Source organism: Pristiophorus japonicus, chromosome 9 (genome assembly GCF_044704955.1).
Source record: "Pristiophorus japonicus isolate sPriJap1 chromosome 9, sPriJap1.hap1, whole genome shotgun sequence".
NCBI lineage: Eukaryota > Metazoa > Chordata > Chondrichthyes > Pristiophoridae > Pristiophorus > Pristiophorus japonicus.
In genome coordinates, this window is record NC_091985.1 from 17320616 (window position 1) to 17464794 (window position 144179).

The 144179-nt window shown below is 48.0% G+C and overlaps 1 protein-coding gene across 1 annotated transcript; it reads right to left on the reverse strand.

The window, feature by feature from the left end:
• Positions 1-28553: 28553 nt before the first annotated feature.
• Positions 28554-29666, reverse strand: LOC139273860 (uncharacterized). Its single transcript, XM_070890936.1, has one exon. The coding sequence runs from the start codon at positions 29664-29666 to the stop codon at positions 28554-28556; it is 1113 nt and encodes a 370-aa protein (XP_070747037.1).
• Between the last annotated feature and the right edge of the window lie 114513 nt (positions 29667-144179).

Genomic DNA, 144179 nt, shown 5'->3' on the forward strand with positions numbered 1-144179 from the left:
AGCAGGAATGGGGTACTGAAGTTGAATGTTCAGCCATGAACTCATTGAATGGCGGTGCAGGCTAGAAGGGCCGAATGGCCTACTCCTGCACCTATTTTCTATGTTTCTATGTTTCTATTTGAGTACAGGGGCAAGGAGGTGTTACTACAGTTGTACAAGACCTTGGTGAGGCCACACCTGGAGTATTGTGTACAGTTTTGGTCTCTTAACTTGAGGAAGGACATTCTTGCTATTGAGGGAGTGCAGCGAAGGTTCACCAGACTGATTCCCGGGATGGCGGGACTGACATATCTGGAAAGACTGGATCAACTGGGCTTGTATTCACCGGAGTTCAGAAGAATGAGAGGGGATTTCATCGAAAGGTTTAATATTCTGAAGGGTTTAGACAGGTTAGATGCAGGAAGAATGTTCCCAATGTTGGAGAAGTCCAGAACCAGGGGTCACAGTCTAAGGATAAGGGGTAAGCCATTTAGGACCGAGATGATGAGAAACTTCTTCACCCAGAGAGTGGTGAACCTGTGGAATTCTCTACCACAGAAAATTGTTGAGGCCAATTCACTAAATATATTCAAAAAGGAGTTAGATGTAGTCCTTACTACTAGGGGGAATCAAGGGGTATAGCGAGAAAGCAGGAATGGGGTACTGAAGTTGCATGTTCAGCCATGAACTCATTGAATGGCGGTGCTGGCTCGAAGGGCCGAATGGCCTACTCCTGCACCTATTTTCTATGTTTCTATGTTTCTCCTCCAACCTCTCCATAGTTGTGGGTATGGTAGCAAAGTGGTTATGTTACAGAACTAGTAATCCAGAGGCCTGGAATAATAATTTGTAGAAGTGAGTTTAAATCCCGCTGGGGCAGCTGTGGAATTTAAGTTCAGTTAATTAAATGAATCTGGAATTACAAAGCTAGTATCAGTAATGGTGACCATAAAACTAGTGGATTGTTGTACAACCCCCTCTGATTCACTAATACAAAAGCAAAATACTGTGGATTCTGGAATAAAAATGGGAAATGCTCAGCAGGTCAGGCAGCCAATCTTCCTTTTTGTTCTTTCTTCCCCTCCCCCTTTCAGTGTTTGTTAAGAATCCGTTCTTTCCGAACACTCTCCAGTTCTGACGAAGGGTCATCGACCCGAAACGTTAACTCTGCTTCCTCTCCACAGATGCTGCCTGACCCGCTGAGATTTCCAGCATTTTCTGTTTTTATTCCATCTGGTTCACTAATGTCCTTCAGGGAAGGGAATCTGCCGTCCTTACCCGGTCTGGGTCTATCTGTGACTCCAGACCCACAGCGATGTGGTTGACTCGCAACTGCCCTCTGAAATGGCTCAGCTGGAACAAACCACTGCGACAAATTGGGAGCATCTTCACCACACGGACTGCTGCGGTTCAAGATGGCGGCTCACCACCACTTTCTCAAGGGCAATTAATGATGGGCAATAAATGCCGCCCTTGCCAGTGACACCTGTAAACGAATTAAAGAAAATTGGGCTGCACATATCCTGCTCTGCCCTAAATCCAGTGCAGCCATCGCCCCTCCCCCCCACTCCCTCACTGACCTACACTGGCTCCTCCTGCCTGCCAGCACATGAAATTCAAATTGCTTGCCCTGATCCATAATTTGTTCCATGGTCAATTATCATAGCCCACAAGCTATGTCCTCCATCACCTCCCAAATGCTCCTTTCCTCTGACACTGACCTCCTCTGCATTTCCCCCGTCCCTTCAAACTCCCAGTGGTGACAGAGCTCGGACCAACTCTCTGTGATTGGTTCTGCCTCTCTCCTTCTCTCTCCACGTCTCCAAATCTTCTGAAGCATTTGCTCACCCCCCTCCTGATCGCTTCTTACCCACCTCACTGTCCCTTTCCCTTCTGCCAAATTTCTGAGACACCTTGGGGCATTTCTGTGTGTTACAAGCACTATATAAATGCCACAGCTAATGGTGGAAGTGCTTTTGTTCATAGGAGATGTTAAACCGAGGTCTTATCTACTGGTTCAGGTGGGCCTTAAAGGCCCCATGGCCTTATGTTTGGGCAACAGGGAGTTGCTGACCTTCCCAACATCCATCCCTCAAGCAACACCAACAGATTAACTGTTCATTTCATTAGGATCTTGCTGTCTGCAAAATTGGCTGTCACAATTTCTTCCATAACCACCATCGCCGCACATCAAAGTAAGTCCACATCTGTGAAGTGCATTGGAGACTCTGCTGGCCCCAGGTAGTGGCAGCATTCTAAGATCTCATAATCTAGTGATGGAGGAATGTTAAGAACTTAAGAACATAATAAATAGGAGCAGTTGTGGGCCATTCGGCCCCTCGAGTCTGTTCCACCATTCAATAAGATCATGGCTGATCTTCTACCTCAAAGAAAAGAAGTTGAATTTGCATAGCACCTTTCACGACCTCAAAACGTCACAAAGTCCTTTACAACAAATGAAGGGCTTTTTTGTTGGAGTGCATTCACTGTTGTAATGTGGGAAAGGTGGCAGCCAATTTTTGCACAGCAAGCTCCCACAAACAGTGATGTGATCATGGCCAGATAATCTGTTACAGCGATGTTGGTTGAGGGATAAATATTGGCGAGGACACTGGGGATAACTCCCCTGCTCTTACATAGAAACATAGAAAATAGGAGCAGTAGTAGGCCATTCGGCCCTTCGAGCCTGCACCACCATTCAATATGATCATGGCTGATCCTTTATCTCAACACCATATTCCCACTTTTTCCCCACACCCCTTGATGCCTTTTGTGTCTAGAAATCTTCTTAAATATATTCAGTGACTTGGCCTCCATAGCCTTCTGTGGTAAATAATTCCACAGATTCACCACCCTCTGAGTGAAGAAATTTCTCCTCATCTCAGTCCTAAATTTCCTATCCCGTATCCTGAGACTGTGACTCCTTGTTCTAGAATTCCCAGCCAAGGGGAAACATCCTCCCCGCATCCAGTCTATCCAATCCAGTCAGAATTTTATACATTTCAATGAGATACCCTCTCATTCTTCTAAACTCTCGTGAATACAGGCCTGGTCGACACACTCTTTCCTCATACGACAGTCCTGCCATCCCAGGAATCAGTCTGCACTCCCTATATGGCAAGTATATTCTTTCTTAGATAAGGAGTCCAAAACTGCACACAATACTCCAGGTGTGGTCTCACCAAGGCCTTATATAACTGTAGTAAGACATCCTTGCTCCTGTACTCAAATCCTCTTGCAATGAAGGCCAATATACCATCCTTCCTAACTGCTTGCTGCACCTGCATGTTTGATTTCAATGACTGGTGTACAAGGACACCCAGGTCCCTTTATACGTCGACATTTCCAAAACTATCACCATTTAAATAATACTTTGTCCTTATGTTTTTCCTACCAAAGTGGATAACTTCAGATTTATCCATGTTATACTGCATCTGCCATGTGTTTGCCCACTCACTCAACCTATCACCTTGCAGCATCTTTGCATCCTCCTCACAACTCACAATCCCACCTAGTTTTGTGTCAACAGCAAAATTGGAAATATTACATTTGGTTCCCTCATCCAAATCATTTATAGATATTGTGAATAGCTGGGGCCCAAGCACTGATCCCTGTGGTACCCCACTAGTCACTGCAAGCCACACCGAAAAATACCTGTTTATTCCTACTCTCTGTTTCCTGTCAGTTAACCAATTTTCAATCCATGCCAATACATTACCCTCAATCCTATGTGCTTTAATTTTGCATACTAACCTCTTATGTGGGACTTTATCAAAGGCCTTCTGAAAATTACCTCCACTGGTTCTCCCTTATCTATTCTATCAGTTACATCCTCAAAAAACTCCAGTAGGTTTGTCAAACACGATTTTCTTTTCATAAATCCATGTTGACTTTGTTTAATCCCGTTGATTTTATCTAAGTGTCCCGTTATCACATCTTTTATAATAGCCTCTAGCATTTTCCCTACTACTGATATCAGGCTAACCGGTCTGTAGGTCCCCATTTCCTCTCTCCCTCCTTTTTTAAATAGTGGGGTTACATTTGCCACGCTCCAATCTGCAGGAACTGTTCCATAGTCTATAGAATTTTGGAAGATGACAACCAGTGCATCCACTATTTCCATGGCTACCTCTTTTAGTTCTCTGGGATGCAGATTATCAGGCCCTGGGTATTTATTGGAATTCAGTCCCATTCGTTTCTCCAGCACTAATTTCTTACAAATAATAATTTTTTTTAATTCCTCTTGCTCACTAGACCCTTGGTTCCCCAGCATTTCTGGGATGTTATTTGTGTCCTCTTCCGTGAAGACAGAACCAAAGTATTTATTTAATTGTTCTGCCATTTTCTTGTTCCCCTTTATAAATTCTCCTGTTTCTGACTGTAAAGGACCTACATTTGTGATCACTAATCTTTTTCTTTTTCTGTACTTCGAGAAACTTTTACAGTCATTTTTTATGTTCCTTGCAAGTTTACTCTCATACTCTATTTTCCCCCTCTTAATCAACCTTGGTTCTTTTTTGCTGAATTCTAAACTGCTCCCAATCCTCAGGCTTGCTACTTTTTCTGGCAACTTTGTATAATTCCTCTTTGAATCTAATATTATCCTTAATTTCTTTTGTTAACCATGGTTGGGCCATTTCTCCTTCAAAATAGTGCCATGGGATCTTCTACGTCCACCTGAGAGGGCAGACGGGGCCTCTGTTTAACATCTCCCCTGAAAGACGCATCCCTCAGTACTAGACTGGATTGTCAGCCTATCTCCAGTCTGTGGAGCGGGAATTGAACCCACAAGCTCCTAACTCAGAATGGAGAGATCTAACATTGAGTCAAGACTGACACTCTGTTATTAAAACCAACAAAAGACTGTTTTCAAAATTCAACAAGAGCCGAACTTTTGAATTGGACCTATTCTGAATTTTGCAATGGACATTTATGATTGACGTAATGTGCTGTTTCCTGTGCTTCTGTGTGCTCATTACATTGCAAATAACTCCTGCCATTTATTTAAGCCTGTAAAGGATGTCTTACTACAGTTATACAGGGCCTTGGTGGGACCGTACCTGGAGTAGTGTGTGCAGTTTTGGTCTTCTTATCTAAGAAAGAATATACTTGCCATAGAGCGAATGCAGCAAAGGTTCACCAGACTGATTCCTGGGATGGCAGGACTGTTGTATGAGGAGAGATTGGGTCGACTAGGCCTGTATTCACTAGCGTTTTGAAGAATGAGAGGGGATCTCATTGAAATATATAAAATTCTGACGGGGCTGGACAGACTGGATGCGGGGAGGATGTTTCCCCTGGCTGGGAATTCTAGAACAAGGGGTCACAGTCTCGGGATACAGGGTAGGAAATTTAGGACTGAGATGAGGAGAAATTTCTTCACTCAAAGGGTGGTGAACCTATGGAATTATTTACCACAGAAGGCTGTGGAGGCCAAGCCACTGAATATATTTAAGAAGTAGATCGATAGATTTCGAGACACAAAAAGCATCAAGGGGTATGGGGAGAAAGCGGGAATATGGTGTTGAGATAGAGGATCAGCCATGATCATATTGAATAGCGGTGCAGACTCAAAAGGCCAAATGGCCTATTACTGCTCCTATTATAGCTCCGACCTAGCTGGTGATATTCCATCTGCAGAGGTGACAGAGAACATAGGACAAGCCTTCATAAATTCCAGTACAGTACTCGGTTAACTGCAGTTAGGTTAATTGTTAACCCTGGAATGCATAATCCCTGAAAGAGCAAGTCCCATAAAACATATGCCTTCAAGATCAAGAGGGCCGAAGTCTACTCACTTGGACCGCTGCAAAAGCATTGAAAGAGAAAACAACACATTAATTGCAAGAACACAGGGACAAAGGTCTTTATTAACAAACTGAGGTATTGGGACAAGGCTTATGGTGCACAACACCATCAAGGTTGGAAAGTACACGAGAAACAAAGAGCATTTAGGTGACGTCAAGCTTTGATTTCATAATCGTGCACAGTGTGGGGGGGTGCGGGGGGAAGACCAAGGGAGGTAAGGATTTTGAAGTCTTCAAAAAGAATGAAATATTTCAGCGGCTCAGTGGGTAGCACTCCCATTTCTCGAGGCAGAAGGTTGTGGGTTCAAGTCCCACTCGAGAGACATGAGCATAAATTGTAGGTTGACACTTCAGAGCTGCACTGTCAAAGGTGCTTCCTTTTGGATGTGATGTCTGCCCTCTCAGGTAAAAGATACAAAGGCACTATTTCAAAGAGCAATGGGAGGTCTCCCCTGGTGTCCTGGCCAATATTTATCCCTCAACCAACAAAACAACAACTTGTATTGATATAGCGCCTTTAATGTGGCAAAACATCCCAAGGTGCTTCACATGAGTGTTATAAAACAAAAAAAATTGGACACCGAGCCACATAAGGGGAAATTAGTTCAGACGACCAGAAGCTTGGTCAAAGAGGTCGGTTTCAAGGAGCATCAGAAAGGAGGCAGAGAGGCGGAGAGGTTTAGGGAGGGAGTTCCAGAGCTTGGGGCCCAGGCAACAGAAGGCACGGCCATCAATGGTTGAGCGATTATAATCAGGGATGCTCAAGAGGGTAGAATTAGAGGAGTGCAGACGTCTCAGGGGGGGTTGTGGAGCTGGAGGAGATTAGAGAGATAGGGAGGGGCGAGGCTATGGAGGGATTTGTAAACAAGGATGCAAATTTTAAAATCGAGGCATTGTATAACCGGAAGCCAATGCACAGGGGGTGATGGGTGAATAGGAGTTGGTGCGAGTTAGGACACGGGGCAGCCGAGTTTTGGATCACCTCTAGTTTACGTAGGTTAAAAGTTGGAAGGCCAGCCAAGAGTGCGTTGGAGTAGTCAAGTCCAGAGGTAGCAAAGAGTTCAGCAGTGGATGAGCTGAGGCAAGGACGGAGACGGGCGATGTTACGGAGGTGGAAATAGGCGGTTTTAGTTATGCTGCGGATATGTGGTTGGAAGCTAATTTCAGGGTCAAATATGACACCTAAAAACAGATGATCTGGTCATTATCGCATTGCTGTTTGTGGGAGCTTGCCGTGCGCAAATTGTCTGCCGCGTTCCCTCCATTACAACAACGACTACACTTCAAAAAGTGCTGCATTGGCGTAAAGCACTTTGGGAGGTCCTGAGGTCGTGAAAGGCGCTATATTTATGCAATTTGTTTCATTCTTGTTCCCAAGACAGGAGCAGGAAGAGCCCAGTAACAGTAACGCTCCTTTAAACATCTTGAGATAATCATCATGTACGCACACATTGGAGAAAGGATCACACAAGGAACAGCAGCAGCAGGAATAGCTTGAAGGAGTTAAGTGCAAGGGAGCTGAATTAACATGTGCACAGTTGATGCAGAAGGATCCCTGGGGTTAATGACTGTATCTACTGATACTAATTAAGCTCCCTCACACTGTCAGGCTCAGTGGTTCCTACAAGTCAGGTCCATGATGTCATTAGTGTTCAATGTGTAAACAAAAATATTCGATCAACCCAAAAATAGACACAGTCAAAAAAAATATGCATTTATCTGTGGCGAAACTATTTTTTGACATATAACCTGAAAATAAAATTAGTTATTCCTCTGCCCTTTTCACCGCCCTTGCAAGGCACGACAACAACAACAACTTGTAATAATATAGTGATACCTAAACGCACGCAGCATTCAAAATAAAGTAAATGAGTATGATTTCAAATGGGTATGATTTGGAGGACATTACAGAAACGTGGTTGCAGGGTGGTCAAGATTGGGAATTAAACATACAGGGGTGTCTGACAATTCGGAAAAGTAGACAAGAAGGGAAAGGAGGTGGGGTAGCTCTGTTAATAAAGGATGATATCAGGGCAGTTGTGAGAGGCGATATTGGCTCTAATGAACAAAATGTTGAATCATTGTTGGTAGAGATTAGAGATAGTAAGGGGAAAAAGTCACTGGTGAGCGTAGTTTATAGGCCCCCAAATAATAACTTCACGGTGGGGCGTACAATAATCAAGGGAATAATGGAGGCATGTGAAAAAGGAATGGCAGTAATCATGGGGGATTTTAACCTACATATTGATTGGTCAAATCAAATCGCACGGGGTAGCCTTGAGGAGGAATTCATAGAATGCATACGGAATTGTTTCTTAGAACAGTATGTTACAGAACCTACAAGGGAGCAAGCTATCTTAGATCTGGTCCTGTGTAATGAGACAGGAATAATAAACGATCTCCTAGTAAAAGATCCTCTCGGAATGAGTGATCACAGTATGGTTGAATTTGTAATACAGATTGAGGATGAGGAAGTAGTGTCTCAAACGAGCGTACTATGCTTAAACAAAGGGGATTATAGTGGGATGAGGGAAGAGTTGGCTAAAGTAGACTGGAAACACAGACTAAACGGTGGCACAATTGAGGAACAGTGGAGGACTTTTAAGGAGCTCTTTCATAGTGCTCAACAAAAATATATTCCAGTGAAAAAGAAGGGCGGTAAGGGAAGGGATAACCAGCCGTGGATAACCAAGGAAATAAAGGAGAGTATCAAATTAAAAACCAATGCGTATCAGGTGGCCAAGGTTAGTGGGAAACGAGAGGATTGGGAAAAGTTTAAACGATAGCAAAGAATGACGAAGAAAGCAATAAAGAAGGAGAAGATAGATTACGAATGTAAACTTGCGCAAAACATAAAAACAGATAGTAAAAGCTTTGACCGATATATAAAACGGAAAAGAGTGACTAAAGTAAATGTTGGTCCCTTAGAAGATGAGAAAGAGAATTTAATAATGGGAAATGTGGAAATGGCTGAGACCTTAAACAATTATTTTGCTTCGGTCTTCACAGTGGAAGACACAAAAACCATGCCAAAAATTGCTGGTCACGGGAATGTGGGAAGGGAGGACCTTGAAATAATCACTATCACTAGGGGGGGTAGTGCTGGACAGGCTAATGGGACTCAAGGTAGACAAGTCCCCTGGTCCTGATGAAATGCATCACAGGGTATTAAAAGAGAGGGCGAAAGTTATAGCAGATGCATTCGTTATAATCTACCAAAATTCTCTGGACTCTGGGGAGGTGCCATCAGATTGGAAAGCAGCTAATGTAATGCCTCTGTTTAAAAAAGGGGGCAGACAAAAGGCAGGTAACTATAGGCCAGTTAGTTTAACATCTGTAGTGGGGAAAATGCTTGAAGCTATCATTAAGGAAGAAATAGTGGGACATCTAGATAGGAATAGTGCAATCAAGCAGACGCAGCATGGATTCATGAAGGGGAAATCATGTTTAACTAATTTACTGGAATTCTTTGAGGATATAACGAGCATGGTGGATAGAGGTGTACCGATGGATGTGGTGTATTTAGATTTCCAAAAGGCATTCGATAAGGTGCCACACAAAAGGTTACTGCAGAAGATAAAGGTACGCGGAGTCAGAGGAAATGTATTAGCATGGATCGAGAATTGGCTGTCTAACAGAAAGCAGAGAGTCGGGATAAATGGGTCCTTTCGGGTTGGAAATCAGTAGTTAGTGGTGTGCCACAGGGATCGGTGCTGGGACCACAACTGTTTACAATATACATAGATGACCTGGAAGAGGGGACAGAGTGTAGTGTAACAAAATTTTCAGATGACACAAAGATTAGTGGGAAAGCGGGTTGTGTAGAGGACACAGAAAGGCTGCAGAGAGATTTAGATAGGTTAAGCGAATGGGCTAAGGTTTGGCAGATGGAATACAATGTCGGAAAGTGTGAGGTCATCCACCTTGGGAAAAAAAACAGTAAAAGGGAATATTATTTGAATGGGGAAAAATTACAACATGCTGCAGTGCAGAGGGACCTGGGGGTCCTTGTGCATGAATCCCAAAAAGTTAGTTTGCAGGTGCAGCAGGTAATCAGGAAGGCGAATGGAATGTTGGCCTTCATTGCGAGAGGGATGGAGTACAAAAGCAGGGAGGTCCTGCTGCAACTGTACAGGGTATTGGTGAGGCCGCACCTGGAGTACTGCGTGCAGTTTTGGTCACCTTACTTAAGGAAGGATATACTAGCTTTGGAAAGGGTACAGAGACGATTCACTAGGCTGATTCCGGAGATGAGGGGGTTACCTTATGATGATAGATTGAGTAGACTGGGTCTTTACTCGTTGGAGTTCAGAAGGATGAGGGGTGATCTTTTAGAAACATTTAAAATAATGAAGGGGATAGACAGGATAGAGGCAGAGAGATTGTTTCCACTGGTCGGGGAGACTAGAACTAGGGGGCACAGCTTCAAAATACGGGGGAGCCAATTTAAAACCGAGTTGAGAAGGAATTTCTTCTCCCAGAGGGTTGTGAATCTGTGGGATTCTCTGCCCAAGGAAGCAGTTGAGGCTAGCTCATTGAATGTATTCAAATCACAGATAGATAGATTTTTAACCAATAAGGGAATTAAGGGTTATGGGGAGCGGGCGGGTAAGTGGAGCTGAGTCCACGGCCAGATCAGCCATGATCGTGTTGAATGGCGGAGCAGGCTCGAGGGGCTAGATGGCCTACTCCTGTTCCTGATTCTTATGTTCTTATGTTCTTATGTTCTTATTCATGTTGGGGAAGTCCAGAACCAGGGGTCACAGTCTAAAGATAAGAGGTAAGCCATTTAGGACCGAGATGATGAGAAACTTCTTCACCCAGAGAGTGGTGAACCTGTGGAATTCTCTATCACAGAAAGTTGTTGAGGCCAATTCACTAAATATATTCAAAAAGGAGTTTGATGTAGTCCTTACTACTAGGGGGATCAAGGTGTATCACACGAAAGCAGGAATGGGGTACTGAAGTTGCATGTTCAGCCATGAACTCATTGAATGGCGGTGCAGGCTCAAAGGGCCGAATGGTCTACTCCTGCACCTATTTTCTATGTTTCTATGTTTCTATGTTTCTATATAGTGTCTTTAATATTGTGAAACATCCCAAGGAGCTTCACAGGAGTGTTCTCAAACAAAATCTGACTCCTAGCCACATAAGGAGATATTAGGACATGTGACCAAAAGCTTGGACAAAGTGGTCGGTTTTAAGGAGCATCTTTAAAGAGAGAGAGGTGGAGGGATGCAGAGGTTTAGGGAGGGAATTACGGAACTTGGGGCCTCGGCAGGTGAAGGCATGGTGACCAGTGGTAAAACGATTAAAATCGAGGATACTCAAGAGGGAAGAATTGGAGGAGTGTGGAGATCACGGAGGCTTGTAGGGCTGGAGGAGGTGAGGCCGTGGAGGGATTTGAAAACCCTCCCCAATGTCATTTAGGGCAGGGAACCTACCATCTTTACCCGGCCTGGCCTATATGTGACTCCAGTCCCACACCAACTGTCCTCTGAAGAGGCCAAGCAAGCCTCTTAGTTGCATCATACCACTTACCACACAGATTGCAGCAGTTCAAGAAGAAGGCCCACCATCACCGGCTCAAGGGCAACTAGGATGGGCAATAAATGCCGGCCTTGCAGCGATGCATCCCGAGAATGAATAAAACAATCAAAGCTTTCAGCGAAGTGTTGCAGCTGTGTGTAACAGACTACACCCATGGCTTCATCCCATGGCACTATTTCTAAGTAGAGCTGGCAAACTCTCCTTGTGCACAGGCCAAAATTTATCCCTCCAGCACCACTACTAAAACAGATTATCTGCTCGTTTGTTTCATTGCGGTTTGTGGGACCTTGCTGTGCCCATATTAGCTGCCATGGTTAGCTGCATTACAACAGTGACAGCACTTCAAAAAGTGCTTCATTGGCTGTGAAGTGCTTTGAGATTGTTTGAGGGGTGAATGGTAGGATACTAGAAGAACTCGAAAAAGTGCAATGGAATCTTTCCGATCCACCCGAACAGGTAGGTCGGGCCTTGGTTATTTTAGTGATGTTGATTGAGGGATATATACTCGACAGGACACCAGGCATAACTCCCCGGGTTCAAAATAGTGCCGTGGGATCTTTTACATCCAGCTGAGAGGGCAGACGGGGCCTCGGTTTAACGTCTCATAAAAAAGACTTGCACTTATACAGCTCCTTTCACGACCACCGGACGTCCCAAAGTGCATTACACCCAACGAGGTATTCTTTTTCAAAGTACAGTCACTGCTGTAATGTGAGAAATGCTGCAGCCCATTTACACACAAACAACAATGTGATAATGAGTGCACGGCGCGAATGAGCGCGCAACATGAACCTGCCCGTTCCCACGGTGATAAGGCTGAGGGGGAAAAAAACCATCTGCCTCATCCTCCCAGCACACTCTCAATCCCAGGCTCTCAAATTTGCTGCTCTGTGCTAATATGGTATTGGGGGTAATGTACTGACGTGGATAGAGAACTGGTTGGCAGACAAAAAGCAGAGAGTCGGGATAAACGGGTCCTTTTCAAAATGGCAGGCAGTGACTAGTGGAGTACCGCAGGGTTCAGTGCTGGGACAATATACATTAATGATTTAGATGAAGGAATTGTGTGTAATATCTCCAAGTTTGCAGATGACACTAAACTGGGTGGCGGTGTGAGCTGTGAGGAGGACACTAAGAGGCTGCAGGGTGACTTGGACAGGTTAGGTGAGTGGGCAATTGCATGGCAGATGCAGTATAATGTGGATAAATGTGAGGTTATCCATTTTGGGGACAAAAACACGAAGGCAGAATATTATCTGAATGGCGGCAGATTAGGAAAAGGGGAGGTGCAACGAGACCTGGGTGTCATGGTTCATCAGTCATTGAAAGTTGGCATGTAAGTACAGCAGGTGGTGAAGAAGACAAATGGTATGTTGGCCTTCATAGCTAGGGGGCTTGAGTATAGGAGCAGGGAGGTCTTATTGCAGTTGTACAGGGCCTTGATGAGGCCTCACCTGGAATATTGTGTTCAGTTTTGGTCTCCTAATCTGAGGAAGGACGTTCTTGCTATTGAGGGAGTGCAGCGAAGGTTCACCAGACTGATTCCAGGGATGGCTGGACTGTCATATGAGGAGAGACTGGATCAACTGGGCCTTTATTCACTGGAGTTCAGAAGGATGAGAGGGGATCTCATAGAAACGTATAAGATTCTGATAGGACTGGACAGGTTAGATGCAGGAAGAATGTTCCCGATGTTGGGGAAGTCCAGAACCAGGGGACATAGTCTTAGGATAAGGGGTAGGCCATTTAGGACTGAGATGAGGAGAAACTTCTTCACTCAGAGAGTTGTTAACCTGTGGAATTCCCTGCCGCAGAGAGTTGTTGATGCCAGTTCATTGGATATATTTAAGAGGGCGTTAGATTATGGCCCATAAGGCTAAAGAGATCAAGGGGTATGGAGAGAAAGCAGAAAAGGGGTACTGAGGGAATGATCAGCCATGATCTTATTGAATGGTGGTGCAGACTCGAAGGGCCGAATGGCCTACTCCTGCACCTATTTTCTATGTTTTTATGTTTCGATGTAACTTTGACAAACCCAAGTCAAAAGGCCACGGCCCATAACGTGCCACACCACTAAAATTGAGAAAGAAAGACTTACATTTATATCGCACCTTACACGACCACTGGATATCTCAAAGCGCTTTACAGCCAGTGAATTACTGTTGGAGTGTAGTCACTGTTGTAATGTGGGAAACGCGGCAGCCAATTTTCACACAGCAAGCTCCCACAAACCAAAATTCAGGGCCGCCACAAACCTGCCGCACCTACTGTCTTTTTTGCGTGATTACCGCCGCTATGTTGATCGATTTTCAGCGTTTTTTTTTAAATGGGTTCCGATGGTAATGAGCGGCAGGAATCGGGAGATTGCAGTGGTGTGCGTGGGTTGATTGGAGCGGAGTAATCCCGGGGAGATTTAGCCTTCTGATCATGTGACGCTAACGAGCCAGCTGCTCCCTGGCCTTCTTAAAAGCCTGGATTTGTAGTTAGGCCTTGAGGCGGGAAGGAGTTGTGTTCAATGATGGCTGGTGCTGCTGGAGCAAGAAGGGCAAGTAGATTTTCCGATGTCGAGCTGGAGACCCTGATGTAGGGGGTGGAGGGAAGGAAGCGGGGATGTAGGGAGACCCACCCGCGAGGTGTTTACCAATGCATGGAGAGAGATTGCTGTGGAGGTCTCGGGGACCTCCGTTCATAACCGCGCAGCCACTCAGTGCAGAAAACGGCTGAACAACATCATCCATCTGATGAAAGTGAGTACCTGTTCCACCAACTGCTGACCTTGCATCTGCGAGCCTCTCCTTCATCCTTCTCTTATTTCCCACCTTCACTACATCGTCACTGAAGCAGTATTTCATTGTTGAGGCCTGTATATATATGTGTGTGGGTTCTCGCAATGGAGGCTTCCTTTCATCTCACAGTTACAGCTGCACGACAGGGACACCGACTTGTGCACTCATTTCTGATGCGTCATCACAATGGTGCTCACCAACCATTCTTTGTTTTGCCGGCCAAACTGGCTCATACAGAATGGAGCAAAGGAGGACCGGTAGTGGTGAGCCCCAGCTCCAAATCCTCACACCCTTGGAGGAGAGGGTCGAGGCGCTCGTGGGCAGACCTGCTGCCTTCCCTGTGTCCACCGGTACTGCCGCTGCTGATGTGGGTAAGTGAAGGGCCTCCTTTAATGCTATCTCTCCCTGATTGCTCCAGCGCCTACTGTACCTTTCCCTCTGAAAAGTGACCGAGTTGCAGCCTCCAAACGTGTTAATCCCTGGCACGGCAGCCCTTCTCCCATTAATCCTTACAGATGAGAGGCCGAGTGGTAACGCAGGACAGAGGGAACCAGCACCTGTCAGCTCAGTGCCAGGTCTCGATGGCACCCTTGAGGACATAAGTTCCGATATGCCTATTGACAGCATCGAGGACATTGAGGGCTCCAGCCTTGCTGACACCCTGGAGCGCACTCCATCCTTTGGGGACCTCAGTGATGAGGAAGAGGAAGAAGAGGACAATGCTGGCAGCAATGCGTCACTGCTTCCACCCACACGCGCCAGCTCAGATACTGGGCGGTCCGATCCCGTGCAGATAGTACAGGGGTCTGCACTGGGTGTTGCACCGGGGAGTAGAGGGCTGCAGCATGGTGACGGGGCTAGGCAGCCTCAGCTGCCATCTCTCCGGTGGGCGACTCCGCACCAGCGTTCTGCTGAGGAGGACTCAGACGAGCCCATCGATGTTGCGGCTCATGAGAGAAGGGTGGAGGCCAGGCATTCCCAGATGTCGGGGGCACTGGCAAGGGTGCCCGAGAGCCTGTCGGACGTGGTGAGGAGCGTGGAGGATTCTGCCTCCCTCATAGTCGACAGCTCTGCTCACTCCATAGAGCCCATCATTGCCAGTGTGCAGGCGATGGTGGACTCCCAGAGTGTCCATGCGGATCCAGCTGTGGTGCCACAACTGGTCGGTGACATGGCAGGTGCCATTGCAGCACAGGTGTGAGGGAACGAGCGCATCGGTGCTGGTTTGGCGAGGATGGCCGTGGCTCTGGAAGCACAGAATGCTCTTATGCACTCTGTCCAACAGGCCACGGAGCGTTAAACTGCTGCCATGTCTGTTGGCTTTGAGACACTGGCTGCTCTCATGCAGTCTCAGCTGGATACCACCCGACACCTCAGTGTTGCCTTCGCGGCTGGGCCCCACCACGGGCCACGGGAGACCTCCGGTGTGGCCCCACAGCCTCCGACCTGAGCTCCCTCAGATTGGTGGTGGTGCTGGTGTTATTGTGCTACCCCCCGGTGAGTGACTCAGGCTCCTCGGGCCAAGATAGGGGATGATGTGCTCTCTCCGGCTCACAGCGTTCCTGGCACCAGACCTGACACTCCACCAGTATCTCCATGCACGGCCTCGCCCGAGCCAAGGCAGACCGAACTCTCCCAGGAGGATGCTGGCCAGCCTGCAGCCGGCCCTTCCAGGCCCAAAGCTGCTTGAGGGCAGCTTCCACACAGGGAACACAGCCGCCTTCCCAGACCCATGAGGCAGCCACAGGGGAGACACTGAGGAGCAGTAGTAGGGCAGGCATGCGTAAGAGGGGTTACAAGGAAATGCACAAGGGTGGTAAATGATGTTGTTGTGTAAGTTTTTCGGGCTGTTTTTTTTGGTCTGTTACTTTCTTGCACTGATTTGGATTACATGATAAATCTTTATCTTTTGCACCTATATCTAGGCAGGTGTCTCATTTGAGAGTGGGTAATTATGTATCAAGGCACTCAGTGGGATGGCCATGGAAAATAGAAGCTGAAGGGTCATGTGGGGATGAAATTTTGTGAATTGAGCAGCAATCAGGTGCCTCTGCACTTTCCTTGCAGGGTTGGACAACGCCTCCTGGGTCGGTGGCGATGGGGATCCTGGAACTCCTCCTCCTCCTCCTCCTCCTGCGTGTCCTCCTCCTCCTCGGGTGATACGGCTGGCAGGACCTCCAGTGGCTGAGAGCCAGGTTGTGCAGCATGCAGCAGACCACCACGAATATGGAGACCCCGTTGAGGAGAGTACTGCAAGGCACCACCAGAGCGGTCCAGGCAACGGAACCCTCTGTTTGAGGATCCCAACGCAGTGCCCGACGAGGCACCTGCTCCCAGAATGAGCGTCATTGTCGGCACGCTCGGCCCCAGTCCTGGGGTTCCGAAGGGGAGTCAGCAGCCAAGTGGACAGGCGATATCCCCTGTTCCCCAAGCAGCCCTCCACAATCCTGGTTTGGCCCGGTGAAGACGGCGGGCACACTGCTCTGGCGCAGGATGAAGGAATCACGGCTGCTGCCTGAATACCTGCTATCAACTGCCAGGAGCCTACGCTGGTGCTCGCACACCAGCTGAACATTCAGGGAGTGGAATCCCTTTCTTGTTGGTAAAGAGTTCGGGATGGTGTTGTGGCGCCCTCAGGCCAACGTGTGTGCAGTCGATGGCCCCCTGCACCCTGGGGAACCCTGCAATCCGGATAAATCCGACCTGCCGCCCCACCTGCTTCACCCTGGTATGGGCAAGGAGATATATTGGACTCTTCTCCTACAAAGAGCATCGGTCACCTGCCGGATTGCGCAATGGGTGGAGAATTGGGAGATGTTCGATATGTCTGCAGTTGCAGATTGGAAAGGCCCCGTTGCATAAAAGTTGAGAGCCATGGTGACCTTGGTCTCAATGGTGAGAGCCCTCCTCGGCCTTGTCTGAGGCTGCAGATCTGGCCGCAGGACATTGCACAGCTCCCTCAGTAAGTCCTTTCTAAATCTGAGCCTTCGCAAACATTGCTCATCCCTGAGCTCCAGGAAGGAAAACTGACGTCGGTACACCCTTTGAGGGTTGGGCCTCCTTCCCCCAGGTCTGTGCTGGGCCTCTCCGATGGCACCTGACTGATCGCCTTCTCCCTCTTCCTGCTGATGGCCTGAAGCCTCTGCAGGCTGCTGCTGGCAAGGCTCCTGGCCCAGAATATGGTGCAGGGTGTCAGCGTACCTGACTCTCCTCCTCACATCATCTCCCTCCTGGCCACCCCCTCTACGTGGAGGTCTGTGGCCAATCTACAGGCCCTTCTCTCTGTTGGGCAGCTATGGCCTTCCTTGCCCGCTGCCTCTGCACCCGTTGCTGATGGCTGACGCCTTCTCCCGCGTGCCAACCCTGCCTCTCGCGAGGTGGCATGAGGCGTTGCCCTGCCAACACTGAGCCCATTCTGTCCGAAGGCTCGGCCCTCACAAGCAGGCCTGTGTGCAGCAGAGAATGAGGCCCACAGGCCACGACTAATCAGTGAGAGTCAAATCGTTTTCTACACTCACAGAACGTTCTGTAAAGTCAGCAAAGCTGCAGGGAAATCCCCCCAAAACGTTTGGACCTCAGATACCCGATCGACAAAACTCTCCGTTCTCCTCTACAGAGTGCACCGAGCCAAAAAAGCTGGCTGGGGCACTGTCGGGAAAAAGGCTGGGGGGTTTTATACTCAACATGGGCCGAGGGGCAGCAGCCCGCACTCCAATGACATCATCACGGCCACAGGACCCACCCCGCAATGGAAGTTGGTGGTTCGGGGTGGAAGTGGACACCGCCCCAAAATCTCACGCGCTGAATATGGGTCGCGGCGGAGGAAGGGGGGGGGGGGGGGGGGTGGCACCAGTCGACCAGAAACAGCAGCGGCCACTCGGTCCCGGCACATGGCCGCCACAAAGCCGCTGTTACGGGCCTTATCGGGACCCTGAACTTCGCTCCCCTGGAGTACCGTGCACAGTTTTGTTCTCCTTATCTGGGGAAGGATACACTTGCCTTAGACACGGTGCAACAAAGGTTCACCAGATTGATCCCTGGGATGAGAGGGTTGTCCGACGAGGAGAGATGGTGTAGATTGGGCCTATACTTCTGCAGCTGAGAAGAATGACAGGTGATCTCATTGAAACAAGATTCTGAGGGGGATTGACTGGCTGAGAGGTTGTTTCCCCCGGCTGGAGACTAGGGGCACGGTCTCAGGATAAGGGGGTGGCCATTTAAGACTGAGATGAGGAGAAATTTCTTTGCTCAAGAGGGTTGTGAATACTTGATGTTCTCTATCCCTGTGGATCGATAGATTTTCAGACACTAGCGGAATCAAGGGATATGGGGATCGGGTGGGAAAGTGAAGTTGAGGTCGAAGATCAGCCCTGTTATTGAACGGTGGAGCAGGTTCGAGGGGGGCGTATGGTCTACTCCTGCTCCTAATTCTTATGATCTTATGTAAAAAAGGTGAAAAAAAAGATCCAGCATAGAGAGCACAGAGGGAGAGCTTACAGTGCAAAAGGAGGAGAGAGAGACACACAGAGAAGTCCCGGCACCTTTTGCCACAACAAAGCACTTGCTCTATAATCAACATAGACCAGCAGGCCCCGCATCTATTTATAAACAAGAGAATATCATCGTGCAGGATAATGTACCTCTGGGACCACGCTCCATTAATAGGACCCCTCAAATCTACAGCAATTCTATATTGGAGAAACAAAATGACTCAGAAGGAGGTTGTCTGATCTATTTGTAATAACGAGTCAACTGAGGGCTTTTGACAGAGCTTAGAGCTGTGACATTTATACTCTGCCGTTTGTTCCCGTTTGTGAAGGATGAGATGTTAGCCAGCCCATTCTGATGAGCAATTAGTAAATGACCACTGGCAGAGGGAGAAAACAGGGGACTGTCGCAGTACAAATAAAGTGTACAAATAAAGTGTGGGTTCTTCTTCGGGACCATGTTTGCCTTCTCGTCACGATGCTGACTGATGTGATGGGAGTTGAGAAACTGGACAATCTGAAATATAAAACAGAAAACAAATCAGGCAGCATCTGTGGAGGGAGAAACAAAAACAGAGGTCATCTGATGAAGGGTCATTGAGCTGAAACGTTAACTCTGTTTCCCTCTCCACAGATGCTGCCTGACCCGCTGAGTGTTTCCAGCATTTTCTGTTTTTATTACAAATAAAGAGTGTGTGTGTATATGTGTATTTATGTGCATGTTTTTGTATATGTGTAGGTATATATGCATATGTTTCTGTATATGTGTGTGTATGTATGTGTGTATATGTGTGCATGAGTGTGTGTATGTGTGTGGGTGTGTGTATGAGTGTATGTGTGTGGGTGTGTGTATGAGTGTATGTGTGTGTGTATGTGTGCATATGAGTGTGTATATGTGTGTGCATGAGTGTGTGTGTGTGTGTGTGTCTGTGTATATGTGTGTATGTGTGTGTGTGTATGTGACCCACTCCTTCCCTCAACGACTATCTGTCCCACCTGTGACAGAGTCTGTGGCTCTCGTATTGAACTGTTCAGCCGCCAAAGAACTCACTTCAGGAGTGGAAGCAAGTCTTCCTCGATTCCGAGGGACTGCCTATGATGATGATGATGATGATGATGTGTGTATGAGTAGAAACATAGAAAATAGGTGCAGGAGTAGGTCATTCGGCCCTTCGAACCTGCACCGCCATTCAATGAGTTCATGGCTGAACATGCAACTTCAGTACCCCATTCCTGCTTTCTCGCCATACCCCTTGATCCCCCTATAGTAAGGACTACATCTAACTCCTTTTTGAATATATTTAGTGAATTGGCCTCAACAACTTTCTGTGGTAGAGAATTCCACAGGTTCACCACTCTCTGGGTGAAGAAGTTCGCCCTCATCTCGGTCCTAAATGGCTTACCCCTTATCCTTAGACTGTGACCCCTGGTTCTGGACTTCCCCAACATTGGTATGGGGTGCGTATGTATATGTGTGTGTGTGTGTGTGTGTGTGTGTGTGTGTGTGTGTGTCAGTGTAGAGAGTTACTATTCAGCACTCCTAAAGGGAAATGATGTTAATTGCTGCATGTTTGCACGGTATTTATGGTCCAGCTCAGGAGGCAGGCTCTTCTCTGGGATTTGTACTTTAGAAGGGTTCATCAACATCAGGCGCACTTGTACATAGTAAAAGACCCACTCTCCATGGCTCCAGGGGTGGCAGAGAGCTATTTCTGATGGTGAACCTGGTGAGGTGCCAACAGTTATGTTATATATGTGGACTTGTATTTACTCTGTACAGCCACCAGAGGGCTCATTCCCCGGAGTCCCAAGGGATCCCATAATCCCTTGGCAGCACAGGTATCTAAGAAGGCTTCATAGGTTGGAGAGACACTCTGGAGACCTGCAATAAAAGACTACGGTCGCACTTTGCTTTGAGCTCACAGTGTTCTGTCTGACTCTTTCTCCATACACAATAACTGGCGATGAGATACAGATAGTGAACCCAAAGATGCAGAGTAAAGTGGGCATCCTGGAGAAATTTTCGGAGGGAGATGATTGGGAAACTTCTGTGGAGCGACTCGACCAATACTTTGTGGCCAACGAGCTAGATGAGGAAGAGAGCGCTGCCAAACGTAGAGTGATCCTCCTCACCGTCTGTGGGGCACCAACGTATGGCCTCATGAAGAATCTGCTGACTCCAGCGAAACCCACGGAGAAATCGTACGACGATTTGTGCACACTGGTCCGAGAGCATGTGGACCCGAAGAAAAGCATTCTGATGGCGAGGTACCGGTTCTACACCTACAAAAGGTCTGAAGGCCAGGAAGTGGCGAGTTATGTCGCCGCGCTAAGACGCCTTGCAGGACATTGCGAATTTGAAGGACATTTGGAGCACATGCTCAGAGACTTTTTCGTACTTGGTATTGGCCACGAAACCATACTTCGCAAACTTTTGACTGTAGAGACCCCAACCTTGAGTAAGGCCATAGCGATAGTCCGGGCGTTCATTGCCACCAGTGACAATACTAAGCAAATGTCTCAATCCACAAGTGCTGCTACAAGTACTGTGAACAAAGTGATTTTGTTTTTGAATCGTAACGTACAGGGCAGGTCACACATACCTGCAGTTATCGTCCGCAGATGTCTCAGAGTCCACCATCAAGGGTGATGAATGTAAGGCCATTAACACCTTGTTGGTGCTGCGGGGGTGATCATCGTTTCCATTCATGCTGATTCAAAGCGTACGTTTGCAAGGGCTGTGGAACAATGGGACACCTCCAACGAGTGTGCAGGCGATCTGCAAAGCCTGTTAAACCTGCAAACCACCACGTTGCAGAGGAGGACAGATCCACGGAGGATCACTACGAACCAGAGCCACAGATAGAGGAGGCAGAGGTATATGGAGTGCACACATTCACCACGAATTGTCCCCCGATAATGCTGAATGTTGAACTAAATGGACTCTCGGTGTCAATGGAGCTGGACACGGGCACGAGCCAGTCCATCATGGGCAAAAAGACTTTCGAAAGGTTGTGTGCAACAAGGCCTCAAGGCCAGTCTTAACTCCAGTTCACACGAGACTAAGAACTTACACTAAAGAACTGATTCCTGTAATCGGCAGTGCTACCGTAAAGGTCTCCTACGATGGAGCGGTGCACAAGCTACCACTCTGGATGTTACCGGGCGATGGTCCCACGCTGCTCGGCAGGAGCTGGCTGGGAAAGTTATGCTGGAACTGGGACGATGTCCGAGCGCTATCGCCCGCTGACGACACCTCATGTGCCCAGGTCTTAAACAAATTACCTTCGCTGTTCAAACCAGGCATCGGGAAATTCCAAGGAGCAAAAGTGCAGATCCACCTAATTCTGGAGGAAGGGCCCATCCATCACAAGGCGAGAGCAGTACCGTACATGATGAAAGAAAGGGTAGAGATCGAGCTAGACCGGCTGCAACGAGAGGGCATCATTTCAGCAATCGAGTTCAGCGAGTGGGCCAGTCCTATTGTCCCAGTCCTCAAGGGAGACGGCACCGTCAGAATCTGTGGCGATTACAAAGTAATTATCAATCGTTTCTCCCTGCAGGACCAATACCCACTACCAAAGGCCAACAACCTCTTTGCAACACTGGCGGGAGTAAAGATGTTCATGAAGCTGGATCTGACTTCAGCCTACATGACGCAGGAACTGGAGGAATCATCGAAGGCCCTCACCTGCATCAAAACACACAAAGGTCTTCCTGTTTATAACAGATGCCTGTTTGGAATCCGATCAGCGGCGGTGATATTCCAGAGAAACATGGAAAGTTTACGGAAGTCGGTCCCGCACACAGTGGTCTTCCATGACGACATCTTGGTCACAGGTCGGAACACAGTCGAGCACCTGCAGAACCTGGAAGAGGTTCTTAGTCGATTCAACTGCGTGGGGCTCTGGTTAAAATGCTCAAAGTGCATTTTCCTGGCGCCTGAAGTTGAGTTCCTGGGAAGGAGGATTGCGACGGACGACATCAGGCCCACCAACGCGAAGATGGAGGCAATCGAGAACGCACCGAGGCCACAGAATGTGACGGAGCTGCGATTGTTTCTGGGACTCTTGAACTACTTTGGTAACTTTTTACCGGGCCTCAGCACCCTGCTAGAACCACGACATGCCTTACTATGAAAAGGGGGCGAATGGGTTTGGGGCAAAAGCCAAGAAAATGCCTTTGTAAAAGCGAGAAAATTGTTATGCTCAAACAAATTGCTTTTGTTGTATGATCCATGTAAGCGTTTGGTACTAGCATGTGATGAGTCGTCATATGGCATCGGGTGTGTGTTGTAACAAGCTAATGATTTCGGGAAACTGCAATCGGTTGCTTATGCATCCAGGTGTCTGTCTAAGGCTGAGAGAGCCTACAGCAGGATTGAAAAAGAAGTGTTAGCGTGTGTCTATGGGGTAAAGAAAATGCATCAATACCTGTTTGGGCTAAAATTCGAATTGGAAACTGACCATAAGCCACTTAAATCCCTGTTTTCCGAGAGTAAAGGGACAAATACCAACGCATCGGCCCGCATCCAGAGATGGGCGCTCACGTTGTCCGCATACAACTACGCCATCCGCCACCGGCCAGGCACAGAAAACTGCGCCAATGCTCTCAGTCGGCTGCCATTGCCCATCACGGGGGTGGAAATGGTGCAGCCCGCAGATCTAGCCATGGTTGTGGAAGCATTTGAGAGTGAGCAATCACCCGTCACTGCCCGGCAGATCAAAACCTGGACAAGCCAGGACCCCTTATTATCTCTAGTCAAAAGCTGTGTGCTTCACGGGAGCTGGTCCAGTGTCCCGGTGGAAATGCAGGAAGAGATAAAGCCATTCCAGTGGCGCAAAGATGAAAGGTCTTTACAGGCAGACTGCCTTCTGTGGGGTGCCTTTGAGTAGTGGTCCCCAAGAAGGGCAGAGACACCTTCATCAATGACCTCCACAGTACCCGCCCAGGCATCGTAATGATGAAAGCGATAGCCAGATCCCACGTGTGGTGGCCCGATATCGATGTGGACTTAGAGTCCTGCGTTCACAGATGTAATACATGCTCGCACTTAAGCAACGTTGGGGAAGTCCAGAATCAGGGGACACAGTCTAAGGATAAGGTGTAAGCCATTTAGGACCGAGATGAGCAGAAACTTCTTCACTCAGAGTTGTTAACCTGTGGAATTTCCTACCGCAGAGAGTCACTGATGCTAGTTCGTTGGATATATTCAAGAGGGAGTTAGGTATGGCGCTTACGGCTAAAGGGATCAAGCGGTATGGAGAGAATGCAGGAAAGGGATACTGAGGTGAATGATCAGCCATGATCTTATTGAATGGCGGTGTAGGCTCGAAGGGCCGAATTGCCTACTCCTGCACCTATTTTCTATGTTTCAACAGTTAACAGAAGGGCAAGAAGCTAGGTAGTGTAACATGGAAACGGATCTTTGGATTCCCAATCAGATCACATCAGAGAATGGTGCCGGGTAAGATAGACTAAAACCATAGAATCGTATACCACAGAAGGAGGCCATTCGGCCCATCGTGCCTGTGCCAGTCCTTTGAAAGAGCTGTCCAATTAGCCCCACTCAACCACAACAAAATCTGGAGTAAGACGTCCCAAGTTGCTTCACAGGACCAACATTGTTGGGCAAAGTTTGACCCCGAGCCACATAAGGATATCATAGCACAGGTGACCAAAAGCTTGGTCAAAGAGGTGGGTTTTAAGGAGCATCTTAAAGGTGAGGGGAGAGGTAGAGAGGCGGACGGAGAGGTTCAGGGAGGGAGTTCCAGAGCTTCGGGCCTCGGCAGCTGAAGGCACGGCCACCGATGAAAATCGGGGATGGACAAGAATCCAGAATTAGAGGAGCGCAGATATCTCTGAGAGTTCTGGGGGCTGGAGGAGATTACAGAGATAGGGAGGGGGCGAGGCAATGGAGGGATTTGAAATCAAGGATGAGCATTTTAAATTCGAGGTGCTCCCAAACCCACGACTTACACCACCTCGAAGGACAAGGGCAGCAGGTGCATGGGAACACCATCGGCTGCAAGTTCCCCTCCAAGTTACAAGCTGTCCTGACTTGGAAATATAGCGACTTCATCGTCGCTGGGTCAGAATCCTGGAACTCCCTCCCTGCCAGCACTGTGGGAGCACCTTCACCACACGGACTGCAGCGGTTCAAGAAGGCGGCTCACCGCCACCTTCTCGAGGAGCAATTAGGGACGGGCAATAACTGCCGACCTCGCCAGCGACGCCCACATCCCAGGAACGAATTATAAAAAAGACCGGGAGCCAATGGAAGTTAACGAACTCAAGGGCCCAGAATGTGCCCAAGCAGAGTGTGATCCCACGGCCTTCTGACTCAATAAGCTGACACGGGACTGCCCACAAGATACACTGCAGGAGCTCAATCTGGTTGCTACCCAGAGCTACATTTCCAGCTCAGAATCCTGCTCTGTCTCCGCCCCCCGCCCCCCCCTGCCCCGCAATCTATCCAGTTCCTCTGGGTGGGGAGGGGAGGGGAATAGGCCCAGTCAAAGAAAAAACAAGCAGCACTCCACCTGAACCACACAAGCTTCCAATCAGCGTGATCCCTGTTCCCAGAATGTGCCAGGCAACAGGAAGCGAGAATGGGGGAGGGGACAGAATAATGTGTGGAGCGGTACAGAGACTTGGTGGGGTAAAGAAAATACAAAAGCTGACCCAGATAGATGGAAAATATAACAGATAAATGCATCAAGGAATGTATTATTGTTGTGTTACACTGACACTAATCTCTGTTAGAGGGATCGTTCACCAAAACTCTTTTTGAAAAGAAGTAGTCTTGGGGCTGCTTGGCTCCCTGGATCAGTGTGTGAATGCTGAGTGTAACCCGACACTGAGCCCTCACACCAACAGAAAGATCCTGTCCGCTTCATCGTCTGTGCTCAGTTAGCTATGGTGGGGGGGTGTGGGGGGGAGGTGCCAGGGCGGGAGGGGCTGGGGGGGGGAGGGGGTGGGGGTGAGGGTGGGAGATGTTGGGGGGTGAGGGCGGGACAGGGAGGGTGTAAGGGTGGGAGGGCTTGGGGGTGAGGGCGGGAGGGATGAGGGTGGGAGGGGAAGGGGGTGAGGGTGTAAGGGTGGGAGGGGCTGGTGGGTGAGGGTGGGAGGGGGGAGAAGGTGAGGGCGGGAGGGGGGTAGGGGGTGAGGGCGAGAAGGGGTAGGTGGTGAGGGCGGGAGGGTGTAGGGGGTGAGGGCGGGAGGGGCTGAGGGGTGACGGCGGGAGAGGGTGGGTGGGGGTAGGGGGTGAGGGCGGGAGGGGGTAAGGGGTGCGGGCAGGAGGGGGGAGGTGGTGCGGGCGGGAGGGTGTAGGGGGTGAGGGCGGGAGGGGGTAAGGGGTGCGGGCGGGAGGGTGTAGGGGGTGAGGGCGGGAGGGGCTGAGGGGTGAGGGTGGGAGGGGCTGGGGATAGGGGGGGAGGGGGTGAGGGCGGGAAGGGGTAGGTGGTGAGGGCGGGAGGGTGTAGGGGGTGAGGGCAGGAGGGGCTGAAGCGGGGTGGGAGGGGGCTGGGTGCAGAGCAGGAAGGGGAAAGCTAGGGGCGGGGGTATAGAGGTAGAGGTTGGGGTGGCAGGGTGTGATGGTTTGGGGGCAGAGTGGGAGGGAGGAGGAGAGAGGCAGGAGGGGGGTAGGGGGAATAAGCGGGACGGCAGGAGGAGGGTGGGGCCAGAAAGGGGAAATAGGTGGGGGGGCAGGACTGGAGGGTTGTGGGGAGAGGGCGGGGAGCGGAATGGGGAGAAGACATGAGAGTGTGGGAGGGGAAGGGTGGGAGGCGGGGGAGAGGGCGGGGATGGGGGAGGGGTTGCAGGACGTGGGGGGGGGGGGGTGCTCAGTGGATAGAAGTCTTGCCAGAAGGTTGTGGGTTCAAGTCCCACTCCAGAAACTTGAGCACAAAAGCTAAGCTGACCCCACTGCAGTGCTGAGGGAGCGCCAAGATTTATTCCTCAACCAACATCACTAAAAGAGATTATCGGGTCATTACGATTATTGCTGCTTCTGGGAGCTTGCTGTGTGCAAATTGGCTGCCGCGTTACGTACATTACAACAGTGACTCTTTACTCCCCAATAAAAGATGGGGCATCCAATCCCTCTATTCGGACACTGGAGGCGTCGCTCAAGTCGACGCTGTATTTGTGTGCTGAGACCCACCCTCAGACCTGGCAGTGTGTTCCCCGAGGCCTGACACTCTCTCACTGAGCAGGAATACTCACAGCCCGAGCTTTGAGGAGCACAATAGGGAGTCAAGAAACTCCCACGACAAGAGAGTTTTCGATTTTATTTTTCCAGATTTACGATGTACAGAGCGTCCAGTACATTGGCTGAGAAACCGAAGTCACCTTGACAAAGATATTTTGTGTTTGTAAATTGTTCTGGTACTCCATGTTGAGGCCCGTGATAAATCATTAATGGCTCATAAACCTCCTTGCAAAATCTCCTTCAGGGCAGACCAGGAATGTGAAGGACAGCTGGCTGTAACACAGCGCATATTTTCAACTAGAACGGTGAAAGATTCCATCTTGTACGACTTTTTCACATTATTTTTTACGACCGCCCCCACTTCCTTAAGCTTTGGGGTGAGTGGGGGAGGGGGGTGGAGTGGCGGGGGCGGGGTCGTGGTGCGAAGGGGGGAAGGGAATGAGGATTCCTAGCCTCTCCTCCCTCCGCCCCCCCCCCCCCCCCACTGACTGAGGCAATTACAGGGAACTTTTCTTTATATTTTGTGAATAAATTGCCACGTCCTGCCTCTGAGATAGTGTGAGGGAACCCAGCTCAAGTAGAATTTTCTCCTGGCAGAGAACTTTTCTTTCAGCCTATTCTACTTGTGGCTTTTTCTCGCCCTCTCATATGATTAAATAGATGATAATTTGCCTCTCTGTTTATAATGTATTGTTCTCTGTCGCTATAAATGGCTAGGACTTTCCGTACCCTGTGACCGCTGATGACTCGCAAGTTCTGGGCTTACGCATGGGCCGCGCATGCACGAAATCCCGGAGCTTGTGATCGCTCAACAACCTTTGTGGCAGTCCCTCAGCATCCTCGGGCAATGGACATTCGTGGGCGGAGGGTTGGGCTATCTGCCCAACCACCGCCCAGCGAATGCCCGTGAATCTCTTATGCCCAGTAAAAGCAGGCGTAGGTCCGTCTTTTACCAACATGAGGGTGAAAATACATATTAACATAACATTTTTGTAATATTTTAACATTCGAAAACCTGTAAAATCAGTTTGTGTTATTTTTGGCCCCGTAAAAACTGTTCAAATTTGTTTTTCAAAAAATAAAATTTTTGTTTGAAATGTTTGATGAAATTGTATTTTAATTCATTTTAAACATGTAATGATTATTTTTTTTAATTTCAAGGTTGTGTACATGTGTTTTTTGGAAGATTCCTGTTAATCCTTATGGGGATTCCATACGCAAATGGAATCCTCATAAGCATAATGGGAATCCCCTTTCTGATTGGTCGGGCCAGCCCACGTGATTCCAGGGACGCTTGCGAACTGCGTGCGCCCCTGGGAAACATGGGCCTCCACGCAGGCCTACACACGGAGGCCAAGGAGCGCGAGTCGACGTGGATCCAGGACCATCAGGTAGCTGTGTTCGTTTAATGTGGTTCGGAGTCATCTGCCTATGGGAAGCCTCCGACCGCAAATTCAGGCCCATTATATCTCCCCCTTTATATTGTACCTCTCTTTTTATGTTGTATCTCTCTCTCTTCCCGATAAGGGAACAGCAGGATTAAGTGTCAGCTGTGGCTCAGTGGATGGCACTCTCGCCTCTGAGTTGGAAGGTTGTTGGTTCAAGTCCCAATCTAGGCTGATACTCCAGTGCAGTGCTGAGGGAGCGCTGCACTACCGGAGGTGCCAGCTTTAGAATGAGTGGGGCTGGTGGCTGAAGGGACTACGGAGCTGACCCGACCTGGTTGGCGTCTCTACTTCCCTTCGGCCACCGGTCCCGCTCGAATGCGGAGGCGAAGACAGCTGGAGGAATCACGGTGGACACATGGTGCGTGTAATGGTGGCGGACATATGGTGCGTGTAATGGTCGCGGACACATGGTGCGTGTAATGGTCGCGGACACATGGTGCGTGTAATGGTCGTGGACACATGGTGCGTGTAATGGTGGCGGACATATGGTGCGTGTAATGGTCGCGGACACATGGTGCGTGTAATGGTCGCGGACACATGGTGCGTGTAATGGTCGTGGACACGTGGTGCGTGTAATGGTCGCGGACACGTGGTGCGTGTAATGGTCGTGGACACATGGTGCGTGTAATGGCACCGGCCACATGGTGCGTGTAATGGTGGCGGACACATGGTGCGTGTAATGGTCGCGGACACATGGTGCGTGTAATGGTCGTGGACACGTGGTGCGTGTAATGGTCGTGGACACATGGTGCGTGTAATGGCACCGGCCACGTGGTGCGTGTAATGGTGGCGGACACATGGTGCGTGTAATGGTCGCGGACACATGGTGCGTGTAATGGTCGCGGACACGTGGTGCGTGTAATGGCACCGGCCACGTGGTGCGTGTAATGGTGGCGGACACATGGTGCGTGTAATGGTCGCGGACACATGGTGCGTGTAATGGTCGTGGACACGTGGTGCGTGTAATGGTGGCGGACACATGGTGCGTGTAATGGTGGCGGACACATGGTGCGTGTAATGGTCGCGGACACGTGGTGCGTGTAATGGTCGCGGACACATGGTGCGTGTAATGGTCGCGGACACATGGTGCGTGTAATGGTCGCGGACACGTGGTGCGTGTAATGGTCGCGGACACATGGTGCGTGTAATGGTCGCGGACACATGGTGCGTGTAATGGTCGTGGACACGTGGTGCGTGTAATGGTGGCGGACACATGGTGCGTGTAATGGTCGTGGACACGTGGTGCGTGTAATGGCACCGGCCACGTGGTGCATGTAATGGTCGTGGACACGTGGTGCGTGTAATGGTGGCGGACACATGGTGCGTGTAATGGCACCGGCCACGTGGTGCATGTAATGGTCGTGGACACGTGGTGCGTGTAATGGTGGCGGACACATGGTGCGTATAAATGGCACCGGCCACGTGGTGCGTGTAATGGCGGCGGCCACCCTCTCTCCTCCTGCAACCCACCGAGAAACACAGATGGAGTGGGAGGGAGCTAAAAAACACAAACGCGGCACCAGTGTTTGCTCTCAGCTGGGGACTAATCTCTGGGCGAGTGAAGCATTGCCTCTAGTCCCTCAGCCGCCACACCTTGGATTTACCACCATCCAGCGGAGTCTGGTCTCCAGTCGTCTTGGACCCCCTTGCCACTGGACCAAGACCTTGCTCCGTCAAGCCCGTGTGGGAGCCCGGTGTGCATTGGCCACCCCACGTTAAAAGAATTCACACACAGGCATCTTCCACCCTTCAAAATGAGGTTCGGGACTGTAGTGTATGTAGGCACCTTTAGTAATGACTCCACGAGGCAGGGTATGGTACTTAAACTGTGCAGACCTGCAGTCCTTTATTAGCAGCTCCTGAGTGACGACAACAAACTGTGTGTTCCTTTTTACAAGTTCCTCATAGCTCTTGGTGGTTGTCTTCTCCGGGGCTAGTAAGTCCCTGACGAGACCGTAGATGGTGGGCCCACAACTGCTAAGCAGGATGGCCCTGTGTTTGATCGGTAGTGTGGCCGGTGTGTCCCCGTCCAGGTCGTTGGCTATAAAGAAGTGTTCCAATCTTTCCACAAAAGCATCCCAATTTTCCTCCTCTGTAAATTGCTGAAAGTTGCTGAGGTTAGACATGTTGAGCGTGTAGTTTGTGATCTCGTATCCCATCCTCGTCGCCAGTTGTAATATATGTAGGCACCTTTAGTAATGACTCCACGAGGCAGGGTATGGTACTTAAACTGTGCAGACCTGCAGTCCTTTATTAGCAGCTCCTGAGTGACGACAACAAGCTGTGTGTTCCTTTTTATACTGGGTTACCTGCCGTGTGCAGGCAACCCCTGGGTCTCCAGCAACAGCACCCTCTAGTGTACTGGTAAGGTGTGTACAGTACAAGGGTACATTCAATGTTGCATAACAGTGTTACAGGTATCGCACAGTGAACAGGCATGCCTACACAACAGGGACCTGGAGCGTCAGGTTCCTCATGGACAACCCCAACAGCGACAGACTGGAACATCGCACTGCTATCGTTGCCCAGGAACTTTATGATGAGACTTTAAAGTGAAGCCCCATCTGCTCTCCCAGGTGGACATAAAAGATCCCAGGGCACTATTTTGAAGAAAAACAGGGAAGTTATCCCCGGTGCCCTGGCCAATATTTATCCCTCGATAATCACTAAAACAGATTATCTGGTCATTATCACATTGCTGTTTGTGGGTGCTTGCTGTGCGCAAATTGGCTGCTGCATTTCCCACATTACAACAGTGACTACACTTCAAAAGTACCTCATTGGCGGTAAAGCACTTTGGAATATGCTGAGGACGTGAAAGACGCTATATAAATGCATGTCTTTTGTTATATTGTATCACTCTCACTATATTGTATCTCTCTGTTTGTACTACATCTCCTTGGCTTCAGGTCAAACATGGGCAAGGAAGATTACCACCCACCATTCACCTTCAGCTGATTTAAGGATGTCAATGCATTAGAGAGGGTGCAGGGGAGATTTACTAGAATGGCACCAGGTGCGAGGGACTTCAGTTACGTGGCGAGACTGGAGAATCCGGGATTGTTCTCCTTGGAGCAGCGAAGGTTGAGGGAAGATTTAATAGAAGTGTTCAAACGTTATGAGGGATTTTGACAGAGTAAATAGGAAGAAACAGTTTCCACTGGCAGGACGGTCAGTAACCAAAGGACACAGATTTAAGATCATTAGCCAAAGAACCAGAGAGAAGATGAGGATTTTTTTTTTTTTACACAGCGAGTTACGATGATCTGGAACGCATTGTTTGAAAGGATGTGGAAACAGATTCAATAGTAACTTTCAAATCGAGAATTGTATAAATACTTAAAAGGAAACAAAATTGCAGGACCATACGGCAAGAGCAGGGGAGTGGGACTCCTCTCGAGGACTCCACCATCGCCGATGGCAACAGGGTGCATCATGGCAAAGGGCAAGCAGCAACCAATCACGTTGTGGATGGAGAACAGGAGTGGGGGAGGGCATCTAGATGGAGATCGGTGGGGGGGGGGGTGAGGTTTAATGGCGAGCGCGGGGGGAGGGGGAAGGGTTGTGAAGGCGGGTGGTGGAAGGGGTGGGAGGAGGGGAGGGCGATGGGGAAAGGGATGGGGAAGGGTTAAAGGGTGGACGAGGGAGTGGGGGAAAGGAGCGAGATACTCTGCTGTCCCTTTCCACACAATGACTAACTGGCATTGTTTAATCTGCGGACTAGGAGGCCAAGGCAGATGCAAAGGAAAGTAAACATCAAGCCAGACTTTTTTTCAAAGTGCTCCTCATGAAATGCTGCCTTTAGGGTGCTGACATCTATCAATATTCTACACGCTGCCTATTTTACTGTTTTGGAGTGTTGGATTCCATTCAGCTAACTCTCTTTCATCTTTCTTTGCCTGTATTCTATTTCTATAACTCTCTTTGCAGAGAAATAAATATTGTATTTTCACAATAAAGCACTGTGTTCTTTAGCAGCTTTGCCTGACCTTTCTTGGGATTTTTAGTAATATAGCGTGAGCACTTACGATGTTTCCTTGTTTAATAAATATATATACCAGTTTTCATGATGTAATTTAGAGCTGTCCCCTGAACTATCACTGTATGATGATCTGTCAGTTAGATGTGAGGGAAAGTCTGCAAGTTGGAGTTTGCAAGCCAGCAAGAGCTGAAGATTCCTATTGTATATGGAGCTGATTTTATCCCTAATACTTCTATTCCATTAGCTTTCAATATTGGATGTGACTGAGCCAAAGAACTAGAATGGATACAAAAGCACTTTAAACAAAACACTTGTTTGCTCACCTGGCCGGTCCCATATCCTCCACCCACCATTAACTTGAGCTCATCCAGAGCTCTGAGCCCGTGTCCTAACTCGCACCAAGTCTCGTTCATCCATCACTTCTGCACTCACAGACCTACATTGTTTCTCAACCGGCAATGCCATTTTTTAATCCCCACCCTTGTTTTCAAATCCCTCCATGGCCTCGCCTCCTCCCTATGTCTGTAATCTCCTCCAGCCCCACAACCCTCCGAGATATCTGCACTCCTCCAATTCTGGCCCCTTGAGCATCCGTGATATCCTTCGCTCAACGATTGGTGGCCGTGTCTTCAGCTGCCTGGGTCCTCGGCTCTGCAATTCCCTCCTCTAAACCTCTCCTCCTTTAAGATGCTCCTTAAAACCTACCTCTTTGGCCAAGCTTTTGGTCACTTGTCCTAACATCTCATTTATATGGCTCGGTGTCAACTTTGGTTTGATCATGCTCCTGTGAAGCGCCTTGGGATATGTTACTATATTAAAGGCGCTATATAAATGCAAGTTGTTGTTTGGAACGACAGTGGCAAACGCACCACATGGTGTGGTACTGAGACGAGGGTTGCCAACTCTGGTGTGACATATTCTGGAAGACTCATCACATGATCTCTCGTTTCCAACCGCCCTGCCCCAAACACTCCCGCCATTGGTCGCCCGACACGCCAATCCTCATGAGGACCCGCCTCCCCAGCCCAAGCCTAAAACAACAGACGCTTCGTTACTCCATTGGATGATTCTTGGCCGTCAGTCAAACAGCCGTTTTTATCCCCCAACCTCCCAAAATTTTGCAGAAAACTAAGAAAAGAAAGTACTCAAGGAACATGGAAAAAAAAGCACGCAATATTTTTGGATGCTACCTCTGGTTTTCTCCTGTGTTGCTCGCTCCAGTGTCCTGGAGATCAATCTTTAGTTTCTGGGAGACCCTAGGACAATCCTGGCGGGTTGGCAACTGGCATTCCCTCCAACTATTCTTGGCCCCGCACAGTCTGCGCGGGCCATTCACCATACTGCGAATGCGCGGTTTTTGCATTGAGAAACTGGATAACCGGCTGCGCGGGACCCCTGGAGCGCTCCACAGCCACGCGACCGCTCAGCGTAACGGGAACGTTGTTGGTAACACTACTGAGCTGTGCAAATCAGGGGTATTCATTTCCCCCACCGCCCCCAGTCTTGCCTTCCTAGACTAGTTCATGCTTGGTTCCTGCTGCTGATTGCCACAGTGACCTTCAGTGGGAGTGTATGTGTGAACGCAGCTCGTCAATTTATCTCTCAGTTGTAATACAACGCAGCCTGTGTATTATCCTGTGTGATACACTACAGCTAACGTACACCCCAGCCTGTGTGTTACCCTGCGTATGATGCAATCCAGCTGTGTGTTATCTTGTCTGATACACATCCAGCCTGTGTGACACAGCCTGGCCTGTGTGTAAGATACTCCCGCTTGTGCACGTGAAAGACATAGCACTTAAGGAGAATCTTAAAAAACGATAGAGAACTGGAGAGGTTTAGGCAGGGAGTTCCAGGGCTTAGGGCCCAGGGAGCTGAAGGTCCAGCCACCAATGGTGGAGTGATGAAAACCGGGGATGGGCCAGAGGCCAGGATTGTAGGAGTGCAGAGATCTCGGGGGGCTGTAGGGCTGGAGGAGGTGACAGAGATAGGGAGGAATCTGTTGTTAACACATTCTAGCCTGGGCGGTATCTTCTGCATAATTTGTTATTCCATAAATAATATGCCCCCAACCAGATTGTTATCTTGTGTTACAAAAGCAAAATACTGCGGATACTGGAATCGGAAATAAAAACTGAAAATGCTGGGAATACTCAGCGGGTCAGGCAGCATCTGTGGAGAGAGAAACAGAGTTAATGTTTCAGGTCGACGTCTCTTCGTCAGAACTGGCAAAGGTTAGAGATGTAACAGGTTTTTAAGCAAGTGTCGGGGCAGGGAAAGGGAGGAGGGAAGGGAAGAACAAAAGGGAAGGTCTGTGACAGGGTGGAAAGCAGAAGAGATTAAGAAACAAACGGGTGCAAGGCAAAAGTTAAGAAACTAAAGGTGAGTCTCGATAGGGTGTGAATAGAAACATCAACAACAACCGCCATGAGAAAACAGAGAAAAAAACATTGGGGCAGAGGTTAGGGTCTGAAATTGTTGAACTCGATGTTGAATCCAGAAGGCTGTAAAATTGTTTCAACGAAAGATGAGGTGCTGTTCCTCGAGCTTGCGTTGAGCTTCATTGGGACAGTGTTGGAGGCCGAGGACAGAGAGCTCGCAGTGGGAGTGGAGCGGGGGCTTAAAGTGACAGGCGACTGGAAGCTCGGGGTCACACTTACGGATTGAACGGAGGTGTTCCACTGGTGTTACTTTGTCTTACATTGGCCTGTGAATTATCTGGTTTCCTAGGCTGTTCAGAGAAGATTCACTAGGTTGATTCCGGAGTTGAGGGGATTGACTTATGAGGAAAGGTTGAGCAGGTTGGGCCTCTACTCATTGGAGTTCAGAAGAATGCGAGGTGATCTTTTCGAAACGTCTAAGATAATGAGGGGACTCGACAAGGTGGATGCAGAGAGGATATTTCCACTCATAGTGGAAACTAAAACTAGAGGACGTAGGACTAGATTTTCCACTTTTGTGAAGATCGCCCAAAAATGGGCATTATTTCCGGGGTGGGTGATAACTATGGGTTTTCAGATCGCCGGATTATCACCCATTTTCAAACCCCCTAGTTTCCATTTTTTAAAATGGGCGTTACCACGAGCGATTTGAAATAGGCGTTGGAGTTAAATCTCACTGACCTTCTGCCGTAAATGTCGCCGTCCTTAGCAACAGCATGGCAATGCTCGTTTCTCGCGATTCAGGAGGTCATCATGACATGCGCAGGAGAGGCTACAGTGAGAGAGGGAGCAGAGAGGGACTGAAAGCGTGTGTGGGTTTGGTGTGTGCTTGTTTGGCTACTGTGGGAGGTACGAGGGAGATTCACCAGCAGCAAAAAGCCTACTAAGCACCAAGAAGGTAGTTGGCACCGAGTTTTTGTCTAACAAATAAGATATAACCTGGAAGGGATGGAGGAGGCCCTGGAGCTCTTAGCCAGGAACACTGGTGGCAGAGGGCTCCCAGTGGTCCCGGAGCGCGGCACTGCACCCCAAGATACCGCACCCCCATTGCCAACCACACATGAGAGCCGGAAGGAAGATCTTGCTTCTGGCTTGGAGCACATTCCCACTTCAAGACCGTCCTCTCCCGTATCCGTCCAAGCAGTGGTTCTGCCATCATCCCCCCCCCCCCAATGAAGCAGTGCCTGAGGAGCACTTCGGCCAAGCGGCTTGGAGTCAGGAGGGGAAGGGGTAGAGGTGGGGAGGAGAAGCGTGGCGGGGGTGGGGGAGGGGGGCGGGGGAAGGAAAGTGAGGTGCGTGGCCGCAGGTGTCTGGGGCATATTTTTATGTTGTTGATGCTATTTTGGTGGGAGGGTCAGGGCAAGGGGCGAGAGGGTCACCTTGTTGATTTATATTTGTGTTCTGTTTTGCGGGAAATGGGGACCATTGTAATGATGTAAATGTGATAAATTTGTTGTGGGCCGGGGTGGGGATGAGGTGGGGTGTTTTCTTACAGATGTACTGCTGATTTCAGACAAATGATCGTATGAAATGTTTTTTATTTAACATAACCTTGTTGCTCATTGGCTCAGATAGCTGCACCGTTACACATTGGTGATTCCTTAACATGAAAGGGTATAATTACACTTAACTTGAATCGGACTTAAACTTTAACTGTCACCAAGGTGATGCACACCATTGATGTAAGACCTGCACACCCAGCAGTGTTGCAGCTTTGTAAATACCACCAATGTTCTTTCAAGCAAAGCGCTCATTATGAGCTGCTGACGTAAGAGTCTTGCAGCTATATAGCCACCACGGGCACTTTCCTGCAGTCTAGAGGGAGGCTGGGGCATGGTTTCTGATATGTTCACAATAAAGGATGAAACTTGGAGTCCCTTGGGACTCCAACAGGTAGGCCCTCTGGTGGTAGTGTAATACAGGTTACAAGGGGTTAAATACATTACATCATTCCCCCATGAAGTCAATAGTACACTTATTTACAAGATGAGATGATCTGGGGCTTTTCGCTCCCTTGTCGATCATCTCGGTACAAATGTGGGTTAGTTCTTCACTGGGCTGCTGGGCAGCTGGCCTTGCTGGGCTGCTGGGGATGGTGAGTTCTGCTTCGTGGTCAACCATGATGTCAGTTGCCACTTGTGTGTGTGTTGGAGGGTCAAAGTTGGTGGTGTCTTCTTCGGGTTGTTCATAGCTGTTGGTGAACTGCAACTTGATTTGGTCCAAATGTTTTCTGTGCGTTAGTCCATTGGCCAATTTGACCTGCAACACCCTATTCCCCTTTTTGGCTGTGACCGTGCCAGCGAGCCATTCGGGACCATGTCCATAATTGAGTACAAACACAGGATCATTGATCGCGTGAGAAATTTGCGTGGTCATGGTGCACACTTTATTGATGCCGCTTGCCCTCCACGTGATCATGGAGATCAGGGTGGAGAAGAAAGAGCCTTTTCATTAGCAGCTCAGCTGGGGGATCTCCGGTAAGTGAGTGGGGTCTGGTACGGTAGCTGAGCAGCACTCGGGTCTGCAGGGAGCCTTCCACATGCATTTCAGGCTTTGCTTGATGGTCTGAACTGCCCGTTCTGTCTGGTAGTTGGATGCGGGCTTGAACGGGGCAGATGTGACGTGCTTGATCCCATTGCGGGTCATGAATTCCTTGAATTCAGCACTGGTGAAACACGGCACATTGTCGCTGACTAGGACATCAGGCAGGCCGTGCGTGGCAAACATGGCTCGTAGGCTTTCAATATTGGCCGTGGACATGCTTACAGACATTATTGCACATTCAATCCATTTTGAGTAAGCGTCCATGACAACCAAAAACATTTTGCCCAGAAATGGGCCCGCATAGTCCACGTGGATCCTTGACTACGGTTTGGAGGGCCACGACCACAAATTTAGCGGTGCCTCTCTGGGTGCATTGCTCAGCTGAGAGCAAGTGTTGCACTGGCGCACGCATGACTCTAAATCTGAGTTGATGCCGGGCCACCACACATGGGATCTGGCTATGGCTTTCATCATTACAATGCCTGGGTGGGTGCTATGCAGTTCACAAATGAATGTATCTCTGCTTTTCTTGGGCAAGACCACGCGATTGCCCCACAATAGACAGCCTGCCTGTAGGGACATTTCGTCTTTGTGCCTGTGGAACGGTTTAATCACCTCCTGCATCTCCGCTGGGACGCTGGACCAGCTCCCATGGAGGACACAGTTTTTTTATCAGGGATAGTAAAGGATCCTGGCTGGTCCAGGTCCTGATCTGGTGGGCCGTAACGAGAGACTTTTTGTTTTCGAATGCATTAATTACCATGAGTAAGTCTGCTGGCTGTGCCATTTCCACCCCGGTGGTGGGCAATGGCAACCGACTGAGAGCATCTGCGCAGTGCTCTGTGCCTGGTCTGTGGCGGATTACATAGCTGTATGCCGACAGCGTGAGCACCCATCTTTGGATGCGGGCAGAGGCATTGGTGTTAATCCCTTTGTTCTCAGAGAACAGCGATATGAACGGCTTATGCTCAGTTTCAAGCTCAAACTTGAGGCCAAACAAGTACTGGTGCATTTTCGTTATCCCATGCCAGATCCTCTTTTTCAATCATGCTGTAGGCCCTTTCGGACTTGGACAAACTCCTGGGTGCATAAACGACCGGTTGCAGAATCCCCGATTCGTTAGCCTGTTGTAACACACACTCGACCCCGTATGACGACGCATCGCAAGCTAGCATTAATCATTTACATGGGCTATATAGGACAAGCAGTTTGTTTGAACACAACAGATTTCTGGCTTTCTTAAAGGCAGCCTCTTGTGAATTCCCCATTACCCAGTCATCTCCCTTGCGCAGTAGCGCATGTAGGGGTTCTAGCAGGGTGCTTAACCCAGGTAGGAAATTACCGAAATAGTTGAGGAGTCCCAGGAACGACCACAGCTCTGTCATGTTCTGTGGTCTCAGCGCGTTCTTGATGGCCTCCGTCTTGGCATCGGTGGGTCTGATGCTGTCTGCTGCGATTCTTCTTCCCAAGAACTCGACCTCCTGCACCAGGAAAACACACTTCGCGCGTTTCAACCTGAGCCCCACGCGATCCAACCGACTAAGAACCTCTTCCAGATTCTTCAAGTACTCAATGGTGTCCCGATCTGTAACCAGTATGTCGTCCTGGAAAACCACGGTGCAAGGAACTGACTTTAGCAGGCTCTCCATGTTCCGCTGGAAGATTGCCGCGGCCGACCGAATCCCGAATGGGCATCTGTTATAGATGACCAGACCTTTGTACATGTTGATGCAGGTGAGGCCTTTCAAAGACTCCTCCAGCTCCTGCGTCATGTAGGCCGAAGTCAGGTCCAGCTTAGTGAACGTCTTTCCTCCAGCCAGGGTCACAAATAGGTCGTCTGCCATGGGTAGCAGGTACTGGTCCTGTAGCGAAAAACGGCTAATCGTTATTTTATAGTCCCTACAAATTCTGACTGTGCCGTCCTCTTTAAGTAACGGGACAATCGGACGAGCCCACTCGTTCAATTCCACCAGCGTGATGATGCCTTCTCGCTGCAGCCTGGCAGCTCAATTTCCACTTTCTCACGGATCATATATGGTATCGCCCGTGCCTTGTGGTGGATGGGTCGTGTACTGGGAACCAAATGGATCATAGAAACATAGGAAATAGATGCAGGAGTAGGCCATTCGGCCCTTTGAGCCTGCACCACCATTCAATAAGATCATGGCTGATCATTCAACCTCAGTACCCCTTTCCTGCTTTCTCTCCATACCCCTGGAAAAAAAGTTTATGTGACTTTAGCCCCCGAGAAGCTTCCAATGCCTGGCTCGAACAACAATGGCAATTTGCTCAGAACCTGGGCACATGAGGCATCGTCGATGGACGAAAGCGCTCGGATGTCATCCCAGTTCCAGTGGATTTTTCCCAGCCAGCTTCTGCCAAACAATGTAGGGCCATCTCCTGGCACAATCCACAGTGGGAGTTTGTGTACTGCTCCATCATTGGGGACTTTGACTTCTGCACTGGCAATTACAGGGATCAATTCCTTGGTGTAAGTCCTTAGTTTGGTGTGAATGGGGCTGAGCTTGGACCTGTGTACCTTTTTGCCCCACAGCCTGTCGAAGGTCTTTTTACATTATGGACTGACTTGCCCCCGTGTCCAGTTCCATAGATACTGGAATTCAATTTCAGTTCAACTTTCAACATTATTGGTGGACATTTCGTTGTGAATGTGTGTACCCCGTACACTTCTGCCTTCTCGGTACGAGTCTCCAATTCAGCCTGATCCACAGTGGATCGATCTTCCTCTGCAACGTGGTGGTTTGCAGGGTTTGCAGCTCGCCTGCACATTCGCTGGAGGTGTCCCATTGTTCTGCAACCGTTGCACGCACAGTGCTTGAATTGGCATTGATAGGGCCGATGATCACCTCCACAGCGCCAATAAGGTGTTAACTGCCTCGCATTAACGATTGATGCCGGACTCTGGATCGTCTGAGGTCGTGCAGCAGCAGGCAGCGTGTACGTTCTGCCATGTATATTCCTGCTCGAAAACGACGTTATCTTGTGCACAGTACTGGCTGAAACCTCTTTATTCTGCGAAATCTGTTTGGTGTTGTCGCTGATGGACATAAATGCCTGGGCTATCGTTATGGCTTTACTTAGATTCGGAGTTTCAACAGTCAACAGTTTGCGAAGGATTACCTCATGGCCAATGCCCAGTACAAAAAAGTCTCTGAGCATTTGTTCTAGGAATCCCTCAAATTCGCAATGTCCTGCAAGGTGCCTTAGTTCAGCGACATAGCTCACCACTTCCTGGCCCTCCGACCGTTGACACGTGTAGAACCGATATCTCGCCATCAAAACGCTTTCCTTAGGATTTAGGTGGTCCCAGACCAGCTTCATAGAATTCTTCATAGGACATAGGAGCTAGAAGATTCTTCATGAGGCCATAGGTTGTTGTCCCACAGACAGTTAGGAGGATATCCCTTCGTTTGGCAGTATTCTCGTCCCCTTCCAGCTCGTTGGCCACAAAGTATTGGTCGAGTCTCTCCACGAAGGCCTCCCAATCGTCCCCTTCTGAGAACTTCTCCAGGATACCAACTGTTCTTTGCATTTTCACGCAGTTGTTTGTTACCTCGTCGCCAATTGATACATTCACAATAAAGGATGCAACTGAGTACTGTGTACAATGAGCAAGTGTGACCTTAGCTCCTTTAATAAGACTCCAAAGTGCAGTTACCTCGTGGGTGGCCTGCTTATATACCCTGCTCCCAAGGGATGCTAGGATCCCTTGGGACTTCAACAGGTAGGCCCTCTGGTGGTAATGTAATACAGGTTACAAGGGGTTAAATACATAACAGTTTCAGCATCAGCCTGATTGTCTGGCCCGAGGTCAGTGTCCACCTCCTCGTCCTCCTCTTCCTCTCTCCTGAGCTGGACCATCAGACTCTTCTGGCAATTCTTGTCCTGTCCTGATTGCCAAGTTGTGCAGCATGGAGCACACCACCAAAAATTGAGCTACCTGCTCAGGGTGGTATTGGAGCTCACCTCCTGAGTGGTCCAGGCATCTAATGTGGTTTTCTTGATGATATTGCGAGTGGATCTGTGGCTCTCGTTGTATCGCTTCTCGGCTGCAGTGTGGGTGTCACGCAGGGGGGGTCATCAGCCAGGTGGCAAGACCATATCCTTTGTCACCAAGCATCCAGCATTGATCTTGTGGCTAACTGGTAAACATGTCAGAAACAGTGCTCTCACGCAAGCTGTGAGCATCATGGATGCTGCCCGTAAATTTAACATTCACTGCCATAATAATTTGCTGGTGGTCAACAACAAGTTGCACATTCAGGGAGTGGAATCCCTTACGGTTCCTGAAAACCTCTGCATCCTGAAAAAGTGCCCGCATCGCGATGTGCATACATTATATTGCTCTCTGCACCTTGGGGAAGTTAGCAATTCAGTAGAATCCTAAAGCCCTCTCAGTCTGAGCCTCCCTGGTCATAGGGAAGCTGATAAAGTCCATCCTGCATGTGTACAGGGCTTCAGTGACCTGTCTATAATATGGTAGAATTCTTCATTAAGATGGAGAGTGACACAGTTTATTGAGAGACTAGGGTCCTGAACTTACAGAAAGGAAACTTCGATGGTATGAGACGTAAATTGGCTAGGATAGACTGGCAAATGATACTTAAAGGGTTGACGGTGGATAGGCAATGGCAGACATTTAAATATCACATGGGTGAACTTCAACAATTTACATCACTGTGTGGCGTAAGAATAAAAAAGGGAAAGTGGCCCAACCGTGGCTAACAAGGGAAATTAGAAAAAGTGTTAAATCCAAGGAAGAGACATATAAATTGGCAAGAAAAAGCAACAAACCTGAGGACTGGGAGAAATTTAGAATTCAGCAGAGGAGGACTAAGGGATTAATAAGAAGGGAGAAAATAGAGTATGAGAGTAAGCTTGCAGGGAACATAAAAACTGACTGCAAAAGCTTCTACCGATATGTGAAGAGAAAAAGATTAGTGAAGACTAATGTAGAACCCTTGCAGTCAGAATCAGGGGAATTTATAATGGGGAACAAGGAAATGGCAGACCAATTGAACAAATACTTTGGTTCTGTCTTCACGAAGGAAGACATGAATACATCTCGAAAATACTAGGGGACCGAGGGTCTAGCGAGAAGGGGGAACCAAGGGAAATCCTTATTAGCCAGGAAATGGTGTTTGGGAAATTGAAGGGACTGAAGGCCGATAAATCTCCAGGGCCTGATAGTCTGCATCCCAGAGTACTTAAGGAAGTGGCCCTAGAAATAGTAGATGCATTGGTGGTCATTTTTTAACATTCCATGGACTCTGGTTCAGTTTCTATGGATAAGAGGGTAGCTAATGTAACCCCACTTTTTAAAAAAGGAGGGAGAGAGAAAACAGGGAATTATAGACCGGTTAGCCTGACATCGGTGGTGGGGAAAATGTTGGAATCAATTATTAAAGATGTAATAGCAGTGCATTTAGAAAGCAGTGACAGGATCGGTCCAAGTCAACATGGATTTATGAAAGGGAAATCATGCTTGACAAATCTTCTAGAGGTTTTTGAGGATGTAACTAGTAGAGTGGATAAGGGAGAACCAGTGGATGTGGTGTATTTGGACTTTCAAAAGCCTTTTGACAAGATCCCACACAAGAGATTAGTATGCAAAATTAAGGCACATGGTATTGGGGGTAATGTATTGACGTGGATCGAGAACTGGTTGGCAGACAGGAAGCAAAGAGTTTGAATAAACGGGTCCTTTTCAGAATGGCAGGCAGTGACTAGTGGGGTGCCACAGGGCTCAGTGCTGGGATCCCAGCTATTTATAATATACATTAATGAATTAGACGAAGGAATTGAATGCAATATCTCCAAGTTTGCAGATGACACTAAGCTGGGCGGCAGTGCGAGCTGCGAGGAGGATGCTAGGAGGCTGCAGGGGGCCTTGGACAGGTTATGTGAATGGGCAAATGTATGGCAGATGCAGTATAATGTGGATAAGTGTGAGGTTATCCACTTTGGTTGCAAAAACAGGAAGGCAGATTATTATCTGAATGGTGACAGATTAATAAAAGGGGAGGTGCAATGAGACCTGTGTGTCATGGTACATCAGTCATTGAAGATAGGCATGCAGGTACAGCAGGCAGTAAAGAAAGCAAATGGCATGCTGGCCTTCATAGTGAGGGGATTTGAGTATAGGAGCAGGGAGGTCTTACTGCAGTTGTACAGGGCCTTGGTGAGACCACACCTGGAATATTGTGTGCAGTTTTGGTCTCCTAATCTGAGGAAGGACATTCTTGCTATTGAGGGAGTACAGCGAAGGTTCACCAGACTGATTCCCAGGATGACAGGACTGACATATGAAGAAAGATTGGATCGACTAGGCTTATATTCACTGGAATTTAGAAGAATGAGAGGGGATCTCATAGAAACATATAAAATTCTGACGGGATTGGACAGGTTAGACGCAGGAAGAATGTTCCCGATGTTGGGGAAGTCCAGAACCAGGGTTCACAGTCTAAGGATAAGGGGTAAACCATTTAGGACCGAGATGAGGAGAAACTTCTTCACTCAGAGAATTGTGAACCTGTGGAATTCTCTACCACAGAAAGTTGTTGAGGCCAGTTCGTTGGATATATTCAAAAGGGAGTTAGATGTGGCCCTTAAAGCTAAAGGGATCAAGGGGTATGGAGAGAAAGCAGGAATGGGGTACTGAAGTTGCGTGATCAGCCATGATCATATTGAATGGTGGTGCAGGCTCGAAGGGCCGAATGGCCTACTTCTGCACCTACTTTCTTTGTTTCTATGTTTCTATGTTTCTAATGCAGCAATGTGTGGCATGCTGAGATATACTGCAAATGTTGCCAGCTGAGGCCTGAAAGGAACTCGACGCGTAGAACGAAAGTGCCACAATCATCTTGACCTCGACGGACAGTGTGGTCCTGATGGTGCTGGCAGGCTGCAGATCTCCCCTGATGAGCTGGCATATCTCACTGATAACCTCTTTGTGGAAGCGCAGTCTCTGAAGGCAGGTGGTGTTGCACAAATTGAGGTAAGACTGCTTCTCCCTGTAAGTGCGGGGGGTGTAACGTCTGGTCCTCCTCATCAGTCTGGCACATCTTACATTGGGCACATGATACTGTCGAATGTACCTTCTGCCATCTCGAGTCTGCAGCGTGTGAGTGGTCATCAAGAGAGGCTGAGAAATGACAGGCCTCATTCCAATAGCTATCAGTATTACCCGATTGTTCACAAACAATGAATGTCCCCACTAAGACAACTAAAGTAAATTCCAATCGTCCACAGTATGATAAGATGTTTGTTCAGATGTTCATATCACCTCAAAACACCTCCAGAGTACATCCGAACTCTCCCGAAGTTGAAGCAGAGCAGCCTTTTAAATGATGTGACATGTGATTTAAATATGGTGTCCATACCGCTGTGAGTAGTTCAGGTCAGTTCAACTTTTTCACTGCAGTTTTTTTGGCGAGTGATATTGTCGGTGAGATGTGTACGAGGTGCCGAAAGTAAGGATGGGTGATTTTGTGGGCATTAGTTTCGGCAAATGTGATCTTTACACCAAAAAACAGTATTCGAGCGGTATTATTAAATCGCGGCGTTAATTACGTACCGAAAGTAACGCTGGGCGATATTATGGGCATTGGTGTCGCCCATTCTGATCTTACTGCCTCAAAAAAATTGGGCGGGCGGTATTATTTTTTCTCGGCATTACTTACATGCCGAAAGTAACACTCGCCGATAAGTGACCGAGAAATGGGCATTATTTTCCATTTTGTGCTTAAATGGACGAATATGGGCGTTACACCTCATTTTAGCATTAAAATGGATGTTAAGTGGGTGGTATGCATACAAAATTAATGGAAAATCTAGCCCATAGTCTTGGAATAAGGGGCCATCCATTTAAAACTGAGATGACGAGGAATTTCTTCACTCAGAGGGTTGTAAATCTGTGGAATTCTCTGCCCCAGAGAGCTGTGGAGGCTGGGTCACTGAATATATTTAAGGCAGAGATAGACAGATTTTTGAGCGATAAGGGAGTAAAAGGATATGGGGAGCAGGCAGGGAGGTGGAGCTGAGTCCATGATCAGATCAGCCATGATCGTATTAAATGACGGAGCAGGCTCGGGGGGCCAAATGGCCTACTCCTGCTCCTATTTCTTATGTTCTTATGTATACACCTCAGGCTGTGAGATTTCTGTGTGACATCGTCTAGTTGCTGTATGCAGCACATTCTAACATGCTTAATATCCTGTGTGTAGCAGACTGCAGCCTTTGTGCATTGATGCACACCAGTAAAATCAAACGGGCTCACAGCGAACCAGCAGCCCGTGTTTACACTATGCTCCATTTTCTTCACTATTATATAGCGTCTTTTCCAACCACCAGATGTCTCAAATGCTTTATAACCAATGAAGTACTTTTGGAGTGTAGTCACTGTTGTAATGTGGGAAACACAGCAGCCAATTTGCGCACAGCAAGCTCCCAGAAACAGCACTGTGATAATGACCAGATAATCTGTTTTAGTGATGTTGATTGAGAGATAAATATTGGTTAGGACACCGGGGATAACTCCCCTGCTCTTCTTTGAAGTAGTGTCATGGGATCTTTTACATCCACCTGACGGGGCCTCGGTTTAACATCTCATCTGAAAGACAGCACCTCTGACAGTGCAGCACTCCCTCAGCACTGCACTGGAGTATCAGCCTGGCGTTATGCGCTCAGGTCTCTGGAGTGGGACTTGAACCCACAAGCTTCTGACTCCGAGGCAAGGGTGCTGCCCACTGAGCCACAGCTGACACTGTTGACTTCAATGGAGAAGGAAATGGGGCGTGTTTTAAATGGGCTCTTGATTCGCTTTAAGCCCATTTCGCGCTGCCGACATCAACCAATTTCACCCCTTGCCTCTTTAAATAAAAGCCCCCTTGACCTTCACTTTGGCTCACCCTCTTTGGGAATGTGGCTCTATCTTGGTTTGACCCAACCGAACCAAAGACATATGGCCTTACTGCTCATACAGCTCAGTCCTTCACATCGCAGTCTCTACTCCAAGCGCTGGTTTTAAAATATTTATCAACCTGCCTTGTTCAAGTTGATGTGTTAGCCTGTAGCCTTTGTAGGGAGAGAGTCAGGTCAGATAACTTCCATACATAACGACAAAAATAAGTAGTGTCTCACAAGAATATTCTTTATATCATAGTTTAGCAAAACAGTCACGGACTATTGATTGTTTCCTAATACTAACACAAAGCTTAACAACAACTGTACAAATCCATGTTGTATTACTGCTACTTGCATATTACTATTTAAGAAGTTTGTTTGGAAGTTAAAACCTGAGACAAGGTCCAGTGCAGTGTTATTCTTGCACCTTCTGAGGATAAGAAATATTATGTGAGAACTGTGATCAAACCAGTAGCAGAAATAACAACTTGCATTGATATAGAGCCTTCAACATAATAAGACATGCCAAGGCGCTTCACAGGAGTGTAATCAGATATAAATTTAACAGCAAACCACATTAGGCCCCAAACACACCTTCCAGGTGAAACAGCGATTTACTTGTACTTCTTGCAATTCAGTATTTTTTTTTTCCATTTTCGTTCCAGATCAATTCTAACGCCAAAGATCACTTTGCGCCAATGTGTTTGATCTTAGGCCAAAAGGCCGAGAGGCGAAGTTGCACCGTTCCTGGAAATATTGCAATACCAGGTCGGTGCATGGAGTGTATACTGTATTCGCTGCTCACGATGTGGTTTCCACTACATTGAGGAGACCAAACGCAGATTGGGTAACTGCTTTGAGGAACACCACCGTTCAGTCTGTAAGGGTGACCCTGAGCTTCCGGTTGTCTGTCACTTTAATTCCCCGCTCCACTCCCACTCTGACCTCTCCGTCCTCGGTCTCCTACCATCATAGGCAGTCCCTAGAAATCGAGGAACACTTGCTTCCACTCTAAAAGTGAGTTCTCAGGTGGCTGTACAGTCCAATATGAAAATTACAGTCTCTGTCACAGGTGGGACAGACAGTGGTTGAAGGAAAGAACATAAGAACATAAGAATTAGGAGCAGGAGTAGGCCATAAGGCCCCTCAAGCCTGCTCCGCCATTCAATAAGATCATGGCTCGTCTGATCATGGACTCAGCTCCACTTCCCCGCCCACTCCCCATAATCCCTTATCCCCTTATCGTTTAAGAAACTGTCTATTTCTGTCTTAAATTTATTCAATGTCCCAGCTTCCACAGCTCTGAGGCAGTGAGTTCCACAGATTTACAACCCTCTGAGAGAATAAATTTCTCCTCATCTCTGTTTTAAATGGACGGCCCCTTATTCTAAGATCATGCCCCCAAGTTCTAGTCTCCCCCATCAGTGGAAACATCCTCTCTGCATCCACCTTGTCAAGCCCCCTCATAATCTTATACGTTTCAATAAGATCACCTCTCATTCCAATGAGTAGAGGCCCAACCTACTCAACCTTTCCTCATAAGTCAACCCCCTCATCCCTGGAATCAACCTAGTGAACCTTCTCTGAACTGCCTCCAAAGCAAGTATATCCTTTTGTAAATTTGGAAACCAAAACTACACGCAGTATTCCAGGTGTGGCCTCACCAATGCCTTATATAGCTGGAGCAAGACTTCCCTGCTTTTATACTCCATCCCCTTTGCAATAAAGGCCAAGATACCATTGGCCTTCCTGATCACTTGCTGTACCTGCATACTATCCTTTTGTGTTTCATGCACAAGTACCCCAAGATCCCGCTGTACTGTGGCACTTTGCAATCTTTCTTAATAACTTGCTCTTTATTTTTTTCTGCCAAAGTGCATGACCTCAAACTTTCCAACATTATACTCCATCTGCCAAATTTTTGCCCACTCATTTAGCCTGTCAATGTCCTTTTGCATATTTTTTGTGTCCTCCTCACACATTGCTTTTCCTCCCATCTTTGTATCATCAACAAACTTGGCTACGTTACACTCAGTCCCTTCTTCCAAGTCATTAATGTAGATTGTAAATAGGTGAGGTCCCAGCATTGATCCCTGCGGCACCCCACTAGTTACTGGTTGCCAAAGGGTGGGTGGGGAGTCTGGTTTGCCGCACGCTCCTTCCGCTGTCTGTGCTTGATTTCTGCATGCTCTCGGCGACGAGACTCGAGGTGCTCAGCGCCCTCCCGGATGCTGTTCTTCCACTTAGGGCGGTCTTTGGCCAGGGATTCCTAGGTGTCGGTGACGATGTTGCACTTTATTAAGGAGGTCTCCTACGCTGTTCCAATGAAGCTCAACGCAAGTTCGAGGAACAGCACCTCATCTTTCGTTTAGGCACTTTACAGCCTTCTGGACTCAACATTCAGTTCAACAATTTCAGACCATAACCTCTGCCCCTATTTTTTTTTCTTTTTTTTCTCTCTTTCCTACGGCAGCTGTTGATGATTCTGCCATTCCCATTTACACCCTATCTAGACTCATCTTTTGTTTCTTAACTTGTCCCGTTACCATCTCCTTTTGCCTTGCACCGTCATCCCTTTTGTCTCTTATTCTCTTCTGCCTATCACAGACCTTCCCTTTTGTTCTTTCCTCCCTCTATCCCTGCCCCTACACGTGCTTAAAAACCTGTCTCATCTCCAACTTTTACCAGTTCTGACGAAGGTTCATCGACCTGAAACGTTAACTCTGTTTCTCTCTACACAGATGCTGCCTGGCCCGCTGGGTATTTCCAGCATTTTCTGTGGTTTTTTTTCAGATTTGCAGAATCTGCAGCATTTTGCTTTTGTACGAGGAGACATTCGGACAGTTGACCAGGAGCTTGGTCAAAGAGGCAGGTTTTAAGGAGTGTGTCTTCAAGAAGGAAAGAGAGGTAGAGAGGCGGAGAGGTTTGGGGAGGGAATTCCAGAGCTCGGAGCCTCGGCTGAAGACACGGCCGCCAATGGTGGGGGCGAAGGATGTGTTGGATGCACAATAGGCCAGAACTGGCAGAACGCAGAGATGCCAGAGGGTTGCAGAGCTGAAATAGGATCATTCCGTCGTCGCGCTATGAATTTAGCCAGCGACCTGGGTCAAGTCATTGAGATACCGGGAGTTGGGTGAAGCCAAAAATATCGAGAGTAATAAAGAGAATAGAAAGCCTAAAGACATAACAGCCTCCATCAAGCCAGCTACTTGAACAGACCAAGGAGGCAGAGGCAACACAGGGCAATGGCAGAGCATGCTTCCGGAGGGAGGAGTGGTGTGGTGTGAACCAAAACGCGTCTTAAGCAATCAGCCCGCAGCACACACTACCTGCCGGCTGTCAGTCACGGTGCAGGGTTGCTGGTGGCCATTGAGATGTCCATGCTGTATATTATCCTGCCCTGGTGGGTAAAGAAAGAAGCACGGCTGCGGAAGGCAGCACTGATGGATAAGAACATAAGAAATAGGAGCAGGAGTAAGCCATTTGGCCCCTCGAGCCTACTCCGCCATTCAATGAGATCACGGCTGATCTTGGCCTCAACTCCACTTTCCCACCCGTTCCCCATAATCCTTGACTCCCCTGTAGTTCAAGAATCTGTCTATCTCAGCCTTGAATATATTCAAAGACCCAGCCTCCACAGCTCTCTGGGGCAGAGAATTCCAAAGATTCATGAGCCTCTGAGAGAAGAAATTCCTTCTCGTCTCCATCTTAAATGGGAGACCCCTTATTCTGAAACGATGCCCCCTAGTTCTAGATTCCGCCACGAGGATCTGAAAGAGGAAATGGCAGGGATAATGTAGAAAACATGTTTCTAGGTTAAAGGACGCAGAGACTGTGGGGGGACAGCCTTCAAACATCATTCACTAACCACAGCGTTTTTCCTTTAAATTGAAAGCAATCTTGCTCATGAATAGCTGCCTCGAAGGGGTTCCTCTGCGCTCTCCAACTGAATGGAAAATGGAGGCTCTTCCCCTCCCCCCACCCACCCCCCCCCCCCCCCCCCCCCCCCGCTGCCAGGTAGATGGAGCTGGTTGGGACAATTACCCTTTGAGCACTCACAGTGAAGTCAGAGGCAAAGTCTTTGGTGACGGCTTTCGAAAATTATACAACTCCCAATTGATTAGTAACCGGGCAGAGCGGATGGAACTGAATGGGTTGAAACCAACAAACCCCAAGGGACGCACCTTGGTGTTTCCGGAGGTTATCCGGTCTGAGCAGATGCCAGACCATTGGACTCTACAAATCCTCAGGGATGAATTGGTCATTGTTACATTGATCCTATAAATCCCCTGGGAGGACTGACGCACCAACGTCAGCGTTCTCGATCAGGCCAACATCCCCAGCATCGAGGCACTGACCACACTCGACCAGCTCCGTTGGGCGGGCCACATTGTCCCCATGCCCGACATGAGACTCCCAAAGCAAGCGCTCTACTCAGAACTCCTACACGGCAAGCGAGCCCCAGGTGGGCAGAGGAAACGTTTCAAGCACACTCTCAAAGCCGCCTAGATTAAGAGCAACATTCCCACCAACACCTGGGAGTCCCTGGCCAAAGACCGCCCTAAGTGGAGGAAGGGCATCCGGGAGGGCACTGAGCACCTCGAGTCTCATCGCCGAGAGCATGCAGAAACCAAGCGCAGGCAGCGGAAGGAGTGTGCGGCAAACCAGACTCCCCACCCACCCTTTCCTTCAACCACTGTCTGTCCCACCTGTGACAGAGACTGTAATTCCCGTATTGGACTCTTCAGTCACCTAACAACTCACTTTTAGAGTGGAAGCAAGTCTTCCTTGATTTCGAGGGACTGCCTATGATGATGATGATGATGCTGTTAATGGGAGCTTGCTGTACGCACATTGGCTGCCGTGTTTCCTACATTATAACAGTGACTACACTTCAAAAAAATGTACTTCATTGACTGTAATGAGGCTGGGCACCTTCAGAGAGCTTTCTTAAATAGTAAATTATACAAAAATCGTGAAGAAAGAAAAGAACTTGCATTTATATGATGCCTTTCACGATCTCAGGCCATCTCAATGCGCTTTGTTACCCAGTGTCTCAGTGGGCAGCACTCTCGCCTCTGAGTCAGAAGGTTGTGGGTTCAAGTCCCACCCCAGAGTCTTGAGCACATCAATTTAGGCGGACACTCCATTTCACTGAGGGAGTGCTATGTTTTCAGAGGTGCCGTCTTTCGGATGAAATGTTAAACCGAGGCCCCAACTGCCCTCTTAGGTGGACATAAAAGATCCCACGGCACTATTTTGAAGATGATCAGGGGAGTTATCTCCGGTGTGCTGTCCAATATTTATCCCTCAATCAACATCACTAAAACAGATTAACTGGTCATTATCACATTGCTGTTTGTGGGAGCTTGCTGTCTTCAAATTGGCTGCCGCGTTTCCTACATTTCAGCAGTGACTACACTTCAAAAGTACTTCATTGGCTGTAAAGCGCTTTGAGACATCCGGTGGTCGTGAATGGCGCTATATAAATGCAAGTCTTTCCTTTCTTTCTTTACAGCCAAAGAAGTAATTTTTGAAGTCTAGTCATGGTTGTAATGGAGCAGCCAATCTGTGCACAGCAAGGTCCCACGAACAGTATTGAGATTAAAGAGCTTGAGAGATGAATATTGGCCAAGACACCGGGGAGAACTCCCTGCTCTACTTTGAATAGTGCCATGGGATCTTTTACGTCCACCTGTGAGGACAGACGGGACCTCAGTTTAATGTTTCATCTGAAAAACGGCACCTCCGACATTGCAGCACTCCCTCAGCACGACAGCAGTTTCCTACATTACAACAGTGAGTACACTTCAAAAGTGCTTCATTGACTGTGAAGGGCTTTGGGACATCGTGAGGTCATGAAAGGCGCTATACAAATGCAAGTCTTTCTTTTTTTTTAAACTGCATTGGAGTGTCAGCCTAGACTTTGTGCTCAATCTCTTGAGAGAACCCACAGCCTGCTCAGAAGTAAGAGTGCTACCCACTGAGCCACAGCTGACAGGACCGAAGTTAAACTGTGACAGTCGGACAAAGGGACAGGGATTCAAAATAACATCAGGAAGATCTTTGTCACACAATGAGTGATCGACATGAAAAATGGACGTCTAGGTGGGTGACTGGTGATAAAAGGGCCCAATTTTAACCCAACACCCCCAAAGATGGAGCCAATGGGGCGAAAAATGGGACGGGTGTAAAACGAGCGCAAATGAGCGCAGAACGTGAACCCACCCGTTCCCACGGTGATAAGGCTGAGGGGAAAAAACCATCAGCCTCATCCCCCCAGCACACTCTCAATCCCAGACTCTCAAATTTACTGATGTGTGCTAACTTTGACAAAACCAAGTCGAGAGGCCAAGGCCCATAACACAACACCCCACAAAAATTGAGAAATATATATTTGTTAAATTACATTTATGTAGCACCTTTCACGACCACCGGATGTCTCAAAATACTTTACAGCCAACGATATACTTCTTGAAGTGTAGTTACTGTTGTAATATAGGAAACGTGGTGGCCAATTTGAGCACAGCAAGCTCCTGCAAACAGCACTGTGATAATGACCAGATTTTTGTGTTGATTGAGGGATAAATATTGGGCTAGGATGCCTGGGATAACTCCCCTGCTCATCTTCGAAATAGTGCCATGGGATCTTTTGCATCCACCTGAGAGCAGACAGGACCTCGGTTTAACATCTCATCCAAATGGCGGCACCTCTGACTGTGCAGCACTCCCTCAGCACTGCACTGAAGCATCAGCCTGAATTTTTGTGCTCGAGTCACTGGCGTGGGACTTGAATCCACAACCTTTCTTGACTGCGAGGCGAGTGTGCTACCCACTGAGCCATAGCTGACACTCGAGTGCAGTGCTGAGAATCTTCAGTGAAGAAAAGGAGAGAAGATGGGGCAGGTCACGAGGTTGAGTTTGCTGACACCAAGGTCGGCGTTGACTTGCCTGCTGATGGTTGCAGTGAGGGACGGCCCAGTTTACCCGAGGTTGCTGGTCCTGGGAAAGAATGAAGTTGAATAAGAGTCAGCGCGATGATTCCAGTGAGAATTAAAGAAGGAACAAGGGTCAAATGACAGCGTGGTAGAACTAGGAGGGAGAAGAGGAGCACAATAGAGGTAAATAATTGCAGGTGGAATGTCCAAGAGCAGACAGCTGACCTCAAGGTAGTCAACAAAAACCTACTTGATTATCCGTCTAATATTGCAACCTTAATTATTGCAACCTGACCGGCTGCAGTCCATAGAAGTTTTCCCTTGTTCCAAGCAGGACTGGTCCAAAATATATTTGGCTATGAATGCCTTTAATTGTGTCCACAAATCATCGATTACTTTCATAATCTGATACCACACTGCTAAAATTCTTACAGAGCTTGACCGGGTAGATGCAGGGAGGATGTTTCCTCTGGCTGGGGAGTCTAGAACCAGGGTCACAGTGTCAGAATAAGGGGTCAGCCATTTAGGACTGAGATGAGGAAACATTTCTTCACTCACAGGGTGGTGAATCTTTGGAATTCTCGACCCCAGAGAGCTGTGGAAGCTCAGTTGTTGAGTATATTCAAGACAGAGATTGAAAGATTTTGGAGTATTAAGGGAATGATAAGAAATAGGCTTAGTGCAGGCTCGAGGGGCCAAATAGCCTACTCCTGCTCCTAATGCTTATGTTTTTATGTTCTTAAAGAGTGGTGAGAATGTGGAACTCGCTACTACAGGGAGTAGTTGAGGCGAATAGCATAGATGCATTAAAGTTGAAGCTGGATAAACACATGAGGGAGAAAGGAATAGAGGGAGATGTTGATGGGCTGAAGTAAGGTGGGGGGAGGCTTATGTGGAGCATAAACATGGACCTGTTTCCATGCTGTAAAATTCTACGTAATTCTATTTGTGTGAGGCCATTTATTTGTTGTCCATGGAGCCTATTCCATATATTCTAGGGTGGAGCGGGGAGGGGTTGGTGAAGGAATCCCGTCTAATTCTTATACTTGCCTGAGGTTTGTTACTTTGGTCATTCAGTCCTGTGATCACAGTTGAAGTTGAATAACCTGTCAAGCCCTCCAATGGTTCAGTGTGTGCTGAGCTATACGGGTCAGGAATATCCCAAGGGTCAAACCGCGGACTTTGCTGAGCCGGTTAAGTTCAGCTAAGGCAGTGAAGGTGACACTGACTGGCCTTCCAGCCAGGGAGCGCAAGAAATCAGCCAGCCACCCTGCTCCAGTCTGCAATCCTGTCAGAAAGTGAGCGTTTGCTGACAGAAAACAAGAATGCGAATCTGATTAACGGCCTCTTCCTCTGCCGGCTACCCACCCCAATGATTAAAAAACATTTCAACGTTCAGCATCCAGGCATGCACCCATAGCGGCCGAAATTGGTGAAAAGCGATGGTCCGCCCATTACTCGGCGGTATGGCTACCAATTTCGGCCCCGTAGAACAATAACATCAGGAGTCGGTGCCTTCAGGAAAGATGGGGAGCAAATGGGCACTACGGAAAAAGGTAAATGGGACCTCTCATCAATTTTATCCACGCGTTTGACCATCTCCTTCCAATTCTCCACCCTCATTTACATAAGATTACATAGGATATACAACAACAACTTTTATTTATATAGTGCCTTTAATGTAGTAAAATGCTTCACAGCAGAGTTACAAGACAAAACAGATAAATTTGACACCGAGCCACATAAGGAGAAATTACGGCAGGTGACCAAAAGCTTGGTCAAAGAGGTAGGTTTTAAGGAGCGTCTTAAAGGAGGAAAGAGAGGTAGAGAGGCGGAGAGGTTTAGGGAGGAAGTTCCAGAGCTTGGGGCCCAAACAGCTGAAGACATGGCACAGAAGCAGGACAGTCACGCAACCAGTCTCAAGGGTTTATGCTCCATTCGAGCCTCCTCCCGTCGGTCCTCATCTAAATCTATCACCATAACTCTCTATTCCCTTCTCTCTTATACGTATGTCCAGCCTCCCCTTAAATGCATCGATACTATTCGCTTCAACCACTCCCTGTGGTAGCGAGTTCCACATTCTCACCACTCTTTGGGTAAAGAAGTTTCTTCTGAATTCCCTATTGGATCTCTTGGTGACTATCTTATATTGGTGGCCTCTAGTTATGCTCTTCCCCACAAGTGGAAACATTCTCTCTGTATCCACTCTATCAAAACCTATCATGATAGTAAAGACCTCTATCAGGTCACCCCTCAGCCTTCTCTTTTCAAGCAAAAAGAGACCCAGCCTGTACATCCTTTCCTGATATATATACCCTCGCATTTCGGGTATCATACCAGGGTATGAACCCTATCATCATCATAGGCGGTCCCTAGAACGAGGATGACTTGCTTCCACAAGTTCACAGGTGTTTCAATGAAGGACTCGCTGTTCCAGGTCCTGAACTCCAATTGAGAGGGTGGAAGATGCCTGTGTGTGGATTTTTTTAACGTGTGGTGACTGTTGCACACCAGCCGCCACATGGGTTTGACAGAGCTCGATCTTGGTCCAGTGGTAAGGATTAACCAAGACGACTGGAGACCAGCTCTGCTGCACGGACCTAGCATGCACACATATCGCAGTGTGGGCTGACCCGTGCTGCCCCCTGGGCCCTTCTGGGCCCCGTACCCTCATCTGTCGCACCTCCGCCACAATCTCTCGCCACTCCTCCGCCATAAACATTCACCGGATCTCACCACAAACACTCGCCGCTCATCCGCCCCGACCTTCCCACTCCTCTGTACCTGGGTCCCGCCGATGTTCCTGCCCACGCGCCAAAACGGCGGCCAGAGTCAAGTACCTCAACTATGAATTAATTATGACTGTCACACGGAATGAAAATCGTGGGACCAGTTTAATTCTATTTCTCCAAAAGACCAGGGGAAAGTATTTTTAATTCTCAGAACCCTAATCCAATTTCAGGGTCCAGGTGATTGTTCGAGCCTCTCTCAGTGATCAGTGCCTGAAAATCAACTGTACTCCTTGCTCACAATCAGTCACTTATCCTCAACTTAATATGTAGGTTTATAGAAAATTGGGACCCAAACACACTAGATAACTCAACCATCCTACAAAACCCTGACCCAGGCTACAAACTTCAAAGTGTGATCCAAATGTCACTCTCGAGTGGGGTCACATCAATGCTGATCACTGTGACCCCCCCCCACCTACATGCCAAAGCACACAGCCCCTTAGTGGTCTAATAGTTCCACATCAACACCTCTGCATAAAAGCAGTTTTGTTCATATCTTTGTACAGTATCACATCAAATCAAACAGTTTTCATTTCAAATGAGCAACACATATCACAACCAGAGCACAAATATTCCAATATTTCCTTCCCTTGTGCTGTACTGCTAGAGGCCCTGATCCAGATATAGCATCTTAAGGCCCTTCTGTACGACCTGCCAGGTCGTGGCCCATGATTGCGATACACCCGAGTTTAAACTCCAGTCACATCACTGGTCTCCCTCTGAACTGGTAGCAAAGGGCATTCGGAGTGATGCACCTGTGCCAAGCGGCTTCAGCTAATGGACCCCGAACCAGCAAAGTAACCGCGTTAGGACCTCAGCGAGAGTTGTTCTGAAAATGCTTGAAAATCGAGCTGCTGTCAGTGAAGTGCATTTAGTGACTGGAGACTACTGGCAGGCACCAAAACCAAGGAAAATGTGTCTCTTCTTGGCTGCTGATCCAACAATTTTACCTTCATCTTGCTGCTGGCTGCAGGTTACCCTAGTTACATGAGCCAGCGGTCAAAGATCAACATAAAAGCAGAATTCGTTACGAGTTTATCAAACGCTGTGTTGGCTTGAATGTGCACTTTGATTAGGCAGTTACTCTCAAAATAATTTTTTTTTTTAAATCGACCAACTCTGGGGGTCTGTCGACGCTTTTTACAAAGATCACAGATTTGTTTTTACGAAGATCACACAAGGCGGCAGGCGGCAGTTGTAGCTCAGTTGGTAGTGCTCTCGCCTCAGTCACAAAGTTGCCGGTTCAATTCCCAGACTCGGGCACAAAATTTAACTGACACTAAAGTGCAGTACTGAGGGAGTCTTTCAGAAGAATTGATAGACCAACAAATGTGCCCCCTCAAATTTTGCAACTTAGATTTCGACTGAGGCAAGAGTGCCACTACTGAGCCACGGCTAATAAGGGAGGAGGGAGAAAAATAAAAAGGGAAAAAAAACGTGGGAGTTTAATTTCAAGTACCTGCAAGTTACTTTGCACCTCAAATCTCTTTTCGCCCCCATTTCTCCCCTCCCGGCACCCAGTAAAACACAATATTCCCCATCGGAAAGGCCTGGCTACACAACTTGCTCTTAGGTTGAAGTTGTGATGCAGGATGACTTGTCTTTGGACTTTTGCTTCCGGCCAACTGTGATCAGGGAGGGACCCAGCCTGCGGGAAAACAGAGGTAACAAAGCAGCACCCCACACACACACAGCCAGCACAAGTGTGATGGGCCGAATGGCCCGAGTGCTGTCATTTTACGATTCCTTTAGATCTATGCCAAACCGGTTATCTTTTTGAAGCCAAGTCCAAATGAAAGGGCCCGTTTGATCAAGTCAAGCTTGCAGAGGTACAAGAGCGCTGTTACACTCAACCCTCAAGACTCAAGGGTTTAACAATTCTATTCACTGACGTGCAACAGTTTTGAAACATGTGTTTGTTCGTCTATTGTTGATCAGAACCACAGACGATGGTAGTGGACATTCCTCGTGTATAAGGCTGGACAATGAACGATGCAGGCACATGCCGCCGTGTGAGAATCCTTGGCCTGAGCCTTTGTGTGTGGTTTTTGAGCCGCAGCATTGGCGCAGTGACACTCGATGTGTTGGTCACCGGCTGCAGTAAATTTCAATTTTTCATGTGAGACATCACCACAAACATCTTTTTTAATCTCATTTCTGACCACAGCCACACTCTTTGCCCCCCCCCCCCACCCAGCTCCCCCCTGGAAAGGAGTACTGAGGGAATGATCAGCCATGATTGTAAAGTCCTGTCCCCTCACTACAGATTCACACGAGGCATGTAGTGAAGTCAAGGTCACTCTGGACCTGTACCTTTTATTTCACAGCTCTGGAATGCTGCACTTACCTGAGACCTGTCCTTATATACCTGTCTCTTGCAAGTGCACCCCTGGTGGTAAGGTATGCTGTTGGTTACAGGTCATATCTTATTACAGTCATGTATAGCATGTTGGGATACAGTTACATATAATAATGTAAGATACATGACATCATCCTCCCCCAAGGTCTTATTTTCTTTATAGCTTCAGTCTCTCAGGTGGTCTACGCTCTTGCGTGGAGCGTCTGAGTTGTGGTTCAGTTGTTTGCCTTGGTGTCTGTTTTTCTTTGGGTGTGGTTGCTGGTATCTCACCTGGGCTGTCTGTTTCGATTAGTGTGATTGTTGTTAACTCGCCTGGGCTGTCTGTTGGGATTGCCCTTTCCTCAGGTTGTTCCCTCTGTCTGTCCATCAGGTGTGGTGTGAGTTCCACATTGTAGTCTGCCTCTGGTTCCGCAATGTTGTTGGTAAATCTGCTTTTGACTTGGTCTACATGCCTCCGGCAGGTTTTGCCATTGTCCATTTGTACTACCAGTAGCCTGTTTCCTTCCTTGCCCGTTACTGTCCCTGCAAGCCATTTGGGACCCCTGCCATAGTTTAGTACAAACACGTTGTCCCCTATCTCATTCCATCTCCCCCTCAAATTTCTGTTATGGTACTCAGTCAGCTTATGGCGCTTTGCCTCAACGATTTCGTGCATGTCTGGGAGGATTAATGAGAGCCTTGTTTTTAAAGTCCTTTTCATCAACAGTTGCGCGGGGGGAATCCCAGTCAGTGAGTGCGGACGAGATCTGTATGCCAGCAGCAGTCGCGCCAGGCGACCCTGCAGCATGGGACCTTGGATTTTAAGCATGCCTTGATTAATGATTTGCACTACTCTCTCCGCCTGGTCATTGGAGGCCGGCTTGAACGGTGCCGTCTTGACGTGATTTATGCCGGGGTCAATTATAAAGTCTTGGAATTCTGCGCTGGTGAAGCACGGACCATTGTCACTGACCAATATGTCAGGAATTCCATGCATTGCAAACATGGTTGCGAGGCTCTCCACAGTGGTGGAGGTTGTGCTTGAGTTTAAAATGGTGCATTCGATCCATTTTGAAAATGCATCTACAACTACGAGGAACATTTTGCCCATGAATTGGCCCGCATAGTCTACGTGCACCCGTGACCACGGTTTGGTAGGCCAGGGCCAGGGGCTCAGTGGAGCCTCCCTGGGGGCATTGCTGAGTTGGGCACAAATGGTGCACCTTCGGACGCAGAGCTCCAGGTCTGCGTCAATGCCAGTCCACCAGACGTGGGATCTGGCTATGGCCTTCATGAGAACGATCCCCGGGTGCTCGCGGTGGAGCTCCCAGACAAATGCCTCTGTGCCTCGCAGAGGCATGACTACTCGGCTGCCCCACATCAGGCAGTCTGCTTGTAGTGATAGCTCATGCATGCGCCTGTGAAAGGGTTTTAATTCCTCGGGGCAGGCATCGCAAGCCTCTGCCCAGTCACCGGTTAGGACACATCTTTTTACTAAGGATAAAGTGGGGTCGCTGGCCGTCCAGGCTCTGATTTGGCGAGCCGTCATGGGCGAATCTGTGGACTCAAAGGCATTGATTGCCATGACTATCTCACAGTCCTGTTCGTCAGGCCCTTCCGTGGTCGCCAGGGGTAGTCTGCTGAGCGCGTCGGCACAGTTGTCTTATGGTATAGTCGTAGGACGCCAGCATGAGTGCCCACCATTGAATTCGCGCTGAAGCGTTGGCGTTTATTGCCTTGCTCTCGGATAGGAGGGACGTGAGGGGCTTCTGGTCAGTTTCTAACGCGAACTTGGCCCCGAAAAGGTATTGGTGCATCTTTTTGACACTGTACACGCACGCGAGCGCCTCCTTCTCTTCCATTCCGTACCCGCGCTCCGCCCACAAAAGTGACCTGGAGGCATAAGCTATGGGTTGTAATTTGCCCGCACTATTGACATGTTTCAAAACGCACCCAACCCCATACGCTGACGCATTGCATGTGAGAACTAGCTTTTTACCTGGGTCAAAGAAAGTCAAAACACTCTTGGAACATAGAAGGTTGCGTGCCTTATTGAAAGCGAGTTCCTGGGCGTCCCCCCAAAACCAATCGCACCCCTTTCTGAATAGCACGTGGAGAGGCTCCAGCAGCATGCTTAAGTTCTGCATAAAGTTCCCAAAGTAATTGAGTAGCCCGAGAAAGACGTGCAGTTCTGAGACATTCCGGGGCCTGGGTGCCAGACGAATTGCTTCTGTTTTGGACTCTGTTGGGCGGATTCCATCAGCAGCAATCCTTCTGCCCAAAAATTCAACCTCGGGTACGAGAAACAGGCACTTGGATTTCTTGACTCGTAGGCCTACCCGATCCAACCGCTTTAGTACCTCCTCCAAATTACGGAGATGGGAGTCGGTGTCCCTGCCCGTGATAAGTATGTCGTCTTGAAATACAACGTCCCCGGGATGGACTTGAGCAGACTCTCCATATTTCGCTGGAATATGGCAGCTGCCGACCTGATGCCGAATGGGCATCGATTGTACATGAAAAGGCCTCGATGTGTGTTGATGGTGGTGAGTAGCTTGGATTCCTCGGTCAATTCTTGCGTCATATACGCAGATGTGAGGTCTAATTTTGAGAAAAGTTTACCTTCAGCCAATGTGGCAAATAAGTCCTCCGCTCTGGGCAGCGGGTACTGGTCCTGTAGGGAGACTCTGTTTATGGTAGATTTGTAGTCCCCACAGATTCGTACGGATCCATCAGGCTTCATGACTGGGATGATGGGACTTGCCCAGTCGCTAAATTCCACAGGTGATATAATGCCTTCCCGCAGAAGCCTGTCTAGTTCGTGTTCAATCTTTTCCCGCATCACATAGGGTACAGCTCTGGCCTTGTGATGGACCGGTCTAGCATTCTGTGTGATGTAGATTTTGACTTTGGCCCCTTTGAAAGTGCCCACACCTGGCTGAAAGAGATGTTCAAATCGCCTTATAACTGTTGAGCAGGAGGTCCGTTCCTCTAATGACATGGCATGGACATCATCCCACTTCCAGTTTAGTTTTGTCAGCCAGCTTCTCCCCAGCAGTGCTGGGGCGTCTCCGGGGACAATCCACAGGGGAAGTCGGTTCACTGTCCCTTTGTGTGTGACAGAGAGCATGGTGCTGCCGAGGACTGGCATGATTTCTTTGGTATAGGTCCTTAGTGTGGTGTCGACCCTTGTGAGTTTTGGTCTGTCTCTTTTATGCGGCCACAGTTGTTCAAATTGTTGAGCGCCCATGAGAGATTGACTCGCTCCCGTATCCAGCTCCATGTTGACAGATATCCCGTTGAGTAGGACCCTCATCATTATAAGAGGCGCCCTGTTGTAGGAGCAGCGGCCATTGATTGTGTTGACCCGCTGTACACCGGTGTCCCGGGTACTGTCCCCACCATCTTCTGGTCCGCTTTCCGACCCATCCGATTCGTATACCAGCCGAGCTGCCGTTTTTTTGCACATGCGGGCCAAATGCCCTGTATATTCACAATTTCTGCAAGCAGCCTGCTGAAATCGACATCCCCTTGCCGAGTGCCCACCCCCACACCTCCAGCACAGACCTGTTCCATTGTTCAAAGAGTTTCCAAAGAATGAGCTGCGTCTGGCTGATCTCTCTTGAGCTTCTCTCAGTTTGTAGTTGATTGCTCGCATTGTGGGTTGATGAGTTGTGAACGGCCGTTCCTGTGGCCCTTGTTGGTTTCTGCTTGCTGCTGAGAACCTGTTCTCCCGGTTTTGTCTGTGTGTGGGGATAGCAGCTTGTTTAGTGCTGTGAACTTCTTGTTCCAATATTTCGTTAGTTGTCGTACCTGCATTGTAAATCAATTTCTTCTTCCCCTACCAAGAATGTCTGTGCAAGCAGTGCTGTTGCCTCTAAGGTCAGGTTCTTGGTCTCTATGAGCTTTCGGAATATGCCTGCATGGCCTATTCCTTCAATGAAAATGTCTCTTAGCATTTCTCTCCTCAGTTCATCTGAGAACTCACATAAACTAGCCAACCTCCAAAGTTCCGCCACGAAGTCGGGTATGCTCTGGTCCACACAGTGTCTGTAGTTGTAGAACCTGTGTCTGGCCATGTGTAGGCTGCTCACTGGCTTCAGGTGGTCTCTTACCAGTGTGCTCAATTCTTCAAACGACTTGCTTGCTGGTTTCTCGGGTGCCAACAGATCCTTCATTAAAGCATATGTTTTCGAGCCACAGCTGGTCAAGAGATGGGCTCTTCTCTTGTCTGCCTTATCATCGCCTAACCAGTCTTTGGTTACAAAGCTTTGCTGAAGCCTTTCTATAAAGTCCTCCCAATTGTCTCCCGCATTGTACTTTTCATCTGATCCGTTGTTTGCCATTCTGTGGATTCTGTAATCCCGTAACCCGTCGCCACTGTAAAGTCCTGTCCCCTCAGTACAGATTCACATGAGGCATGTAGTGAAGTCAAGGTCACTCTGGACCTACACCTTTATTTCACAGCTCTGGAATGCTGCACTTGCCTGAGACCTGTGCTTATATACCTGTCTCTTGCAAGTGCACCCCTGGTGGTAAGGTATGCTGGTGGTTACAGGTCAAATCTTATTACAGTCATGTATAGCATGTTAGGATACGGTTATATATAATAATGTAAGATACATGACAATGATCTTATTGAATGACCTACTCCGGCACCTATTTTCTATGTTTCTGACGGCTGAAACCGTGTTTAATATAGAAATATCCTCTCTCCACACACACTGATATCTCCAGCACTCCTGGAACACAACTCTGGGTTGCTCTGTTTTCTTTCGCCACTCATCTCCAGATGCCAAGGCAATTTTAGAGAAGAAATAATTTTGTATATATCATTGGATATATTCAAGAGGGAGTTAGATATGGCCCTTACGGCTAAAGAGATCAAGGGGTATAGAGAGAAAGCAGGAAAGGGGTACTGAGATGAATGATCAGCCATGATCTTATTGAATGGTGGTGCAGGCTCGAAGGGCCGAATGGCCTATTCCTGCACCAATTTTCTATGTTTCTATGTTTCTATGTATCTCCCAGGTTACACACATTCACTCCCAGCCGGATCCAGCATGCAACAATCCAAGGTTAGAAGTCTTTAGAGTGGAGGGGGACACTGACATTCATTGTATGATCACCGAGTTTCTCCCTTGTCCCAGCACTGAAACATCGATCAACCTCGCTCGCAACCTCAACAACAACAACTTGTATTTATATAGCGCCTTTAACATAGAGAACCATCCCAACGCGCTTCACAGGAGTGTTATGAGAGTAAATAATTTGCCATCGAGCCGCATAAGAAGAAATTAGGGCAGGTGACCAAAAGCTTGGTCAAAGAGGTAGGTTTTAAGGTGCGTCTTGAAGGAGGAAAGAGAGTTAGAGAGGTGGAGAGGTTTAGGGAGGGAGTTCCAGAGCTTGGGGCCCAGGCAGCTGAAGGCACGGCCTCCGATGGTTGAGCGATTATAATCAGGGATGCTCAGGAGGGCAGAATTAGAGGAGCGGGGGGTTGTGGGGCTGGAGGAGATTGCAGAGATAGAGAGGGGATGTCCCAAAGCATTTTACAGCCAATGAAGTGCTCCTGAACTGTAGTCACTGTTGTAACGAAGGTGTAGAAAACGTGGCAGCCAAATGTGCGCACAGCAAGATCTCGCAAACGTCGGTGTGACAATGACCAGGTAACCTGTTTTAATGATGTGGGTGAGGGACAAATATTGACCAAGAACTCCCCTGTTCGTCTTCAAAATAGTGCCTTGTGATCGTTTAAGCTGACAAACCAGACGAGGCCTTGGTTTAACGTTTCACCCGAAAGGCAGCACCTCTGTCTCTTGTTTGAAGCTGGATTCGTGAACTCAGGTCTCTGGAGTGGGCCTTGAACTCCCAACCTTCTAACTCAAACAACAATAACACTACCCACTAAGCCATGAAAGACTTGGATCATAAAGGTTAGCAACCCTCTCAAGCTTCTCCACAAGAGGAAAATCAGGCTATTTCAGTAGCACTCCGCTTATTTGCTGACTAGGTATTGCTGAATAATGGTGAATTGCCTGTTAAAATGTATACTCGATAACTCTGAGTTGCGTTTTAACAGGCAGACACACCCTATTCTTTTCACACCTATCTTTAGTGCAAATAACCCTGTTGTTAATCCAAATGGTTTACTACGTTAATAGCCCTTACCTTTTATTTAATCCTTTAAGATCGAACCCCTTGTTTTGCACCACTAAGATCATAAGAAATAAATGGATGTGAAAAGGCCATTCAGATAGAACCACTTCTGCAACCCATGTGCATTCAACCCTACCATGGGCTCTCTCCTATTTATTTAATCTCCTGCCTAAATACTCCCTAAAAGTAATCAAGCAAAACTCCTGAATATTCATCTCTCCTCGCATCTTTAACCTTGGCCGAGTGTCCACCCATCCCCCATAGATAAATCCCACAACAACAATTTGAATTTATATAGTGCCTTTAACATAGTGAAACATCCCAAGATTTTGCATGCCCACAGATCCCTGAAGGTTAACAGGGCAGGTAGATAAGGTGGTTGAGAAGGCATACGGGATACTTTCCTTTATTAACCGAGGCATAGAATACAAGAGCAGGGAGGTTATGCTTGAACTGTATAAAACACTGGTTAGGCCACAGCTAGAGCACTGCGTGCAGTTCTGGTCACCACATTACAGGAAGGATGTGATTGCACTCGAGATGGTACAGAGGAGATTTACGAGAATGTTGCCAGGGCTGGAGAATTTAATCTATTTGGAAAGATTGGATAGGCTGGGTTTATTTTCTTTGGACCAGAAGAGGCTGAGGGGAGGCTTAATTGAAGTGTATAAAATTATGAGATACCTAGAAAGAGTGAATAGGAAGGACTTATTTCCCTTAGCAGATAGGTCAATAACCAGGGGGCATAGATTGAAAGTTATGGGTAGGAGGTTTAGAGGGGATTTGAGGAGAACTTTTTCACCCAGGGGTGGTGGGGATCTGGAACTCACTGCCTGAAAGGGTGCTAGAGGCAGAAACCTTCATAATATTAACAAAGTACTTGAATATGCACTTGAAATGCTGTAACCTACAGGGCTATGGACCAAGAGCTGGAAGGTGGGATGAGGCTGGATAGCTCTTTGTCGATCGGCACAGACACAGGGGGCCAAATGGCCTCCTTCTGTGCTGTAAATTTCTATGATTCACACAGGAGTGTTACCAAACAAAACTTGTCACAAAGGGAGATAGTGGGATAGCTCAATCACAGTGGTAGGTTTTAAATAGCGTCTTAAAGGAGGAGAGAGGGGTAGAGAGGGGGAGAGGTTTAGCAAGGCTCAAATCTCTCTTCCCTTGAATATTTAATGCTATTTCTACATCAAAGCTCATTATTTATTATTCTTCTAGACACAAGAACATAAGAACATAAGAAATAGGAGCAGGAGTAGGCCATACGGCTCCTCGAGCCTGCTCCACCAGTTAACACGATCATGGCTGATCCGATCATGGACTCAGCTCCACTTCCCCGCCCGCTCCCCATAACCCCTTATCCCCTTATCGTTTAAGAAACTGTCTATTTCTGTCTTAAATTTACTCAATGTCCCAGTTTCTACAGCTCTCTGAAGCAGCAAATTTCATAGATTTACAACCCTCTGAGAGAGGAAATTTCTCCTCATCTCTGTTTTAAATGGGCGGCTCCTTAAGATTATGTCCTCTAGTTCTAGTCTCCCCCATCAGTGGAAACATCCTCTCTGCATCCACCTTGTCAAGCCCCCGCATAATCTTATACGCTTCGATAAGATCACCTCTCATTCTTCTGAATTCCAATGAATAGAGACCCAACCTACTCAACCTTTCCTCATAAATCAACTCCCTCATCTCCGGAATCAACCTAGTGAACCTTCTCTGAACTGCCTCCAAAGCAAGTATATCCTTTCATAAATATGGAAACCAAAACTGCACGCAATATTCCGGGTGTGGCCTCACCAATACCTTGTATAGCTGTAGCAAGACATCCCTGCTTTTATACTCCATCCCCTTAGACCATTTAATCTTCTTAATAACTTCCCCTTTTGACAATGTTGTCGGCCATCTTGTTTGTCTTCAAGAAATGTATCTTACTACTTCCCAGTTGCCAAAGGTCCACAACACAAAGCTGCCCATAGTTCAGCGGCAATTAGGACTATGGCTGCAGAGGCCACTTGATGGCTGGTGTGAAAAAAATGGGTCAAATATCACATTGCTACAGTAGGGGGAGCCCTTCCATGACGGTGGTTAGGATACGTTTGTTTACTCTGCATCTGGCCTGCCCTGTGTTTGACCAATAGCCAGTGACCCGCGTACTGGTGAGAATTCCTCGGGTCTCTGTGTGTGGGAACATCTTGAAGGTGTTTGTGAATATTTCCTCGGTTTATAATTTTGCTAGCGGTCGTGAAAAGAGAGAAATGCATGTATGGCATTCACGCATTTGGAGAAATGGGAAATTCTTAGGCTGGAAAGAATGTTTTGCATTTCCACCGTGTCTTTCACCACCGACTGCCGGTCGTCCCAAAGCGCTGTACAGCCATTGCAGTACTTGTGAAGTGTGGGCACTGTTGTGGGAAACACAACAGATGATTTGCGCACAGCAAGCTCCCACAGACAAGAATGGGATGATGACCAAATAATCTGTTGTAGTAATGTTGGTGGAGGGATGCATGTTGGCCAGGACACCGGGGAGAACTCCCCTGCACTTCTTCGCAATAGCGCCGCGGGATCTTTTACATCCACCTGAGAGGGCAGGCAGGGCCTCTGTTTCGTGTCTCATCTGAAAGACGGCACCTCCAACACTCCCTCAGCGTTGCACTGCACTGGGAGGGTCAGCCTAGATTTCTTTTGCACTCAAATCTCTGGAGTGGGACTTGAACCCACAACCTTCTGACTTGGAGGCGGGAGAGCTACCTGCTGAGCCACGGCTCCTGCAGGAAAGAAAAGAAAGAAGAAGGAATTTGCATTTGTATAGCGCCTTTCATGTCTTCAGGTCGATCCAAAATGCTTCACAGTCAGTGGATTACTTTTGAGGTGGAAGCACCGTTGGCGTGTCGGCAAAGAAAGGAGCCTTGAGAATAATGACGAGGCGATCTGCTTTGGTGGTGTTGGTTGGGGAGTGGAATATTGGCCAGGACCCCGGGAGAACTCACCTGCCCATCATTGAGTAGCGCCATGGAATCCTTTACGGCCCGCCTGAACAAGCAGGTGGAGGGGCAGCAAATGTTTTGTGGCGGAGGAGCGGCGAGAGATCGTGGCGGAGGTGCGGCGAATGAAGGTACGGGGCCCAGAAGAGCCGAGGGCCCAGGGGCAGCACGGGCCCAGCCCACACTGCGATATGTGCGCGCACTCGGTCCGTGCAGCAGAGCAGGTCTCCAGTCGTCCTGCTTCAACCCTTGCCACTGGACCAAGACCTCGCTCTGTCGAGCCCGTGTGGTGGCTGGTGTGCAACGGTCACCACGCGTTAAAAAAAATCCACGCACAGGCATCTTCCACCCCTGGAGTTCAGGACTGTAACATCGGTTCCTCCATTGAAACATCTGTGAACTCGTCCCTTTTGGTGTAGAAGCAAGTTATCCTCGTTCGAGGGACCGCCCCTATGATGATGATGATGGACGGCTCATCGGAAAGACAGCACCTCCGGCAGTGGGAATTTGTCCTATTTACAAACACTGGCAGCCCCCGGTTTACCACGTAACGCGGTAAGCCTGATAAAGTTGTCACGCACTCCTTATTTGGTCATCACTTTCCCGCGGAGCACAGCCTGCGGTGGCCCACGTCTGCCACTCGGTGGCGCTGCATAAGCCGCAGAAGCTCCCGATCCCCAAACCTATGCCCACGGCAGCTCTTGTTGTGAATGCAACTCACTTGGTCCTCACTCTCTGTGGGCAAAGCCACGTTGATTCGCTGGCGTGTATAGAATGTACTTGAGCCCCGGGGATGTCTAAATAAGTGTTATCAAAATTCTTGCACCTTGACTGTTATTGGCTCAGCGTTGACAGTTTTGATTTGTGAGTTCTTCAATTCTAACGATTAACTTCTTGTCAGATGTATTTGCGACTGCAAGCTTCTTACCAATGAAAAGTTTTCCAGAAAAACACATCGCAACATAAGTGCAATTCTGTACCACTTCCAGGAATAAGCAAGATGTGACAAGTTGCAAGAATTCCAAATTCCCACTGAAACACTGGGTATTTGCAGATGTTCCCCATAGGGAACAGAACTTGCATATATACAGCGCCCTTCCCGGCCTCCAATGTGCTTCAGAGCCAATGAAAAACTTTTGGGGATAGAAATTGCCCTCCACCCGAAAAGGGGCGCGCTGACATTTTTTTTAACGTTTTTCTCCGCCCTGGTTCACGGGGCAGAGATACCGGAGATATTCAGCATTTCGTGTTTTGTTTCTCCGTGGTGCAGTCGGAGGAGGGGTGGGAGTGACCTCGCAGCAAGTCCGCCGGCCCAATCAGTCATCAGCGCCGCGCTGACATGTCACAATGTCTCTCCCCGTCAGTTAAAGGGGACGGCTGCTGCGAACTCTGCAGGTATTTTAGTTAGGCCCACCAGGAAGGCTTTCGGCCAAGAGGGGGTTCATCATCGTAGGCGGTCCCTCGAATGAGGATGACTCAATTCCACGAGTTCACAGACGTTTCAATGAAGGACCCGATGTTCCAGGTCCTGAACTCCAATTGAGGGGGTGGTAGTTGCCTGTGCGTGGATTTGTTTTAACGTGTGTTAACCGTTGCTCATCAGCCACCACACGGGCTCGACAGAGCTAGGCCTTTACCCAGTGGCAAGGGTTGAACCAGGACGACTGGAGACCTGCTCTGCAAGCGGGGGAGCCACGCTGCCTGTTGGCGGCCCGGCCGAACCCAGGGGGCATAATTGCCAGCCCGACCTGGAAGTCCGGCTGACCAAAAAATATAAGATGGCGGCCGCGGCAGTGCGCCCTCCCCTTTAATGGCGGCCATGCCGCCATTTCACACAGAGTGTAATGACAGTAAAAGCTGTCGGGGGCACCGGTTGGCGGTGGGCCCTCTCTCGCGGGGCAATGTCGGGAAAGGGGCTCCCTGCCAGTTGGGAAGGGATCGGCGCGTGCAGATCGCGTCGGGAGGAGGGGCGGAGCGGCCCCCGGACACCGCTCCGCTCCTGAGGCAGTGCAATTTTTTAAATGGCGGCCCCTCCATGGAGCTAGGGCCAGAGGCCTTATCGGGGTGGGGCAATTTCGGCCCCCCAAGTTTAGTGACTATTCTAATACAGGAAACTCAGCGACCAATTTGTGCACAGCAAGCTCCCGCAAACAGTAACGAGATGATGGCCGGATAATGTGTTTTAGATGCTGTTTGAGAGGTAAATGTTGGCCAGGACTCCGGGGATAAAATAATGCAATGGGATCTTTTACATCCACCTGAGAGGGCAGACGTGTAATGTCTCATCCGAAAGACAGCACCTCCGACAGTGCACGCTCCCTCAGCACAGCACTGGAGTGTCAGCCTAGATTTTTGTGCTCGAGTTTCTGGAGTGTGGCTTGACCCCACAGCCTTCTGACTCAGAGGCGAGAATGCTACTCTTTAAACCAAGGTTGGCACTTCATATGCAACTCACTGTGCTGTCAACACTGCCAATTTAATAAGGACTTATTATCTTGCACTAAGGCTCGAGCACATAATCCCGTGTTAACAGTGCTACACTGTAAGAGGCAAAAGCCCTCTGATGAGACATTAAACTCAACCCTCGTCCGCTCGTTCCACTGGCTCAGGAGAAAGAAACGTACTATTGGATGAAAGGCAGGGATTTCTCCGGGTGCCCTGGCCATACCTCCATCAACCAAAGCCACCAAAATCCAAATGGGAATCCAGATTTAGGGGCCATGCATTTAAGACTGTCACTAATGAATCCAATAGGTGAGAGCGGTAAGAATGTGGGGTGGTTGAGGCGAATAGAACAGATGCAAGGGGAAGCTGGATAAACACATGCAGGAGATGGAATAGGTTATGTTGATGAGGTGAGATGAAGTAGGATGGGAGGAGGCTCGTGTGGAGAAAAAAAGAAAGAAAGGCTTGCATTTGTATAGCGACCATCGGACGTCTCAAAGCGCTTTACAGCCAATGAAGTACTTTTGGCTTGGAGTCACTGTTGTAATGTGGGAAACGCGGCAGCACAGCAAGCTCCCACAAACAGCAATGTGATAATGACCAGATAATCTGCTAACAATGGCGTGGACCTGTTGGGCCATTCGGGCATTTGCTGCTTTATGGAATCTCGTGCAAAGTAGATCCATTCACAACAGTCACTTCAAAATAAGTGAAGCACTCTGAGAAAGTGACAAAGTGCGATATAAAATACAATTCTTTTATCATTTCAATGCAGACAATTCATCAGGGGAGCACCGAGAGACAGAAAATTGATCTCGCTCCCTTCTTTCCCAGTGAGTCACATGTTAAGGCAACAGCAGCAAATCAATAGATCTTTCCGAAAACCATGAGCACTGGTGATGCTGATCTTTGTTTAATAACAGTGAATGATTCTCAGTCACTTTAGAGCACTCGATGATCACTGATCTGATCCACTGAACTGGGACGAAAAAGAGAAAAAAGGAAGGAAAGAAAGGAAGGAAACAAGGGAGAGCAAGGGAGAGAAAGAAAGAGAGAGAGAGAAAGAAAGAGAGAAAGAAAAAAAAAGAAAGGGAGAGAAAGAGAGCGTAAGATAAATAAAGTGAAAGATAGAGACAGATAGATAGATAGATAGATAGATAGATAGATAGATAGATAGATAGATAGATAGATAGATAGATAGATAGATAGATAGATAGATAGATAGATAGATAGACAAACAATGAGAAAATGACCAGATAATCTGTTTTAGTGATGTTGGTTAAGGCACAAATATTGGCCAGGGTACCAGGGAGATCTTCCCTGCTACGATCTTTCCCATCCACTTGAGAGGGCAGGCTGGGTCTCGGTTTAACGTCTCATCTGAAAGATGGCACCTCCGACAGTGCAGCACTCCCTCAGCACTGCACTGAATTGTCAGTTTAGATTTTTTGAGCTCAGGTCCCTGGAGTGGGACTTGGACCCACAATTTTCTGAATCAGAGGTGAGAGTGCTGCCCGTGAACCAATTGAGGTGCACATTAGTCATGATATTCAACCCATTTAATCAATGGCAAGAAAAACATGCATGGTTATGTGCCCGAATTTGCTGATGTATGCTCTGAGCATGCATTCCTCCCCACCGAAGTGAGATAATCACTCTTTATATAATAGGGGACCAAGGGTCTAGCGAGAAGGAGGAACTGAAGGACATCCTTATTAGTCAGGAAAATGTGTTAGGGAAATTGATGGGATTGAAGGCCGATAAATCCCCAGGACCTGATAATCTGCATCCAAGAGTACTTAAGGAAGTGGCCTTAGAAATAGTAGATGCATTGGTGGTCATTTTCCAACATTCTATAGACTCTGGATCAGTTCCTATGGATTGGAGGGTAGCTAATGTAGCCCCACTTTTTAAAAAAGGAGGGAGAGAGAAAACAGAGAATTATAGATCGGTTAGCCTGACATCGGTAATGGGGAAAATGTTGGAATCAATTATTAAAGATGAAATAGCAGCGCATTTGGAAAGCAGCGACAGGATCGGTCCAAGTCAACATAGATTTATGAAAGGGAAATCATGCTTGTCAAATCTTCTAGAATTTTTTGAGGATATAACTAGTAGAGTGGACAAGGGAGAACCAGTGGATGTGATGTATTTGGACTTTCAAACGGCTTTTGACAAGGTCCCACACAAGAGATTAGTGCGAAAAATTAAAGTACATGGTATTGGGGGTAATGTATTGATGTGGATCGAGAACTGGTTGGCAGACAGGAAGCAAAGAGTAGGAATAAACGGGTCCTTTTCAGAATGACAGGCAGTGACTAATGGGGTACTGCAAAGTTCAGTGCTGGGACCCCAGCTATTTACAATATACATTAATGATTTAGACAAAGGAATTTAATGTAATATCTCCAAGTTTGCAGATGACACTAAGCTGGGTGGCAGTGTGAGCTGTGAGGAGGATGCTAAGAGGCTGCAGGGTGACTTGGACAGGTTAGGTGAGTGGGCAAATGCATGGCAGATACAGTATAATGTAGATAAATGTGAGGTTATCCACTTTGGTGGCAAAAACAGGAAGGCAGAATATTACCTGAATGGTGACAGATTAGGAAAAGGGGAGGTGCAACAAGACCTGGGTACTATGGTACATCAGTCATTGAAAGTTGGCATACAGGTACAGCAGGCGGTGAAGAAGGCAAATGGCATATTGGCCTTCATAGCAAGAGGATTTGAATATAGGAGCAGGGAGGTCTAACTGCAGTTGTACAGGGCCTTGGTGAGGCCATACCTTGAATATTGTGTTCAGTTTAGGTCTCCTAATCTGAGGAAGAAATTCTTGCTATTGAGGGAGTGCAGCAGACTGATTCCCGGGATGACAGGACTGACATATGAAGAAAAACTGGATCGACTAGGCTTATATTCACTGGAATTTAGAAGAATGAGAGGGGACCTCATAGAAACATATAAAATTCTGACGGGTTTAGACAGGTTAGATGCAGGAAGAATGTTCCCATTGTTGGGGAAGTCCAGAACCAGGGCTCACAGTCTAAGGATAAGGGGTAAGCCATTTAGGACCGAGATGAGGAGAAACTTCTTCACTCAGAGAATTGTGAACCTGTGGAATTCTCTACCACAGAAAAGGCCAGTTCGTTAGATATATTCAAAAGGAAGTTAGATGTGACCCTTACGGCTAAAGGGATCAAAGGGTATGGAGAGAAAGCAGGAGTGGGGTACTGAAGTTGCATGATCAGCCATGAACTCATTGAATGGCGGTGCAGGCTCGAAGGGCCGAATGGCCTACTCCTGCACCTATTTTCTATGTTTCTATGTACAATAAAAGAAGGGACTGAAAGCTGTAGCCTCATCTCATAGTTCAAATTGTAACCTAAAGAAGAAAGAACTCAAGGGAGCCAAATTTCTCTCTGACACTTCCTTAACGGGACACACGCAATTTAATCTGAACAGCCCAATCTGAAGTCAATGCAAACAAAAATCAGGAGAGATGTATACCGGCCGGCTAAACCGATATCGGTCAGTTAATACTATCACCCAAAGTCAGAATGACCCCCCCAGAGAAACCGGAAACGTAGCTAATCTGAAATAAAAATAGAAAATGCGGAGCAGGTCCTTCAGCATCTGGGAGGAGAAGCCGCAGGGCAACGTTTCAGCTTCGACCCTTCACCTGAATCAGAAGCTGTAAGATCTTGTTTAATGGAATAGAATGAGTGGTAGAGGGGAGGTACAGAGATAGTTACTAAAAAAGCTCAAAAAGGTTTTTTGAAAAGTTGGAAAAAGATCAAACTGGATTTTATTTTTTAAAGTGTACCGCACTGCCCTGGTTGGATGGACTATTTGAACCCTCCGAGATCTCTGCGCTCCTCCAATTCTGGCCTCTTGAGCAGCCACAATTTTAATCGCTCCACCATTGGTGGCCGTGCCTTCAGCTGCCCCGGCCCTGAGCTCTGGAATTCCCTCCCTGAACCTCTCTGCCTCATTATCTCTCGTTCCTCCTTCAAGACACTCCACCTCTTTGACCAAGCTTTTGACCACCTGCCCTAGTGTGTCCTTATGTGGCTCGATGTCAAGTTTTGTCTGAGGACACTCCCGTGAAGCACCATGCAATGTTTTAACCACGTTCAAGGCTATATAAATGCAAGTTGTTGTTCTAGCTAGGTAACGGGAATCAGGCGTCACATGTATAAGAGCTAGGTTAGACCTAGGGAGGTTCCTTTGTTGGCTGTGGGCTATCGACCTTGGGAACAAGTTGCCAGCTCTTGCCGTGATTGCGGATTGACTGCTTGCATTCTAAAGGGAGTTGGACGAGCTCCGAGCTGTGGCTGATATGACAGCAGACAAAAGGTGGGTTGGATATTGGGAAATGTGACTCATTGTGGTCTCCCGGAGCTTGTTTTGGTTGCTTCCAGTGGCCGGAAAGAAATTTCTTCTCCAGATTTTTCTTAGCCCTGATTTGACCGAAGCTTTTTTCTTTGCCTCTTCCAGGAGATTGAAAAGAAAGAACTTGCATTTCTTTAGCACCTTTTGCAACCTCAGAATGTCCCAAAGCACTTTACAGCCAATGAAGTACTTTTTGAAGTGTAGTCACTGTTGTAGTGTAGGAAACATGACAAGCTCCCACAAAACAGCAAGATAATAATGACCAGCTAATCTGTTTTAGGTGTTGGCTAAGGAATAGATACTGGCCTCAATGTACAAGATTGAGGCCAATATCTATTCCTGTAAATCCCCTGAGAGGATAAATGCATCAACGTTAGCGTCTTCAATCAGGCCAACATCCCCAGCATCGAAGCACTGACCACACTCAATCAGCTCCGTTGGGCGGGCCACATTGTTCGCATGCCTGACACAAGACTCCCAAAGCAAGCGCTCTACTCGGAACTCCTACACGGCAAGCGAGCCCCAGGTGGGCAGAGGAAACATTTCAAGGACACCCTCAAAGCCTCCTTGATAAAAATGCAACATCCCCACCGACACCTGGGAATCCCCGGCCAAAGACAGCCCTAAGTGGAGGAAGAGCATCCGGGAGGGTGCTGAGCACCTCGAGTCTCGTCGCCGAGAGCATGCAGAAACCAAGCACAGGCAGCGGAAGGAGCGTGTGGCAAATCAGACTCCCCACCCACCCTTTCCTTCAACCACTGTCTGTCCCACCTGTGACAGAGACTGTAATTCCCATATTGGACTGTTCAGTCACCTGAGAACTCACTTTTAGAGTGGAAGCAAGTCTTCCTCAATTTCGAGGGACTGCCTATGATGATGAGATATTGGCCAGGACTTCTCTGCTCTTCTTCAAAGTAGTGCCACGAGATCTTTTACTTCCACCTGAGAGAGCAGACGGGGCCTCGGTTTAATGTCTCTTCTGAAAGACAGCACCTCCGACAGTGCGGCACACTCTCAGCACTGCACTGCAGTGAGCCTGGATTACATGGCAGCTGGTGGGTGAGGGTTGTTGAGGACTGTGATGCTCCGTTACACCATGAATGAGTTGCCTATGTTCAGAGACACTGGGAGCAGGAAGTTACAAAGGAACTTAGACAAACTAAGTGAGTGGGCAAAATTTATGCTGGTGGAGTTCAATGAGGGGAAATGTGAGATCATCCACTTGGGTTCCGAGAAAGACAAATCGGAATATTTTCTTAACATTGAGAGACGAGGAGCTGTGGAGTAGCAAAGGTGTTCAGGGCCACACGTCACTCTAAAAACTGATGCACAGCTGCAAAAAGTAATCAAAAAGGCTAACGGAATATTGGCCTTTATCTTAAGGGGATTGGAATTCAAAAGTGAGGTACTGGTGGCACATTTCTACAGAGCCTTGGTCAGACCCAGGGTGGCCAACACTGGTTGGAGGCATTCCTGGAGGTTTTTGACACTGAAATGAGTTTTCGACCGTGTTAAGTATGGAAGGACTCCACAAGACTGAGTACTGTGAGCTAAAACTGATGTGACCTTAGTCTCTTTAATACAACTCCAGAGTGCCTAAGCAGCATGGCAGACAACCTTTTATACTCCCTTGCACGAGGTGTGCAGGTGACACTTGGGCCTCCAACAGTTGCGCCCTCTGCTGGCAAGTCTTACACAGTTACAATGTTTACATACATAACAGACCACATATCCGCGGCATAACTAAGACCACCTATTTCCACCTCCATAACATTTTCCATTTCCGCTCTTGCCTCAGCTCATTCTCTGCTGAAACCCTCATCCATGCCTTTGTTGGCTCTGGACTTGACTATTCCAACGCACTCCTGGGTGACCTCCCACATTCTACCCTACGTAAATTGAGATGATCCAATACTCGGCTCCCATGTCCTAACTTGCACCAAGTCCCGCTCACCCATCACCCCTGTGCTCGCTGACCAACATTGGCTCCTGGTTAAGCAACGCCTCGGTTTCGAGATTCTTATCCTTACTTTCAAAGCCCTCTATGGCCTTGTGTTGCCTAGGCCCCAAGCTCTAGAACTCCTTGCCTAAATCTCTCTGCCTCTCTATCTCTCTTTCCTCCTTCAAGACGCTCCTTAAAACCTATCTTTTTGACCAAGCTTTTGGTCACCTGTGCTAATTTCTACTTATGCGGCTCGGTGTCAAATTTTTATCTCATAATACTCCTGTGAAGCGCCTTGGGACATTTCATTACATTAAAGGCGCTATATAAATACAAGTTGTTGTTGTTGTTGTTTGAACATGTGGCATTCTAACCATATGACATCTGCTCACCTGACATCTGACCATGTGACATCTGTCCACATGATATCTGCCCACGTGACATCTGACTATGTGACATCGAACCACGTGACATCAAACCATATGACATCGAGCCACGTGACATCTGACCATGTGACATCGAACCACGTGACATCGAACCACATGGCATCGAATCACGTGACATCGAACCATGTGACATCTGACCATGTGGCATCGAACCATGTGACATTGACCACATGACATCGAACCACATGACATTGGACCACATGACATTGAACCACGCGACATCTGACCACGTGACAGCGAACCATGTGACAGCTGACCATGTGACGACTGCAAGTGTTATTGCATTTCTCTCCCCGTCTCCTTGGTCTCTGGTTTGTTCTCAGGTTCAGAGGGAAGGTCTGAGTCAGAGTCGATCCTGGACTTTGCACTTCACATGTCGAAACCGGCCGCCAATGACCGACCCGAGCAAAACCAAGAGACCGCACTGAGGGCAGCGGGCAAGGTGTTTGGGGCCTGTCTCCAAGGGCAGATTGTCCCAAACCCAGATTAGCACACTCACTAAAGGAGAGTTTTCGTAGGATGGAAGGAATCACAGTGCGGGAGGAGGCCATTCGGTCCCCAGTTCCCGTGCTGGCACTGTCTCCAGTAACCCCATCCCCACCCCTCCCCATCCTTTTCTATTCCACCTTTTCAAATATTTATCCCCATTCCTTTTTAGGGGATGTTCTAATCTCGACTTCAACAGCCACTTGTGGTGAAGCATCCCATAGTCTAATAGCCCTCAGTTCAAGAACCAGTGCGAATCCTCGGATTCTGTCTCCTTGTTCCCCATTCGCCCACCAGTAGAAACAATCTTTCACTGTTTACCCAGAGTAAGGTCCCCAGGTTACAGGCCTCCCCCCTCCCTTCCTCCCTCCCCCCCTGCCCCCAGGTACCATCCCGAGATAGATCCAATCCCATTGAGTCCACATACTCAACTGGGGTGTTTTAGTCTCCACATTCCCATTATTGAACAGAAGACTGGCAACTTCCCAGAGGCCATGTGTGTCTGCCTTGACTGCCCATCTCCTTTTGCCTCCAGCCCGGCTGCAATGTGGAGTTTAAACCTTCATATACTCGCATTAACATAACTTTAAACACGCCAGTGTAACTCAAACCCAGTATAAATGGCCAAAATATCCAAAAATACAATTATGCAGAAACGATTGCATTGCAGCACTGCAGAGCAAGGAAAATTAGATCCAATTTGAAATATCCCCTACAGGGTAAAATACTTCAGACATAATTATTTTCCACTTACCCACCCCGCCCCTGCCCCCTACTTTTGCACTTAACTTCAACGTCTCTCAGTGCAGTGCAGGAGTATCAATATGTTATGTTGAAGGACAGAGACATGCATTTTGTCAGTGCTTCCTACATGTGATTTCCTCCTGTATTTGGTGGAGATGATTCCTGAATGTCAAACTTGGTGTGAGGAAAGGAAGGGTAAAGTGCCCTTTTCATGACCTCAGGACTTCCCAAAGCACGTTACAGCCAATGAAGTACTTTTAGAAGTGTAGTCACTGCTGTAACGTAGGAAACGCAGCAGCCAATTTGCGCACAGCAAGCTCCCACAAAAAGCAATGTGATAATGACCAGATAATCTGTTTTAGTGACTATTGAGGGATAATTATTGGCCAGGACACTGGGGAGAACTCCCCCCCACCCCCATCCCACCCACCACCCTGCCCGTCTTCAAAATAGCAGCGAGAGATCTTTTACATCCACCCGAGAGAGCAGACGGGACCTTCATTTTGGCATCTTATCCGAAAGACAAACCTCCGACAGCGCAGCACTCCCTCAGTACTGCACTCAATTGTCAGCTTGGATTTTGTGCTCAAGCTCTGGAGTGGGACCTTCTGACTCCGAGGCGCGAGGGCTGCCCACTGAGCCACGGTTAAGGCCTGTCATACAGAAGCGACAAAGACCAAATATGGCTACGAAGTGATACGACTCTGGCCCACGAAAGAGTGCAACTGGTATCATTCTGCTGTTGGCATCGACGCCAAGGTTGGCATGAATTCGACGGCCAAGGACGAAAATAACACAGTAGAAGTGATTGGCATAACTGAAATAATTGGCACTGTGGATACAGCTGGCCAAATGGGTGCAGATGGCATTGTTGGCACAGCTGATATTGCTGGCAGTCTCAGCGCAGTATTCAGTAGGGCACAGCTGGCTTGGTTTGTTTCTTCCTGTACACGTTTCGCACAAGGTTGTGCTCTTGACTTTGCGAATATAAGTAGTCGGCAGATCCCCGGACCGCCATTGCTAAAGTGAGAGTGCCTGTGTATCGCTAACAACCATCCCAGTCAGAGGCAACAGTCCGACATAGAATGACATAGTTAGATATGGCCCTTAAGGCTAAAGGGATCAAGGGGTATGGAGAGAAAGCAGGAAAAGGGTACTTTGGTGAATGATCAGCTATGATCTTATTGAATGGCGGTGCAGGCTCGAAGGGTCGAATGGCCTACTCCTGAATCTATTTTCTATCTTTCTATGTTTCTATGACACAGAATTTACAGCACAGAAACAGGCCACTCAGCCCAACTGATCCATGCCAGCGTTTGTTGCACTGCACCAGCCTCCTCCTTCATCTCACCCTATCGGCATATCCTTACATTACCTTCTCCCTCGTGTGTTCATCCCCTTAACTTCAGCGACACTATTCGCCGCAACCACTCCCTGTGGTAGCGAGTTCCACATTCTCACCACTCTCTGGGCAAAGAAGTTTCTCCTGAGTTCCCTATTGGATTTCCTGGTGACTATTTCATATCGGATTGACTCCTGCCAACGACCGGAAGCTGTGCAGAAGCCGTTCTGCGTATTAATCTGGAAGCCTAAGTTTTTTTTTTGCCCCAGGGCATTTCTGACCGGCACTTTATCTCACAGCCCGCTCACTCCCAACATTTTACCTGCTCCCTCCCAGCATTTTTTTAACCCGCCCTCTGCCTCCCACCATTTTTTTTTAACAAACCAGCAGCGCACACTCCGCCTCTAGTTCGTTCGCTGCAGTCGCGTCCATTTTATATTTATCACTCCTCGTTTTAGGACTCCGCCCACAAGTGGAAGTCTACCCTATCAATCTGGCCGGACACATTTAAAAAATAAGTTAAAAAGGCCTGTGCATGGAGGAAAACAAAGGAACGCAAGAAATAGGAGCAGGAGTAGGCCCCTCGAGACTGCTCCGCCATTCAATAAGATCATGGCTGATCCCCGGATCCCTTGATTCCCAGAGAGTCCAAAAATCTATCGATCTCAGCCTTGAAAATACTCAATGACTGAGCATCCACAGCCCTCTGTGATAAAAAATTCCAAAGATTCACAACCCGCTGAGTGAAGAAATTCCTCCTCATCTCAGTCCTAAATGTCCGAGCCCTTATCCTAAGACTCTGTCCCTAGTACTGGACTTGCTAGAGGAAGGAGATTGCAAATCTGTGTAATTCACAGCTCGCAGATGCAGTAGAGTTGTGAGCAATGTAGGGTAAGGCACAAGGTGTGAATGTAGAGGAAATTTGGTAGGGACCACAAGTTTGATTTTTTGAAGTGCACGGGTTTTGAGTCAATAACCAGTTTTGGAAGGGGATGACAAGCAATGTTGGGTTTAAGAACTGGGTGTAGGTCTTGGAGTGGGTGTAAATCAGTGTCAGCTGTGGCTCAGTGGGCAGCACCCTTGCCTCTGAGTCGGAAGGCTGTGGGTTCAAGTTCCACTCCAGAGACTTGAACACTCCAGTGCAGTACTGAGGATGAGACGTTAAACCTAGGCCCTGTCTGCTCTTAGCTGGATGTAAAAAGATCCATGGCATGATTTCAAAGAAAAGCAGAGGAGTTTTCCTTTGGTCCTGGCCAATATTTATCCCTCAATCAATATAGCAATTACAGATTATCTGGTCATGATCACATTGCTGTTTGTGCGTGCAAATTGGCTGCTACGTTTCCAACATTACAACAGTGACTACATTCCAAATGTACTTCAGTGACTGTCAAGCACTTTGAGATGTCCGGTGGTTGTGAAAAGCGCTATATAAATCTAAGTCTTTCTTTATTTGGAGCCTGTTTTCAGGTCCAATTTGCACACAGCAAGCTCCCACAAACAGCAATGTTAAAGTGACCAGATAATCTGTTTTAGAGATGTTGGTTGGCCAGGACACCAGGAGAACTCCCCTGCTCTTTTTCAAAATAGTGCAGTGGGCCTTTTTACATACACAGAGAGGACAGATGCGGCCTCGGTTTAATGTCTCATCCTAAAGACAGTGCAGCACTCCCCCTATGCTGCACTGGAACGTCAAGCTGGACATTGTCTCATGGATTGGCCTTGAAACCAGAGCCAAGAGTGCTGCCCACTGAGCCACGGCTGACACTTGGAAACACGAAACACTGTGGATGGGTTCCCACTGGTAAAGATAGAAACGGTAAAAGGATCTGACAGAGATTATGTACTTAAAGTACTCAGTCTACATGTAGCTACCATCAGGAGGAATAACTGAGGTGCATCTCAAAGCCATTTGTTTATCAGATCCAATCTCTTGGAACCACAGGAGTGTTACCTCAGGAATGCCACTGGTCAGGGTAAAATAACATAGATTGCAACATTAGATTAGGCTCCCGGGGTCTTTCTCAAACAAAGGTTTTCCTTCATGGAAGTTTTGCTTGTGTTTGTTGAGCCCCCCCTCCCCCACCTCAGAATATCAAACAATTTAAAGAGGTGATCAATGCAAACTGAACGTGGAGTGTTGGGAGAAACAGGCTGAGAGGCTAAATCATGAGCTTCAGTGGCACTGTTACTGAGGAGTCCTGTCTTTCCTTTGTGTAACAAGCATCTGTTCAGGTCTCACTATCCAGTTAATGTCCCCACTCTCGGTGCAATGCTGCACAGAATCTCAGGAGAGGAGTGTAACAAGGCCTTAGCAAACAAGTTAGGATGGCAGCAACATTCAGAGTAGTGCGTCACATCAGTTTGGAGGCACTTTCCTGCATTCTATTCTTCACCCATTGTCTTAACTCTACTTTTTAAAGAAAGAAAGAAAGAAAGAAAGAAAGAAAGAAAGAAAGAGGAGCAGGAGTAGGCCATACGGCCCCTCGAGCCTGCTCTGCCATTTAATAAGATCATGGCTGATCCGATCATGGACTCGGTTCCACTTCCTTGCCTATTCCCCATAACCCTTCACTCCCTTATCGTTCAAAAATCTATCTATCTCCGCCTTAAATATATTCACTGACCCAACCTCCTCCACAGCTCTCTGGGGCAGAGAATTCCACTCATAAGGGAAACTAAAACTAGGGGTCATAGTCTTAAAATAAGGGGCTGCCCATTTAAAACTGAGGTGAGGAAAAACCTCACATTTTCCCACATTATACTCCATCTGCTAAATTTTTGTCCCCTCACTTAGCCTGTCTATATCCCTTTGCAGATTTTTTGTGTCCTCCTCACAATTTGCTTTCCCACCCATCTTTGTATCATTAGCAAACTTGGCTACATTACACTCAGTCCCTTCATCCAAGTCATTAATATAGATTGTAAATAGTTGAGGACCCAGCACCGATCCCTGCGGCACCCCACTAGTCGCTGTTTGCCAACCGGAAAATTACTCATTTATCCCAACTCTTTGTTTTCTGTTAGTTAGCCAATCCACTATCCATGCTAATATATTACCCCCAACCCCGTGAACTTTTATCTTGTGCAGTAATCTTTTACGAAGCACCTTATCGAATGCCTTCTGGAAATCCAAATATACCACATCCACTGGTTCACCCTTATCCACCTTATTCGTTACATCCTCAAAGAGCTCCAGCAAATTTGTCAAACCTCCCTTTTATAAAAACCATGCTGGCTCTGCGTGATTGAATCATGCTTTTCCAAATGTCCCGCTACTGCTTCCTTAATAATTGACTCCAGCATTTTCCCAACGACAGATGTTAGGCTAACTGGTCTATACTTTCCTGATTTTTGTCTGCCTCCTTTTTTAAATAGGGACGGTACATTTGCAGTTTTCCAATCCGCTAGAACCGCCCTAGAATCCAGGGAACTTTGATAGATTACTAACAATGCATCCACTATCTCTGCATCCACTTCTTTTAAGACCCTAAGACGTACGCCATCAGGTCCAGAGAACTTGTCCGCCTTTAGTCCCATTATTTTACAGAATACTACTTCATTAGTGATAGTGATTGTACAGGATATTAAGTTCCTCCCTCCCTAGAGGCCCTTGATTATCCACTATTGGGATGTTTTTAGTGTCTTCTACCATGAAGACCGATACAAAATATTTGTTCAATGTTTCTGCCATTTCCCTGTTCTCCATTATTAATTCCACAGTCTCATCCTCTAGGGGACCAACATTTACTTTAGGCACTCTTTTCCTTTTAATGTACCTGTAGAAACTCTTACTGTGTGTTTTTATATTTCGTTTTAGGTTATTTTCATAATCTATCTTCCCTCTCTATCATTTTTTTTGTCATTCTTTGCTGGCTTTTAAAAGTTTCCCAATCCTATGGCCTCCCACTAATCTTGGCCACATTGTATGCCCTTGTTTTCAATTTGATACCATCCCTTATTTCCTTAGTTAGCCACAGATGGTTATCCCTTCTCTTACAATCTTTCCTTCTCATTGGGATATATTTTTGTTGTGAATTATGAAATATCTCCTTAAACATCTGCCACTGCTTATCATCCATCCCATACTTTAATCTATTTTCCCAGTCCACTTTAGCCAACTCTGCCCTCATACCTTTGCAGTCTCATTTATTTAAGCTTAGGACACTGGTTTGAGAACCAACTTTCTCACCCTCCAACGGAATTTGAAATTCCACCATGTTATGGTCACTCATTCCGAGAGGATCCTTTACTACGAGATCATTTATTAATCTTGCCTCATTGCACAGTACCAGATCTAAGATAGCCTGCTCCCTGGTTGGTTCCACAACGTACTGTTCAATGAAACTATCCCGGATACACTCTATGAACTCTTCCTCAAGGCTACCCTGGCCAATTTGCTTTAGAGAGAAAGACTTGCATTTATATGCCACCTTTCCAGACCTCACAACGTCCCAAAAGCACTTTACAGCCAATGAAGTGCAGTCACTGTTGTAATGTAGGAAATGCAGCAGCCAATTTGCGCACAGCAAGCTCCCACAAACAGCAACGTGATAACGACCAGATAATCTATTTAGTGATGTTGGTTGAGGGATAAATATTGGCCCGGGGATAACTCCCCTGCTCTTCTTCGAAATAGTGTTGTGGGATCTTTTACGTCCACCTGAGGCAGCAGATGGGGCCTCGGTTTAACGCGCCATGCGAAAGAAGCATTAGACCACTTCCCTTAAATGGGTGGGGTTGGACTCATAATAAGGCACATGGTCAATGGAAGGAATGACATGGATGGGTCATCCTTTGTCGGTCTGGCCTGCGCAGGACCCCAGTACATGGTGGACACTGAAATGGCTTAGCAAGCCACACAGTTGTTAGGGACGGGCAATAAATGTGGCCTTGCCTACATTATGGTGCACCTTGATGGAATGAATGGCCTTTTCTCATATTTTTGCACTTATGCTCTTGGGTCAATTTTTCATCCCCCTCTGGTACTGGAAATATCACAAGTGCAATGTTGATCCCTCCCAATTATCAGAATTCTGGCCTCATTTCTGGTCGGGAACTCCGTGAGAGAATCATTGCAAGGCAGGTGACAAGGATTGCAGGTAGAGGACATTTGCTTTTGCCGGGCCAAGTATAATCCGCGGCACGCATTTGAAATCCTTGTCATGTTCTCTCACATTTAAAATCTGAATTCAACTCATCAGCGCTGAAGATTTGTCTGAACAACCCTTCAACAGTCTGGTGCTGTGTTCAGTGCTCCAAAAGTGGTGTTGGTTTGGCATGCTAATGTGCTGAATGCCAATCTTTTTGGTATGCTAAACGCCACTAACTCAGTCAACTCACATAGGCAGCAACTTTGCTGTGAATTCTGCTGGTGTTCCAAAGTCACTGATTGGCCGCTAAAGGGACACTGGGGCTACACTCCCGAACGGCTCATCCCCGGACACTGGCTTTGCATCCTTCTGGGCATCAGCTGTGGATCACACTCTCACCTCTGAATCAGAAGGTTATGGGATCAAGCCCCACTCAAGAGACAAAAACAGAAAATGCTGGAAATCTCAGCAGGTCAGGCAGCATCTGTGCAGAGAAACAGAGTTAGCGATTCAGGTCTGTGACCCTTCCGTCAAGAGATGTGAGCACATGATCAAGGCTGACACTCCAGTGCAGTGCTGAGGGATTGTTGCGCTGCCGAAAAGCCTTCTTTCGGACAAGACATTAAAGCGAGGCTCCGTCTGCCCTCTCAAATGGATGTAAGGGATCCTGTGGCACATTTAACAGAAGAGCAGGGGAGTTTTCCCCCGATGTCCTGGACAATAGTTATCCTTCAACCAACATTATTAAAAAAAACAGATTATCTGGTATTATTGTTATGTACAGAAGAACTCCACGAGGCTGTGTACTGTGAGATAAACTTAGTGTGACCTTAGTCTTCTTTATTACAACTCCAGAGTGCCTAATCAACATGGCAGCCAACCTTTTATACTGGTCCTGCACGTGTGCAGGATTCCAACAGTCGCGCCCTCTGGTGGCAAGTATTACATAGTTACATACATAACATCATTCCGCCCCCCACCCCCCCACCAAAGTCTTCGGTACAAGTTATTTACAAGTTGAGGCGATCCGGAACCCTTCGCTCCCTGGTTGATCGTCTAAGTTCAAACCCTGGCGTGTGTGAGTTGGTTGGACCATTGCTGCACTGCACCGCGGCTGGTCTGACCGGACTGTCAGGAACGGTGGGTTCATCCTCGTGATTGACAGCGAGGTCGATTGCTGGTTGGGTGTGTGTTGGTGGATCGTCGATGGTGATGTCCTCTTCAAGTCGTTCCTGGTTGTCAGTAAATCGCAATTTGGTCTGATCTAAATGCTTTCTGCACGTTTGGCCATTTAACAGTTTGATTATAAACACCCTATTCCCTTCTTTGGCCAAAACAGTGGCAGCAACCCACTTGGGACCATGACGGTAATTCAGGACAAACACAGGGTTGTTAACATCAATGTCACGGGATACAGCCACGCGATCGTGGTACATGTTCTGCCGGTGTTGCCTGGTTTCCACGTGATCATTAAGATTCGGTTGGACGAGGGAGAGCCTGGAATTGAGGGCTCTCTTCATCAACAATTCTGCTGGGGGAACCCCGGTGAGCGAGTGGGGTGGTGTCCGGTAACTGAGCAGAATGCGAGTCAAGGGGGTCTGCAGGGAGCTGTCCGTCACGCATTTCATGCTCTGCTTGATTGTTTGGACTGCCCGCTCCACTTGACCATTAGACGCGGGCTTAAACGGGGCAGACCTGACATGCTTGATGCCATTGCGGGTCATAAACTCATTGAATTCTGAACTGGTGAAACACGGTCCATTGTCGCTGACAAGGACGTTGGGCAAGCCATGGGTGGTGATCATGGCCCGGAGGGTTTCAATGGTGGCTGTGGACGTGCTGGATGACATGATTATTCATTCAAACCATTTGGATTAAGCGTCCATTACTACTAAAAACATCTTTCCTAGAAAGGGGCCGGCAAAATCTACATGGATTCTGGACCACAGTTGGAGGGCCATGACCACAGACTCAGTGGAGCCTCCCTTGGTGCATTGCTCGGTTGCGAGAAAATGTTTCACTGATGCACGCATGACTCTAAGTCCGAGTCAATGCCGGGCCACCAAACATGCGACCTGGCAATTGCCTTCATCATGACAATGCCTGGGTGGGTATTGTGTAGGTCACGTATAAATGTTTCCCTGCTTTTTATTGGCAAAACCATGCGATTACCCCATAAGAGATGATCCGACTGGATGGACATTTCATCTTTGCGTCGGTTAAACGGCTTAATTTCATCTTGCATTTCCCCGGGAACGGCCGACTAGTTCCCATTTAGGACACAACTCTTTACTAATGATAGCACAGGATCCTGGCTGGTCCAGATCCTGATCTGGCGAGTCGTGACGGGTGACCCCTCGCTCTCAAATACAGGCTGCGCCATTTCAACCCCGGTGATGGATAATGGTAGCCGGCTGAGAGCATCGGCACAGTTTTCAGTGCCTGGTCTGTGGCGGATAACATAGTCATAAGCGGATAATGTTAGTGTCCATCTTTGGATGTGGGACGAAACATTGGTATTTATACCTTTGCTCTCTGAAAACAACGAAATGAGCGGCTTGTGGTTAGTTTCAAGCTCAAACCGAAGTCCAAATAGGTATTGGTGCATTTTTTTAACCCCATATACACATACTAAAGCCTCTTTCTCGACCATACCATGGGCTCTCTCAGCCTTAGACAGACTTCTAGACACACATGAAACCGGTTGGAGGTTGCCCGATACATTGGCTTGCTGTAACAAACAGCCGACCCCGTACGATGAGGCATCACAAGCGTTTACATGGGTCATAGTGTACAAGTAACTTATTTGAACATAGCAGGTTCCTGGCCTTCTCAAAGGCTGTGTCTTGAGATTTGCCCCAAACCGAGTCATCACCCTTAAGTAGCAACATGTGCAAAGGCTCTAACAACGTGCTCAACCCGGGTAGAAAGTTACCAAAATAGTTGAGGAGTCCCAGGAATGAACGCAGCTCCGTCACATTCTGTGGTCTGGGTGCATTCTTGATGGCCTCTGTCTTTGAATCCGTGGGCCTGATGCTGTCTGCTGCAATCTTTCGCCCCACAAATTCGACTTCTGGCGCCAGGAAAACACACTTGGAGCGTTTCAGCCTGAGTCCCACTCTGTCTAGGTGACTTAGAGCCTCTTCCAGGTTGCACAGGTGTTCAATGGTGTCACGACCGGTGATCAGGATGTCGTCTTGAAACACAACGGTGCGCGGAACAGATTTCAGCAAACTCTCCATGTTTCTCTGGAAAATAGCTGCAGCCGAGCAAATCCTGAAAGGGCACCTGTGGTATATAAACAGTCCTTTGTGTGTGTTGATGTATGTCAGTCTTTTCAGCCAGCTCCTGTGTCATGTAGGTGGAGGTTAGGTTCAACTTGGTGAATGACTTCCCGCCCGCTAACATTACGAACAGGCGAACAGGTCATCTGCCTTGGGCAGCGGGTACTGGTCCTGTAGTGAGACTCGGTTAATCATTACCTTGTAGTCTCCGCAGATTCTGACCGCACCATCGCTTTTCAACACCAGAACAATTGGACTGGCCCACTCGTTGAACGCGACTGGCGATATGATTCCTTCGCGTTGGAGTCTGTCCAGTTCGATCTCGACTTTCTCCCTTATCATGTACGGAACCGCTCGAGCCTTGTGATGGATGAGCCATGCATCGGGGCCTAGGTGGATTTGTACCTTGGCGCCTGTGAAGTTGCCAATGCCTGGCTCGAATAGCGAGGGAAACTTGCTCAGCTCTTGAGCACACGAGGCATAGTGAAGATAGTGCTTTGAAGTTATTCCAATTCCATCTAATCTTTTCTAGCCAGCTTCTGCCAAACAGCGTTGGGCAATTGCCTGGAACAATCCACAATGATAGGTCATGCACATCTCCATCATACGATACCTTCACTGCCGCACTTCCAATGACTGGTATGAGTTCCTTGGTGTAGGTATGCAGCTTTGCATTAATCAGGCTCAGTTTGGGTCTTTGTGTCTTATTGCCTCACAGTTTCTTGCAAGCCTTCTGGCTCATTATTGACTGACTCGCACCCGTGTCCAACTCCGTGGATAATGGAACTCCATTTAATTTGACTTTCAGCATTATAGGAGGGCTCTTGGTGGTGAAGGTATGTACCCCATACACTTCTTCCTCGGGCTGAGTTGCCTGTGCTGCGTGATCCGCGCAGGATCGATCATCCTCTGCCACGTGGTATGTCGCAGCACGTTTGCACATTCGCTGGAGGTGCCCCATTGTTTCGCAGCCTTTGCACACGTAGTGCTTGAATCGACATTGATGGGCCCGATGATTACCCCCGCAGCACCAACACAGTGCTAATGGATTCACATTCACCCCCGGTGGCGGACTCTGAGTCATCACAGGTCTTGCAGCCGCAGACGTATAGGCCCTGCCATATGCAGTTCAGCCTGATGGCGACGTCATTTTATGCACAGTACTTGCCGGTGAGCTTCGATGTTGAGAAGATATCTGTTTGGTGTTATTGTCCGTGGCCATGCATGCCTGGGCGATCACGATGGCCCTGCTCAGGTCTAGGGTTTCGGCAGCCAGCAGCTTTCGAAGAATGACTTCGTGGCTGATGCCAAGCACGAAAAAGTCCCGCAGCTCCAAAATCGCAAGGTCCTGCGAGGTGTCTCAGGTCGGCGACATAATCCACCACGTCCTGGCCCCCGGACCAGCGTGCACAACTCTGTATATTCCTTCTCCGTTGGCTTTGTCGGTGCGAGCAGATTCTTGAGGCCATATATTTTAGGCCCACAGACGGTGAGGAGAACCGCCCTGCGCTTGGCCGCGTTAGTGTCTCCTTCCAGTTGGCCACGAAGTACTGGTCAAGACGTTCGACGAAGGCTTCCCAATCATCACCCTCTACAAATCTCTCAAATATTCCAATGGCAGCCATGGTTGCGTGAAGGGTCGTATTCTGTTACTCGTCGTCAATTGTTATGTATAGAAGAACTCCACAAGGTTAAGTACTGTGAACTAAACTTAGTGTGACCTTAGTCTTCTTTATTACAACTCCAGAGTGCCTAAACAGCATGGCAGCCAACCTATTATACTGGCCCTGCACGTGTGTGCAGGTGACCATTAGGACTCCAACAGTCGCGCCCTCTGGTAGCAAGTATTACATAGTTACATACATAACAATTATCACATTACTTTGATAAATATTGGCCAAGACACCGGGAGAAATCTCCTGCTCTTCTTTGAAATAGCGCCATGGGATCTTTTACGTCGACCAGAGAGGGCAGACAGGGCAGAGGGTTTAACGACTCATCCGACAGACGGCGCCTCCAACAGTGCTGTCTCAGTACTGCACTGGGAGTTCCAGACCAGATTATGTGCTCAAGTCTCTGGCTCTGGAGTGGGGCTTGGACCCCACGATCTTCTTTTACCTGCCTTTGCTGTAGGGGTAAAAACACAATGAGGGAGAAATTCGGCTGCTTGGCGCCTCCCGTTAGTGCCTGTAGGGGGCACTAATGGGGCACTACGGATTAAAGAGCGGGCACGGCGAATGCAGCGACGCCAACGAACTCCAGTGCTGCTTTAGCACCTGGGCCTCCAGCTCCTCGCAGATCGTGGTGTCGTCAAGTGTGCAGTGCCCCATTACCGCCCCGGTTGTGAAATCGCCTCCCGCCCCCTGCTGTATCGCCGGGCGCCAACAACGTCAGGAAGAGGAGGCATTGTCCAATCGGCTGGCCACGTGGCGAGCGCTGATTAAAGGGAAAGGTTTTCAGCTCGGCCAAACTTTATTATGTGCACGAGTCTGATGCCTGATGAAAGTTCTCGATGCTCCAGAACTGTAAGATGTCCCAGCCCTCCGCTCTCAGAGTGTTTGGGGCTGTAATGGCAGTCGCGCAGGTCGCCTGGCAACGCAGAAGTGCAGACAAGTAGGTTGTGCGCCATCATCGGCCCTTCCCTTTAAGCAAAGGAAGTAGCCTCTGCTACCGGTCGGAATGCGCCCCACATTGTTCAGCGCTCTGCCACCACCGCCCCGCTCTGGCAGTTTGGCGCCCGAAGAGAAGCTTGATTCGGCACTCCACTTCCCTCCTGCGACTCGAACGCTGAAGTTCCCAGCAGGAGAGAACCATTCGCGTCTGGCACCGCTTTTTTCTACTTTGCGAAAGTTAGCGCCCCTGGAATCAGTGTCAGCTGTGGCTCAGTGGGTAGTACACTTGCCTCTCAAGCCTAGAAGGTCGTGGGTTCAAGTCCCACTCCAGGGCACAAAAAAAATTAAGGCTGACATCCCAGTGCAGCGCTGAGGGAGCGCAGCACTGTCAGAGGTGCTGTCTTCCTTGATGAGTTGTTAAACCGAGGCCCTGCCTGCTCTCTCAATTGGATATAAATAGATCCCATCACACTATTCTGAAGAAGAGCAGCAGAGTTATCCTTGGTGCCCTGGCCAATATTCATCCCTCAATCAACATACCAAAAAAGATTATCTGGCTGTTATCACATTGCAGTTTGTAGGAGCTTGCTGTGTGCAAATTGGCTGCTGTGTTTCCTACAGTGACTGCACTCCAAAAGTAATTGGCTGTAAAGCACTTTGAGACGTCTGTTGGTCATGAAAGGCACTGTATAAATGCAAGTCTTTGCTTTTACCTGTATGGAAACGAAAGCTTGCTCTTTTTCACGGACCTCACTGAGAAACAGGCGTTATGTGGGATATACTTCCAGTCACTCCAGCAGAGAACATCGCAGTAAAGGGGTTACCAGGAGCAGCAATCCACTGCTAATGGCACTGAACTGGAAAGGCCAGCCTTTCACAACAGACAGTGCAGGGCTGCAAACCTTAAACAACTCGCTTCCTGCCTAGAGTCTGGTTGAATAATTAGTGGATCCACAAAGAGTCCGAGGAGGAATTTGCTGTCTCATCTCATTCAAAGCCGGAGGCAGATTTTCTAGCTCATGACTTTTGCAGCCGTCTCCTTTGTCACTGTTTCTCCTCCTTCTCCTCTTCCCAGAATTTCCCGAGATCCATTAATGTTCCCCGAGGTACTGCGGTGTTCACGGATATCCTGCTTCCACATGTGGTAACAGCTGATTTGCAACTCGGTGATGGCGGGGGGGGGAGTGGGGGGGGGGGGGGCAGAAAATCCCAAATTTACATCTACACCCAGTGCAGTCAAACCTCAAAACTGACAAAGTGCAAGGGCCAGCCAAAGTATTTCTTCTCATTGCCATTTTTGCTTTTATTGTGGGTTCAGCTCCCATACCAGCTGGAACAAGCTTGTGCTGGCCAGAACAACAACAACTTGCATTGATATAGCCCCTTCAACATCACAAAATACACCCAAATCGCTTCACAAAGAGCGTAACGTAACATTACCTAGTGTGCAGCACAGAAACAGGCCGTTCAGCCCAACAGCTCTGTGCACCCAGTCATAATGCTCCACACCAGCTTCCTCCCACCCCTACTTGACCTCACCCCATTGGCATATCCTTTTATCCTTTTCGCTCATCTAGCTCATCTAGCCCCTGACACGAGACTCCCAAAGCAAGCGCTCTACTCGGAAATCCTACACGGCAAGCGAGCTCCGGGTGGACAGAGGGAACGTTTCAAGGACACCCTCAAAGCCTCCTTGATAAAGTGCAACATCCTCACCGACACCTGGGAGTCCCTGGCCAAAGACCGCCCTAAGTGGAGGAAGAGCATCCGGGAGGTCGCTGAGCACCTCGAGTCTCGTCGCCGAGAGCATGCAGAAAACAAGCGCTGGCAGCGGAAGGAGCGTGTGGCAAACCAGACTCCCCACCCACCCTTTCCTTCAACCACTGTCTGTCCCACCTGTGACAGAGACTGTCATTCCCGTACTGGACTGTTCGGTCACCTGAGAACTCACTTTTAGAGTGGAAGCAAGTCTTCCTCGATTTCGAGGGTCTGCCTATGATGATGATGATGAAATGCATCAATGCTATTCACCTCAACTACCCGTTGTGGAAGTGGGTCCAGATTCGAACCACACTCTGAGTAAAGACGTTATCAAACGAGATTTGCCACCGAACCGTATAAGGAAATATTAGGACAGGCAACCGAAAGCTTGGTCGAAGAAATAGGTTTTAAGCATCGTCATAAAGGAGGAGGAAGAAGTAGAGGCAGAGAGGTTGAGGGAGGAATTCCAGAGCTTAGGGTCCAGGCAGCTGAAGCCAACGGTGAGGCGATTAAAATCAGGGGTGGGCAAAAGGCCAGAAGCGGAGAAGCGCATAAATCCCAAAGGAGGAGATTACAGAGGTAGCGAGAGGTGAGGCCATGGAGGGATTTCAACACAAGGATGAGGACTTTAAAATAGTTGTTGCAATGACAATGTCTCTCGAGATTTTTGCTTAAGAATCACAATGGAAACCGAGCAGAGCAGGAGTTAAAAACCAAGAGGTGGGCCCCTCGGCCATTTTAAAGCCACTGTTTTCTTGAAGCATAGGAACAGGAGTAGGCCATTCAGTCTGTCGAGCTTGTTTGTGACAAAATTTGTTGTATGATGTGGACGTCGCTGGCAAAGCCAGCATTCATTGCCCATCCCCTAATTGCCCTTGAGAAGGTGGTGGTGAACCGCCTTCTTGAACCGCTGCAGTCCGTGTGGTGAAGGTACTCCCACAGTGCTGTGAGGGAGGGAGTTCCCGGATTTTGATCGAATGACAATGTTCCACCACTTAATGAGATCATGGTTGTTCTACATCTCAACTCCATTCACCCCCCTTTGCTCCAGGTGTCAGCTGTGGTTCAGTGGGCAGCACTCTTGCCTCTGAGTCAGAAGGTTGTGGGTTCAAGTCCCACTAGTTCACACAAATCTAGGCTGACAGTGCAGTGCAGTACTGAGAGAGTGCTGCACTGTTGGAGGTGCCATCTTTCGGATGAGACATCAATCTGAGATCCTGTCTGCTCTCTCAGATGGATGGAAAAGATCCCTTGGCATTATTTCAAAGAAGAGCAAGGGAGTTATCCCTGATGTCCTGGCTAATATTTATTCCAGAATCAACATCACTGGGAAAAAAACTAATTACCCGTTCATTATCACACTGTTGTTTCTGGGAGTTTGCTGTGTGCAAATTGGCTGCCGCGTTTCCCACATTTCAACAGTGACTACACTCCAAAAAGTACTTCATTGGCTGTAAAGCGCTTTGAGATGTCCGGTGGTTGTGAAAGGCGCTATATAAATGTAAGTTGTTATATCCCATGACACCCTTATCCAACAAAAATCTATCGATCACAGTCTTGAAAACGCCAATTGACCCCCAGCATCCAGACTGTTTTGGGGGAGAAAGTTATAGATTTCCCCTACCCATTGTGCAGTTGAGGTACCCACCTGACTCACGTGGGGGCCTCAGCAATATACACAATTTGGGGTCTTATGGGATGTGTGTCATTCGGACACCAATGCAATTTTAATTGCTTCCTTAAAAGGAGTGCCTGCTGTGAACTCAACACTAAAGAAGGAAGGAAAGAAAGAAAGACTTTCTTTTATATAGCGCCTTTCATGATCTCACGACATCCCAAAGCATTGTACGGCCAATGAATTATCAATGTAGGAAATGCAGCAGCCAATTTGCGCACAGCAAGTTCCCACAAACAGCAATGATGACAATGACCAGATCATCTGTTTTTAGAGATGTTGGTTGAGGGATAAATCTTGTCCAGCACACCGGGAAGAACTCCCCTGCTCTTCTTCGAAATAGTGCCATGGTATAATTTACGTCTTCCAGAGAGGGCAGACGGGGCCTCGGTTTAATGTCTCAACTGAAAGAAGGCACCTCTGACACTGCAGCACTCTCTCCGTACTGCACTGCACTACACTGCAGCGTCAGTCTCAAACCTGTACCACACCCATTGGAAGCCCTGTCAGATATAACCACGAGTGCTCCTCCTGGCCACATCACAATAGAGTTTGAACTGCTGACACTGGCGATCTAACCACTCCCATCTACCTGGACTTTAGGTATCCGATCTTCAGAGGCCCAAAGCTGCCTCTGGATGCTTGTTTCCTGCGGGCAACTGGTTACCGAGGCAACCTGGTTGAAATGGACCAGGCGAGGGGGCTCCAGTCCTGCGCAACCCGCCCAGGGGCTAATATTCAACAAATTCCCCTCATGTTTAACTCTCTCAGATCACTTCCATCAGAAATTTTCTGGACCTAGATTTTATTTGCCAATTCCGTTTAGCAGCATATCCTACCCACACTGCACTGTGCCTATATACCCTACCCACACTGCACTGTGTCTATATACCCTACCCACACTGCACTGCGTCTATATACCCGACCCACACTGCACTGCTCCTATATACCCTACCCACACTGCACTGCTCCTATATACCCTACCCACACTGCACTGCTCCTGGAGTGCATAAGGGATGGTTTTTTTAGACCAATATGTCGAGGAACCAACTAGGGGGGAGGCCATCTTAGACTGGATGTTGTGTAATGAGAAAGGATTAATTAGCAATCTCGTTGTGCGAGACCCCTTGGGGAAGAGTGACCATAATATGGTGGAATTCTGCATTAGGATGGAGAATGAAACAGTTAATTCAGAGACCATGGTCCAGAACTTAAAGAAGGGTAACTTTGAAGGTATGAGGAGTGAATTGGCTAGGATAGATTGGCGAATGATACTAAAGGGGTTGACTGTGGATGGGCAATGGCAGACATTTAGAGACCGCATGGATGAACTACAACAATTGTACATTCCTGTCTGGCGTAAAAATAAAAAAGGGAAGGTGGCTCAACCGTGGCTATCAAGCGAAATCAGGGATAGCATTAAAGCCAAGGAAGTGGCATACAAATTGGCCAGAAATAGCAGCGAACCCGGGGACTGGGAGAAATTTAGAACTCAGCAGAGGAGGACAAAGGGTTTGATTAGGGCAGGGAAAATGGAGTATGAGAAGAAGCTTGCAGGGAACATTAAGACGGATTGCAAAAGTTTCCATAGATATGTAAAGAGAAAAAGGTTAGTAAAGACAAACGTAGGTCCCCTGCAGTCAGAATCAGGGGAAGTCATAACGGGGAACAAAGAAATGGCGGACCAATTGAACAAGTACTTTGGTTCGGTATTCACTGAGGAGGACACAAACAACCTTCCGGATATAAAAGGGTTCAGAGGGTCTAGTAAGGAGGAGGAACTGAGGGAAATCCTTATTAGTCGGGAAATTGTGTTGGGGAAATTGATGGGATTGAAGGCCGATAAATCCCCAGGGCCTGATGGACTGCATCCCAGAGTACTTAAGAAGGTGGCCTTGGAAATAGTGGATGAATTGACAGTCATTTTCCAACATTCCATTGACTCTGGATCAGTTCCTATGGAGTGGAGGGTAGCCAATGTAACCCCACTTTTTAAAAAAGGAGGGAGAGAGAAAACAGGGAATTATAGACCGGTCAGCCTGACATCGGTAGTGGGTAAAATGATGGAATCAATTATTAAGGATGTCATAGCAGTGCATTTGGAAAGAGGTAATATGATAGGTCCAAGTCAGCATGGATTTGTGAAAGGGAAATCATGCTTGACAAATCTTCTGGAATTTTTTGAGGATGTTTCCAGTAGAGTGGACAAGGGAGAACCAGTTGATGTGGTATATTTGGACTTTCAGAAGGCTTTCGACAAAGTCCCACACAAGAGGTTAATGTGCAAAGTTAAAGCACATGGGATTGGGGGTAGTGTGCTGACATGGATTGAGAACTGGTTGTCAGACAGGAAGCAAAGAGTAGGAGTAAATGGGGACTTTTCAGAATGGCAGGCAGTGACTAGTGGGGTACCGCAAGGTTCTGTGCTGGGGCCCCAGCTGTTTACACTGTACATTAATGATTTAGACGAGGGGATTAAATGTAGTATCTCCAAATTTGCGGATGACACTAAGTTGGGTGGCAGTGTGAGCTGCGAGGAGGATGCTATGAGGCTGCAGAGCGACTTGGATAGGTTAGGTGAGTGGGAAAATGCATGGCAGATGAAGTATAATGTGGATAAATGTGAGGTTATCCACTTTGGTGGTAAAAACAGAGAGACAGACTATTATCTGAATGGTGACAGATTAGGAAAAGGGGAGGTGCAAAGAGACCTGGGTGTCATGGTACATCAGTCATTGAAGGTTGGCATGCAGGTACAGCAGGCGGTTAAGAAAGCAAATGGCATGTTGGCCTTCATAGCGAGGGGATTTGAGTACAGGGGCAGGGAGGTGTTGCTACAATTGTACAGGGCCTTGGTGAGGCCACACCTGGAGTATTGTGTACAGTTTTGGTCTCCTAACCTGAGGAAGGACATTCTTGCTATTGAGGGAGTGCAGCGAAGGTTCACCAGACTGATTCCCGGGATGGCGGGACTGACCTATCAAGAAAGACTGGATCAACTGGGCTTGTATTCACTGGAGTTCAGAAGAATGAGAGGGGACCTCATAGAAACGTTTAAAATTCTGACGGGGTTAGACAGGTTAGATGCAGGAAGAATGTTCCCAATGTTGGGGAAGTCCAGAACCAGGGGACACAGTCTAAGGATAAGGGGTAAGCCATTTAGGACCGAGATGAGGAGGAATTTCTTCACCCAGAAAGTGGTGAACCTGTGGAATTCTCTACCACAGAAAGTTGTTGAGGCCAATTCACTAAATATATTCAAAAAGGAGTTAGATGAAGTCCTTACTACTAGGGGAATCAAGGGGTATGGTGAGAAAGCAGGAATGGGGTACTGAAGTTGCATGTTCAGCCATGAACTCATTGAATGGCGGTGCAGGCTAGAAGGGCCGAATGGTCTACTCCTGCACCTATTTTCTATGTTTCTATGTATATACCTTACCCACACTGCACTGCTCCTATATATCCTACCCACACTGCACTGCTCCTATATACCCTACCCACACTGCACTGCTCCTATATACTCTACCCACACTGCACTGCTCCTATATACCCTACCCATACTGCACTGTGCCTTATACCCTACCCACACTGCACTGCTCCTATATCCTGCACTGTGCTCACATAATGTACCACACTCGTAGAACTATTTTGGCACAAAATGTTTTTGCTTTTGTATCCAGGATCCTACAAGCAGAATAAAAACAGCAAGCCTCAGATCTCGGCCTGCAGTGTCAGCCATTCATTCAAGGACAACATTCATGGACAGTATTCCCATACCTCGGGAGCCTCTTATCATTGAACAATTTGGTTTAACATGACCTCGAGCAATCACTCAACAAAAAGCACCTCATCTCTATTAATGACATCAACCACCTACATGCCACTGTTCGCTGTACAATAGTTGGGCTATATTTAGTGTGTTGAACAGTGCAATGCTGAGCTGAGGAGTGAGTGGGTGCTTTCAGCCTGTCCTGTCCTGTCGTCCTATCCCAGGTTTTAGTGAAGTATGAACAGGAGTCTGGACACGAACCAGTACATTCGCAGTACCTGTACTCTGCATAGGTTTGGTGCAAATACAGCCTCACAAGGATGGTTCCAGAACTGAGAGGTTATAACTATCAGGAAAAGGTTGAACAGGCTGGGTCCCTTTTCTCTAGAAAAGAGAGGACTGAGGGGTGTCCTAATAGAAGTCTTTAAGAGGATGGAACGGTTTGTTAGGTATATGTAGAAGACATACCCTGATATCTAAGGGGTGGGGGGAGGGGGTGGCGAAGGGTTAGCGGGGAAGTAGCAGGGTGTGGCGGGGGGGTAGGAGAGGTAGCGGGAGGAGGCGGGGGTTTAGCGGGGAGGTAGCGGGGGGGAGCGGGGAGGCGGCCGGAGGTAACAGGGGTGGGTGGCGGGGAGTGGGGTGGGGAGGGGGCAGAGGCAGGGATTCCCGGAATTGTGGGGAACGCGGAAGATCTGTCGTCTTTAACAGCAGGACCTCATTTACATTTTTCTCTCTGTTTTGCAGCCAGCAGCCAGCTAGACTTGAGGGTGGCTGGCTTTCGGGCGGGAAGGCCTATGGCACTAGGCTGCAGCCGGGGAGTGGACAGGAGGATGGGAGGGAGGGAGGAAGAGTGATGGTGGGGGGTGGGCAGAACATCAAGGTCGGTGCAATGTATTTGCTTCATGGGTTCTTTGCATTAAGAAATCATAAGAACATAAGAAATAGGAGCAGAAGTCGGCCACTTGGGCCCTCGAGCCTGCTCCACCATTTAATACGATCATGGCTGATCTGATCATGGACTCAGCTCCACTTCGCTGCCCGCTTCCCATAACCCTTCACTCCCTTATCGCTCAAAAATCTGTCTATCTCCACCTTAAATATATTCAATGACCCAGTCTCCACAGCTCTCTGGGGCAGAGAATTCCACAGATTTACAACCCTCAGAGAAGCAATTCCTCCTCATCTCAGTTTTAAATGGGCGGCCTCTTAGTCTGAGACTATGCCCCCTAGTTCTAGATTCTCCTGTGAGTGGAAATATCATAAGAACATAAGAACATAAGAAATAGGAACAGGAGTAGGCCATACGGCCCCTCGAACCTGCTCCGCCATTCAATAAGATCATGGCTGATCGGTTCATGGAGTCAGCTCCACTTCCCTGCATCCACCTTGTCAAGCCCCCTTATTATCTTATATGTTTCGATAAGATCACATCTCATTCTTCTGAACTCCAATGAGTATAAACCAAACCTACTCAACCTATCTTCATAAGTCAACCCCCTCATCTCCGGTATCAACCTAATGAACCTTTTCTGAACAGCCTCCAATGCAAATATATCCTTCCTTAAATATGGAAACCAAAACTGTACGCAGTACTCCAGGTGTGGCCTCACCAATATCCTGTACAGTTGTAGCAGGATTCTCTGTTTGTTGCTATTAAGAACGAGTTAGTTTATTAGCAAAGGTTTAACAATCACACTACACATCACCAGTTCAGCCACCAGGCTCATAGCTGCATACCTCATCGTGGATCCCCTGAACCCAACTGGCTAGGGTTTTATTGAGTCTTGTGAACATCACATGACTGTCTAAGCCACTCACAACTCAACAGCTCTGCAACTATTTCGTAAGTACTTTAAATCAAGTACCCCCTTTTTGTAAGGGCACTAGAACCCACAACTGTCCAAATTAACATGGGAACGTTACCAAATTAAATTAAAATTCTGTTCCCGAGGGTGATGATGCACTCCAGTCTCTCTGGTGCCCACCTCTTGTGGAAGGCCGCGAGCGTACCAGGGACACCCTGGCTCGGATGTAACCCCTGAAGAGAGGCAGACAGTGGGCTGAATGACCTCCCGCTGCCTGGACTGGCTGATGGCCCCCTTGGCCATGCCCAGGAGCAGTCCTATGAGGAGGCCTTCCGATCTACCCGCTCCCCTCCGCACAGGGTGCCCAAAGATCAAGAGTGTGGGACTGAAGTGCAACCAGAATTTGAGGAGCAGCCCCTTCAAATAATCGAATCAACAGCTTTACAACTATTTTGTTGTAATCTGTAAAACAATCATTAAATCAAGTGCCCCCTTGTTTTTTGGGGGGTTTTGTTTTTTTTTTCTGAGGGCACTAAAACACAAATTTGACACCAAATCGCATAAGTCGAAATTAGGGCAGGTGACCAAAAGCTTGGTCAAAGAGGTATGTTTTAAGGAGCGTCTGGAAGGAGGAAAGAGAGGTAGAGAGGCGGAGAGGTTTAGGCAGGGAGTTCCAGAGCATAGGGCCTATGCAACAGAAGGCACGGCCACCAATGGTTGAGTGATGATAATCAGGGATGCTCAAGAGGGCAGAATTGGAGGAGCAGACATCTCGGGGGGTTGTGAGGCTGGAGGAGATTACAGAGATAGGGAGGGGCGAGGCCATGGAAGGATTTGTAAACAAGGATGAGAATTTTGAAATTGGGGCAAGGCATAGACCTATTGGGCCAAATAGTCTGTTTTTGTGCTGTAACTATTATGTACACAGCACTGTCCTGAGTGACTGAGGTTAATTGGCAAAAGAACTAGAGGGGCGAAAAGGGAAATTAAATATTTTTACGCAGCGAGTTGTTATGATCTGGAATGCACTGCCTGAAAGGACGGTGGCAGCAGATTCAACAGGAACTTTCAAAAGGGAATTGGATATATAATTGAAGGGGGAAATTTTTCCCGGCAATGGGGAAAGTGCAGGGGGGAGTGGGACTAATTGGATCGCTCTTTGAAAGAACCGGCACAGGCACGATGGGCCGAATGGCCTCCTTCTGTGCTATATGTTTTTATGTTGCCCATGGCATTCAGTGCATTGGCCTAATGTTACCTTGCGAGACACTGTAAACCACAAAGCCACTTTAATACTCGCAGTTACAAGCATTGGAATCCTGAGGTATCTCACACCATCAGACATCAAACTCCTTTCATACACTTGAACTCTGCCACAAGAAGCCTCCAAATAAGGTAGTAAGGTTTAAACTGCTTCATAAAGACCTCTCGCTTCTCACCATTCATTCATATGGTCTGTGGGTGGCCGTTAATTCATAAGATGTTAATTCATCAAAACCCATTGACAGATGTGAAGTCTCTCCTGGGCTTTGGCCAGATGAGGTAAAAGTGTTTGCACGCATACAGAGAGGATCCTCTTGACCGAGCCGTCTGTGGGAGTTGTTCAAGATGGGTGTTGTTGCTGTGAGAGCGGGGGTGTTTTATATGGTTTCTTTATTAAAGGGGTCCTCAAAGGGTCTTTGTGAGGCCCCTCAAGGCCTGTTTTTGGGTAACGGTTGGAATTAATGTGCAGCTGCAAAGACCGTTTCAGAAATAATTTGTACGAGGATTAGGCTAAGTGGCACCTAATCTTTGCCACGCCTTTCCGCACACCTCATTGTACTGCAATTGGGGCTAATCAAGCCTCTCTCCAACTCTCGCTCTACCTTTCCCTAAACCTCAACGGTGTGAAACTCCTTCTCTTCCTCAGTCATTCCGTCCTCCTACAATCTACAGGTTTTTCAAACATCGAGCTTGGCACCAGCTAGCCAACGCTCTCCTGAACGACCTCACACCTTGCACCCTCCGTCACCTTGAGCTCATCCAAAACTCTGTTGCCCCGTGTCCTAACTCGCACCGAGTCCCGTTCACCCATCACCCCTGTGCTCGCTGACCTACATTGGCTCCAGGTCCAACAACACCTCGATTTTAAAAGTCTCGTCCTTGTTTTCAAATCCCTCCATGGCCTCACCCCTCCCTATTGCTGTAACCTCCTCCAGTCCCACAACCCTCCGAGATCTCTGCACTGAATTCTGACCTCTTACACAGTCCCTATTTTAATTGCTCCACCATTGGCGGACGTGCTTTCAGCTGCCTGGGCCCTAAGCTCTGGAACTCCCTCCCTAAACCTCTTCACCTCTCTACCTCTCTTTCATCCTTTAAGATGCTCCTTAAAACCTACCTCTTTGACCTAGCTTCAGGTCACCTATCCTAATATCTCCTTATGTGGCTCGGTGTCAAATTTTGTTTGATAACCGCTCCTGTGAAGCACCATGGGAAGTTTTACTCCATTAAAGGCGCTATATAAATGGAAGTTGTTGTTTCACTCAGGGTTACCGAGGAGACCTAAGGGGCACCGGGGGTGTTTCTGGCTCTGGGCCTACACCTACCAGAATGGAGCTGGGGATCGTCAGGTCAGCATGCAGCACAGGTCTGGATGAGGAAGGCCGCTGGGCCCATCTTAGACCATCAACTGGCAGATCCCACCGAGGGTGCGGATGTTTAAGCCACAGGTTCCCAGAGGGCGGGCCTCACACTGCTGATGGCACTCCCGATGTAACCCTGCACGAAATCTGTCCAATAAATGGGCCTTCATGGTGGCCGGACCTGGCAAATCCAACAAGTTCACATTAGAACAGCAGGAGGCTATTCAGCCCCTCGAGCCTGTTACACAGGAACAGGAGGAGGCCATTCAGCCCCTCGAGCCTGTTGCACAGGAACAGGAGGAGGCCATTCAGCCCCTCAAGCCTGTTATACCGGGTGCAGGACATTTTGAAAAGGGAGGGTGAACAGCCAGCTGTCATGGTGCATATCGATACCAACGATATAGGTAAAAAAGAGGATGAGGTCCGACAAGCTGAATTTAGAGAGTTAAATTTAAAAAGTAGGATCTCAAAGGTAGTAATCTCAGGATTGCAACCAGTGCCACATGCTAGTCAGAGTAGCAATCGCAGGATAGCTCAGATGAATAAGTGGCTTGAGGAGTGGTGCAGAAGGGAGGGATTCAAATTCCTGGGACATTGGAACCGGTTCTGGGGGAGGTGGGACCAGTACAAACCGGACGGTCTGTACCTGGGCAGGACCGGAACCAATGTCCTATGGGGAGTGTTTGCTAGTGCTGTTGGGGAGGGGTTAAACTAATATGGCAGGGGGATGGGAACCTATGCAGGGAGACAGAGGGAAGTAAAATAGGGGCAGAAGCAAAAGATAGAAAGAAGAAAAGTAAAAGTGGAGGGCAGAGAAAACCAAGGCAAAAATCAAAAAGAGCCACATTGCAGCAAAATTCGAAAAGGGCAAAGTGTGTTAAAAAGACAAGACTGAAGGCTCTGTGCCTCAATGCGAGGAGTATTCATAATAAAGTGGACGAATTAACTGCACAGGCAGTAATTAATGAATATGATATAATTGGCATCACAGAGACATGACTCCAGGGTGACCAAGGCTGAGAACTCAACATCCAGGGGTATTCAACATTTAGGAAGGATAGACAGAAAGGAAAAGGAGGCGGGGTGGCGTTGCTGATTAAAGAGGAAATTAATGCAATAGTAATGAAGGACATGAGCTTGGATGATGTGGAATCTGTATGGGTGGATCTGCGGAATACCAAAGGGCAGAAAACGCTAGTGGGAGTTATGTACAGACCGCTAAACAGTAGTAGTGAGGTTGGGGACAGCATCAAACAAGAAATTAGGGATGCGTGCAATAAAGGTACAGCAGTTATCATGGGCGACTTTAATCTACATATAGATTGGGCTAACCAAACTGGTAGCAATACGATGGAGGAGGATTTCCTTGAGTGCATTAGGGATGGTTTTCTGGACCAATATATTGAGGAACCAACTCGAGGGCTGACCATCCTAGACTGGGTGATATGTAATGAGAAAGGTCTAATTAGAAATCTTGTTTTGCGAGGCCCCTTGGGGAAGAGTGACCATAATATGGTAGAATTCTTTATTAAGATGGAGAGTGACACAGTTAATTCAGAGACTAGGGTCCTGAACTTAAGGAAAGGTAACTTCGATGGTATGAGACGTGAATTGGCTAGAATAGACTGACAAATGATACTTAGAGGGTTGACGGTGGATAGGCAATGGCAAACATTTAAAGATCACATGGATGAACTTCAACAATTGTACATCCCTGTCTGGAGTAAAAATAAAATGGGGAAGGTGGCTCAATCATGGCTAACAAGGGAAATTAAGGATAGTGTTAAAATCCAAGGAAGAGGCATATAAATTGGCCAGAAAAAGCAGCAAACCTGAGGACTGGGAGAAATTTAGAAATCCGCAGAGGAGGACAAAGGGTTTAATTAGGAGGGGGAAAATAGAGTATGAGAGGAAACTTGCTGGAAACATAAAAACTGACTGCAAAAGCTTCTATAGATATGTGAAGAAAAAAAGATTGGTGAAGACAAACGTAGGTCCCTTGCTGTCAGATTCAGGTGAATTTATAATGGAGAACAAAGAAATGGCAGACCAATTGAACAAATACTTTGGTTCTGTCTTCACGAAGGAAGACACAAATAAACTTCCGGAATTACTAAGGGACCGAGGGTCTAGTGAGAAGGAGGAACAAAGGAAATCCTTATTAGGCGAAAAATTGTGTTAGGGAAATTGATGGGATTGAAGGCCGATAAATCCCCAGGACCTAATGGTCTGCATCCCAGAGTACTTAAGGAAGTGGCCCTAGAAATAATGGATGCATTGGTGATCATTTTCCAACAGCCTATCGACTCTGGATCAGTTCCTATGGACTGGAGGGTAGCTAATGTAACACCACTTTTTAAAACGGGAGGAAGCGAGAAAACGGGTAATTATAGACTGGTTAGCCTGACATCAGTGGTGGGGAAAATATTGGAATCAATTATTAAAGATGAAATAACAGCGCATTTGGAAAGCAGTGACAGGATCGGTCCAAGTCAACATGGATTTATGAAAGGGAAATCATGCTTGACAAATATTCTGGAATTTTTTGAGGATGTAACGAGTAGAGTGAACAGGGGAGAACCAGTGGATGTGGTGTATTTGGACTTTCAAAAGGCTTTTGACAAGGTCCCACACAGGAGATTGGTGTGCAAAATTAAAGCACATAGTATTGGGGGTAATGTACTGACGTGGATAGAGAAATGGTTGGCAGACAGGAAGCAGAGAGTCTGGATAAATGGGTCCTTTTCAGAATGGCAGGCAGTGACTAGTGGGGTGCCACAGGGCTCAGTGCTGGGACCCCAGCTATTTACAATATACAGTAATGATTTAGATGAAGGAATTGAGTGTAATATCTCCCAGTTTGCAGATGACACTAAGCTGGGTGGCATTGTGAGCTGCGAGGAGGATGCTAAGAGGCTGCAGGGTGACTTGGACAGGTTAGGTGAATGGGCAAAAGCATGGCAGATGCAGTATAATGTAGATAAATGTGAGGTTGTCCACTTTGGGGGCAAAAACACAAAGGCAGAATATTATCTGAATGGCGGCAGATTAGGAAAAGGGGAGGTGCAACGAGACCTGGGTGTCATGGTATATCAGTCATTGAAAGTTGGCATGCAGGTACAGCAGGCGGTGAAGAAGGCAAATGGTATGTTGGCCTTCATAGCTAGGGGTTTTGAGTATAGGAGCAGGGAGGTCTTACTGCAGTTGTACAGGGCCTTGGTGAGGCCTCACCTGAAATATTGTGTCCAGGTTTGATCTCCTAATCTGAGGAAGGATGTTCTTGCTATTGAAGGAGTGCAGCGGAGGTTCACCAGACTGATTCCAGGGATGGCTGCACTGACATATGAGGAGAGACTGGATCGACTGGGCCATTATTCACTGGACTTTAGAAGGATGACAGGGGATCTCAGAAACATATAAAATTCTGATGGGACTGGACAGGTTAGATGCAGGAAGAATGTTCCCGATGTTGGGGAAGTCCAGAACCAGGGGTCACAGTCTAAGGATAAGGGGTAAGCCATTTAGGACTGAGATGAGGAGAAACCTCTTCACTCAGAGAGTTGTTAACCTGTGGAATTCCCTACCGCAGAGAGTTGTTGATGCCAGTTCGTTGGATATATTCAAGAGGGAGTTAGATGTGGCCCTTATGGCTAAAGGGATCAAGGAGTATGGAGAGAAAGCAGGAAAGGGGTACTGAGGTGAAAGATCAGCCATGATCTTATTGAATGGTGGTGCAGGCTCGAAGGGCCAAATGGTCTACTCCTGCACCTATTTTCTATGTTTCTATGAACCCATTCATCCCCTTGAGCCTGTTACACAGGAACAGGAGGAGGTCATTCAGCTTCTCGAGCCTGTTATACAGGAACCCATTCAGCCCCTTGAGCCTGTTACACAGGAACAGGAGGAGGTCATTCAGCTTCTCGAGCCTGTTATACAGGAACCCATTCAGCCCCTTGAGCCTGTTACACAGGAACAGGAGGAGGCCGTTCAGCCCCTCGAGTCTGTTACACAGGAACAGGAGCAGGCCATTTAGCCCCTCAAGCCTGTTACACAGAAACAGGAGGTGGCCATTCAGCCCCTCGAGCCTGCTCCGCCATTCAATGAGATCATGGCTGATCTGCGACCTCGCTCCATAAGTCCGCCTTTGGCCCATATCCCTTAATGGTTGAAGACCTAATACCTCAGCTGAATAAAACCCGTGCCTCACAAACTTGGGGTAGAAACCTCCCAGTGACACCAATATCAAAGGGCCTTCAAATGAGCATGGGTTTTTTTACCCTTCCTTTATCCTACTCTGCAGTTCATTCCAAACGTTGATCACCCTTTGTGTCAAGCCATGTGAGGGATTCTCCATGTGCCTCCCAGGAGGAAGTGGAAATGAAAGTCAAGTGGTTTCTATAACAAGTGGCCAACCTGAAACCCGGGTGCCCCATTCAAAATCTACTCACTTGGATCTAAATGTTCCTTTCACTAAAGAAAGAAAGAATTTGCAATTATAGTACATGAAATCACGTAGGATTCACAGCACAGAAACAGGCTATTCGGCCCAATTGTTCTGTACCGGTCTTTATGCTCCACACGAGCCTCCTCCCACCCTACTTCATCTCAGCCTATTAGCATATCCCTCTGTTCCTTTCTCCCCCTCGTGTGTTTATCCAGCTTCCCCTTAAATGCATCTATGCCATTCGCCTCAACTACTCCCTGTGGGAGCGCCAGCCATCTTAAGCCTGTGTGTTTGTGAGGTCGTACCGAAAACATAACAGCAGCGAGTTCCACATTCTCACCACTCTCTGGATAAAGAGGTTTCGCTTGAATTCCCCATTGGATTTATTGGTGACTATTTTATATTTATGGCCCCTAGTTTTGGTATCCCCCCCCCCCCACCCCGCACAAGTGGAATCACCTTGGGGTAGAAATTTGCCTCCGCTGGAAACGGGTTTTTCCTGTGGTATCACCACCGCGATGGATGGGGTGTCTTGTTGTCTTTTCTTTTTCGAGCGGAGCAGGTCATCGGCCGTAAGAGGGGCGGAAGTGGGGGGGGGGAGCAGGTCATCGGCCGTAAGAGGGGCGGAAGTGGGGGGGGCGGGCGGGGTGGGCGCCGCTGTCAGTCGTCAGCGAAGCGCTGATGATGTCATCACGCCGGCGAGTCACCACGTCTCTCCCCTTCACTTAAAGGGGTGAGCCACTGCGAGCTCTGCGATTATTTTAGCTCGGTCCACTGGGCCACCGGGGAGGCTTGTGGCCGGAACCAGCGGACATAATTGTCGGGCCGACCTGGCGGTCAGCTGACAAAAAAAATAAGATGGCGGCCGCGGCGGCCCCGCCATTTTGCGCACACAGCAAACGCAGCGCGGCAACAGAAAAAACTGTCAGGGGCACCGCGCGGCGGCCACGAGATTTTTTTAACGGGAATTTTGCGTGCGGGCCGGGAGGTCGGCAGTGCGCGCTTTGCTCACGCACTTAGGAGGGTTCCGCAGCAGCAGGGTGGAAGTGGGAAAAACCACCGAGGAGAATTTCGCGAGCGGCGGCCATGTGACAGAAAATCGGCAGCCATTCCACACTGCCGTGTGGCGGCCATTTTCCAACGGTAACTGGCTTTATCGGGAGGCCTGAATTTCAGGCCCCTTCTCTGCATCTATCTCATCAAATCCTTTCAGAATTTTAAAGACCTCAATCGGTCACCCCTCAAGTCTTCTCTTTTGTCGAGAAAAGAGCCCCAGCCTGTTCAATCTTTCCTGATATATATCGTATAGTTATATCCTCTCAGTTCTGGTATCATCCTTATAAATCTTTTTTTTTTACATTCTCCAGTCCCTCTATATCTTTTTTGTAATATCAGACCAGAACAGTTTGATGTAGGGAAACGTAACATCCAATTTCCGCACAGCAAGGTCCCGCTAACAGCAGTTAAAAGAATGCCTAGATTACCTGTTCTAGTTATGTTGGTTGAGGGATAAATATCTGCCAGGACACCAGGGAGAGATCCCCTGCTCTTCTTCGAATAGTACTTAGTATTTCATAACAAGAACGTAAATACAGTCTGAAAATAAATGAACATAAAGACTCTGCCTGCCTGTTCAGGTGGATGTCCTGACCAATTTTTATTCTTCACCCAACAGCACCAAAACTAGTCATGTAACCTTTTCCAGCCCTACGACCCTCTGAGATCTCTGCGCTCTTCCAATTCTGGCCTCCTGAGCATCCCTGATTTTAATCGCACCACCATTGTCGGCCGTGCCTTCAGCTGCCTGGGCCCCAAGCTCTGGAACTCCCTCCCTAAACCTCTCCGCCTCTCTACCTCTCTCTCCTCCTTTCAGATGCTCCTTAAAACCTACCTCTTTGACCAAGCCTTTGGTCATCTGCCCTGATATCTGTTTATGTGGCTCGGTGTATAATATTGTTTGACAATGCTCCTGTGAAGCGCCCTGGGACATTTTACTTCATTAAAGGCGCTATATAAATGCAAGTTGTTGTTGTTGACCCTTCACCGAGGTTTCTCGGTATTGGCATTGGTGTAATCGTCATGACAATGTCGCTGCATCATTCATTTGCAAACAACCGAAAAAGTTTGCCAACTGTTTTATGTGGGTGAAGATAATGCCTCCGTAATTCCATTCCTTCTGGCCAGTTCCCTTTATTGAGGATGGGTCGTGACGGCTGAGCTCTTTGAAGGAAAGGTTTACTGCCTGAGCACAAGACTGGAATACATGCATATTGAGACACTAGCAGTCAGCATCGTCAGCAATATCAGCCATGGCTCAGTGGTTAGCATACTTGCCTCTGAGTCAAGAAGTTATTGGTTCAAGTCCCACTCCGGAAACTTGTGCACATTAATCTAGGCTGACACTCCAGTGCAGTGCTGAGGGAGTACTGCACTGTTGGATGAGATGTTAAAACTGAGGCCTTGCCTGCTTTCTGAGGTGAATGTAAAACATCACATAGCACTATTTTGAAGAAAAGCAGCGGAATTATCCCTGGTGTCCTGGCCAATATTTCATCATCATCATAGGCAGTCCCTTGGAATCGAGGAAGACTTGCTTCCACTCTTAAAATGAGTCCTTAGGGGTCTGAACAGTCCAATACGAGAGTCACAGGTGGGACAGATTTTCCGCTGCCTGCGCTTGTTTTCTAGAGGCTCGAGGTGCTCGGTGCCCTCCCGGATGCACTTCCTCCACTTAGGACGGTCTTTGGCCACGGACTCCCAGGTGTCAGTGGGAGTGTTGCATTTTATCCCTCAACCAACATCACAAAAACAGATTATCTTGTCATTATCACATTGCTGTTTGTGTGAGCTTGCTGTACGCAAATTGGCTACTATGTTTCCCACATTGGAACAGTGGCTGCACTTCAAAAGCATTTAATTGGCTGTAAAGCACTTTGCGACGCCTGGTGGTCGTGAAAGGCGCTATATAAATGCAAGTCTTTCTTTCATCAACCCATTCCTTTTTAATTACAGTTATGTCCCTGTAATTAAACTTATTATTAATATTGTAACTAGTAACTTATGTGTTTAATACCGAACTGCCACTCACAATAAAGGCAAATCTGTTGGTACTAATTACATTTTTATTACACGACATAGATGAACAACAACTTGTATTTATATAACGCCTTTAATGTAATAAAAGATCCGAAGGCGCTTCACAGGAGTGTCATAAAACAACATTTGACACCGACCTACTGAAGGAGAAATTAAAAAGAAAGAATGACTTGTATTTATACAGCTCCACAAACCCCCCCCGCTCCCCAGATATATCTGCACTCCTCTAATTCTGCCCTCTTGAGCATCCCTGATTATAATCGCTCAACCATTGGTGGCCGTGCCTTTTGTTGCCTGGGCCCCAAGCTCTGGAACTCCCTCCGTAAACCTCTCTGCCTCTCTACCTCTCTTTCCTCCTTTAAGACACTCCTTAAAACCTGCCTCTTTGACCAAGCTTTTTGGTCACCTGCCCTAATTTCTCCTTATGCGGCTCGCTGTCAAATTTTTTGTCTCATAATAGTCCTGTGAAGCACCTTGGGACGTTTCACGACGTTAAAGGCGCTATATAAATAAAGTTGTTGTTGTTGTGATGTTGAATGCCTTGTGGTCTGGAGGCTGGGTCATTGAATATATTTAAGGCGGAGATAGATAGATTTTTGAGCGATAAGGGAGTAAAGGGTTATGAGGAGCGGGCGGGGAAGTGGAGCTGAGTCCAGGATCAGATGCCATGATCTTATTGAATGGCGGAGCAGGCTCGAGGGGCCAAATGGCCTACTCCTGCTACTATTTCTTATGTTCTTATGTTCTTGTTTACAGTAAATTTTGCATCACCAGATACTGGGAGGAGCCGTGGGGGGAGGGGAGGGAATCAGGGGAAGCTCTTGGGAGCTGGAGAACAGTTACAGGTACAGTGTACCTTTGTTCGTAGATGGTTCACTCCTTCAATAACACTTTGGAGGCATTTGCTGACAACCAAACTGAATTTTGCACGCATGCAGTATCCCCCTTCTCTGCCTTATCTGTTAAGTGCTTTGATTGGGGAGGGCACAGAGCGTTGACTTGAGGCTCCATTTATGATTGGTGCCACCTTAAGCTGTATTATGAGTCCACAAGGGCAGGCTGCTCCCTCTAGCCTCGGAGGCAAGGTAATCAATTGGTGCTGCACGTTTAAACAATTTTCTTGCGTGTCCTTTTCCTCCTCCTGCCCCTCCTGGCCCCCCCCCCCCCCCGGTGACAATTGCCATGTTGACTGAGGCTAGTTGGCCAGTTTTGCACAAACACACACCAAACGCCACCCCTCCCCCACCCAGTGGAATGTGGCCTTGTGGCAATTTGTCCCTGAGTAATTAGGGAATTCCTGTCACCCTGTGTGTACAAAACATGCCGATCCCCCACAACACGTCCTAAGCCTGCTCACGGACTCGTGGGCAGAAAAGAGACATCGGTTCGTTCTGATCATTTAACCCTTTCGGTGCTGCTGTCTCCTTGGAATCATAGAAAGAAAAACTTGGATCTATATCTCATCATCGTAGGCAGTCCCTCGAAATCGAGGAAGACTTGCTTCCACTCCAAAAGTGAGTTCTCAGGTGGCTGTACAGTCCAATACGGGAATTACAGACTCTGTCACAGGACGGGACAGACAGTGGTTGAAGGAAAGGGGAGGGTGGGACTGGTTTGCCGCACGCTCCTTCCGCTGCCTGCGCTTGATTTCTGCATGCTCTCGGCGACGAGACTCGAGGTGCTCAGCGCCCTCCCGGATGCTCTTCCTCCACTTAGGGCGGTCTTTGGCCAGGGACTCCCAGGTGTCGGTGGGGATGTTGCACTTTATCAAAGCTATTTAGTGCCTTTCACGACCATCGGACATCTCAAAGCGCTTTACTGCCAATGAAGTAATTTTTTGGCGTGCAGTCACTGTTGTAATATAGGAAAATGCAGCACAGAAGGAGGCCATTCGGCCCATCGTGCCTGTGCCCGCTCTTTGGTGGAGCGATCCAATTATTCCCACTCCCCCCTGCCCTTTCCCGATATAGCCCTGTAAAAACAATTTCCTTCACGTCTTGTTTTCTGCTTATTAATGTTCTGTGGATCTGGGTAACACTGCGGCTTATAGAGGGGTTGCCAACCCTCCAGGTCTGCCCTGCAGTCTCCAGGAGTAATGAATGAATTCTGTTGCGAGCAACTTCGGGAGAAAAATTATCGGGATCATTTTATTTTTTAATTGTGTGTTTCCATTGCATTTTGTTTTGAAAACTTTACTTTATTAGTTATAAAAATAGTGGAGGTGGGATAGAAAGTTGTTTGACTGAGAGTCGAAGAACATCTGACCAGGTAACGGAAGAGTCTGTTTGTTTTCCAACTGGCCGTCGAAAGGAGGGGCGCCGCTAGGCTGGACGTGACGGGCAACCAATGGCGGGAGCATGGGGGCGGGGCAGTTGGAGGTGAAAGGTCATGTGATGAAACTTCCTGGATTACAGGCGACCAGAGTTGGCAACCCTGGGCTATTACCTTATTTACTTCTTTCCCCTCCACATCATCAGTTGTCTCCGTCCCTGCCTCAGTCCTCATTCATGCCTTTGGCCACCTCTTGATTCGACTAGTCCAATGCTCCCATGGCCGGCCTCTCGTCTTCCAATATTCCGTAAACTTGAACTCGTTACAAATCTCTGCTGCCGTATCCTAGCTCACATCAAGTCCGCTCACCCATCACTCCTGTAACCCACATTGGCTCACAGTCCGCCAATGCTTCAAATTTAACTTTCTCATCTCTGTGTTCAAATCCCTCCATGGGCCCCCTCCCTCCCTATCGCCGCAACCTCCTCCAGCCCTACAACCCTCCCAAGATCTCTGTGCTCCAACTCTGGCCTCTTGTGTGTTCCCCGATTTCCTTCTCCTCACTATTAGCGGCCGAGCCTTCAGCTACCTGGGCCCTAATCTCTGGAATACTCTCCCTAACCCTCTCTGCCTCTCTCTCCTCCTCCAACACATTCTAGGCTGACAAAATCTAGGCTGACACTCCAGTGCAGTACTGAGGGAGCGCTCTCTCAAGTGGACGTAAAAGATCCCATGGTACTATTTCGAAGAAGAGCAGGAGAGTTATCCCGGTGTCCTGGCCAATATTTATCCCTCAATCAATATCACAATAAAACAGATTATCTGGTCATTATCATAGAAACATAGAAAATAGGCGCAGGAGTAGGCCATTCAGCCCTTCGAGCCTGCACCGCCATTCAAGGAGTTCATGGCTGAACATGCAACTTCAGTACCCCATTCCTGCTTTCTCACCATACCCCTTGATCCCCCTAGTAGTAAGGACTACATCTAACTCCTTTTTGAATATATTTAGTGAATTGGCCTCAACAACTTTCTGTGGTGGAGAATTCCACAGGTTCACCACTCTCTGGGTGAAGAAGTTTCTCATCATCTCGGTCCTAAATGACTTACCCCTTATCCTTAGACTGTGACCCCTGGTTCTGGACTTCTCCAACATTGGGAACATTCTTCCTGCATCTAACCTGTCTAAACCCGTCAGAATTTTAAACGTTTCTATGAGATCCCCTCTCATTCTTCTGAACATCAGTGAATACAAGCCCAGTTGATCCAGTCTTTCTTGATATGTCAGTCCCGCCATCCCGGGAATCAGTCTGGTGAACCTTCGCTGCATTCCCTCAATAGCAAGAATGTCCTTCCTCAAGTTAGGAGACCAAAACTGTACACAATACTTCAGGTGTGGCCTCACCAAGGCCCTGTACACCTGTAGTAACACCTCACTGCCCCTGTACTCAAATCCCCTCGCTATGAAGGCCAACATGCCATTTGCTTTCTTAACCGCCTGCTGTACCTGCATGCCAACCTTCAATGATTGATGTACCATGACACCCAGGTCTCGTTGCACCTCCCCTTTTCCTAATCTGTCACCATTCAGATAATAGTCTGTCTCTTTGTTTTTACCACCAAAGTGGATAACCTCACATTTATCCACATTATACTTCATCTGCCATCACGTTGCTGTTTATGGGAGCTTGCTGTGCACAAATTGACTGCCGTGTTTCCTGCATTACAACAGTGACTACACTCCAAAAGCACTTCATAGAAACATAGAAATTTACAGCACAGAAGGAGGCCATTTCAGCCCATCGTGTCCGCGCCGGCCGACAAAGAGCCACACGGCCCTCGGTCAGCAGCCCTGAAGGTTATAAATAAACCCATGAACGATGGCGGAAAGGTAAAGAGCACCCAGCCCAACCAGTCTGCCTCAAACAACTGCGACACTCCTTACACTGAAACATTCTACACGCCACTCCAACCTCAGCCACTTCATTAGCTGTAAAGCGCTTTGACACTTTCGGTGGTCGTGAAAGGCGCTATATAAATCCAAATCTTATTTTTTAAAACCTACCCCTTTGACAAAGCTATTGGTCACCTGTCCTTTTGACATTGGGGGGGTGGTGGGGAGGGGAGGGGCGTGCAGGACAGGATGGGTGTCAGCTGAGATTCTATGCACAGTCGAATAACAGAGAAACTCAAGGGGCAATTTGGTTAAAGCCTTACTAAACCAAAGAAGAAAGACTTGCATTTATATAGCGCCTTCCCTACCTCAGCCAATGAAGTTATTTTGAAGTATAGTCACTGTTGTAATGTCGGAAACGCAGCAACTAGCCTGCGCCCATAGGCAGACAAGATCTTAATTTAACATCTTCCTCAGTAAGAAAGACCTGCATTTACATAATGCCTTTCATGAATTGTAGTCACCTTTATGAATTGTAGTCACGGTTGTAATGTAGGAAACACAGCAGCCATTTTGCACACAGCAAGCTCCCACAAACAGTGATGAGATAAATGGTCAGATAATTTGTTTTAGTGATGGTGGTTCAGAGATAAAAATTGGCCACGAGCACTGTCCCTGCTTTTCTTCAAATAGTCCCATGGGACCTAAGAGGGCAAATGGGAGCGCAGTTTAACTTCTCGCCGACAGACGGCCCCTCCGATCATGCAGCACTCCCTCGGTACTGCACTGGGAGTGTCAGCCTGGATTGTGCACTCAAGTCTCTGAAGTGGGGCTTAGAACTCCTGATCTTCTGACTTTAGGCTGACAGGTAAGTGCAGGTTGGGGAATCAGACAATGGTGTTACTACTCTGACCCACATTGGGATCACGCAAAGCTCTGCATCGGCAGAAAAGCCTCACCAAATTATTCCTTGACATAAGAAGGCCACCTAAATGAGCAATGGACGATAGCCTGAGGGCCTATGAAACTGTAACCCTGTCAGCCATATCTCAGTGGGTAGCACTCTCACCTCTGAGTCAGAAGGTCATGGGTTCAAGTCCCACTCCAGAGACGCGAACACAGAAATCTAGCTGACACTCCAGTGCAGTGCTGAGGGAGTGCTGCGCTGTTGGAGGTGCTGTTTTTCAGATGAGATGTTAAACCAGCCTGCTTTCTCAGTTGGACGGAAAAGATCCCTTTGCACTAATTGGAAGAAGAGCAGGAGTCATGACCAATATTTATCCCTCAATCAACCATCACTAAAAAAACTGGTCATTATCACATTGCTGTTTGTGGGAGCTTGCTGTGTGCAAATTGGCTACCTACATCATCATCATCATAGGCGGTCCCTCGAAATCGAGGAAGACCTGCTTCCACTCCAAAAGTGAGTTCTCAGGTGACTGTACAGTCCAATACAGGAATTACAGTCTCCGTCACAGGTGGGACAGACAGTGGTTGAAGGAAAGGGTGGGTGGGGAGTCTGGTTTGCCGCACGCTCCTTCCGCTGCCTGCGCTTGTTTTCTGCATGATCTTGGCGACGAGACTCGAGGAGCTCAGCGCCCTCCCGGATGCTCTTCCTCCACTTAGATCGGTCTTGGGCCAGGGACTCCCAGGTGTCGGTGGGAATGTTGCATTTTTATCAAGGAGGGTGTCCTTGAAACGTTTCCTCTGCCCACCTGGGGCTCGCTTGCCGTGTGGGAGTTCCGAGTAGAGCGCTTGCTTTGGGAGTCTCATGTCGGGCATGCGGACAATGTGGCCCGGCTGGTCGAGTGTGGTCACCTACCTACACTGCAACAGTGACTGCACTTCTAAAGTACTTCATTGGCTGTAAAGCGCCTGAGGCTACTAATCACCACCTGCCCCACCTGTGACAGAGACTGTAGGTCCCGCATTGTACTGTACAATCACCTGAGAACTCATTAGTGTGGAAGCAAGTCATCCTCGACTCCGAGGGACTGCTTTAGAAGAAGAAGAGGCCATGAAAGGCGCGATAGAAAAGCAAATCTTTCTTTTTGTCTCAAGTCAGTGCTCTGAAAAGAATAGAAGAGAAGTAGAGAGAGGTAATAAATTGACTATTTGAAGTAAATTGATGACTTACATTACGCACTTACATTACGCACTTGCATCTTTAGAATGCTAACCTGCTGAAAACAACCCAGGATTTCCCGACCACTGCCTGCAGTGGGAGCTCTGAATGACTGCCCCTCCCCCCTGCTCTGAAACACGATAAAGGAGAGTGTGACTACACCCCATGACTCTCAATGAGTGTTGAATGGGGTTAGATCAACTGAGAGCACTAAACTGGCCTAACACCCACCTTCTTTTTATTGAACTGTGTCGCCCATTTACATTTGGCAGCGCTGGCTGACACCACTTCATTACAAGGATCGACCTCGCGGGGGAAGTTTAGTTGTGGGGTTAAGTAGCAGACGAAACGTGTACTTAACCCTACCTCTGTCCTTTCAGTGTGTCAGGTTAAGCACAAGAAATAATGTGCGCTGATCACTAAACAGATCAGGAATGGCCCTGTATTGAGAATGTGGGCTAAGTCGAAGGAAGGGCCCAATGACACTGTGCCAGCCGTGGCCCAGTGAGTTGCACCCTCACCTCTGAGTCAGAATGTTATGGGTTCAATTCCCACTCCAGAGACTTTAGCACAAAACTCTATGCTGACACTCTGACAGAGTGCTACACTGGCAGAGGTGCTGTCTTTCGGATGAGAAAATTACACCAAGGTCCGCTTTCTCAAGCAGATGGAAAAGATGGCTGTGGGTTCAAGTTACCTTCATGGCCCTATTTTGAAGAAAAGCAAGGAGTTCTCCCTGGTGTCCTGGCCAGTATTTATCCCTCAATCAACATCAAAGAAAAAGAAAGACTTGCAATTATATAGCGCCTTTCACGACCACCAGACGTCACAAAGTGCTTTACATCTAATGAAGTAATTTTGGAGTGTAGTCACTGTTGTAATGTGGGAAACACAGCAGCCAATTTGCACACAGCAAGCTCCCACAAACAGCAATGTGATAATGACCAGCTCATCTGTTTTGTTATGTTGATTGAGGGATAAATATTGGCCCCAGGACACCGGGGATAACTCCCCTGCTCCTCTTCGAAATAGTACCGTGGGATCTTTTACGTCCACCTGAGAGAGCGGACAGGGCCTCGGTTTGACGTTTCATCTGAAAGACGGCACCTCCGACAGTGCAGTGCTCTCTAAGCACTGCACTGGAGTGTCAGCCTGGATTTTTGTGCTCAATTGACATGCAACTTGAACCCACAATCTTCTGACTCAGAGGTGAGTGTGCTACCCACTGAGCCACAGCTGACACTAAAAAAATCAGGTTTTCTGGATATTATCACATTGTTGTGGTGGGAACTGGCTGTTCGTAAATTGTCTGCCGTGTTTCCTACAGCATCATCATCATCATCATAGGCAGTCCCTCGGAATCGAGGAAGACTTGCTTCCACTCTTAACATGAGTTCTTAGGTGGCTGAACAGTCCAATACAAGAACCACAGTCTTTGTCACAGGTGGGACAGATAGTCGTTGAGGGAAGGGGAGGGTGGGACTGGTTTGCCGCACGCTCTTTCCACTGTCTGCGCTTGATTTCTGCATGCTCTCGGCGACGAGACTCGAGGCGCTCAGCGTCCTCCCGGATGCACTTCCTCCACTTAGGGCGGTCTTTGGCCAGGGACTCCCAGGTGTCAGTGGGGATGTTGCATTTTATCAGGGAGGCTTTGAGGGTGTCCTTGTAATGTTTTCTCTGCCCACCTTTGGCTCGTTTGCCGTGAACGAGTTCCGAGTAGAGCGCTTGCTTTGGGAGTCTCGTGTCTGGCATGCAAACTATGTAGCCTGCCCAGTGGAGCTGATCAAGTATGGTCAGTGCTGGGGATATTGGCCTGGTCAAGGTTGTTAACGGTGGTGCGTCTGTCATCCCAGGGGATTTGTAGGATCTTGCGGAGACATCGTTGGTGGTATTTCTCCAGCGACTTGAGGTGTCTACTGCACATGGTCCATGTCTCTGAGCCATACAGGCGGGCGGGTATTACTACGGCCCTGTAGACCATGAGCTTGGTGGTAGATTTGAGGGCCTGGTCTTCAAACACTCTTTTCCTCAGGCGGCCGAAGGCTGCACCGGCGCACTGGAGGCGGTGCTGGATCTCCTACATTACAACAGTGACTACACTTTCAAAAGTACTTCATTGGCTGTAAAGCACTTTGGGATGTCCACTTCTTGCACTGAGTCTGTGGGGTAAGTACAAGGATTAGTCCACATTTTCTGTTCTTGTTGCTGTCCTTTGATTTAAAAAATGGTCTTAACTCCAGGGTCCCATGGGATGCTCTATCCATCCATGTTCTCTTCTTTCCCAGCTTCTGTTGACTCCGTGCTGACACCAGCTGGAAAGAGTATGTGTGTGTGGGTGTGTGGGTGTGTGTGTGTGTGTGTGTGTGTGTGTGAACTGGGGCTCAGCTGTGATGCCCCTTATGGGCGAATAGCCCACCAATGCGCATGAAGAATAGTCACTTGGGCCCAGTACCAGAGGCCAGCATGAGTCAGCGCCAAAGGAGGAGGGGCGGTTACCATCTGGTGGTGCTATCTGGGCCGGGGAGGGGGGAGGTGGGTGGGGATGGTGTTAAGTGACTGTCTTGTGCCACCAAAAAACACTGGGTGGACACCATGTGACTATGACACCTGGGGAGCAAGGATGTGGAGAGACACGTTCCCTACAATACAGCAGTGACTACACTTCAAAAGTACTTCATTGGCTGTAAAGTGCTTTGGGACATCCTGAGTTTATGAAAAGAGCCTTGATAAAATGCAACATCCCCACCAACACCTGGGAGTCCCTGGTCCAAGACTTCCCAAAGTGGAGGAAGAGCATCCGGGAGGGCGCTGAGCACCTCGAGTCTCGTCGCCGAGAGCATGCAGAAAACAAGCGCAGGCAGCAGAAGGAGCGTGCGGCAAACCAGTCCCACCCACCCTTTCCTTCAACCATTGTCTGTCCCACCCTGTGACAGAGACTGTAAATCCCGTATTGGATTGTACAGTCACCTGAGAACTCACTTTTAGAGTGGAAGCAAGTCTTCCTCGATTTCGGGGGACTGCCTATGATATAAATGCAACGTTTTTACAACGTAACAGAAACACTCAGGGGGTGGGTGATTAATTGAAGTGTTTAAAATGATTAAAGGATTTGATAGGATAGATTGAGATAAAATATTTCCTCTGGTGATGGGTGTCCAGAACAAGGGGGTGTAACCTTAAAATCAGAGCCAGGCCGTTCAAGAGTGATGTCAGGAAACACTTCTTCACACAAAGAGTGATGGAAATCTGGAACCCCCACCCTCCAAAAAGCTGTCCCGGGAACAATCGGAAAAGAGGATTTTTGTTAGATGCAGCTATTATATGATATGTTGATCGGGTGAGATGATGTCGGCTCCACAACAACCTGTATTTGTACAGCGTCTTTAACATAGTGAAACATCCCAAGATGCTTCACAGGAATAATATGAGGCAAAAAACTTGACACCGAGCCACATAAGGAGAAATTAGAGCAGGTGACCAAAAACTTGGTCAAAAAGGTAGGTTTTAAGGAGCATTTTAAAGGAGGAAAGAGAGAGGTAGAGAGGAGAGGTTTCGGGTGGGAGTTCCAGAGCTGAGGGCCCAGGCAACAGATGATGCGGCACTTCAGTCCCCTGCTCCTGATCTTTGGGCACCCTGTGCGGAGGGGAGCGGGCAGGTCGGAGGGCCTCCTCATAGGGCTGCTCCTGGGCCTGGCCAAGGTGGCCATCAGCCGGTCCAGGCAGCGGGCGGTCGAGGGGGTCATTCAGCCCGACTGCCTGCCTCTCTTCCGCGGTTACCTTCGAGCCAGGGTGTCCCTGGAGATAGAGTACGCGGTGTCCAACGGTACGCTCGCGGCCTTCCCCGAGAGGTGGGCGCCGGAGGGACTGGAGTGCATTGTCGCCACCGGCAACCAAATTTCAATTTGATCCGCTTATTGTTTAAAAAGTTTTATTGGTTAAGTTGTCAGTTGCAGTGCCCCTTTAATAAAGGGGCACATGATTTATAGGTTCAACTTAAAATAGTTGTGGAGCCTAAAGACTGGTATAGACCGCTTGTGCCGAAAGTCCTGTTTCTGTGCTGTAAGTACTGTGTAAGGCTATTCAGGGAAATCCACCAAGGTGGGTGGATGAGTTAAGATACAGATTAACCATGATCTAATTGAATGGTGGAACGGGCTAAATGTTCCTATGTTCCTATGAGGTGAAGACACTGTGCAAACTGCAGGAACATCGGGTAACCGGGGGCAGTCGCTGGGACGGCCCATAGACTCTGACGCTGGAACAGGGTTTGTTTGTGTTTCTCCATCATGGCCGTGCTGCAGAGAGAATTGCAAGGCAGCTTGTTGTGAAGGAGAGACGAGCTTCACTCACATTGTCCCTTACCTCAGCTCTGCCTCTCCACAAAGCCAGCAGCACTCTCAACTTCCCGTTCTCTCTGTCTGCCAGTGCGTTAGATTTATTGTTGGAGTGAATAAAAAGAAAAGGCATTTGAGGACCCTGGGGGTGGGTGGGTGGGTGGGGGGGTTGGGTCTGGGATTGCTTGACCAGATCTCCAAGACATTCCAACTAAAACATTCCTGAGGCAGGAGAGAGAAAAAGAAAAGAAACTTTGCTCTTCCAGCGGACTGGGGAGGAGGAGCAATATTCTCACACCCCACGGTGAGGGGGCGGGGGGGGGGGGGCGCGAGTAGAATGATGATCATCATCATTACAGGCAGTCCCTCGGGATCAAGGAAGACTTGCTTCCACTCCTGAAGTGAGTTCTTTGGTGACTGAACAGTCCAATACGAGAGCCACAGGCTCTATCACAGGTGGGACAGATTGTCATTGAGGGAAGGGGAGGGTGGGACTGGTTTGCCGCACGCTCTTTCCGCTGCCTGCGCTTGATTTCTGCATGCTCTCGGCGTTGAGACTCGAGGTGCTGAGCGCCCTCCCGGATGCACTTCCTCCACTTAGGGCGGTCTTGGGCCAGGGACTCCCAGGTGTCGGTGGGGATGTTGCACTTTATCAGGGAGGCTTTGAGGGGTGTCTTTGGAGCGTTTCCGCTGCCCACCTTTGGCTTGTTGCCATGAAGGAGCTCCGAGTAGAGCGCTTGCTTTGGGAGTCTCGTGTCTGGCATGCGGACTATGTGGCCGGCCCAGTGGAGCTGATCCAGTGTGGTCAGTGCAGAATGATAGTGACCAGGTGACTCCGTGCCTTCAGCATTTCACACTGGGAGGGGAAGGGGGGAGAAGGGGTCTTGTACTTAGTGACAGACTGCTGTTTCCAGCCTTTGTCGGGGGAAGGGGAGGAGAGATCGGGGGAGGGAGCTTGTATGGAGTGACACAGTGAGACGGTGTTTAAATCTCTCCAGGGTCAAATTCTTTCCTTTCAAATCCTTCCGTAGCCTCGCCCCCTCCCTATCGCTGTAACCTCCTCCAGCCCTCCGAGATCTCTGCACTCCTCCAATTCTGGCCTCTTACACTTTCCTGGTTTTCATCGCTCCACCTTTGGTGGCCGTGCCTTCAGCTGCCTGGGCCTATAGCTCTGGAATTCCCTCCCTAAACCTCTCCGCCTCTCTACCTCTCTCTCCTCCTCTAAGATGCTCCTTAAAATTTACCTCTTTGATCAGCCATTCAGTCATCTGGCCTAATATCTCCTTATGGGCCTTGATGTCAAATTTTGTTTGATAGCACTCCTGTGAAGCGCCTTGGGACATTTTACAAAGTTGAAGGTGCTATATAAATACAATTTGTTGTTGTTGTTGTTGGTCTCCTCCCCCGCTGTGTTTAAATCACTCCATGGACCGTCCCTCCCCATCTCTGTAACCTTCTCCAGTATTGCAGACCCTCTCCCTCCAAATTCTCCATTCCTCTAACTCCAGCCTCTTCCCCACCTTTGTTTCACCATTGGTGGCCATGCTTTCAGCCACCTGGCTGGCCTCCCACATTCTACCCTACGTAAACTAGAGTGATTCAAAACTCGGCTGCCCCTGTCCTAACTCATAAGAACATAAGAATTAGGAACAGGAGTAGGCCATCTAGCCCCTCGAGCCTGCTCCGCCATTCAACAAGATCATGGCTGATCTGGCCGTGGACTCAGCTCCACTTACCTGCCCGCTCCCCATAACCCTTAATTCCCCTATTGGTTAAAAATCTATCTATCTGTGACTTGAATACAATGAGCTAGCCTCAACTGCTTCCTTAGGCAGAGAATTCCACAGATTCACAACCCTCTGGGAGAAGAAATTCCTTCTCAACTTGGTTTTAAATTGGCTCCCCCGTATTTTGAGGCTGTGCCCCCTAGTTCTAGTCTCCCCGACCAGTGGAAACAACCTCTCCGCCTCTATCTTGTCTATCCCTTTCATTATTTTAAATGTTTCTATAAGATCACCCCTCATCCTTCTGGACTCCAACGAGTAAAGACCCAGTCTACTCAATCTATCATCATAAGGTAATCCCCTCATCTCCGGAATCAGTCTAGTGAATCGTCTCTGTACCCCCTCCAAAGCCAGTATATCCTTCCTTAAGTAAGGTGACCAAAACTGCACGCAGTGCTCCAGGTGCGGCCTTACCAATGCCCTATACAGTTGCAGTAGGACCTCCCTGCTTTTGTACTCCATCCCTCTCGCAATGAAGGCCAATATTCCATTCGTCTTCCTGATTACCTGCTGCACCTGCAAACTAACTTTTTGGGATTCATGCACAAGGACCCCCAGGTCCCTCTGCACCTCAGCATGTTGTAATTTCTCCCCATTCAAATAATATTCCCTTTTACTGTTTTTTTCCCAAGGTGGATGACCTCACACTTTCCGACATTGTATTCCATCTGCCAAACCTTAGCCCATTCGCTTAACCTATCCAAATCTCTTTGCAGCCTCTCTGTGTCCTCTACACAACCCACTTTCCCACTAATCTTTGTGTCATCTGCAAATTTTGTTACACTACACTCTGTCCCCTCTTCCAGATCATCTATGTATATTGTAAACTCGCACCAAGTCCTGCTCACCCATCACCCCTGTGCTCGCTGACCTACATTGGCTTCCAGTTAAGCAATGCCTTGATTTCAAAATTCTCATCCTTGTTTTCAAATCCCTCCATAGCCTCGCCCCTTCCTATCTCTGTAATCTCCTCCAGCCCCACAACCCCCACAGTCCCTCAGATGTCTGCGCTCCTCTAATTCTGCCCTCTTGAGCATCTCTAAATATAATCGCTCAACCATTGGTAGGCATACCTTCTGTTGCCTAGGCCCTAAGCTCTGGAACTCCCTCCCTAAATATCTCGGCCTCTCTACCTCTCGCTCCTCCTTCAAGACACTCCTTAAAACCTACCTCTTTGTTCAAGCTTTTGGTCACCTGCCCTAATTTCTACTGATGCAGTTCAGTGTCAATTTTTTTAATCACACAATACTCCTGTGAAGCACCTTTGGACATTTCATTATGTAAAAGGCGCTATATAAATTCAAGTAGTTGTTGTTCAGCATCCAGGGGGTGTGCGACTGATGTTCAGCGGTAGCACAAAAACACGCTCATCGTGAACCGGCAGCCCGTTTCACACCCTCCCCCAGTCTCTCTCTCTCTCTCTCTCTCCAAATGTGGGGTGCCGCAAGGTTCAGTGCTGGGACCCCAGCTATTTACAATATATATTAATGATTTAGACAAAGGAAGTGAGTGTAATATCTCCATGTTTGCAGATGACACTAAGCTGGGTGGCGGTGTGAGCTGTGAGGAGGATGCTAAGAGGCTGCAGAGTGACTTGGACAGGTTAGGTGAGTGGGCAAATGCATGACAGATGCAGTATAATGTGGATAAATGTGAGATTATCCACTTTAGTGGCAAAAACAGGAAGGCAGATTATTACCTGAATGGTGACAGATTAGTAAAAGGGGAGGTGCAATGAGATCTGAGTGTCATGATGCATCAGTCACTGAAGGTACAGCAGGCAGTAAAGAAAGCAAATGGCATGCTGGCATTATTAGCGAGAGGATTTAAGTATAGGAGCAGGGAGGTCTTACTGCAGTTGTACAGGGCCTTGGTGAGACTGCACCTTGAGTATTGTGTGCAGTTTTGGTTTCCTAATTTGAGGAAGGACGTGCTTGCTATTGAGGGAGTGCAGCGAAGGTTCACCAGACTAATTCTAGGGATGGCAGGACTGACATATGAAGAAAGACTGGATCGGCTAGGCTTAATACTCACTGGAATTTAGAAGAATGAGAGGAGATCTCATAGAAACGTTTAAAATTCTGACGGGCTTAGACAGGTTAGATGCAGGAAGAATGTTTCCGATGTTGGGGAAGTCCAGAACCAGGGGTCAGAGTCTAAGGATAAAGGGTAAGCCATATAGGACCGAGATGAGGAGAAACTTTTTCACCCAGAGCGTTGTTAACCTGTGGAATTCTCTACCACAGAGAGTTGTTGATGCCAGTTCATTGGACATATTCAAGAGGGAGTTAGATGTGGCCATTACAACTAAAGGGATCAAGGGGTATGGAGAAAAGGAAGGAGTGGGGTACTGTCGTTGCATGATCAGCCGTGATCATATTGAATGGTGGTGCAGGCTCGAAGGGCTGAATGGCCTACTCCTACACCTATTTTCTATGTTTTTATGTTATGCTGCCTGACCCACTGAGTGTTTCCAGCGTTTTATGTTATTTCAGATTTCCAGCCTCCGCATATTTGGCTTTTGTATTTGTGAGTTTAAATTCATCTTTAAAAGAAAGAGTTATTGGATTGATGTATGTGATATATTCACAGAGCACAGTACACACAGCTTCCTAACATGGCAGGCTGCTCTCTCGGAAGTCTCCGGAAATCTGCCTGGTTCTGTTTATTATTAACCCTGCACTTGCAGTACACAATACGTCCACATCCACAGTGTGGAGCTACAACCATTACAAGCTTACAGACATGACACTACTCCCTCCTTAATGAAAAAGCCATCATAACAAACATCATACATAACTTTCATGTTTATACATGACACAGGATATAAACTTTTTTTTTCCATATTTACAAATTTAACTTTACCACTTGTTTTCTGTTTCGAAGAGGATACCTTCGCTCTCGAACAAAACCTTCCAAACATGGTGTCGAATCTAAACTCATTCGAGGCTCATCCTGAGGAATGTTTTCCTCCACGGAATTTCCTTGATTTTCATTTGAACTCACTATAACTTCAGGCTCTTTGTTTTCCTGACTCAGACTCAGACTTTCATTCTGATTCTCTCCTGGATTTGTTTCCAGTACATTGGATTTAGGATTTGCTACTGATGTATCAAAACTACCTGATGAGTCAGAAATAATCGAATCATTCCCACCTTCAACTCCTTCCATGTCTGTGATACATAAAATATGATCAATATGAACAAACCTAACCTGTCCATTATCAAACATCTTTACCAAATATATGCGAGGACCACATATCTTCACCACTCTTCCTGGTAACCACTTTAACTATTTATGGTGATGGTTCTTCACTCTCACCTTCTGGTTTAATTTCATACTTCTCTCTTTTAATCTACCTCTATCCTGATTCTCTTTAGCTGTGACTGGCAGTTCATCAATGTATGAAAAATAAAACACTTCTTCCCTATCGGGTGTAACTTGTGATGAGGAAGGCAATCTCGACATTGCATCAGTATTACTGTGATCAGCTGATCGTCTGTATTCAATATCATATGCACATGCTGACAAAATCAAAGCCCATCTCTCCTTCGGGCTCCAGCTAATGTTGGAACTGGGGACTTTGGAAGGAGGATTGCTGTTAGGGGCTTATGGTCCGTAACGATGGTACACTTACGACCATACAAGTATTTGTGAAACTTCTTGACCCCAAAAATTAATGCTAAAGCTTCCCTTTCAAGTTGCACATAATTACTCTCACTGGCACTGAGAGTGCGTGAAGCAAAAGCAATTGGTCTCTCCTCACCACTACTTAATACATGAGAGATCACTGCCCCAACTCCATATGGAGAGGCATCACATGCTAGCTTAATCTCCTTAGATATGTCATAGTGAACAAACATGGTGCTCTCTACCAATTTGCTTTTACACTCCTTGAATGCTGTATCGCATTCTTTTGACCACTTCCAATGGACCTGTTTTTTCAAAAGTTCATTCAGTAGATGGAATTCTGTAGCCAAATTTGGTAGGAACTTCCCATAATAGTTCAAAAGACCCAAAATGAACGAAGTTCAGTGACATTCCTGGGAGTGGGTGCATTTCTAATTGCATCCAATTTTTCCATAGTTGGATGTAAACTATCTTTGTCTACTCTGTACCCTAAGTACTCCACTGAGTTTTTAAATAACTCACACTTACGAGCAGACACTCGTACTCTGTGCTTCTCTAGCCGTTTGAGGACTTCATTCAATATGTTATTATGAATTTGCCTATTTGGTGCTGAAATTAGTATGTCATCCAAATAACATACTACCCCTTCAATACCTTGCAAAATCTGGTTTATAAGCCCTTGGAAAATGGCAGGGGCGGAAGACACTCCAAACAGTAGCCTATTATATTGATATCGGCCTAGATGAGTATTTATAGTCAAACATGACTTGGACTCCCCATCTAGTTCAAGCTGTAAGTAGGTATTCGTAAGATCCAGTTTTGAGAAGATCTGACCACCTGTCAGTGTTGTGAACAAATCTTCTATATTCGGCAATGTATTGGGGACATTACCTTCTAGAACCTGGTTTACGTTTACCTTATAATCACCACACAATCTTACCTTACCATCGGACTTAGGTACAACAACAATGGGTGTAGCCCAATTACATCGATCTATCTTACATATAATGTTCTCAGTCTCTAGTCTTTTGAGTTCTTGCTCAACTTTCTCGTTGAGTGCATATGGTACGGAACGTGGCTTGTAGTAAACCGATCTAGCGTCCTTCTGTACCCTGACACTCGCCTTGAAGCCTTGGATCGGACTGCCCGTTTCGTAGAACACCTTCGGATACTGCTTGATAACCTCATCCGTTGATGAAAATCTCGCTTCCACACAGAAAATCTTACTCCAATCCAGTTTCAGTGAGCTCAACCAATTTCTTCCTAGTAAGGCCGGCTTGTCTCCTTTCATTACTATTAGAGAGGCAAGTTCTGAAATTGATCTTTATATTTCACCGGTACGGTGATACGACCTACCATAGGAATTTTCTCCCCCGAGCAGCCTCGCAGCTCTATCTTGGATTTCTCCAGTTGGAAATCACGCAATTTGTCGCGGTACAGTGACTCCGGTACCGCACTCACAGATGCACCCGTGTCAATTTCCATTGGTATCTTGAATCCCCCAACATCTATGTGGATTTTGATGCTTTCCGAATCGCTGTCCATTAACCTCGTGCTCCTGATGACGTGTACCTCTAACATCTCCTTGTCCTGTTGTTGTTCTTCCATGCTATGTAGTCTCTTGGGATTTCTACTCATAGCTTTGAACGCTGGACTCATAGCTTTAAAAACTGGTTTACCCTTCAGTCGGCATGCTTTCGCAAGATGCCCAGTCTTTCTGCAGAAGAAACACTCTATATTAACCTATGGACAACTTTGAGCAATCTGTTGTCCCAGGCACCTATGGCACGACTTCGACGCTCTGTTAGAATTTCCAGTTTCTGAGACTTTCGGCCATGCCCGTCTTTTACTTCGAACCTGCAGGTGATTTACCTCGGTCGACTGACGACCGTAATTATTATTCAATTCTCGGGAATATTGTTCGGCTATGCCATCGACCTCGCTGTCTGACAAGCAATCTCAAAAGTCAAGTCATCAGTCGTCAATAACTTCCTTCTGATCGCATCATTTTTCACTCCACAAACAAAACGATCCCGTAATGTTCGGTTTTGATAGTTTCCAAAATTACAGTGCATCGATAGCTTTTTTAATGCTACGATGTAATCACCGATACTTTCATCAGCCTTTTGATTCCGAATCCCGAAACGATAGCTTTCAGCAATTTCTAACGGTTTGGGGTTATAGTGCTGCTCCAGCTTCATTAAAATCTCTTTAAGCGTTGTGCCCTTTGGCTCGTCAGGCACAAGCAGATTTACAAGAGTGTCATATAATGCCGGACCTGCCTCCGATAAAAAGATTGCTTTCTTACGTTCCAACACAGCCCGGTTCTGGACTGCATTGTCTGGAACTTCGATTATGGTTTTTGTAGTGAAATACAATTCTAGACGATCCACATACGCTTTAAAACGTTCCCGGTCATGTCTATATTCCCCAAAATGTCCCATTACACCTGCCATTTTAATCTCTAGCTGTTCACACCATGTGCTGTATTTTACCTCAGATTTTTGTAGCATTTTTAAAAGACAGAAACTTCCAAAGTCTCTCTGTCGGCTGGCTGAATCCTTCACCAACAAAAATTAAGCTTTAAATCATCCGAAAAATCCTATCTTCCATCGCCAAGTGTGATATATTCACAGAGCACAGCACACACAGCTTCCTAACATGGCAGGCAGCTCTCTCGGAAGTCTCCGGAACATGCCTGGTTCTGTTTATTATTAACCCTGCACTTGCAGTACACAATACATCCACATCCTCAGTGTGGAGCTACAACATTACAAGCTTACAGACATTACACTGTAAAAACCCAACTGCTTCACGAATTCCCTTTCGGGAAGGAAATCTGCCGTCCTTATGGTTCACTGTCCTCTGAGTGGCCCAGCAAGTCACTAAGTTCAGGACTACTACCTCCGTCACTGAATTACAGTCTGCAGATGACGTTTGCGTTTATGCACACTCGGAGTCCGAACTCCAAACCATCGTCGACATCTTCACTGAAGCATACGAGAGTCTGGGCCTTACATTAAACATCCGTAAGACAACGGTTCTCTACCAACCTGCCCCCGCCACACACTACTGCCCCCCCCCCCCCGATTATCAAGATCCACGGTGAGGCCTTGGACAAATTGGACCATTTTCCATACCTCGGGAGCCTACTGTCAGCAAGGACAGACGTCGATGACGAGGTCCAATACCGCCTCCAGTTTGCCAGTGTAGCCTTCGGTCGCCTGAGGTAGAGGGTATTTGAAGACCAGGACCTCAAACCCGGCACCAAGCTCATGGTCTACGGAGCAGTAGTAATACCCGCCCTCCTATATGCTTCAGAGACATGAATCATGTGCAGTAGGCACCTCAAAGCAAAATCCCGCAAATTCATTGGCAGGATAGATGCACCAACGTCAGCATTATCTCTCAGGCCAACATCCCCAGCATCGAGGTATTGACCGCGCTCGATCAGCTCCGTTGGGCGGGCCACATCGTCCGCAAGACCGATACTAGACTACCAAAACAAGCGCTCTACTCCGAGCTCCGACACGGCAAGCAAGTCCCAGGAGGGCAGAGGAAACGCTACAAGGACACACTCAAAGCCTCCTTGAAAAAATGCAACATCCCCACCGACACCTGGGAATCCCCGGCCCAAGACCGCTCAAAGTGGAGGGGCATCTGAGAAGGTGCCGAACACCTTGAGTCTCTTCTCTGGGAGCACGCGGAGACCAAGTACAAACAGCGTAAGGAGCGCACAACAACCCAAGCACCTCACCCACCCATCCCTCCAGCCACCGTCTGCCCCACCTGTGACAGAGGCTGTTGGTCCTGCATTGGTCTCATCAGTCACCTGAGAACTCACTTTAGTGTGGGAGCAATTCATCCTCGACGCCGAGCAACTGCCTAAGAAGAGAAGAGAAGACTGGGGATGAGTAGTAAATGCTGGTCTTGCCCACATCCCGAGAAAGAATTACAATAAAGTAGCACCCAGAGGGTGTATGAGAAGGCTGTCTCACATCAGCCGGTATACATGGAGCGCATCACGTGTAATACCAATGATGGTTCTGAGATAGAAATTCTTCACCCGCGCTCACCAACCTCGAACTTTCCCTCCAGTGGATGGGCAAAGTGTGGGTGACAGTCGAGAGGAGATGAGGAGTTTCTAGGCCTCCATCACAGATCAGCGGGTAGACGGGGCTGCCCGGATGGCACAGTCCCAGAGTACATTATTTTGCGCACCAACCTGGTCCAGTAATGTTAAAGGGGAGGTTTATTTTCTTTTAATGGCATTGTGGCTCAGTGGGTAGTACACTTGCCTCTGAGTCAGAGGTTGTGGGTTCAAGTCCCACTCCAGGATCTTGAGCACAAAAGATCTAGGCTGACACTCCCAGTGCAGTGCTGAGGGAGTGCTACACTGTCGGAGGTGCCATCCTTCAGATGTAAACGTTAAACCGAGGCCCCGTCTGCTCTCTCAGGTGGATGTAAAAGATCCCATGGCACTATTTCAAAGAAGAACAGGGGAGTTATTTATCCCTCAATCAACATAACAAAAACAGATTATCTGGTCATTATCACATTGCTATTTGTGGGAGCTTGCTGTGCACAAATTGGCTGCTGCGTTTCTTACATTACAACAGTGACTACACTCCACAAGTACTTCATTGGCTGTAAAGCGCTTTGAGACGTCTGGTGGACGTGCAAGGCGCTATATAAATGCAAGTCTTTCTTTTGGGGTGATGGACGATGATGTCAGAGGGACTTCCAAATCAGCTTCTGGCAAAGTTGTTGGTGATTTCAACATCTTATAGGAGAGTGATTGGGAGGGGAGGAGGACCGGAAAGAAGTTGTGCGTCAGAAGGTGTTTCCGTAGTGGAAGTTATCCTCGCAGAGTGGTTACTTCAACGCATTGTATGTTTATGAAAGAAAGGAAACAAATCTCTGTTATCGTACTGCTGACAATTCTGGCTTTGACTGTTTATCTCACAGTTGATGTTAACCTCCTCCAGCCGTACAACTCTCCGAGATCTCTGCGTTCCTCCAACTCTAGCCTCTTTCCCATTCCCCCACTCCCTTCGTTCCACCATCGGCAGCCTGGGCCCCAACTCTGGAAATCCCTGCCTAAACCTCTCTGCCTCTCTACCCCTCTCACCTCCTTTAAGACGCTCCTTATAAACCTACCTCTCTGACCACCATCATCATAGACAGTCCCTCGAAATCGAGGAAGACTTGCTTCCACTCTAAAAGTGAGTTCTCAGGTGACTGTACAGTCCAATACAGGAATTACAGTCTCTGTCACAGGTGGGACAGACAGTCGTTGGAGGAAAGGGTGGGTGGGGAGTCTGGTTTGCCGCACGCTCCTTCCGCTGCCTGCGCTTGTTTTATGCATGGTATCAGCGATGAGACTCGAGGTGCTCAGCATCCTCCCAGACGCTCTTCCTCCACTTAGGGCGGTCTTGGGCCAGGGACTCCCAGAAGTCAGTGGGGATGTTGCATTTTATCAAGAAGGCTTTGAGCGTGTCCTTGAAACGTTTCCTCTGCCCACCTGGGGCTCGCTTGCTGTGTAGGAGTTCTGAGTAGAGCGCTTGCTTTGGGAGTCTCATGTCTGGCATGCGAACGATGCGGCCTGCCCAACGGAGCTGATCAAGTGTGGTCAGTGCTTCAATGCTGGGGATGTTGGCCTGATCGAGGACGCTAACGTTGGTGTGTCTGTCCTTCCAGGGGATTTGCAGGATCTTGCAGAGACATCATTGGTGATATTTCTCCAGCGATTTGAGGTGTCTACTGTATATGGTTCACGTCTCTGAGCCATATAGGAGCGTTTGATCACCTGTCCTGGCAAATATGGCAAATGTTGTCTGATAATGCTCATGTGAAGTACCTTGAGACGTAAAAGGCACTGGACAAGATGCAAAAAAGGTTTACTAGAATGATACCAGAACTCAGAGGATATAACTATCAGGAAACATTGAACGGGCCGGGCCTCTTCTCTCTAGAAAAGAGAAGACTGGAGGGGTGACCTGAAAGAGGTCTTTAAGATTATGAAAAGGATATTGTAGGGTAGATGTAGAGAAGATGTGTCCACTTATGAATGAGACCAGATAGTTTGCAGGTACAGCAAGTGATCAGGAAGGCCAATGGAATCTTGGCCTTTATTGCAAAGGAGATGGAGTATAAAAGCAAGGAAGACTTTCTACAGTTATTCAGGGTAGTTTTGAGGCCACACTTGGAATACTGCGTGCAGTTTTGGTTTCTATACTTACGAAAGGATATACTTGCTTTGGAGGCAGTTCAGAGAAGGTTCACAAGGTTGATTCCGGAGATGAGGGGGTTGACTTATGAGGAAAGGTTGAGGAAGTTGGGCCTCTACTCATTGGAATTCAGAAGAATGAGAGGTGATCTTATCAAAACGAATAAGATTATGAGGGGGCTTGACAAGTTGGATGCAGAGAGGATGTTTCCACAGAAGGGGGAGACTAGAACTAGGGGGCATGATCTTAGACTAAGGGGCCGCCCATTTAAAACAGAGATGAGGGGAAATTTCTTCTCTCAGAGGGTTGTAAATCTGTGGAATCCGTTGCCTCAGAGAGTTGAGGAAACTGGGACATTGAATAAATTTAAGACAGAAAATAGACAGTTTCTTAACTGATAAGACGATAAGGGGTTAGGGGGAGCGGGCAGGGAAGTGGAGCTGAGTCCATGATCAGATCAGCCATGATCTTATTGAATGGAGGAGCAGGCTCGAGGGGCCGTATGGCCTACTCCTGCTCCTATTTCTTATGTTCTTATGTAAGTAGGGCCATCAATATAAGATAGTCACTAATAAATCCAATAGGGTATTCAGAAGAAACTTCTTTACCCAGAGAGCGGTGAGAATGTGGAACTCGCTACCACAGGGAGTGGTTGAGGCGAATAGCAGAGATGCATTTAAGGGGAAGCTAGATAAGTGCATGAGGGAGAAAGGGATAGAAGGATATGTTGATGGGGTGAGATGAAGAGGGGTGGGAGGAGGCTGGTGTGGAGCATAAACCCCGGCACAGACCTGTTGGGCCCAATGGCCTGTTTGTGAGCTGTAAAAAAGTTGTAATACTGCATGTCGAAATGCAAGTTGTGGTTGTTGTGTGCTTGGCCAAGAGGACAACAACAAGTGTGGGTCAAGGTTCAATTCCCGGTCTGTGCCGATCTCGCTACGATTGTCCTCAGTATTCCCATGTTCTTGGATCGCTGGGAACCACATGCATGTGAGGGATCAGGTTAGGACAGGATCACGATGGTTGTTGTAGTTGAACAGCCCGCCTAATGCTGAGTGAAGAATGGCCACTCGGATGTGGTGGAGACAACACCCCAGCGCATTCAACAACAACAACCTGCTTTTATATAACGCCTTCAACTTAGAAAACGCTCCAAAATGTTTTGCAGGGATGGAATTAAATAAATGGACCAAGTGGAGGAAGGAAAGGGTGAAAGAAATAGACCCATTGACTCAATAAGGCCGATAGCGCTGACCACAGCCTCCAATTGCCAGTCGTTGTCAGCTGTGACTCAGTGGGTAGCACTCTTGCCTCTGAGTCCAAAGGTTGTCGGTTCCAGCCCCATTCCAGGGACTTGAGCAGTACTGAGGAGTGCTGCACTGTCGGAGGTGCCGTCTTTCGGATGAGACGTTAAACCGAGGCCCCTTCTGCTCTCTCAGGTGAACGTAAAACATCCCATGGCACTATTTTGAAGAAGAGCAGGGGAGTTATCCCCAGTGTCCTGGCCAATATTCTTCAACCAACATCACTAAAACAGATTATCACATCGCTGTTTGTGGGAGCTTGCTGTGCGCAAATTGGCTGCCGCGTTTCCCACATTACAACAGTGACTGCACCTCAAAAAGTACTTCATTGGCTGTAAAGCGCTTTGAGACATCTGGTGATCGCCAAAGATGCTATATAAATGCAAGCCTTTCGTTCATGGGGATAAATAGGAGGTGAGCCATCCCATAATCTTTCTGTTGGCTTGACTCCTGTTTGCTACTGTAATAATAATAACAACTTTTATTTATATATCAACTTTAACGTAGTAGAACCTCCCAAGGCACTTCACAACAGTGTTACAAGACAAAATGTGCTGTGATTTACAAAGTTACAAAACTTACTGTACGTGAGACAGAAGACACAATGTGCCAAAGTTAGCCCATCATGTACCCCCTATCTCCTGCCTTTCTGGAAACCTCTGAGAACATTCCCCAGAACTGTCGACTGCTGCTCACGGACCGAGTTTCCAAGTACAGACATGAGTTTAAATGTAGCGAGCTTTGCCTTGCACTCAGCTGCAGGAATGCGACTACCTGGAAGTCCTGGCATTGCTACAGCGTTACCATTAGTTTAGAGCCTGGAATTTGGACGTGCGTTCGGCCTCTCGCTGCAATGCTCTGGCTGCCCCGATCCACGTCAGAAGCCGCTGCGTGGGAACAATTCTGAGGCTCGTGAACCCCCAGACCGCGCAGCACAGGAGCGCGGCACGTTTAGTCGGGTCGCGTGTGCGGCCTCCACCTTGTCACGCGGGAAGGTGAGACAACGGGCTGGGACTCTCGCCACGTGAAATGGCAAGGTCTACGCTCCCTGCCGCGGTCGCCATAGCGACTGGAAATGGACAGAAACGGGCAGAACGCCAATAAAATATATTCAACTGAGATAGATAGATTTTGGGAGTCTAGGGGAATCAAGGGATATGGGGATCGGGCGGGAAAGTGGAGCTAAGGTTGATGATTAGCCATGATCTTAGTGAATGGCAGAGCAGGCCCGAGGGGTCATATGGGCTACTCCTTATGTTCTTATGTTGTATTTCTTATGTTCTTAAAAGGTAATCAAGAGGACGAGTGATTTAGAATCCAGTCCCTCAAATCTGTTCCACCATACAATTAGATCATCGCTGATCTGAATCTTAACTCCATCTAACCGCCTTGGTTCCGTGACCCTTAACAAAAATCTTTCAATCTCCAGTTTTGACATTTTCAAAATGTCAAAACTGGAGCACCTCCAGCCTCAACAGTTTTGGGGGAGAGAGTTCCAGATTTCCACTACCCTTTGTGTTATGTCTAGAATAAAGAATCTGACAAGATACTGTAAGTTCAAAGTAATGTGTGACCATAGTCCTTTATTACAGGTCTCCAGAGTGCCTCTCCAGCCTGTGAGACCTCCTTATGTACAGGTGCTTCCAAGGGATTGTGGGATCCTTTGGGACTCCAGGGGATGAGCCCTTTGGTGCTTAAACATGGTATTTACAGGTTTACATATATAATAACACTCCCCCCCCACCCCCCCAAAGTCAATGGTGTAACTATTGACAATGTGAGTCGATCTGGGGCCTTCCTTTATCTGGTTAACCGTTTCGGTGCAAATGCTGGTTTTGGTGAGTCGTTTGTTGGGCCCTCACTGGGCTGCTGTGCAGCTGGCCTTGCTGGGCTACTGAGCATGGTGAGTCCTGCTGGGCTGCTGTGGGTGATGGGTTCTGTCTCATGGTCAACCGCTGGGTTGGTTGCCACTTGTGTATGTGTGGGACAGTTGAAAAAGGTAGAGTCTATTGTGGGTTGTTCTGGATAGTCTGTGAATCTGAGTTTTGTTTGGTCCAAGTGTTTCCTGTCCATTTGAAAGTTTGACCTGAAACACCCTACTCCCCTCTTTGGCCATGACAGTGCTGGGAAGCCACTTGAGACCTTGTCCATAGTTTAACACAAATGCAGGATCATTAATCTTGATTTCGCGTGACACATTTGCGCGATCATGATATGTATTCTGTTGAAGCCGCCTGCTCTCTACCTGTTCGTGTAGATCAGGGTGGACTAACGAGAGCCTTGTCTTAAGTGCCCTTTTCATGAGCAGTTCAGCGGGTGCAACCTCAGTGAGCGAGTGGGGTCTTGTACGGTAAATAAGCAGGACTCGGGATAGGCGAACCTATCAGTGAGCCTTCAGTTACCCTCTTCAAGCTCTGCTTGAGTACTTGCACTGCTCGCCCTGCCTGACCATTGGACGCTGGTTTGAACAGGGCAGAAGTGGCATGTTTGATTCCATTGCGGGTCATGAACTCTTTGAACTCGGCACTGGTGAAGCACGGCCCATTTTCACTCACAAGGACATCAGGCAGGTCGTCTGTGGCAAACATGGCCCGTAGGCTTTCAATGGTGGCAGCGGACGTGCTTGCCAACATTATCTCACATTCAATCCATTTGGAGTTCGCATCTACAACCACAAGGAACATTTTTCCCAAGAATGGGCCTGCATAGTCAACATGGACACTGGACCACGGTTTTGAGGGCCAGGACCATAAACTTAGTGATGCCTCCCTGGGTGCATTGCTTAACTGTGAACATGTGTTATATTTATGCACGCAGGACTCTAAGTCTGCATCGATACTGGGCCACCACATGTGGGATCTGGCTATCGCTTTCATCTTTACAATGCCTGGGTAGGTACTGTGGAGGTCACTAATGAAAGTGTCCCTGCCTTTTTTTGGCATCGCTACCCGATTACCCCACAGGAGGCAGTCTGCCTATATAGACATTTCATCTCTGCATCACTGGTATGGCTTTATTTCTTCCTGCATCTCTAAGTGGACACTAGACCAACTCCCGTGGAGCACACAGTCTTTCACTAAGGACAGTAATGGGTCCTGGCTCATCCAGGTTCTAATCTGTCGGGCAGTAACAGGTGATTGCTCACTCGTGAATGCTTCCATAACTATGACTAAATCTGCGGGCTGTGCCATTTCCACCCCCGTGGTGGGCAATGGCAGCCTACTGAGAGCATCAGCACCGTTGTCTGTGCCTGGCCTGTGGCGGATGGCATAGTTGTATTCGGACAACGTGAGCACCCATCTCTGGATGCGGGCAGATGCATTCGTATTTATCCCCTTACTTTCAGAAAAGAGGGATATAGTGGCTTATGGTCGGTTTCCAATTCAAATTTGAGCCCAAACAGATATTGATGCATTTTCTTTACCCCATAAACACACGCTAATGCTTCTTTTTCGATCATGCTGTAGGCCTTCTCAGCTTTTGACAGACTTCTGGATGCATAAGCAACTGGTTGCAATTTCCCAGATTCATTAGCTTGTTGCAATACACACCCAACACCGTATGACGACGCATCACAGGCTGGTACCAAACGCTTTCATGGATCATACAACACAAGCAATTTGTTTGAGCATAACAGTTTCCTAGCTTTCTCAAAGGCATTTTCTTGGCTTTTACCCCATACCCATTCATCTCCTTTACGCAGTAAAAAGTGCTGTGCTTCTAACAATGTGCTAAGACCTGGTAAGAAGTTACCAAAGTAGTTCAGGAGTCCTAGAAACGACCGCAGCTCCGTCAAGTTCTGTTGTCTCAGTGCGTTCTTGATTGCCTCAGTCTTCAAATCGGTGAGCCTGATGCCATCCGCTGCGATTCTTCTCCCCAGGAGCTCCACTTCAGGTGCCAGGAAAATGCACTTTGAGCGTTTTAACCTGAGCCCCACACGATTAAGCTGATTAAGAACCTTTTCCAGGTTCTGCAGATGCTCGACTGTGTCCCGACCTGTAACCAAGATGTCGTCCTGGAAGATCACAGTGCGCGGGCCCGACTTCAGCAAGTTTTCCATGTTCCTCTGGAATAGCTGATCGAATCCCAAACGGACATCTGTTGTAACTGAAGAGACCTTTGTGCGTGTTGATGCAGGTGAGGCCCTTCGATGATTGCTCCAGCTCCTGCATCATGTAGGCCGAGGTCAAGTCCAGATTCATGAATGTTTTTGCTCCCGCCAGCGTCACAAATAGGTCATCTACCTTTGGTAGCGAGTATTGATCCTGCAGGGAAAAACAATTGATAGTTACTTTGTAATCACCACAGATTCTGACGGTGCCGTCTTCTTTGAGCACTGGAACAACCAGACTGGCACTCGTTGAAATCGATCGGCAAAATTATGCCCTCTCGTTGCAGCCGGTCCAGCTCGATCTCCACCCTCTCTCTCATCATGTACGGTACTGCTCTCGCCGTGTGATGGACGGGTCACGTCCCCGGAATCAAATGGATCTGCACTTTTGCTTTGGAACTTCCCGATGCCCGGTTCGAACAGCGAGGGCAACTTGTTTAAGACCTGGGCACATGAAGTGTCGTCGACGGACGAGAGCTTTCGGACGTCGTCCCAGTTACAGCGTATCTTTCCCAGCCAGCTCCTGTTGAACAGCATGGGGTCATCGCCCAGAGTGGTAATTTGTGCACCGCTCCATCTTAGGAGACCTTTACAGTAGCACTGCCGATACGGGAATCAGTTCCTTTGTGTACGTTCTCAGTTTAGTACGAATGGCCTTGAGGCCTTGCTGCACCACAATTTATCGAAAGTCTTTTTGCTCATTGTGGACTGGCTCACCCCCGTGTCCAGCTCCATTGACACCGGGACTCCATTTAATTATTACTTCAGCATTATCGGGGGACACTTTGTGGTAAATGTGTGCACCCCATATACCTCTGCCTCCTCAGTCTGAGGCTCTGGTTCGTCATGATCCACCGTGGATCTGTCCTCCTCTGTTACATGGTGGTTTGCAGGATTAGCAGGATTTGCAGCTTGCCTGCACATACGTTGGAAATGTCCCATTGTTCCAGAGCCCTTGCAAACGTATCCTTTGAAGCAACATGAATGGAAGCGATGATCACCTCCACAGCGCCAACAAGGTGTTAATGGCCTTGCATTCACCACCCTTGATGGTGGACTCTGAGACATCTGCGGAAGTGCAGCTGCAGGCATGTGAGTCCTGCCCTGTACGTTACGATTCGAAAACAACATTACTTTGTTCACAGTACTTGCAGCAGCACTCGTGTACTGAGAGATTTGTTTGGTATTGTCACTGGTGGTGATGAACGCCTGGGCTATCGCTATAGCTTTAGGTTGGGGTCTCTACAGTCAAAAGTTTGCGAAGTATTACTTCATGGCCAATGCCAAGTACAAAGAAGTCCCTGAGCGTGTGCTCCAAGTGTCCTTCAAATTCGCAATGTCTTGCAAGGCGCCTTAGCTCGGCGACATAGCTCGCCACTTCCTGGCCTTCAGACCTCTTGTACGTGTCGAACCGGTACCTCGTCATCAGAATGCTTTCCTTCGGGTTTAGATGCTCCCGGACCAGTGTGCACAAATCATCGTGCGACTTCTCTGTTGGTTTTGCTGGAGCAAGCAGATTTTTCATGAGGCCGTACATTGGTGCCCCACAAACAGTGAGGAGAATCGCCCTTCGTTTGGCAGTTTTCGCTTCTCCTTCCAGCTCATTGGCCACGAAGTATTGGTCGAGTCGCTCCACGAAGGTTTCCCAATCATCTCCCTCCGAAAATTTCTCCAGGATGCCCACAGTTCTCTGCATTGTTGCGGTGGGGTTCATTATCTGTATCTCGTCGCCGGTTGTTATGTCTAGAATAAAGAATCTGACCAGATACTGTAAGCTCATGTGACCGTGGTCCTTTATTACAGGTCTCCAGAGTGCCTTTCCAGCCTGTGAGGCCTCCTTATGTACAGGTGCTCCCAAGGGATTGTGGGATCCCTTGGGACTCCAGGGGATGAGCCCTCTGGTGGTTAAACATGGTATTTACAGGTTTACATATATAACACTTTGAGTGAAGAAGTGCTTCCTGACATCACCCCTGAACGGCCTGGCTCTAATTTTAAGGTTATGCCCCCCTTGTTCTGGACTCTCCACCAGAGGAAACAGTTTCTCTCTATCTCCCCTATCAACTCCTTTATAAAATCATGCAATAGTATAGCACAGAAGGAGGCCATTCTCCAAGTATTGATCTAGTTCCCTTATGAAGGCTACTATTGAATCTGTAACCACCTCCCTGTCGGGTATTCCAAATCCTAACCACTCATTGCATAAATGTTTTTTTCCATGTCGCCTCTGGTTAATCATCTTAATGACCTCAATTAGATCACCCTTTAATCTTCTATACTTAAGGGAATACAAGCCTGCTCTTTACAACCGATCATCATTTAACCCTTTTAGCCACAGTATCATTCTGCTGAATCTGCGCTGCATTCACTCCAAGGCTTCCTGAGCAGCTGTGTCTAGAACTCAACGCAGTACACTGGTGCCTTGTGTCAAACCCGCCACTGATCCCGCCACACTCTCCACAACTGCCGCAATTTGTTTACCCAAGTGCCACAGTGACGATGCCGTTTTATGAACGATGTCAAGTCATGATCACCATCAGACGCTTCCCTCACTACCAGCCCACCAGGCCAAGTTAGGAAGGCAAATGGTATGTTGGCCCTCATTGCAAGAGGATTTGAGTACAGGAACAAGAATGTCTTACTATAGTTATACAGGGCCTTGGTGAGACCGCACCTGGAGTATTGTGTGCAGCTTTGGTCTCCTTATCTAAGAAAGGATATACTTACCAGAGAGGGAGTGCATCGAAAGTTCACCAGACTGATTCCTGGGATGGCAGGTCTGTCGTATGAGGAGAGATTGCGTCGACCAGGCTTGTATTCACTAGAGTTTAGAAGAATGAGAGGGGATCTCATTGAAAAACATAAAATTCTGACTGGGTTGGATAGACTGGATGCGGGGAGGATGTTTCCCCGGGGCTGGGAAGTCTGGAACAAGGGGTCACAGTCTCAGGATACTGGATAGGAAATTTAGGACTGAGATGAGAAGATATTCTTTCACTCAGAGGGTGGTGAACCTGTAGAATTCTCTACCACAGAAGGCTGTGGAGGCCAAGAATATATTTAAGAGGGAGATAGATAGATTTCTAGAAACAAAAGGCATCAAGGAGCAGGGGGTAAAAGCGGGAATATGGTGTTGAGATAGAGGATCAACCATGATCATATTGAAAAGCGGTGCAGGCTCGAAGGGCCACTATTTTCTATGTTTCTAATTCTCTGTCACCACCAACTCCTCCTCCCAAGGAGGCATTCTGCTGAGACTGCCCCGAGACTGATTGAACATGCTCCATCCTGTAAAAAGAGAGACATTGACAGACGGGAAAAGGCCTACTGGTCCACCCAGGCCATCCCACACAACTTCACACCCTTGCGTGCGTCACAATACAGGCACCCCCCCACCGCACCCCGCAAGCCATGTGGTCTCCTGCGAGTGGTGAAAAAACAGAGTTTTAAAAAATGTGTTCCTGGGATGTGGGCGTCGCTGGCAAGGCCGGCATTTATTGCCCGTCCCTAATTGCCCCTTGAGAAGGTGGTGGTGAGCCGCCTTCTTGAACGGCTGCAGTCCGTGTGGCGAAGGTGCTCCCACAGTGCTGTTAGGCAGCGAGTTCCAGGATTTTGACCCAGTGGCAATGAAGGAAGATCAAAAACCCAAGGCCTATTAGTGAGGGAAATTCCTCTCCAGCCCCCTGCTCTTCTTCAAAATAGTGCTGCGTGACCTTTTGTACCAACCTGAGAGAGCAGACGGGAACTTGGTTTAACGTCTCATCCGAAAGACGGCACCTCCGACAGTGCAGCACTCCCTCGGTATGGCACTAAAGCCTGTCAGCCTAGATTATGGACAATCCAGAGTTGAATTCCTCTCAACCTCCCCCACCAAGTATAAAGAAAGAGTTTGTATTGACATAGCGCTGTTACTGTGTAAATAGTAAGATCCCACACACAGCCGCCACTTGCTGAACAGCGAATGTTTCTAACCACTGGGACTGTCAACCTGTTTCCACACACATACGCGCTTCCATAGAATCATCGAATAGTTCCAGCACAGAAGGATGCCAGTCGGCCCATCGTTTCTGCACCAACGCTCCCTCTAAGCTGCGTGGTCCTACCCAGCCCAGCGTCTCCAATTTTGCGCCTGCGCGAAACTGAATGGGCCGCACTGCCCTTTGAAGGGGCCGCGCAGTCACCAAAAGGTTAGGGTGAATGTTGGTCTTTCGACGAACAATCCAGTTAGTCCCACTCCCCCCGCTCTTTCCCCATATCCCTGGAAATGTGTCTCCTTCAAGTATTTATCCAATTCCCTTTGGAAGGCTACAATTAAATTTGTATCCATCACTCTATCAGGCAGTGCATTCCAAATCCCAACTAATTGTTGCGTAGGAGAACGTTTTTCCTCATGTCGCCTCTGGTTCTTGTGCCAATCACCTTAAATCTGCGGCCTCTGGTTATTGACCCTCCAGCCATTGGAAACAGCTCCTCTTTAGTGACACGATCTCAAACAACCTTTCCCGTCAGCAGTTACTGTCTAACAAATCATAGGGGAGCAGGACTTGTTTTCCCTTTCTTTGCTGAGGATCCATGCAGCACCCTGCCTCATTGTCACCCCAGCACGGGGTCCCAGGAGCCTCCCGACACAGGTAGAGTGGGCCGAATGGCCTCCTTCTGTGCTGTACAATTGTAAGGCACGGCTCAGGAGCACACTGGGCGATGGAGTCAGGAGTGCAGGAGACGGGAAAGACACGCTCTCCCTTCCTAAGGATAGGTTTTGGACGTGAGCTTAGTCACGGTGATTACTCAATGCTGGGTTCAGGGCGAGCTTCGCATGACTGCAGTCTGATTTGTGGCCAGCCAACCTGCGTCTGTAGAGAGCTCACAATCTGCAAGTGACGTCACAGGGGCACAGTGATTTGTTTTCAAAATGATTTGTTCGCGGGTGAAGTGGTGCGGCTGGCAAGTCAGTCATCCTTTGTTACCCATCCCTGGTTTCCGTCAAGTCATCAAGAGTCAACCACGCAGACTGGAGACACGCGTAGGTCAGGCCAGGCCGGGAGATCCCCCCCTTCCCTGAAGAACAGCTGGGTCTTTAAACAGAATCTTTGTGTGTTTGTTTTTTTTTACCCTTTCTCGACAATTATCCTGGCCCGAGAATAACTGAATTCCAATTGCCAGCTGGCCGATGGTGAGATTTGAACTTTGAACTCACAGTCTCTGAGGATGCCAGGTCAGTGCTGTAACCACTGCGTTACCGTACCCACTGGTTACAGTAACACACAAGGTGAGGGGAAAGGAAAGGAAAGGAAGACGTGCATTTATACAGCGCCTTTCTCAGCCAATGAAGTACTTTTTGAAGCGTAATCACTCTGGGTGTAAGAAACGGTAGCATAGTGGTTATGGCACTGGGTTCATGATCCAGATACATGAGATCACAATCCCACCGCAGCAGCTGGTGAATTTAAATTCAGTTAATTCAATAAATCTGGAATAAAAGGCGAGTGTCAGTAATGGTGACCATGAAAATATTGGATTGTCATAAAACCCCATCTGGTTCACTTATCTCCTTTAGGGAAGGAAATCTGCCATCCTTAACTGCAGACCCACAATAATGTGGTTGATGCTGAATTGGCCTAGCAAGCCACTCAGTTGTAACAAACTGCTACAGAAAACAACAAGAAGAATAAAAACCAGACTGACCTCAGACACGACAACAGCACACCCAGCCCGGGTGATCCTGCAAAGATCTCCTCACTAACATCTGGGGGCTTGTGCCAAAGTTGGGAGAGCTGTTCCACAGACTTGTCAAGCAACAGCCTGACACAGTCATACTCACAGAATCATAACCTTCAGCCAATGTCCCAGAATCCTCCATCACCATCCTTGGGTCTGTCCTGGTGGCGGGATAGTGCTATACAGTCGGGCCTGAGGGTCCTCAACATTGACTCCGGACCCCATGAAGTCTCAATGCTGGGTCAAGCATGGACAAGGAAACCTCCTACTGATTACCACCTACCGCCCTCCCTCGGCTGGTGAATCAGTACTCCTCCATGTTGAACACCACTTGGAAGAAGCACTGAGGATAGCAAGGGCACAGAATGTATTCTGGGTGGGGGACTTCAATATCCATCACCAAGAAGGGCTCGATAGCACCGCTACTGGCTGCGTCCTAATGAATATAACTACCAGACAGGGCCTGCAGCAGTTGGTGAGATAAAAACCTGCTTGACCTCGTCCTCACCAATCTACCTGCCACAGATGACAGCATTGGTAGCAGTGATCACCGCACAGTCATTGTGGAGACAAAGTCCTGTCTTCTCACTGAGGACATCGTGTTGTGTGACACAACCACCGTGCTAAACGGGATAGATTCAGAACAAATCTAGCAGCTCAAAACTGGGCATCCACAAGGTGCTGGGAGCCATCAGCAGCAGCAGCAGAATTGTATTGCACCACAATCTGTAACCTCATGGCCCGGCATATCCCTCACTCTACCATTACCATCAAGCCAGGGGACCAACCCTTGTTCAATGAGGAGCATAGAAGAGCATGCCAGGAGCAGCACCAGGCATACCTAAATAGGTGCCAACCTGGAGAAGCTGCAACACAGGACTACATGCATGCTAAACAACAGAGGCAGCATGCTATAGACAGAGCTAAGCGAAGCCACATTCAACGGATCAGATCAAAGCTCTCCAATCCCGCCACATCCAGTTGTGAATGGTGGTGGACCATTAAACTACTGAAAGAAGGAGGGGGAGACTCCTTGAATATCTTCAACCTCAATGATGATGGAGCCCAGCACGCAAATACAAAAGTCAAGACTGAAGCGTTTGCAGCCATCTGCGTCCAGAAGTGTCGAATGGATGATCGATATCGGCCTCCTCCTGAGGTCCCCACCATCACAGAAGCCGGTCTTCAGCCAATTCGATTGACTCCACGTGATATCAAGAAACGACTGAGTGCACTGGAGGCGCTCAGCTGCAAAGGCTATGGGCCCCGACAACTTCCCGGCTGTCCTGCTGAAGACTTGTGCTCCAGAACTAGCAACAACTCTCGCCAAGCTGTTCCAGCACAGCTACAACACTGGCATCTACCCGTCAATGTGGAAAACTGCCCAGGTATGTCCTCTCCACAAAAGGCAGGACAAATCCAATCCGGTCAATTACCGCCCCAT

What these genes read in the sequence shown, in the direction of transcription:
- LOC139273860 (XM_070890936.1), bottom strand. Translation starts at nt 29,666, where the DNA reads ATGTGTCCGCCACCATTACACGCACCACGTGTCCACGACCATTACATG.